Raw genomic sequence first — 122,014 nt, 5'->3', positions numbered from 1 at the left:
GATTTTACAGCAGGCAGCATCTTGGGAGCCCAGCAATATAAATTTTACTGAAAAAGCAATATAAATAACAAAATAATACATAATTTACATCAGAAATATGTGCCAATGTGTATTTTCTCTCTTTATTTTTTTTTGGAAACATCAGGTTTTTATTTCTGTCATGTACCAGGTGCAAGTGCTGAGGCTAGTTCTGCCTTACCTAGCCATTCACTAGCTTGCTCTTTTTCTCCTGTCACACCTTCCCTGGCACAAAAATCCATTTTAGGATCAGAAATTAGCAGAAATTGTATGTTAAAATGAACAGCATTAAACTTTGTACGTTCTTATATAACTGCTCTGTTGCATTCAAATATGCACTATGTGTGTATATTGTACAAAACACAGACATCAGAATCTCAGAATTCCTTTTGGCTCTGGCAGATACATACATTGCAAAACATTTTGGTGAATTTACAGACCAATTATTTTTTTTCAGTACTATGTGAATAACACAGCAACATTTTACATCCCTTTTCCTAGTGAATATACAGTGATGTGAACTAACAGAACACTTAACAACACAGAACTTAAAAAAATCCCAAGTCTCAAGGTGTGGCTTTTGTAGAAGTAAAGCATATATGTGGTTTTTTTAGACACTGATATTTGCAGGTTTGGGGGCCTGAGAGACATTTGAGATTCTCTTGCCAGTATTTTTGAGCAAGGCACGGCTGCAGCGTTGCACTGACAAAGAGAACTGTTAGTTTTAGTATCACTGCTCTGAGTCAAGCAATTTTCATTTTTAGAAACAGGATGTTAATTACATCAGATCAGTTGGTCGGGTGGGTTGCTGAGCCCTTTTAAAGGGAGTTACCTTCTTAGTCAAAAACTGACCTTGTTGTTGTTTTTCCCTCCTCAGAAGTGTTCCCACATCACACAAAACAAGATTTTAGCACTGTGAACTAAAATCATAAATAAAACTTCCAACATGTTGTGCCCGTGGCAGTTTGTGTTCAGACCTCGTGCTGATAAGAAGCAGTCCTCTGAGGAGAAGGATATCAATAATAACGTGGAGAAAAATGGGAAGATCCACAGGTAAGATCTTTGTCTATTAATGACCTCACAGTTTCTCCTTCATTTGAGAGAAAAGATTAAGTGAAATGTGTTCTGGAGAAACCTGTTTCCAAAGCAATATTAACCAAAGAACAGTTGTCCCTGGGGGTTACTGGGTGGTCTTGATTTGGTCAGGTACATTTAAGCTTTTTTGTCCAAGTTATAAAATCATTGAGGAAAGAAATCATCTTGCTTTCTCTTTCATAGCTCCAGATTTATTTGGTGTGCTATAATGGTTTCATATGTGCTAGGACTTAGGAGGCGTATGTATGCTATAAAAATTAGCAAGGTGATTATTAATGCTGTAATTAAGTTGGTAAAGTATTTCTGCGATATGATTTATACAAGACACTGTATAAACCTGCACGTGCATATTAAATTTCTCAGTTTTCAGGCTGTTACTTATTTCAGTTTTCTATTGCCTACTGCTTCTTTCTCTGCCCGTTCCCTCCCCTGTCCTCTCATTGCTCAAGGCAGTTTCTATTCCAATGTGAAGATGGGTGAAGCTGAGCAGTGGAAGCGGGTGGTCCCATAGGCTCTGCTACCTTAAATGCATCATTGCCTGCTCCAAACTAAGGCTTGTGTTTGGAGTTTGGGTGTTTTTGAGCATCTTCTGAAACGTGATATTGAAATTAAAAAGTAGGAGTTCAGCAAGTAAGACTTAATGCAGAAAACAAAGGAAATTAATATAAAAGTATGTAATTTGCTTAAATGGGCTGGAGACTGGACCTAGCTGAGATTTTCACGCTTCTCCCTGAAGATTTCAATCTCGTTGTTTAATTCCTCTGAGTATTTTCTGGCCAGACGATAATTGTACAGATGTCCTTTGTTTGGTTTACAGCAACAATACTCAGCCCCTACCATTCCAGGCTGTATCTGTTGTTTTCCTTCCCACACAGAGACCTGGAAAGGGTGACTGTAGCTTTACTATTGACTCCTTGTCCTCTCCCCACTCACGCTGCTGCGAATCGTTGCTTATTGACTCAGTACATCCTTCAGGGGTGGCTCTGAGCGTTTCCCTACTGATGCTGCAGGTAACGCTAACATAAACCAAGCACATCGTGTTATACTGAATTGTCTCTGTCTCTTTTAAAGGTTAGAAAATGGTGATGCCAAATTACACGATCTGAGCAAGAAGCGGACAGAGATGCCACTGATCATAACTCCAGCAACGGCGGGTGATGGCAGAGAGGTCTGTTTCTGGCATCATTGTGTGACACTGACAGTTCACAGGGGCTGTACTCGCTGCTCAACGCTTCTCACAGCTCTCACGTGAGGACTAACGGTGATACAGGAGGTTAGGGCTGCTGTGAGGTCTTTGGGCAAAAGATCCTTTCTGAACAAAAAGAAGCTTTGGTAAGACTTAAGGAAAGAGGCGACCCGGCGGGGTTGGAGTGCCCGATTCCTTTACTCACCTTTGAAAACCCAGCCTTTAGTAACAAACGTGTCCTTTCTCTAAAATTGTCTGGTTCACTGTTTTCCTGAGAGTGTGACTGTTATGTTAAGAGGCATTATTGACATTTGTATGTATGTATTTTTATCTTTTCTCTGTCCAGAACCCCCCCCAAAATGGTATCAAAGCTTCAAACCAAATATCAAGATGTCCAAGACATGTAAAAGTAAGAAACTTGGAGAATGGATCCAGCTTTCTGGACACACTACACCTGACAGCAAAGGAGGTAAGATACAGAAACCCGAACAGTGATTTTTCATCACTTTGGAAAAATACAGAGTGCAACATTGGGTTTTGACATTTTATTGTTTTTCAGGTTATCAACTGCCGGACCAAAGCCTGCCAAGGGGCACTCATGACCCCAAAGGGCCTGGTGAAAGGTACTAGAGATGGGCCAGTTCCACCGGCAGAGCTGTTGCCTCAGGCACTAGACTTTATCAAGCAGTACTACGATTCATTTAAAGAGTAAGGCAACTTTACCTTCATGTTTGGTGTAAAAGTCCTCTCCCTACCTGTCTGTGAGACTATAGGAGTGTTTGGTTTCTTCACAGCTGTTGGTAACTACCCTGTTAGGCAGCATGCATTCAAAAAATAGGTAAGGGCTATCAGAAAAGGTAAATAAAACTATTAATGCACTTAATATGCTCTGTCTGCCAGTCCAAGGTCTTGGGAATACAGGAATGGACTCTATACAGTGCCTTCCTCAGCCCCGTTCCTTCGGCGTGTGCTCTGTTATAGTACATTTAGAAGCAGCAGCTTGATAAGGGCTCTTATCAAGGAGCCCTTGATACCTCCTGTTTTCTTAACACTGGATGTTGATGGGATTAGCTCCTGCTCAGATCAGTCTGAGACATGAATAATGTGGATAATGCTTTTTGTTTGTGCTGCTTCAAGTATCTTTTCTCTGTGTTCTTTTGTTCTCTGTTTTGACTCCCAAGGCTTTAGCTAAAGATTGGAAGGCCAGTCTCTTGCTTCTCAACCTTGCTCGGTGCTCTCACCACCATAAGCTTACTGAGCGTGCTGGGAGGGAGGCTCTAGCTGCGGGAAAGAGGTTTGTGTTTTCGCAAAAATGGACGTGGTGCAGAGATGTCTTGATGCAGGAAAAGCTGGAACATCTGGCTGAGGTCCAGGAGTTTGCGGTGGTGTTTCACATGACAAGCTTTCAAGTGACAATTCAGTGTTTGCTCATCCCATTATAAAACATTATCAAAGTTTCAAAGAGACTCAGCCACATTAATGGCTACTTCTTCAGACACTTTGAACTCTTCTACAAAGCTTTCTTCGCTGAATCTCTCTGAAAGTCCCTGTCGTACACTCAGGCTGTACTCACTTGCCAGCGAATTATATTTGCACATCCCTGCTCATGGCTATTTGATCACATTGATTTACGCTATCTTACGTGCTTGCCCTTGATCTTTCATCTCGTTGAAAATGTGAAAACTCTCAGACAGTGCGGGCTATTTTCATTCTGTCTGTGAGCCAACAAAACAATTTTTGTCTGTGCTGTGATAAATAGTTCCTAATGTTTTGCCTTCAGCCTCTGTTATCAGACTAAAGAATTTTAGAGTTGGTTTCCTTGACAAAGGAATTGCTCAGCATTTCCTTTTAGCAATGAAGATCCTACTTACTTTGGTCAGAAGAGCTGTGTCCCTGTGAAAATAATGTAACTTTGAGAGGATGGTCACTACAACCCTACTTTTGGGCTGAAGCCAGCCTGTTCTCTACTTTTTGTTTGCTTGAATTTGACAATTTTTTCCAAACTGCTGTAGAAAATCCATATTTAAACTGAAAACTTATACAGAAAAGCTTGTGATCAATTGTGTGTGTTGGGTGGTGAAAGGAAGGTGTCACTACTTAGATCTCTAGTGTGCTTGTTTCCTCACTAGCCTAGTAATCTCTGTCACTTGCAGTCAGTAAGGGCACTTCCTAAATTCTGAAGCCAGGAAAAAACTCTCCTCAGCAGTCCTCGGTCAGAGTCCCATGTACTTAACTTTCCATAGAGTACCCCCTGCTTTTTGATAAAAATGTGGGCCTCTGGACTGCTACCGTAGGTAATGGGTGTGTTTTAGGGACAGAATGTGGTGCCGTGGAGGGGAGGTGGGGAACAGATGGTGGTGACTTCTCACATCTGACCGACAGCGAAATTGCTGACCTTGTGAGGTAACGGATGTTTTCATAGAGGACAGAGTGTTTCATGTTGACCCTCATCCAACAGGATTTACAACAGGAGTAGGTTTCTCAGTCTTTATCCAAACTTGCCATATCTCAGCCTCCAGAGATGCTAATCCCCTTCCAGGTAATTTACTGTACCTGTATCCTGGCCGATAAAATCAGGGGTGTACGTACAAGTCTTCTGCAAAAGGGTGCTCAGAAGCTTTATGGCTTCAGCAATGCCCATGCTCTTCTTGACCCAGAACATAAGGAGAATGTCTGCAGTTTAAATCAGTTCTAAGAATGAAATTCTCATTGTTTCTTTTCATGGCTGTTTCCTGTTCAAAAGGCCAAAAATAGAAGAACACCTGGTCCGGCTGGAAGCAATGACCAAGGAGATAGAAACAACAGGAACCTACCATCTGACCAAGGATGAACTGGTCTTTGCTGCCAAACAGGCCTGGAGGAACGCACCCAGGTGTATTGGGAGAATCCAGTGGTCCAATCTACAGGTAACCCGCGAGTCTTGGTATTATGGACCAGAGTCACCTACTGCCAATGAGAAGAATGTCCTTTACTTTGGTACAATATGGCGCTAGTGTAGGAACCAACTGAGTCGTGGAACCAGGTGCCTGTCTTGGTCCTTGAAGCATTGTTATGTGTGAAAATGATGCATATAAGAGGAATAAAAATGAACCTTTCCTAGTGGAGCTACAATTAGCTTGAGAAATACTGATTTTTCATTTAACTTTTTTCCTTAATCTTTCCTTAATTGCATAAGAAAAATAATGAGATTACACTACTGTTTCAAAAGCAGGTTTTTTCTTGACATTTCTTTTGGAAACCTATAGGTATTTGATGCACGTGATTGTAAAACAGCGAAGGAAATGTTTGAGCACATCTGTCGTCATATTCAGTATGCCACAAACAATGGAAATATAAGGTAGGCCTCTTTTATTTCATTTGAATTTTAAACAACAAAAATCACATCCAGATCTCGATTAAAAACTCTGCCTAAGAACTGAAATGGTCTATCTAAACATTTTGACAACTTGTCTCTGCTCTTAATTCTCCTGGTACTTATGTGTTCCTCTCATCTACCATCAACCGTCTGGAAAGTTTGTAACTTTGATGGCTGATGTGGCAAAACCTTTCATAATTCCTGGGGAAAAGAGATGATTTGAAGATTCAAGAAGGAGGGTGGGGAGGATGAATGATTTTATTTCTGCTGATGTTTATTTTAGGAATATAAAGTAATTGCTGCTGGTAACAATTTATGTTGTGTTAATTAGAACGTGTTTGATGTGGTGCTGTAGTGTAATGGGGTTTGATTGTCTGTCTGGCAGATCAGCCATCACCATCTTCCCCCAGAGAACTGACGGGAAACATGATTTCCGTGTTTGGAACAGCCAGCTCATCCGATACGCGGGGTATCAAATGCCGGACGGGTCCATTGTAGGAGACCCCGCCAGTGTGGAGTTCACACAGGTACAGCCCCAAATGCAGCACCATCCGCTTTCCTCCTTCTCCAGCCCAGCTGTCCTCCTTTTTCTGTTTCTTGCATTTTTTTGCAGAGTGGGAGGGAAGCGTGGTGGGAAGGAGTGAATGGCATGTTCTGCCCCACAGGTTCCAGGCTGAAGCCATCATTTCTTACCATTCTGATATAAAATACTCCCCTCCCTCTCGGAACAGGGTGAGCTAATGCTCCCCTTAAGCCAGGGACCAATCAGGACTTGAACAACGTGTCTTGGCGTTGTTTGAATGGGAAAGGTATTTTATATATATATGTAAAAGATATTTTATATATATAAAAGATATATTAAAGATACTTTATCATTCAGAATTTACCCCAGCAAGTTTTAGAGGGTTAACATTTTTTGTCTTCAAATACAGGGGAAAAAAACCTAAAAAACTACCTGAAATGTACTTTCTCTACAGTTGTGCATCGAGCTTGGGTGGAAGCCGAAATATGGCCGCTTTGATGTAGTTCCACTCGTTCTCCAAGCAAATGGCCAAGACCCAGAAATATTTGAATTCCCGCCAGAAATTGTCCTCGAAGTGCCAATGGAACATCCAAAGTAAGCACACAAGATTTGGATAATTACATTTTTGCCTCTGCCTCACCTTGGCAGGTTATTAGCCTGCGCCTGCGGCAGTCGTTTTAGGAGTTCTTTGTTAGGATGAAATTGTGGTAAATTGTCCCGAAAGATAAAATGCTCGTTGGAACAATGAAACGAGATTTAAATTAAGAAAGCCAAAAGCAGTTTTGTTGGAAATCTTTTTTCTGAATCTACATTTCAATTATATTCAGAATTTAAAAAATCATCATTTCCTATGCAGGTGTAATACACGTGAAATATGGCTGCACTCATAACAAAATGTTTTTTGCCTTTCTGTCTGTTTTTTTTTTTTTCTTCATCTTTGCTTTGGGAGTGTCCTGCAGGTTGCAGAGCTCTGCAATACTCTTCTGCAGTTCTTTTAGTGACTGCACTGTAAATGAAAACTCCTATGAGTTTTGCAGACCGTGCTTCATGGGTCATTTCTCCCAGAGTTAGCACTCTTCATCTTCCCGGACTCCTCTGGTTATCACCTAAAGGAGCAAAAGACACAAAGTAGTAAAGGAAAATGCTTGTTTAACAGGTACGAATGGTTCAAGGAGCTAGACCTGAAGTGGTACGCACTGCCTGCTGTTGCCAACATGCTACTTGAGGCGGGTGGCCTGGAATTCACTGGGTGTCCTTTCAACGGCTGGTACATGGGGACAGAGATAGGAGTGCGGGACTTCTGCGATGTACAGCGCTACAACATCCTGAAGGTGCCCGTCTGGGGAGGGGATGGACCTGGTGGGTGGAGCGCTTCTGAAAAAGAGACACACGAGTCTTTGCTGAGAGGGGTGTTGTGTTTCTGTCACACTGACACCTCAGTGCTCATCTGACACAGTGTCCTGCCTACTGTGGGACATCCTGAATTTCTGCCCAGATGAACACTGTAAAAACAGTGTTCTGACAGTATCTGTTCCAAATACCCGGATAGAATGGTGAAACTGCAGCTGTAGAAAAAATATTAAAAATTATGTCCAAAGAGAATTCTTACCCAATTTTACTCTCAGTCCTGCTGATTCAGGACGTTTGGTCTCTGCCTGTACATTTCTCAGAGGTGTATTTGTATCAGTTCCAGTCTGCTGTTGACATGGCAGTGGACTCCTGATGGTGAGCTGCAGGTCTTCATCACCTCAGTTACAAATTAATAACGATGACTTATAATCAGATGCTGCCACTTTTGAAACCAGGAGAGAACCACTCCCCACTTTCCCAAACTGGAATAGCTTCAAGAGCCAGAACTCCATCACTCAAGTTTACTTCTGATCTCAAGTGTTTCTGCTGCCGTGGATTTCCGCAGTATCAGACTGACTCTTCCCCCTTCCACAATACCTTTTCCTGCATATTAATGTGATGAGCTGGAGAAACCATGAGGTCAAAGTCCCACACAGTAAATCTGCTTTTCCCTTTTCTCTCTCTTTTTCGCTTGTAGGAGGTAGGAAGAAGAATGGGACTGGAAACAAACAAACTTTCATCGTTATGGAAAGACCGAGCTGTTGTAGAGATAAATGTTGCTGTGCTTTATAGCTTTCAAGTAAGTCAACAACTGAGGTATCTGGAGAGACGCTGAATATTGGATCTCTCTTTTTTCTTTTGCTTATTAACAGCTTTATACAAATTCCTTGATCAAAGGTCCACCTCAGTGATGCATATCTATATAATAGTTGCTGATAGTAATTATTTCCCAGCACAGTATAAAGTCTTTGAAATGTTAACCAAAGCAAAAGGATTGCTTTAACTACATCAGGAAGAAGAGCAGAGTGGGCTTTTTGATGTATGTCTGTGTTTTTGCAATTTTCTAGAAACAAAATGTGACTATCATGGATCACCACTCAGCTGCTGAGTCCTTCATGAAATACATGCAGAATGAGTACCGTGTGCGAGGGGGCTGCCCGGCCGACTGGGTCTGGATCGTACCTCCAATATCGGGGAGCATAACTCCTGTGTTCCACCAGGAGATGCTGAACTATGTCCTCACTCCCTTCTATTACTACCAGGTACACATTTTCAAAAGAAATAGGATTCTAGTAGACAACTTCAGTAGTGCAGATGGTAATATGGGACCTGAAGAAGTCTGAATGAAAAGCCCTGGTTAATGAACGTTAAGTGGAGAGATTGATAAATAGCAGGCAGGGTGTAGTATACTGTGGAAGCTGATGGGAGTTCTGTTGAATTCTCAAGCTGTAAGTAAAATGCAATTTAATGCTACAGAGAGTGATACCATATTTGTACAGTGGATTGTATATACAAATTCTATTTAATCTGGCCCTTTCAAAGATATTCCAATTCTGTGTTTATTATTTTACATTTCTTACCTGAAGCTTAACTTTGTTTTTTTAAAGGTGGATGCATGGAAAACACACGTCTGGCATGATGAGACACGGAGGCCAAAGAAAAAAGAAATAAAGTTTAGCATCTTGGCAAAGTAAGTTGTTCAAATAAGAGTCTTTGTGCTGTTGTCCAGCTATTCTATTCTTGTGATGTTTCTGTTCCACTTTTTTGGGGAATAACTTTTACGGTAGGGACAACTTTGAGTCATAGACTTACATGTCTGCAGTTAAGTAATATTTGTGTCTACAATCCTTATTCAGGGCTTTATAGTGTATTGCTTCTGAATGATCTTCCAGGGAAAAACTATGCCCAAGATCAGTCTGTCTTTGTTTGTGAATCAATCTGAATTACCGTGTAGCTATATTAAAAATTGTATGTGATTATCTTTTTCCCAGGGCTGTACTCTTTGCATCTTCACTCATGCGACAGACAATGGCCACCAGGTCCAAGGTCACTGTAATCTTTGCGACAGAGACTGGGAAATCGGAAACACTGGCCAACAGTCTGTGCAGCCTGTTCAACTGCGCCTTCAACACTAAGGTAAGAAAGTAGGACTCATACACACTAAATGGAGAAAGAAGTAACCAGCTTCTGCAAGCTTTTCCACTCTCTATGTTCTGAACGTTCAGTAAATATAAGTTGGACTAGAGCTTTGATTTTGTATTCAGCATAATGCCTTCTAAATTTGGTCAGCAGACATCTGGCAATTACAGAGATATCTAATGCTAGTTCCTACCTCTGCTAGCAATTTCTCATGAGCTTTATACCTTCCAGATTCTGTGCATGGATGAATACAACATCTGTGACCTGGAAAAAGAAGCACTTCTCCTAGTGGTTACCAGCACTTTTGGAAATGGAGATTCTCCAAATAACGGAAAGGTAATACAAGTATCTATGAGCCTCAGCTCAGAGACTGAGACCTTGCATTTGTCCCATGTACTTGAGTAAGATATGGATCAGGGTCTCACTTCTGTTTTAAATCAAAGTATTTTTCTAACCTTAAGTCTTTTACAAATGTTTATACAGACCTTCAAGAACTCCTTGCTCACCCTGAAACTGCTGAGAAAAAAAATTAGGTAAAAATACTTTGTTGTTTGGTTTGCATGTGATTGAGTCCTTTTGCATTTCATTTAGCATAATACTGTGATCTTATTTATACTTCCTTCTGCAGATATGCTGTGTTTGGTTTGGGCTCCAGCATGTATCCAGAGTTCTGTGCCTTTGCTCACACCATTGACCAAAAACTGGCCCAGCTGGGGGCTTCCCGGCTCACGCCAATAGGTGAAGGAGATGAACTCAATGGGCAAGAAGAAGCCTTTCGCACATGGGCAGTCAGCGCGTTCAAGGTGACAATATAAATAGTTAGCTCATATTTTAGTTCATCCATTCTTTTATTTCAGTATTCACTAGCATCACTTAAAAATGGTGAGAAATGAACGAAAACAAACGTGGATTTATATCTGAATTTCAGACTCCCCTCTCTTCTGCTGCTTGCCTAAGTTGAAGAGGGGACTGTGCCTCTTTTCTGTTATTTTTTAATATTCACATAAAGTTCAGTAAAAGTTTTTGGATAGTGAGATGCTGAGTATGAACAAGGGTGGTAGCATCCGACATCAGAATTTTTTGAAGTAGATGAGGTTTTTGAGCTATGCTGGTGTAGAATTGGAACCTCACTGAACTCATTGAACCCCTGTAACATCAGTGAACTCAGCAGAATTGATAAACAATAGCAATCTGTGAAATTGGTATCTCCCCATTAGGATTATGACAATACTAAGAATATTATTTTTACCATGAATAGCCTTATTTTTTCTTTTTTCTAGACTGCCTGTGACATTTTTAACATCCGTGGGAAGACCAGTATTCAGTTGCCTGAGATCTATACCTCTAATGAAAGCTGGGAGCCTGAGAATTACAGGATAGTGCGTGACTCTCAAACCATGGACTTGGCTAAAGGTACTACCTCCCACCTTCCACCTCCTCTCTCCATTTTGCTTCAGATAGATTGGAACTGTAAAGGTTTTCTGAAAGTGATATTGGTCCAGCTAGATGGTAAAATTCATAGAACAAAGTACAGTGGTCAGAGAAAAAAAGGACATTGGTTTGCATTGCATAAATCATTATCTTTTCCAGTGTAATAACACCAGAACAGCAGAACTAGCACATGTTTTGACAGTCCCAGAGGAACAAAAGCTGAGATGAGCTCCTTTGAGTCAGGGAAGGTGTGCGTGTAGGACACATAACTGACTAAAAGTATATGGCCTTCTAGGGCAAGCATGGTTCAGTTCTTTTCTGCATGTTATTTGAAGACATTTTAAACAAACCTAATCACAAAATTGCTATGACTCACATCCTCTTTTCTCAACAGCACTTGCAAACCTTCACGCCAAGGATGTAATTCCCATGAAGCTGAAATTCAGACAGAATCTTCAAAGTTTAAAATCCAGGTACGATAACTCGTTCTTTTGAATATTGCAATACTACATTTTACTAAAATCTTTAACGTCTGAAGTGCCTGGTTATAAACATCTTCTCCCCAGAGTTATTAAGATATAGCTATGAATTTTGTACCATCATTAGTAGAAGCAAATCATTATCACAAGACCACAAGAACATGAACAGTCTTAGCTCTGGTTTAGGTAGGAGCTGACTTCCCAGTAGAGTGTAGGAAACTAAATAACTTTGTGATATGGCCCTTTGATACCTACTAGATGTGGAGGGTCAGGTGTATGGCCCCTCTCCCTTGCTTGGTACGCTACATGCCAGGCAAATATTCACTTCATTTAGGGGAAAAACTACCCCTTAGCATGAAAAAAAAGGGGGGAAAAAGGACAAGTTATAGTGCAAGAAGCCACTGCAGTCAGCTGTGCTGCAAAGGAAGCTGAGACAAGACCATACACAAAGAAATACCAAAGGATAATTGGTGCTAACACCTGTCTTAGAAATAGCATCTGTGAATAGCTCTTCAACACCCTCCGGTAGGTCTCTCTCATCCCAGTTATAAATCCAGTTGTCTTACGGGGAGTCCCCTGAGCTGGTGTGAGATGTGAGCTCTTTGGTCTGCACTGGCTGATTGCAGGCACCTTTATTCTGTACTGGGCAGATCAGGCAGCACTTCACTGTCTTATTTGTTTTGATACAAGTATTTCACATATCTAGACTATGATTTGTTTAAGTCTCCGTGAAGCACTAAGCTGCTCTGATAGTTTGGTGATGAACACAAGTAAGCCCTTGCCAACTGTCACTTCAGATTTATTCCTTTTCTGCTCAATTCAAGGGAAATCCTGTCGACGTAACCAAGATCTCTCTGATCTCTTTTTTTCTATATCTAGTCGTATTACCATTCTGGTTAAGCTTTCCTGTGAGACTAATCAGGAAGTGCACTACCTGCCCGGAGAACATATCGGGATTTTCCCAGGCAACCAGCCAGAATTAGTCCATGGCCTCATCGCACGTGTCAAGGATGCCCCTCCGGCTGATCAGACTATCAGACTGGAAACCTGCACTCACAGTAAGTTGGTTCCCTTTAGACAAAATAACCCAGATGTTTGACAGATTCCTCTTAAAAGTCCTCAGAATTTTCATAAACTGAATTTGATTCTGTTACCCGTTTCTTAAGTTTCAAGAGGATTCTGTTGATGCTTTTAGTTATTCTGATAATCCTCGATCCTGATTTTGCATACTCTGGCAGCCCATGGTACCTTCACCAGTATTCACAGAGTTCTCCCAGGTTGACACTGTAATTTACTTGCTACATTGGCCATTGACCCCAATGAAATGAATCAACAGAGTTTGCTTATTGTTGCTACATATCAGAGCCCTAAACCAGATTTACATGTCATGACCATCGTTGCCATCTTATTAGGGACAATCTGCTAAATCGTAGGATTCTGACACACAAACATGGTTTCCTAAAAGGAGAGACACTTCATTTTAAAGTGGTGTTTTGTTACCGTGCAATTCTGGGCATCAGATCCTCCCCTTACAAAAAGGTTCAACCCTCACTTTAACCTCTTTCACAAGGGCCCTGTAGTCTAGACCTGCTGTGACATAGTCTGAAGTCGTGTTTTGAAGGACACTGATTTTTGCAAAGCTCTACAGCTGTCAAATGCCATGGGAATTGCTAAGTGTTCTTTTATATCCCACGTTTCCAGGTGGCTACTGGACAAGTGACAAAAGGATTCCAGCCTGCACACTCCCCGAGGCTTTGACATACTTGCTGGATATCACCACTCCGCCCTCCCAACAACTGCTAAAAAAACTCTCCCAGCTGGTAACAGCGGAAGGAGACAAACAGAGACTGGAAGTTTTATGTCAGGTAGGTGGTAGGGCTAGATTTACGTAGACTGGACCGTCTGATGCCTTTTTTGTTGTGTAGCAGAAGCTTAAGAAATTTTTGCAGTGATGGTGCTTGGTTTTTATCCCTCTGTTACATGTTCTGGGTGCTTGTAAAACCAGCCCCAGAGAGAGAAAGGGTGGTCTTGTGGCTCAACCTGGGCGTGGGAATCAAGAGATTTCTTCAGATCTGATATTTCCTGTGTGGTTCTGGGTGGGTCACTCTGCTGCCTGTTTCTCCTGCCTGCCTCGGGCTGGTTTCTGATGATACGCTGTTAAAAGACCTTACAGTTTGCAGGTGGAGGGGTTGGAGGGGAGCTGGTAGATGTTTTTGTCAGAGAATTTGGTATGGTGAGTGTAAGAGAGATGTCACTTTAAATAACCAATGAGTCAGGCATGGTAAGTGCTGCTTCTCCTGCTGGGTTCAGCAGTAGGAGTTTTCAGAAGGTATCAGGACCCGGGATATCCCTTAGCAGGGGCTGAGAAACAGATTCTACTTCAGTTTCTACATCCTCACGGAGAGAGCTGCTGTCTGAGAACGCTGGAGCGGGTATTCTGTGCTTCCGTTTTCAGAAATTACACTGTTTCTTAGGAAACCCCAGGATCGGTCTAGGCAAAGTTTTGAGAATTCTCTGTTGATTTCCCTGTGTATTTAATTGAACATAAAGCAGGAATCTTAGTCATATGTGGCATTTCAAATATCCCTGCTCTCCTGAACTCAGCATGGCCTGGTAACATTGTGATGGTGGCCTTTGGCTTTTAGAGCACAGAAGAATACAATAAATGGAAGTTTTACAACAGCCCGAACATCCTGGAGGTCCTGGAGGAGTTTCCTTCTGCTGAGGTCTCGGCAGCTTTCTTACTGACCCAGCTGCCTCTGCTGAAACCCAGGTACTACTCTGTCAGCTCCTCCTGTGACATGACACCCAGAGAGATTCACCTGACGGTTGCAGTTGTAAACTACAGGACAAGAGGTAGTGAATTGCTGTTTTCATTTCTCTCTTAATTAAACGATATTTAGGCTACGTTGTGGTTCAGAAAAAAACCCTGTCTCTGCCACATGGCATGAAACCTATCTGTAACAAGGAGTTTGTATTGTGATACGCGCAGAATTGTGTGCTGCAGTGAAGGTGTTCATGCTGGGGCAGGATTTGCTAACATCCTGCAGCAGCAGCAGCAGTGTTGCCTTGTTTTATAAGTCATTAGTAGATATACACTTATTTAAAAACCATGATTTTAATTATAAACTATGCTTTTTTAAAAAGACTGAGAGCTTTGAACACTGACAGGGGTGTTTTCCTCTTAGGTGGAAAAGGGCCTTTGCACCATGGAGTTTGCAGCACATGGCTGAATACAACAGCTCTCAATGGAACAGTCCCATGCTTTATACGCAGGTGAGTGTGTGACAGAGAAAAAAGAAAAGTTAAAAAAAAAACCCTACCCAAAACCCAGCGATTCTTAGTTCAGTTTCTTCAGTAGTTTTTTTTTTTTTTTTTCATTGTTTGCATATGATTTTGAAATGACTGGTGAGTGCCAGTTGGAATATCTGAGTTTGAAAAGAGAGGGAACTCCCTGTCTTCCAGAGATGAGGTCCTGTACCATGTCTTAATTTGAGTAAAATCATAATCATGAGAAAATTCTGAAAGAATTCTATTCGTATGACCCCATTCCACTGTCAGTGTATCCACCACAGAGCAAGCAAAGCTAAGGGAACGAGAAGCAACTGTCCCAAGTTCAGGCTCATTGGTGTTTTCAGTTTGGTAACTGGGGCTGTGCTGCTCAGAATCACTCAGGAAGCTGACACTGAGATGTCAGTCATATATGAATTATCTAATTAACATAATTTTGGTTTTTAGTGCTAATGAATTCCAGCTCCCAAAGGACCCGACCAAGCCCTGCATTCTGATCGGCCCAGGGACGGGAATTGCTCCCTTCAGAAGTTTCTGGCTGCAGCGTCTCTATGACTTGGAAAAGAAAGGTACTTATGGGGATTGCCACAAGGGGGAGGCCGGAACTCATCCGGCAGCAGAAGACATCCCTAGTCCTCCAAACAAATTCTCTGCAGATGGAGACACCCAGAAACATCAGCCAAGTAAACCCCATAGAGATTGGTCATCCCAAAGCGGATTGAACACTGCACTGAAACACCTGATCCGTCCCACTCAAGACCTTTCTGTTGGTCTTGAGGTATTTGACCACTTGGAGGCCACAGCCTGTGTGTTCTGTAGATACTCTGCGTTCAGTGACCGCCCAGGCGCTCGCACAGGGGCCATGATATGGGGAGGAAACGCTTTGGCCTGACTTTATCAGCCCGTCTGGGGAACCTGCTCCAGCGAGTGATCCCACATAGTTCTCCAAGGACTTGGGCAGGTTCAGTCCCCTAAAATCACCAGCTGTCACACACAGACACACACACTCACTCTCCTCCTCAGGTGTTCAATGAGAAAGGCTAGTTAGAAAATAGCTGTGCCCAGCGAGTTACTGTGACAGTGGGGCCCTCTCTGGGAATGGTTGTAAGAGCTCATAGTCTTTACCAGAAGAGACAAAACACTTTCCAATGTTGGTTTCAGGGATCAAAGGTGGGGAGATGACATTACTGTTTGGCTGCCGGCAGCCAGAATTGGATCACATCTACAAAAAAGAAACTGAGGAAATGAAGAGGAAGGGGATCCTGAAAGACGTCTACACAGCTTACTCCAGACAGCCCGGCCAAGCTAAAGTAAGGCTGGCTCCTGTGTTCTTAAAGGGTTGGCTCCTTTCAGAATGGTCCTTCTAGTTAAGATCTGGGCTCTGTTTAACACTGCTTTTTAAAAAAATGTTAGCATTTGGCTTCAGTGTATTGTGAACAAGTGGCCAAAGGCCCCACTCCTTCAAAATAAAGGAGAATCTGACTGTGCACTTCAGTGTGAGCAAACTATGTAAATATAAACCCCTCACTGCCATGGAGAGAGCCATAACAGGCAATATCATCAAAAGTTAAGTGCAAACAGCCTTTGAAACCAGAAGCTGGAACACTTTCAGAAACCTTAAGTTTTGCAGGATTTGATTAGTCCATGAGTTAGAAATGAGTTGGCTCTGGCCACTTGTCCCCATTTCAATGACACAGTGACCGTTAAAATTAATTTTGCTTGGACAAAATCTTGATTGGAGAAAACAGCAGCACTTACACTGTCCTCGTTTCAGCTGTGCTGCTCTGCTGGCAAGTTAGGAGACTTTGGCAGTTGTAACTGGTTCCAAAAATGAAAAGCCTTAGTCTGCTGGAGTTCAATCAGCAGATGGGTCTGGCCGGCAGATCTGGGGCTTGGAAAGACAGCATGAAGAGTTTTCTTCTCCTTTGCTGTGGTGGAACACACAGCTGGGATAGACGGGGCATTTAGAACCTTACTACACAGACCCATGCTGAGTTTGGAAAAGCCAATAGTGTTTAAGAAACCTTGTCTAATGATCCTTTTTCTGTTTCTAAGGTCTACGTTCAAGACATTCTTCGTAGCAAGTTGGGGACCAAAGTGTGCAACCTCCTGCATAAGGAGGAGGGGCACCTGTACGTCTGTGGAGACGTACGCATGGCCAAGGACGTGGCTCAGACTCTGAAAGGGATGCTTGCAAAGAACCTGAACCTCAGCGAGCAGCAGGCAGAGGAGTATTTCTTCCAGCTGAAGGTACGCTGTGGTAGGCAAGGTGTTCTTGCCAGCCAGAAAGTCAGTTCTTTCCAGTCAGTTCCAGGATGGGTTAAAGTCATGAAAGTCACACTCAAGATCTTTGGGCTGCCACGAGCTTCTGTTCAGCAGAACACACAAGGGAGAAAGCTCTAAGTGATCAGCTTAGTCTACCCACCGTGATGTAACTCGCATAGTTTCTGTTCGGTTGGGGTGTAAGAGTGACACAGCATATTCTCTTCAGTTTGCCGTTTCCCCAGTGTCCCCCCTTGGGCCGGGACATGAGTCGGCAGCGTGTCTGGAACATCAGGAATTTGAGGCTTTGTTGTGCCAGGGGAAGAAAGTGAGTTAAGAAATCAGTGTGCCCATCGCTGAAAACACAGAGCTGGGGTCTCTGCTGGCTCTTTAGCACGTGTTGTCAGAACGTGTCCTGGAGCACGTGTGTGGGGTTCAGAGAGGTTCCCCGTATAGGCAGTGACAAAGTGCCCTGTCACAGAACCAGTCACACGAGCAACAGACCTCTCAGTCACTCGGCCGCCACCTGAGGAGGAGCTCGTGGTGTTTGATTCATCTCTTGGGTTTCCTTTCTTTTTCTGCAGAGCCAAAAGCGGTACCATGAAGATATATTTGGGGCTGTGTTCCCCCAGGAGGGCAGAAGAGGTGTCGGGGCTTCACAACCCGCCAGTCCGGGAACGAGCCAGCGCGTGGGTTAGCCACCGCTTGCACGTGTGTTCCTTGCAAAGAACAAAGGGTCAAATCCTCTTTCTTATACATGTTAAATCATACACATGTATGTGATTGTGGGATTTTACTTTTAAACCTCAGCCTTAGTTAAGAAAATATATTAAATTTAACTTTTGTTGCTATTTATTCTGAGACTTCTTTTAATAGATTATCTTAATAGTGAAGACAAATTATTTTTTTTAATACTGTCTATGCTGGTATAAATCTGCTGGGTTTTGTAAATACAAGGAAAATATAGTTTTTTACTATTTAAGCTAGAAGTGAAATCTTTTTTTGAAATGTATTGTTTATCTTTGTGAATTTATTTATATCAGATTGTTGTGCCGTGTGTATTATCTTCACTTTAAAGCAGGTAAATGGACGGTTGTGTCACTTGGAAATGTAAAGTCACACGCCTTGTTGGACCTGAAGCAATATTTGCAAATGAGATAATAATAGAATGGTTTGTAAGTGGAAGTACCTGCTGCATCCACTTCACTTGTACGTACGTGCGGAGGCAGCAGTTGGGAGCTCTGCTCTATGGGATCCAGGCGCTGGGACCTGAGTGGTTGTTGCAGAGCCCGTGGCAGGAAGGGCCAGGAAATTCAAAAGCACTTTGGATATTTGAATTCTATGCGCTGATTTACTTGATTTGTTTGTAATAAAAGATGCCTTTACATTGATACAAACAACTTGATGTGGATTAAAGTCTCCCTCTTTTTGCTATTGGCTTCAGCCTAGAAAAGTCAGGGGAGGTAAGTTTGTTCTCCGGCTGCAGGGAAGGGGGTTTGGCTCCCACCAACTCTCTGGCCGTTTGCAAAGAGCCCGTCTCCAGGGGTCACTCACTCTGCCTGAGAGGAGTCCTGCTGTTTCGTTACTGCCGCCAAAGTGTGAATTTTCACCACAGATTGTGAGATTGGCTTCTGCAAACTGCAAAAGTATGAAATAGCAACGGGAGCAGTATCTTCTCCCCTAGTTATATTTTGACTTTGGCTCTTTCTGTGCCTTGTCAGAGCTTTTAGTTCCTTCTAGAAAATTACCAGGGCTTTATGATCAGGTTAAAAGGCTTAAGGTGAGATTCTCCCATTGTCCCTTGTCTCCAGGAGCTGGAATCTGACGAAGGAGGAGTTGAGACTCAAAAGTCAACAGTGCCATGTGTGTACAGTGTGTTTCACATACGCTTCAGAACAGCCTTAGCTGTGAGGTCACAAATACAGCATAGATGAGAGAATGTGGACAGTGGTGGCAGAGAACAGGATGGATCAGACAAGAGGGACAGAGGGGAAAGGACAGAGGAGGTTCCTGGCAGGTATGGAGTTGCACACCTACACTAGTCTACATACACCCTGAGCGGTGTTTCAGACTCTGTTCAGTTGGTGTTTTCTGATTTTAGACTTTTGTGGTGGGATAGCAATGGAACAAGGTAATTGCACTTTCTGTTAAGAAAGTTCTCAATAAGCCCAGGGCTCACCGAGTCCTAGACTTCGGATGAGTCCGACAAAAGCAGGAAACAGAAGAAGTTCTGTACTTCAGAGTGCTCATACGCTCCTGGCCCTTTGGGGAGCTGTGTCACCGTGTCACCGCACAACCCATTTCCATGCACATGACCAAAGGGGTGAATGTCCTTGCCAGGCTGCCTTCTCTGCATCTCAGGTGTCTTTTCAAGTTATCACTTACTCCAAAGCCTTACTGTAATCCTTTGTAAATGCTTATGTACAAAAGGACCATAGTTCATTTTCATTTGGAGGCTCAGAAACTTGGAAAAAACAGAATTCCTGCTGTTTATAGCAAGTTGAGAGCAGAGTGGGGGGCCCTGGGGTAACGCTGTGTCCTGAAGATGTGAGACACCATTGAAAACCGCTACCCAGGGAAGGAAGAGCCTCTGCTCCTTCTTGGGCCTCCGACAAGTCAGAGCAGAGGCACAAGTGTTTGGGTATCAGCTCAGAAGCTGCACAGCTTTCCATTTCTATATTCTAAGTTGATGAGGCCAGTCTTACGGGGAGACCTTTTCATCTGAATTCCACTGTGGCAAATATTTCCCCCCAGCAGAGAGGTGAGAAGGCAGTTAAAGGAAAGGATTAAGAAAAGCAGAGATCTGTTTTAATTCTTCGTGAGTTTATTTAAACTGGTCCCAACTGTAAGTTAACTCCAGTTGCAGCGCTGATCTGAAGCTGTGTATAATTGCTTTTTCTACAGAAATAAATGGGGAAGATAGTGCAGATGTTAAGGTCAGTGGATAATTATTCTATTCCAAGATAAAAACTGAAACTTCATTTAAGAAACCAGATACAAAACATACCTTTTAAAATCCTGAAGATGATCAAATCGGCTGTTCTGTGGTTATTGAAGTGTCCGTTCAGCCCCAAGGCAGTGGAGGGTTTCAGCACGTGCGTTAGTTTAAGCACTGGAGCAATCTGCCAGAGGCAGAGGAACTATTCTGGGGTAAAAGGTACTGGGATGATCGTGCACCTCTTACTCCAACACATCCTGCAGCAATTAGTGCCTTGTTTCATTAACGCTTAAGCCCACCTTACCTGGCTGTAAAGCACTCGGCACTGAAACCAGGCTGCGTGCCCAGGCACTGGGTGCAGGCCTTTCTCAGCCCCGTTCTCCGGCCACTTCTGGCTGTTGGTGAATTCCCTGGTGCTTCCGGATACACGGGGTGCGTGGGGTGCATCAGTCAGGCCGAAAGACAGGTTGCCATGGTGATTTATCAGTCCCAGGGCTGGCTGGGTGCACCCTGGGATGCGGAACAGATACACCGATGGCTGCCCTATGGCCCCTAAGAAAAGCAGGGCTCGGCCGTATGAATGTGTTTCTGAAACGTGCTGAGCGTCTGACGCTGGTGGGTCCCGGCGAGTCTGTGTATGCTCCTAACCTGTTCAAATAACTTCTGTTAACTTAAGCTCTTTCCTTGAGGAAAAGGAAAGGAATAGGTGGAAGGGCTACACGAGTATGTTGTTGCCCTGCTGAGGGGCAGCAGAAGTTCCAGCTTTGCATTAGGGTAATTGCTTGGGAAATGTAACTGTCTCCAGGTGAGGTGGCTGCAGTGCTGGGGGGCTGATTAGTGATGGGGGACAGCTGAGCTCTGTGGGGCAGAGCCTGGGGGACAAGGTCTGCGTGGTGGTGAGCTGCAAGGCTGACAGACCCTGAGACAAGGAAAGCAGAAGGAGTTTGGGTAGGTGAAAGACTTTTATTTATATTTTTTTTAAACGGAAATCGATGCTTTTTACTATAGCTATGCAGGGGGGTTCTCTTCCTTGAACGTGTATTGTGCAATCCAGGGGTCTGGGTGGATGGAGACTTCCCTGCCCAGTAACACCACTGGGCGGTGAGGAGGGGGCTTGAGCTGCTGCCTTTTGTGGGCAGGAGCCGGCAGAGCTCTGAGCGCGGATGAGACAGTGATGAGTCGTGTCCAGTTCTCCTACCTCTTGCTTCAATGGGTTCAGTTCTAGCCCCATCTGTGGACTCTGAGTTGTTGTTTGGTGTCTCCTCTGAATGAGCTGCCGTTCCTGTGGCTGCACTGAGTGTTTTGTGTGCGCTGGGAGGAGCGTTGGCCAACCGGGAAGGTCCAGCGGGTCCTCCCTGCTGGAGGAACCAGGGGAAGTGGTTCCTCTGGTTCTAAGGTTTAGGGTGCAATCGGGTGTCACAGCGCAGCTGGAGCCACACGTGGGATCTCTTTGTGCTTGAATTTGTCTCCGTTGAGATGTGAGCACTGGTTGCTTTAGCAAGAAGGAAGGGGAGAGGGGGAAGCTTTTGTTGTCTTTCAGAGAAAACAAATCCTGGACTGTTCATCAATGAAAGAGAAATATTGTAAAAAGGCTGTTAAAAATCTAAGAATGTGATCTGAAGAGGAGGAGTCTCGTATAAACCACAGGTTAACAAGTGGGGTTAGGCTTTCAGCAGGAGGCAGGTATTCGATTTAAGTTTTTTCTAACAAAATGTGCTTTCACAGACTTCTAGATGGCTGCTAACATTAAGTGATGTCTTCCTGGGGTATGTAACGGCTCGTCAAGCTGTGAACGGGTTCTTGTCTCTAAACCAGAGCCGGGCCCAGGGTAACATCTCCATCTGGAGTGCTCATACGTGAAGGGGCAGCAAACCATCAGTGCTTGTCAGGTGTTGGGGACTGTTACCTGCGCTCAGAACATGCCCATCTCTTCCCCAAAGGACGTTAAGTTCCAGTCTTTGTCCCTGTTAACAAGGAACCGGCGGGTTCCGTCTGCTCCCTGGCTTGGGGGCTCGGACAGCGGCCGCGGGGCCCCGGTGGTTCTGCTCTTGGGCTCTTCAGGCTGTTCCTGGGCCCATCCCAGCCCGAATGTCACTTTAGGAATCCTCAGGCCAGGGTGGCCGCGTGGCTCTGCCGGGGCTCTCGGTGACTGCAGGGAGTCTCCAGGGGCAGCCGGTGCCGAAAGCAATAACGTGAAATGGCGTTTCTTGCGGTGAATTCCTGCCCCCGGAGGGTGACGTGTTGCCTGGGGGATGGGGCTTCTCCTTCACCCCCCACCGAGCACTTCAGCAAGGGGTCCTGGGCTCTGGTTTTCTGCCCAAACCCTGGGTTTCTCCCCCCAGAGACCCAAAATCCTTATATGAAAGTGGGTGAAACCAACACCCGCTGTACGTCCCGATGGGACAGAGGGGTGGCCCTGGGAGGCTGCCGCTGCTCGAGGGAGCTGTGGCCGGGCAAAGATCAAAGCCAGGTCACGGCCGGTGAGAGGAACCTTTACGCTTGGGGATGGTTTGGGTTGGTTTGTTGTTTTTTTTTAAATTAAACACCCTTGCCCTTCAAGTTTAATTGAGAATTAAATTCATTATTTCTTATTCTTTATGAAAGACAACAAAGCTCAACTTATCTTAAGCTTTTTATTGTTTGCACATGAAAGATCTAGATAAGAAATGTGAAGAAATGTGAAACTGGGTTTTTATAATGCCTTGCCCTTTTCCCGGCAGGACAGTCCAAAGCTGCCGTTATTTCCAGCACCGAGCCGTTTGGCAGCGGCGTAACGTTCCTGGGGTTAATTAACGCTCTGCCATGTCCCTCGGGCCGGGGGGAGCCCCTCTCTCGCTGGCAGAGCTTCTCCCTGCAGGTGGAAGGGTTTGGCGGGGCCTGGGGGGCTCCGGGGGCTCCCCGAGTCCCTGCGGGGGGGCAGCTGGGGGTGCAGAGCCTGGGGGTGACGGATTAGGGCAACGAAGCTGGTGAGGGGTCTGGAGCACAAGTCTTACGAAGAGAGGCTGAGGGAGCTGGGGGTGTTCAGTCTGGGGAAGAGGAGACTGAGGGGAGACCTTCTCGCTCTCTCCAACTCCCTGAAAGGAGGCTGTAGAGAGGCGGGGGTCGGTCTCTTCTCCCGGGTTACAGATGATAGGACAAGAGGCAATGGCCTCAAGTTACGCCAGGGGAAGTTCAGGTTAGATATTAGGAAATATTTCTTTACTGAAAGGGTTGTCAGGCATTGGAATGGGCTGCCCAGGGAGGTGGTTGAGGCACCATCCCTGGAGGTATTCAAGAGAGGAGTTGACATGGTGCTCGGGGATATGGATTAGTGTTGGGTGGTGTGGTGGGGTGTGTGGTGTGGGGGGTGTGTGTGGTGTTTTTTGTTTTGTTTTGTTTTGTTTTTTTTCCATTGGTTGGACTAGATGATCTTAAAGGGTCCCTTCCAACCTGGGTGATTCTGTGATCCTGTGATCCTGGAGACTGTGGGGCTGGTGCCTCCCCGGGGAGTGGGTGGAAGGGTCGGGGGGGGCTGGGCAGGGTTGGGGTGCAGGAGGGGCTGATCCCCCCCCCCCGTACTGGTGGGTGCAGAGCAAGGACGGGGACAAGGGGTGGGGGGTCCCGGGGAAGGGCCCGTGGGCAGGAGGCGGCTTCTCCGCGTAGTTCAGCGCTTCAGGAAAACGCAGCGGTGGAGCTCGTAAACCACGGGATAACTTGAGCCGTCGCATCCCGGGGGGAAACTTTCTTTGCCAATTGCAAGTGGACTCGGGAGCGTTTCAGCCGCCCCGAACGTTGGTGCAGGGGGAGGGAGCCGGATTAATTAAGAGCTGGAGCTGTAATTAAGGGCAGCAGCCGCGAGGAGGCAACCAAGGCCCGAGGCTGCAGGAGCTCCGGATCCGGCCCGGGTCTGTCCCCTCCTCTCCCTTTCCTTTGGGATGCGATTTGTTGCCGGAGCCCGGCGGTGGAAGGTGCGGGGGGAGTCCCAGCCCCGCAACCGGCGCCTCCCGCCTTCGGCTGCTCAGAGGCAACGAACGGAGCCGCCGGCAGGAACGGTCCGGGCTTCCCCCCCCCGCCGGGAGAGGGGTCAGTGACTGACAGCCCGGATAATGCCGGGGGGGAGCAAATGGGCTCAAAGGCCATAAATTAAGGAGTCAGACCAGTGAAGGAAAGCTGAGAGACACAGCAGGGGCTGTAGCAAAAGCTGTAAGGTGGCATTTTATTTTTTTAATCCTTTTTTTTTTTTTTCCTTACATGAGCAAAACCTGAGAGTTCTGTCACCCTTTGCTTCGGCATCTTGCTCCAGGAGTTTCTCTGTTGCAAAAGGACTTGTAGAAACAGGACCCCCCTCTCTCTCGAGCGCTGCTCCCTCTTGCCCGATTCGGAGAAGGGATTTTAACGGGCGCTGCCTCCCTGTGCCCCCCCCAGGGCTGCCCTCACCCATTGCGAGGGTCCCCACTCTGGGGTCCCCACTCTGGGGTTTACCCCCAAAGTCTGACCTGTCCCGTTTGTGTCACGTCACCCTGTGTCTGTCGGGCTCTCGAGTGGCAAAGAAAATGGGGAAATGCTGGGAAATCCCCTTCTGCTACTTCCCTGGGATCCTGCTTCCAAAGGGCCGGGAGGGGAGAAGGGGCGAGTGATGGTAGAGCTGGTGACCTCCATGGGCATTGGCTGACCCACCACGGTGGGACGGTCATCTCTGCCCCTCCGCTTCCCTTTCTTCCTACACACCTCCCTCATTTCCTGCTCTTTTAAATACATTGCCTTGAATTCCCAACCTCAAATCAGGGAGAGCATCTCCCGCTACTCGGAGAAAGGCGCATCCATTTGGGACTGGTGACAGTTGGACACCGACGGGGTGTGGGAGTGAAGATGCTCCGAGCACCTTCTTTTGGCTTTGTCTCTTGTGAACTTCCCAGGACCCGCCACCACCTGAAAGTCTGTCCCGGGGGGGTTCGCAGCCTCCCAGCGCCACCCCCGTGTGACCCGCGGTGCGACGGCCGAGGGCTCAGTCCTGTGTGTCCCCCGGCAGCGGGTGCGATGTGTTGGGGGGGCCCTGCGGAATCTGCTCGTCTTTTGCTTTGGCTACAGGTAGATGGGGGGAAAAAAAGGTCAAACCACAATTCTGTAACACTTGCTTTACCCAGAGCGAAGATTTATTCACTGAAAAGATTCCTACAGACCCAGAATGTCATCAGCATAGAGTACACTTTTTTTTTTTTTTTTGTTTTTTTGCTGGTTGCATAAACTAATACAGAAACTGTTGTTAATACTAACAATTTTTAATTAATTTAATAGCAATTCTGGAAGACACTCCGTGGATAGAAAATATAAAAAAAAATTTTTTTACTGTACAAAGTTTACATCACATTTGAAAAGAAAAGGTGTCCATTTTCACCATGTTACAGACTCCATTTACATTCACTGGGGACGTGGGGCTTTAGTAGCAGCATTTACAACCGGCTTCACATTTACACCCGGGCTCGCCCGCTCCGCGCCCCCCCAGCACCCGGGGACACGGGACAAGGGACACGCAGCCAAAGGGCTCCCGCTGGGTTTGCAACGCGCCGAGGGGCGAGAGCTCCGCTCCCGTCGCAGCCCCACAACCCCGCCGCGTCCCGGGGGGGGTCTCTCACACCCCAATTACCCCAGAGCCCTGAGCGGCCTCTCCTCTCCCCTCCACTGGCTCCGGGAGGCTGGGGGTTGCTTTCCAGAGCAATTTATGGGCCTTAAACACAAACCCAAGGGCGGGTTCAATTAGAATCCCAAATCTCGTGATTAGAGGCAGGTTCTGGAACCCGGGGCCGTGTTCCCAGGGGGGCAGCACGGGGCTGGGCCGTCCCCGTGGGCACTGGGCACACGTTAAAAGTGCAGCACAAGGACACGAGGCCCCAGGTCCTGCCGAAAGGGGCGAGGGAGCCCGGCAGAACCGGGGGACACGGCTCTGTGTCTGCACAGATGGGGCTGGAATAACCCGAGGGCAGTCGTGGGAAGGACAAATGACGATAGGTTTTTTTGTTGTTTTTCTTAAATTGTTTTAATGTGGCTGTTCGTCCAGCACTGGCTGTCCTCCTCCCCCTCACCAGTCATCTTATTAGAAAAAAAATTGAGAATATATTGCTTTTCCGGAGTAGGTGACGGCAGCAGAGCAGCGTCGCTGCTGGTGACCAGGGACACCCCGACTGTTTGCAGGCTGGGGACTGGCCCCAGGTTTCGGGGCTTGTTTTACGCACAGAAATGGCAGAAATAACTCAGGAGGAGCTGCTGCCACCCTCAAACGGCAGAACCACGGCTTACAGAGTGACGCGCTGCGTCCGGCACCGGCCTCTAGCGACGCAGGGTGACACCGAGGGGCCCGTAGTGTCACCAGCGCGGAGCAGCACGTGCCCCTCCTCCAGGTGTGTGTTCTGCTGCCGTTATTGAAGCAGAGAAAACAACTTCTGCTTAAAACTGCTGACACAGCACGATTGTGAGAGAACACACAGTAGCAAGGCTCCGAGAGCCCCAAGCGGGGCAGGCTGAACACGCCGTAGCTGGGGGGGTTATTTGCTTTCTGAAGGTGGGGAGAAGAAGGGGGACAGGAGAGACCCCAGCGCCACGCCTGGCCACCACCAAACCCATTTTTTTTCTTTTATAGCCGAGACACACTTAAAAGTCACTCTATCAAAATACTTGTAAGGGAATGTAACCGACTTGCACGTGGCCGAGTGAAGCTCTCTGCTCAACAGAACTCAGGAAATACTTTTGCCACTTAATTTTCTACAAGACTCAGCCCCCCCCCCTAAGTAGCCAGAGGAGCTCCTGCCCCTTTGCCCACCCCACAGAGGACCTCAGAGCCCCTCTGCCCTGAGCCTCGCGCCGAAGCCTTGTGGGGTAAAGGGGTGGGGGGGCGTAACGTGCTGGTGGTTTTGGAGAAGTGAAACTGGGTGACTTCCAGGGAGCCCGGCTGAACCACCCCAACAAAGTGAGGGACAGAAAGGGTCTGAACGCTCATGGTGGGTGAGGGAGCCTCTGCTAACGCTGCTCACAGTTCATCTGCATCTGTCACCTTAAATGGGGTAACTGGGCGTCTCCTTTATAACCTGCACATCACACCTTGGAGAGGGTGTGCTTTGGGGGTTCTCTTGTCTCAAAATTAACCTTTGAAACAAGGCTGAGCTGTTGGGTTGAGTCAGTCCCTCTAGAGCAAGATGTAACTGTCCTGGCTGTGAGATTTCTGTCGTTCTTAGTCTTCCTCAAAATAACTGCTTTAGTCTGAAGTTTTTTAAAACAAACAGCTTGTAAACTGCGCTATGCCCGGCTCTAGGAGCCAGCAACGCTGGGGCGGAGCGGGGGGAATGACTTTGAATGTCTTGACGAGCCCTGTGCATCAAGCCCTTATTTAATATGTTATTTAGGGATGGCTTTTTCCCTTGTCCGTCTCTCGCTGTTCCCTGCAGCTCTGGAAAAAGCCTTTTCTCCTGCAACTGAAATGGCTGCGCCCGGTTGGTCGGTGTGTTACTGCCAGAAATGCTGCTGCCTTAGGGGACTAGAACTTGTTGTGCCTAAAACTTCAAAGGAAGAACTGCTCCCTGGGCGCAGATCTGTATCAAGTCGTGCTTTTATCTCTTTAAAGGCAGCGAGTCCTAAGCTTCCTCCAGGATTGCAGGAGCACAAGGAGCTTTTAGTGTGAGTTCTGTGTAGAAGAGCGCTCGGGTCTGTAACTGAGACCCAGCCTACGCGATGGGAAACGCTCCCAGAAGTAGATTTGTCCTGGTGGGACTTCAGGCAGGTCCCCAGCACCTGGCCCAGCCCTGCCCACACAAACCTGGGGCTCAGGGGCTGGTTCTGGCAAGAGATTGATTTCACCTTAAGGAAAGAAAAATCCTCTCTGGAACTCCAGCCCCTCGTACCCGACACGCTGCCGTTCTGCAACAAGCCCGTTCCACCCCTCTTGGGGAAACAACTGCTCTGAAGGCAGACGATCGTCCTCTTTACCACAGACACGAGAAGGAACTAGAAATAGTTCTTTTTTTTCAGTGCTATTTGAGAATGGCTGTAGTTAAACTCGATTCACTGTTTATTATGTTTAAAAAATATAGTTCACACAAAAGTATCATGTAAACATCCTTTAAATAACTGCTGGTGCTCAGGCAGAATTCAGACTGTACAACCGCCCCCGGGGCTGCGAGCCGAGGGTCGCGCGGGTCGGGGCTGCGGCTGCGCCAGCGTCACCGCTGGGAGGGTTCGGCGAAGGCTGGTGACGCCGGGTGTCGGGAGGAGACAACGTGCTCACAGTTACACCCCACGCTAGAGCTTTTGGTGACTTGGCTCCAGGATTCCCAAGCCAAATCTTTCAAAACGCAGGACAACTTTGCTACTGTTAATGCTGGAGAGAGTTGGGGGGGGAGGAGAAGGGAAGGGGAAAGAGTTACTTGTGTTGAATTTTTCTTAAAAAGCTACAGTTCTAGAAAAGGAACTAAAACGTGTTAGATTCTGATCTCGTACAACCCCAGACTGCCCAGAAAAGTAGCTTAAGTCATTAAGCGGCAAACACGGGAACTTATTCGTGTTAACCTCACACAGCACAAATCTGATTTGCCTCAAACTGGAGAAACGGGAGCTTTTGAGAAGTCCCTACAGGGGGGCAGGAGCCTGACACTTGTTTTCAACAGGCATTGGCTTCCCTGAAGTAGAAGGGAAGGGAAAAATGACTTACAGGATTTGGTTTTTAAGAGTAAGGGGTGTTTTGATGAGGTACATCCGTCGGGTAAAGAAACCCAACAGAACGAACCCAAACCCCTTTGCTCCTCTTTATAGGCTGTAGCAAGTGCATAAAAATGCCTTTTCCTTCACCCCTAAGCCTTTAGTGGAGCTGGAAACACCTTCCCACCCAGGTGCCTCCTACACACATGCACTTGGGAGCCCTGAACCATCAGCTCTTCAGGAGACTTTGAGAGAACGAATACGTGGACACTGCCCTGGTTCTTGGTGCACGTTCTTCTGGCCCTGTCCTCTCCCCGCCAAAACAAGGTATTTTTGTCAAAATGATGAATTGGTAAGGAATGAAAAAAGACCTTTTCTGAAAAGGCACATATTTGCTGTTACCTGTAACTCTGCAAAGCCCCTAACGTTAAGTCAGACATTTTGCTGAGCAAGGGGTGTAAACGGAGGCAAATCATCAAATTCAAAGCCCAAAGATTTGCAAGGGGGGGAGCAGGAGGGGAAGCTCTTGATTCCCTCCTCTTTTCCACAGCGCTGGGGCTGATCCCAGTTGGGCCGGTCCCAGACACCACTTGTGGCTTGGTCCTGGCAGGGTGAGGGACCAGGCAGAGCAAGGACCATCCTTCCTCACGCTCAAGAACAGCACCAGCTTCACCCAGCCCCTGACAGAACTGACGCCGGTCCCCAGGGAGAGCTGGCACCACCTGCCCTCAGGTCCGGCTGGTTGGCAGAGCAGTGGGGTGCTCAGCCACGGGCTCTGCCTGCGGGAATGTTCCTGCCACCTCCGCTCACAAAACCCCCTCCAGCACCGAGGCTGCCAGGCATAACCTCGCGCTGCGCCCAGGGCCCTGCACCCTCTGCCCCCCGAGACCCGCACAAGTCACACCGGCGTCGGGAACCCCCCAACCTGCCAGGCAGGGCACGCAGCAGGGGCTGTTCCCTGCGCCTGGTGAGCGAGAGCAGATCCCAGCCCCTCTCCAGGAGGTACAGCCTGAGGAAACGCCTCGGAAGGGAGAGGTGGCCGCGGTGTTAGACAGTGACTTCTTGCAGCCAGGAGGTGTTATTCAAGCGAACAGCCCACACCAAGCGGAGAAAGGCAGAAAAGGAGAATTCGGATATAGTGTTGATTATGTCCATGGGTTAATTTCGTGGTTTGTTTTTGCTTTTTTAAATGGAAGGTGATTGTCCAAGTTGCTGGTTAGGATACAACACATGGAAACATGCAAGGTGGAGCCCGTTATTGCACCAGTAGCTACAACCTACAAAGAAATATGGGAGGGGAGGGAAAAAGACACCGTGAGAGTTAGTTTTCAGTTATTTAAAGCAAGCCCTTGAGAACTACCTATTCTAAAGCTTACACCAGAGCATGGGGTTAGTGCAGTTTCTCAGAGGATGTGGAGGTGTCTCCAGGAGGATTTGACTCTGAGCAGCCTCTGGCTGCCCCGGCACCCCCGGGGTGACCTGACAGGACGCAGTTTGCAGGGGATGAACAAAACCGAGCTGCCTCTGCTTCCGTGTCAATGAGCACTAATTCAGCTGCCAATGTTGATAATTAATGCTGACACTTCAAGTACTTCTCCCCTATTAAATGCTTTGAGCAGAGAAGCAGTAGTAATGTATGCAAATTGGCACAAACCGCTGGCAGGGGTGGAGGGGGGTGTCAGTCTGTCTGCCCAGGGAACAATAATTAGGGGAGCTCCGACAGTCATTCTGCAGCTCCGCAAGCTGTTTGAGAGTAACTCCCTATGGAAACACTCATCCAAAATGATCACTTGGCAAATCGCTCCGGAATCGAGCGTTCTCATGAGCTGAGTGCCCAAATGGGAAGCGTTACTTCATGTTCAATGTGGTGTTAGAGGACAAGGGGAGAGCGTGACTGGCTGCGTGGGACAGCCGGGGCTCTGCTCTGCTCCACGCCATCTGCTCAGGGAGGTGAAAAGATCAAATCACCACCAGAGTTAACGATCCGGCACAAGGGGATCTTGCTGCACAGAGAAATGAGGGCAGGGAAGAGCTGAACCATAGTGTTCCCACTCAGAGCAGCACAGTTCAACACAGAACCATAGTGTTGGAGAGCAGCATCTCTGTAGGAAGGGAACAATATCACCAAAGGGCGATGTGTCATGTACGTGTATACATGTACGCAACTTAAATACAGTGATCTTCCTCTGAGGTAAGGGAGCATTAACTTAAAAAAATAGCAGGGAATGTCCCGAGTGAAGCTGGATGTGTGGAGGGAATGGCTATGGAGAAGCAGAGACTCAAGGCAGCTGGGGACAGATCTGCCCAACGCGAGCTGCGCCTGGAAACAGGCTTTTTTACTTCAGGAAAAACAATTGTTTCTCTTAAATTAGGACCCAGGGACGTATAAGCAGCAGCAATTACATACAGGCCCATTTTTTAGCTCAGGTTTTGTTGGTTTCTCTTTACATTTTTATTTTAAAAGATGTAGACAGTTGAAATGGCGAGGACTGAAGCGTGGCTGTGACAGTGCTGCCGGGCACTGAGCGCTGGGGGTGCAGAAGGACAGCCCCCTCCCAAGGGTGTGCCGCAGCCCACACAGGCTGTAATGACCATGCGAACAACAACCGTAACGCAGTGGTTGGACCTTTTTGAAGTGAGTGCTGTGGTATGTGAACACCCCTGTCTGGTGTAAGGAAAAAACACCAGACAGCTCTACTTCCCGGGGAGCGGGCAGTAAGTGTTCAGTTTTTGCTGATAATAATGTCCTTTTGTATAAAGATGAGGCCATGGTCTTGGGGAAGCATCCCACACATAAAGTTGTTACACGGGGAAATGTATCGGGGACCCGGTACAAATGTTGGGGAAATTGCACAAGAGACAAACAGTGACATTTTGAACCGAACCCCCAGAGAAACCACACCCAGCGGCACTCGGAGTGCCAGGGCAGTCGCCAGACAAGCGTTTGGCCAGTTACAGTAAGGGATTGCGGGAAGATCGTGAAGGGTTATGGGAAAGAAAGGGGTAGGTTAAACATCAAAAAAAGGAGAAAAAAAGAGAAAATAAATATTAGAGGTTCAGTAGATGAAAATAAACATGAGCAAAGTACGTGGTAAATGGGCACTGGTCGCAAACGTGTCTGGTCTCCCCAGACTTTGAGAAAAAACACTGAGGTCACCAAACTGTCACCCTGTGCCCAAGAGAAGTCCTGAGTGCGTCCCTGGGCCGGCTGTGCTCGTGGGGGCCATCAGAGCTACTGGGGTAACAGCAGTGGGGATGAGACAACCGACACGGAACTGGTTGGGGGTGGGGAGTTCGGTCTCTCGGCTCCAGCAACCAGATCTGCTTCCCTTCCTCTTGATCTGAACAGAAGTGGGACCTCCCCAGAGCGAGGGGTTACTCATGGGAGGGGGAGCTGGAAGTTTTAGGCTTGTGGCTTTACGCTCACCCAGTCCGAACTGGAACGAGTTTTATATTCTGGGCTCATCTGTCATAACAGATGACTCGGGATGTACAATCAGGTGTTTTGAGGGACGTCTCCCAGTTTTGACAGTTTACGGGTGCGTGATCTGATGAGACCTTTCTTCCTCAATTGCAGCACAGAAACTGACCTCTGACAAGGATTTATGCTGACTTCTCATGATTTATCTTTCCTTGGTCCAGATCTTGACATAATTCCACCTTGGAGGTTCAGTGCAAACACTGCTGTTCCTTCCTAGCTGTCAATTTAACGGCATCCTCAGGATTTCTAAATCCCTTGACACGTCATCACCACCTACTTTGGTAATTTTCCCCAGAAGTCAATTATGCTGAGTCTAATGCTGCATTTCTTTATCTGCCTCTGCAAACTGGGCACTCTCCCATAAAGAGGAGGAGGGGGTTGGATATTTTCCCCACGTGCTCCGTGAGGAACTTTGGACTCTTTCAAAATGTGACAGTTCAGTTTCAAAGGGAAACGGTGGCACATTCTTTGGTCCTTCCCGCCCTCAGTCAGTACCAGCCATTACAGGGGAAATTCTAACCACTCTGGGGTCTGTGTGCGCCCTTTCTAATACTCTTTGTAGAAACTCTCTGAAACCAGACATAGAGCTGGGTCAGTAACCTGCTGAAGGAGGGAGGTGAATGTGATAAAGTAGGAAATCAACTGTCTGAAGCACACAGGCTTCATTGCCTCATTTCCTAGTAACCAGAAAAGCAGAAGAGCACGCTGCTGCTCTCCCACAGAGGTCTGACAGCCCCCAGGAAAGCAAAACAAAGGACAGAAACGATCCATTAGCAAATTCTGAGCAGCATAAATGTTATCAGCAGCAAATACTCACTCAGCAGACTTCCAGAAATGCCCGGGGTGGGAGAGCCGGCGATTCAGTTTTGGCAGTTTTTCAAGCATCTCCATGAGGACAGTGAAGCTGGGTCTCTCGCCAAGCTCGAAGGACCAGCACGCCGAGAGAATCTCCTGCAAAGGTGTTTGTGGCTCATTATCTCCACTGAGTTCCCAAGTCTAACTGTGCAGACTGAGCAGCTGATGGGGCACTGATTTGTGTGAGCCCAGCCAGAGGCAGTGGTTAATAGAGATCTCGGACATTCTTATGATCAGGCAGTACCCTGCACACTGGTGATGTCTACTTCTGTACAACAGTTACGGGCAGAGGCTCAGTATCTAACCCGGTGTCCCATTCTAATCTGCTCTCTCTCCTGCCCTTTCTCTTTACAGTTATGAGTAAAATAAATCTCCTCTTTAAGCAGCTCCCTCTTTTCCTGATAAATAGCTATATGGAAGGATTCCTCCAGCTGAGGTACTTACGTTGACTTCTTTCCCCAGACTAACAGTTGCAAGGACTTGTTTCACTCCTTCCCCACTTCCTATCTGCCAGATGAGTGCCTCTGCCGGCTGGTTCTTGAAAGGCCATTCTCTTGCTTGGAGCTCATACCACACAGTCCTGCAACATCAGTGGACAAATCAAGCCTTTGCCTGCTCTTAAGAGAACGATACAAACCCTGATGCTGTTCCAGTTTCTCCAGATAAGCTCTGGGAGGTGTATAAGGCTCTGCAGCAAATCCCTCCCACCCCTCATGCCTCCTGCCCACGAATTTTGTAGTAGGTGAGAAAAAGCATCCCAGGCAGAACCCTGAGGCTATGAGAAGGGAACCACCGACTCATGAGGCTCAGGTCTGTGACAAATCTCGTTAGTAAGCTCCTGTGGTACTCTGTGGTGTTCCTCTTACCCAAAGGCATAGATATCTGCAGCTTTGGAGAAAGGCAGCTTGTCTTCATCTTTCCCAGGGGCCATCTCACGAACGATTTCAGGGGCCAGGTAGCACAACCAGTCATGAGGCAGCTTCAACTCATTCTCCCTCCTGCGTTCAAAGGAAAGAAGTGGGACTGAAACCCTACTGCTTGAACCGAGCAGCAGCACATGGACCATATCTCTACTTCACCCAATGCCTTGACTTTATTCACTCAAATGTTTTTGCTGACATTTGCTTTCTAATTTTCTTGCCATATTAACAACTACACACGTGACAGCCTGGCTCCCCAGCTCACTCCTGGGCTTAGAGTGTTGTTCTGTGTTCTGAGTCTTACTCCACACATAACTTCCTAGCAATGTGCTATGGGAACAGTAGAAAGAACTCTGTTAAAAAAAAAAAAACAAACACACCAAAAAATTGTGTATTGCCAAAATGTGCATATGTACAAAAGGGATCACCACTCCCCACTTATACTGCATAACACATCAAAATGTTTCCCTATTTGATCATTATTTAGCATTCTAGAAGCGGACCAAGATTTGAAACCTCCACTTACCTTCCTTCCTGCACCACGCCTGAAATTCCAAATAATCCAAAGTCAGTGATCACAACTTTCCCGTTGTCATAGAAAACATTCTTGGATTTCAGATCCTTATGAACAATCCCCTTTGCGTGAAGATACCCCATGCCCTGGGAAACAAACGCAGGGATGTAAACTTTATTATTTACAAGCCTCTGCCTCCAGGCACGCTTTGCTTTCTAATGCACATTTACTCTCATTACTCCAGCATAAATGATTAATTGTAAACTGGACACAGCAGCTCTCCGACTGATGCAGGGAGGGTGCAAGGGAGCAGATCTTAGTTCAGTGCTCAACCTTGGAATTGCTTTCCATCCTCTGCACAGCGGGGCTGCTGGAAGGGTGCAAGCACAAAGCTGAAGCATTAAGCGTCCGTGGACTTGACAATCCTGAACAAGTCTGTATGTGTAAGAACCATGAACAACTGACAGGAGTTTGCTCACTAAATTCACAGAATATTTCTGCCAGAAAAGAAAACAGCAGCTTTAGAAATGCTTCTTCAGTGAGAAATACTGAAAGCGAGCACAGAAAACGCTGCACAAATCTGGGAGAAAACACCATTTACTACAGAAAGTGTTAACTCAGCTGCAGTTACTAATAAAGAGAAGAGACTGGGAAGGAAGCCTGTCCCACAGACCCCTCTTCATTGTCGCCTTTATCTAAATTCTCCCTCCCCAGCCCCTCACTGACAAGCAAAAGCTCTATTTCTCTCCATGTAGGCCCTTAGCACTGTCCACTAAATTAGCACTTTTTTTAGACCAACTTTGAGCATCTCCTGCTGCATCACCCTGTTGGGCTACTGCGACCCACACAGCCCCTCCCCAGCCCTGCAGCCTCCAAGCTCCTGCCGAGGCGCTGCCCAGAAAGCAGGTGTCTCCGGTAGCACAAGGTCCCCTCACCTTAATGATCTCCTGCGCTATCTGCCGGGTTTTGTTAATATCCAGGGATACCTTGTGGTCCCTTACAAACGAGTGAAGCGTCCTTCCTTTGCAGAAGCTACAGAAAAGAGGAACAACAATCCTTAAAAAGGTCTTTTAAAATATTGGAGGGAAATAAGAATGTAATACTGGACGTGTAATTGGTCTTCTTATCATGTTGACAGAATCCCAGCCCTTTTTCACTGCTGAGAAATGCCATTTTGAAGTTGAGTTACACATGTACCTATTGTTAAAGCATGCTCAAGAATATGCAACAAATATGTATATATTAAAAATAATCCTAAGATGCCATATCCTTACCTGGTAATGATTGCTAAATGAGGAGGGTGCATGCATGCTCCCATGAAAAGTACCACGTTCTCGTGCCGCGTCTGTCTGTAGTTCATCACCTCCTTCTTGAAGAGCTTGAGATGGTCCTGGTTGTTCCCGTCTATCTCCAAGAGCCTGATGGCCACCTCCCCGTGCCATTTTCCCTTGTAAACCTTCCCCCACCGTCCTTGGCCGATAGGATCCCCCAGTTCAATCTGTTCAAAGGGGATGTCCCATTCTTGCAGGTAGACGCTGGTCTGGCTTGGTTTGCGATAAATCATCCCTTGCAAGTGTGGCCGTCTGTTTGGCAAATCTTCCACCTCATCCTCATCATCTTCAGGTTCCGATTTACTAGTCTCTCGTTCTTCCACCTGTTCACAGAAAGAGATGGGAAGCACACGCTGAGAGTCCCATCTGAGGGGCAGAAGCAGCAGAGGCTGCTTGGAGAGGTCAGGGGGCTGGATGTATGCACTGCTGCAGCTCTAGAAATAGCCCTCAGAAAACAAAGTCATCTCAGAAAGCTACAGAAAGTCATATTTCTATATGTCAGAGCATGCAGGTGAAGACAAGGCGGCTTTATCCCGTATAGAGTTACATTTGTAGAACAAGCACTAACATGGAGGCACTCAGCATTCTCTCAGAATTTGGCCGTCAGTGTGGGGCAAAATGCCAGTGGCTATTCTGAAAGGAGAGGTCAAGACCCTCTTTGTCCTTCAAATTAACATGGGTGCAGGTTTTTTTGAGATTACTAAAATCATCCCGTTAGAGAGAAGTGCTCCAAAAATCAACAAACTTGATCCAAAATCCAGTCATTTCTGCTGAAATCATTGATTCTGTCTCTATTGGTGTCCTCGTCCCTGCAGAAACCCGTTTCAGTGGTCATCCTCCAAGCTGAACACATGCTTAGGGACTGCCAAAATCACAGGCTCTTGAGACCAGGTCTGGAAAAGCTTTCCTGTGCAAAACATAAGGCCACACTCACCTTCGCAGGATCTGCCCTGAGCTAACCTGACCACTGGTGGTACTGACACACGCATTAGGTTTGAGGTCTGCAGAGCATTGAGACCTGGGAACTCCAGTAGCAGCATGAGCTCCTGTAATGTAAAATCAGCTGCGCCAAACAGAGTCAGCCAGAAGTTTGAAAAACATCATCTTAGCTTGATTAGAAAAAGTGAAGTATAGTATATTGCAAGTATTGTATATTGTATATTGCAAGTACATAATTGTTTCAGCCTCACTACAGAAACCATGACTTTTCAGTTGTGATCTCAGCAGTACGAACAGCTCAGTGGAGCTGAGGTCAGGCACAGCCAGTCCAAGCTCAACCCCAGGGCCAAAACCTTTTCATGGCACTTTCAACATGATATTTCTGGTTGTACAAAAGGGAAAACCTACCTCTGCTTCACATCCAACTCCATCTGCGTCTGGCTGTTGATCAGCACTAACGAGAGAAGACAGGTTTACAGTGAAAATAATGCTTGCATATGGAGCTGCATGAGGAGAGTGGGCTGGTGCATATGCCATTAGGGGAGTGGAAAGAAGCAAACGGAGAGCAGATCTTGATAATATCATAGTAGGTCAGAGAAAAATACAATTACTGCTCCACTTAACAGATAAGGACTTTCTAACCTTACTTTAGCAAACGAGGGACAATGACTTTGCGGTGATTTCCAGTGACTAAGTGGTAGGAGTTGACTGGCGGTGCCATGGCCGCGCTATTACAGTGTGTTCCAGTAACGGATACTCCACTCCTGCTGGAACACCAGCAGTGGGGCAGCACTGGGGAGCGCTGGCAACACAGGCTGGAATCTTCTGCATACCCTACTATTCAGGCCCTTAAAAAGACGTTTGCTTGCAGCTAAGTGTGCCGTGCTCTTTTAATTGTAAAACTCCCTAACTCCTATTTCATCAGACCTTTCTGCTCTCGGGAATCCACACATATCCACAACTAGATGTTAAAGGCATGGACATACCGGCCCATCTAAAGTAGATACCATATTCAGCTTTATAAACCTGGGCACACCAGTCTCACCCTTGCTGACTCGTGAGTTCTTAGATAATACATTCAGCTTTGGTCATAATGTAGCACTTTCAGACTGATCTGAAGCTTATCAGGTAAACACTAGGCAAATAAGAGACTTTAAAGCTGTACTTACTTAGTGTCTGCAGCTGGTTCTGGAGGTTGTGCTGTTTGTACAGGGCTGGGAATTTCTGGGAAAGTAGATTTATGAAACATATTTTACGCTTCAATCTCTTAAAGATTGGAAGTTTTCACATTGCAACAGTGATTATTTGCTTCTTAGTCAGGAATTATAAACTAAACTCAACCCCAGACAATATGATTTATACTTCTATTCACTTAAAACTATCCTGATCTTTCCTGGTACTTACATGCCTGTACATTGACTGAGCTCATTCACCTACTTATCTGTAACTAGTAGATAAATCACATCACTACCTCTTATTAGGAGAGAGAGGCCTGAATTATATATTGAGATAAGAGAAAGTTTGAATTGTTTAGGTACTTTTTTTTAAAAAAGCAGAATTATTGTTCTTAGGCAGCATGCAGAAGTTTACAAACAAGTTATTTTTTGGCAGCAGAAGCCGGTTAGTAGATTTAAAACAATCAACTCACCTGGGAAGATAAATTGTTGTCTATGTTGAATGTAGTAGGCAGCTTTTTTTAAATTTTTTTTTTTTTCAAAAAAAAAAAAAAAAAAAAGAGAACAGCAAAAAAAATTACCAGGAGAAAAAAAACCAAACACAAGTTAGAGGATCATCAGTAAGTGCCCCATGTGCATTCAATGAATTAGTCCCAACTCACTGCTGGGAAACAGATTAGTAGATTATCAGCCTGCTGGAGGGGGTGAATCTCAGCACATGCATTTCTGGAAGACTATGAGAGACGATACTTCTCAAATGAAAGCTGTTACCAGCGAGCAAACGGGCTGGTGGGAAAGCACCATGCTCAGTGGCATAAGGAAATTTAGAGAACCCAGGAATGCTACAAGGCAGGGCCATGTAAAGGCTTGTGCTTCAATGCCCTTTCATGTCTTCAGCTTTTCTGAGATGCACCCAGAGAAGCTGAAGCTCATGAGCCATCTGCAAGCATATTTTTTTAATTTTAGTGAATTTGAGCAGTATGTCCTAATACAAAGTAGTTGCAGTACAATTCTTGTACTAAACTGGCTCCGCTTCTGCTCCTTTTGAGCAGACTAAAATAGCAACTTCCACTCCAGAGCAAAAGCTCGAGGCAAAGTACAGCCAGGCTGAAGGCGAGATATAGCAGCTACTGAGCAGTCTGTGACTTTGTTTCCAGATGAAATGAATTACATTTATGCTCACTATGTAAATCTTTGCCCTTGTCAGAGATTCTTGCCCCTATCAACTGACCATTTGGGTTCTTAACCTGTGTGTAGGGTAAATTCTTCTCCACCACATGTGTATGTCAATGGTTTAAAAGTCTTGATCGTTGCTTATCTTTTGGAAGATATTACTTTGGAAAGTAATTCATTCCAGCTCTCATTTTCACGTTTAGCAATCAACTTACTCATGATTTAAAGCCACTGGTGACCAAACACAGAAGGCAGCATGCATTTTACAATACAATGAGAAAAGGGAGAGCAAAGAATTTTTTTTTTAGTCCTTTTCAAAAAAAAGAAAATAGAAATCTTTTAAGAAAGGTGCCAACGTTCTTCAATAATCTGTCTCCTGCACAGGTATCTTGATACCACTTGAAAAATGTTAAGAACAGACCAGTTTCTTTTATCAGGTAACAAGATACACCTTCACATCTTAAGACACAATCATGTGTTCAGAAACCTGCAGCTCCCTACAAAGTCCTGGTCAGTCTCTGCTTGCACAGAGGCCTTTCTGATCTGGGCGGAGGGAGGGCTCCTGAAAGGGAGTTTACCTGGGAAGTTAAACCGTCCGTCCCTCTGGCCCATGGGAGATGGGTTCGGGGGGGGCGTTGCACTGGGAGGGTTGGAAGACTGGAAAGGTGCTGGAGAAGACGGTGTGGATGAGGTTGTAGAAGAAGGATTACTGCTAGAATCCAGGTGATTTATTGCTGGTGGATGCTCCTGCAGAGCAAGGAAAGTCACTCGTGAGAAAACAATAAAAAAAAAGGAAGAATTTCCCTCAGGGTTCACTACTACCCTCAGCTCACAGCATATTTTTTCTAGTGGCAGCAGGAACTGTGCACAACCGATGTTTTACAAGGAGAAAATGTCATATATCAAAGTCTCCTTGCAAAGCAAAAGCTCAAGGTGCCATTCCTGCTCCAACCAGCAAGGTGCTGCTGCCACCTCTCCTGGTTGTAGCCCCTTACAGACACACGACTCACGTCAGTCACCATGTACCTTTTTAGTTAGTGCTTTGGGAAGAGTTCCAAATTGTGGTTCTGTTGGTCTGTCCACTGGATTATTGATATCAGAAGGGACAGACTCTGTTCTTCTTATTTTTGCTACTGAAAAACATGTTGGAGAAGGGAAAAAAAAGCTTTAATCAGACTTTTTATTCTTGCGATTCCATCAATTACATTGGAATGCTAAGAACTGGTAGAAAATTACTTACTGGGAAGGAAGGATATTCTACAAGCAGGTGCCTCTTTAGTACATTTGTTGTGACACTTTAATCTGAAAGAGAAACATTACATGTTAAATAGCAACTTGTTCTTTCCCAAAAAGATGAAGCCTACCCTTAAGTTGTAATTCTTATGCTAACGTCGGAGGGAGTTCTGGAATGCTCCAGGCCCCAGAGCAGCATTCATATGAGGAATCCTATTACATGTGTCATTAGGCTAATGAAAGCCATATATATATATCTTAGCATCTGATTTATTTTTAGTATAGTTACCTTCACTGACTCTCATCCTGGGACTGAGAAGGACTAAAATCTCAGCACTCTGGACTAACAACCCAGACAAAGAAGCAAAAACTAAAATCCTCACTGTTATTTAGGTATCCAGCTCCCACCAGAAGATTTGCCTGTGACCAGGCAGGAAGCCTGTGGCAGGGAAATAAATTCAGTGTATCTGTGTGTCAGGCTGCCAACCTAAGTGTAAGCTGTACCAAAGCCTCTCTTTGCCCGTTCAGAAGCTGACTGAAAAAGTGATGCCACTGTTAAGAGCACATCACATCAAGAGATGCTTGTCACTGCAAACTTTAGTGAATCAAAGTTCTGACAAAGATCATCGCTGTGTGCTCACCTGCAGTACTTACACTTCACCCCGAACATCATGCTTTTCTGACAGACTTGGCAAATCTGAGATAACCAAGACTTTGTAGAGAACCTAAGTGGAGACAAGAGAGGAAAAATGATGTTAACTGGTGTCTAAAGGAAAATTAACATTTGCAGGTAGTCACAGACAGGCTGTACTCCTTTAGCCCTTTCTGAAAAGGGCAAGTGGTGGTGTGGAAAAGACTTCTCACTTTTCTGATCAAGAGCAACTGAAAGAAGGCTGGCACCACCTCTGCTGGCCTGTTGCTATTTCTCCACTCTTGGAACGGGGCTGAGAGGTCTCAGAGGTGCCTCTGACAAGGAGACAGGCTGTACATGTACACGGCTCTAGCAGGTCCTCAAAGCTGCAGCTCAGCAACCACAGATGGGTGGTGGGAATCTTAGCCCTTTCACCAGAAAATTAAACAGTAGGTTTGTTTGGTGTTAGAACTGGCTAGCCCAGCTTTGGTTGCATTTGGGAAGGGGGGATGCAGGAAACTACAAGGGAAGAGGGAAATGTATGTTCTTCCCAAGTAGGGAGGAAGGAGGAGCCTCTCTCATTGGTAGCAGTGGAAGTGTTTTAGAAAAGGCTTTGCTACAGATCTGGCGTGGTCCTACCAGCCCATCCACTACATTGCTACTGCTGCTGTGCTGGTCGTTATGGAATCGTCAGAACTGGCTTTGGAACAAGGATTCCAAGGGCTGGACACATCAGTGGTGTATTAAAAATAAATTTGGCTGAAATACATAGTTAAGGTTGAACTTGGCAAATGAGGCCCCCAACCCAACTTCAAACCTATCTCAGAGCCATCCCTGCCACAAACACCCCAAACAGGACGCCGTCCCACTCTGACCCTGTGTTGGTGCCCTTGGTGGCCCTGTGTTACTCACCTGTGTGTTACCGCTAAGCCAAAGTCTCTTCGTACCGTTTGAGGGGATCCTTGGGGGAGTTCTGATGGAGAACAAAAGGATGTTTTAGGGAAGCATTAGTCACAAGCGGTGCTTACTGGTCTAGGTCTGGTCTAGTTATCTGGTAAGTCTGAAAAGGGAGATCTAGGCTTCAAAACGCCAGGCCAGCACTCCGGTGGTTGTATCACATCACTTCACTTCCTAAGAACTCCCCAATATTGGCATATTTCCCAATTAAATCTATAGCCATATTGCAAATCTGGTGAAACCTCAAATCTGCAGGCATTGACACAGCTGCAAGGCTGGACACTGTCACTGCTAACAAAAGCCAGTCTCTTTCTTTGACCCTAGATGGCACCAGATTCTTTTTTATCATCATTCCAGTGAACTTTTAAAGGTATCTGTGGTCTTCAGCACTGGAACAATTTCTTGCTTTTCCAAGGAATATTGCTGATCTAGTGTGGCTATCCAAATGCACAAGTCATCTGAATTAATCATAATACAACAGTTAAGATGGCTAAATCCTTACTGAAGAGTCCTAATGAATATAACAAATTTTGGAACTGAATGGCACTTACGGTATAGATTTTAAAACAGACAATATGACTATATGCATAAAAGCACCAGAGATACTTGGCAATGAATATCCAAAGATACTAAACGGTTAAATACGAGGTTATTTCCAGTAGCAAAAGGCACCAGTAAGACCTCTCCGAAGTCACAGACAAGCAATTCCAACCTCCTTGCATTAATCCTTTAAACATCAGTATTCATTTTCCTTGGTTTTGTCATCTGATGAAATACCAGGTACAAAAACGACCAAGTAAATATCCTGCAGTTCTCCAGCTCGCCCAGGTTCTATTCAAGTTAACAGAAACTCAGGGACAGAAGGCCTAGTGAGGATCTCCTGAGGTTGCACAGGGATGATCAACAGATAGTTGACAAGGACAGGTTCTCTCTCAGCAATGAAATGAAGCCCTGTAAAAGTCTCTTACCAAACCTAGAGAGAAAAAAAAAATAATAATCTTTTTTAGACATTGATATTCATGTGACAGGATACACACTTTAATAGAGCAGAAACTCTTTCCTGCAGCATTTGATGTCACGTTTACAAACATCTCTGGTGTTGCACAGGCTCCTGAAGTCACTGCACAGCCAGTATTTCCCTGCCTACAAATAGCAGTCTCTGCTGTGTAGAGCCCCAGCTCCGGTCTGTGAGGGAGGGGTACAGGAGCGCACCCAAATTTTGGCTTCAGACGAGAAGTGCTAACGAGGCTGGCAGGCTCCACAGAGGAGCCACATTCTGCACTTCTACCAGACTTATCAATAGGACCTGAATGACAGCAGAGCCAGCTTCTTACCACTGAATTTCAAAACAAAGCTGGGCATTGGCCACAGGTGCTGACTTGCTGCATTTAGAGGTTCAGCAATTTGCAGGTTTCAGTATATACTTTGTATGCACTCACAGTCTGGATGCCCTTTGGTATGAATGTGACCACCCATGGGGAAGGAGATATTTCATGCTTACTTTATTGGAGGAACTTCATCTATCCTGTTTCCCAGCTGTGATTCATGCGACTTGCTCCGTGTGAGGGTTGGGAAGTTGGGTAGCAGCTGAAAAACCTTCCGGCAAGGGGGAGGAGGAGTCCGTGGTGGCTTAAACTTATGCCGTCTCTTGGCTTGAGGAGTGGTAGGGGGAGTGATGGTGATGCTGTGAGGAGTCCTTGGTGTTAACCTTCCACTGTGTGCAGGGAATGCAAAAGGGTCCAGGAGGTTTTCTGCATAGATAGAAGGTCCGTGACTCGAGGGAAGAGAATCTGAAGATGGGATTGTGGACACAGACACAGACCGTGCCTGCTGGCTGCTGCCCTTGGGGAGGTGCAGTGCAGAGGGGGTCCATGCAGGTGCAGAGGAGCAGGGGGATTCGGGGGTTGTCGAGCTGTTCTCCCGCCGTGCCTCAGACAGGTTCATCAGCACGTCGTCTTTTAACTCCCCACCTGTACATCAACCACAGCAACATTAGCGATTGATTGAAAAGAAAAGACAAGGCATATATACATAACTACATCATGCTGCTTTAGCCTATAAAGTGCTTTTTTCCCCTGCTTTGCACCTAGCCAAGAGGCAAGCCTCGCTTCTCCCCTGACACCCGTCTGAGACCAGCTAAAGTAACCTTTAAAATGAGAATGGCAGTAACTCCCCTTCTTTCCTGTCTGTAGCTATGTATATCAAAAGCTAAAATCAGGTCCTGTGTTCTAAGCTGGGCTGAGTTTTAACAGATTGGGGCCCTACTGAAGAATGTGGCTTATAGAAACCGATATAAAACAGGCACCCCCATCCCTCTGGATGGCCGATGTGGATTTAGAGCCAAGCTCGTTTCCTGGCAGCCTGTCTGCTTTTAGACTGGTCTTTGGTAAAAAGAGGACACTGTTTTATATTAGCCAACAGAACTGCTAAATACCACTTAAATTGTGAATGGCCATTAGATCGGAAATAAGGGGGTTCCAGAAGTTTTTCTCTCTCTCTTTTGGCCACTTTTCTCTCTCTCTGGCATGTCACCAGTGCCTGGAACTCACCTGGCACCTGGAGCTCAATCACAGCACTCAGCACAGAGCTGCTGTGCTTGATCAGTCTGTATGAGATAGAGCTGCAGCAGGACAGACAGCTGGACATGCTGCTGGATCACTGGGGGAGCCCAGCACTGCCTCTACAATGCCTAGCGCTGTGGTTCAGAATGAGCCAGTACAGCTTGCAGACCAATTCTGGGCATAAATGGGGAAAAAAGGGTAAAAAGGCCTGCAGGCAGCAAAGCAGGAAGGATAATTTCAGAGATAATAATCATCAGGATAACTCTCTGTCTTAATTTTAAGTATGTCCTTAATTATTTAAATTAAGGTGAAAAGTCAAAGCCTCAGGCCCTGATGTCCTGTTGACCTGAAGAGAGATGATATATCTGGATTTTTAAAAAATGTCATTTCTTTATAATAATTGAATACCTTGATTCCTAACAACGGCTGGTTTTGCCACAGTATGGATGGGAAATATTTGACAGCCCAGGACAGGAAAGATTAGAAAAAAGGAAATATGGAACCGAGCTGTTTGCTGACTTTTCCATTAACTAATCTTTATGATTTGCAAATGGTATGAACTGTCATAATACCAACAGGAAACATCACCTTCCAGTGACAGATTGCAAATGGCTACAAAGAAAGCTCTGATGCAGGTTTGTACCAGTGTGCTGTGAGAAACGCTCTCGTACAGACAGATTTTACAGTGCCTTTGAAAGCAGCCTGGGGAAGGTGACAGTGAAACAGCGCTCTGGGGATCTTGAGTTTGACTCATCTTAAATAACTCTGTCAGATCCATGCTGAAAACATGCATTTCTAATTACACAGTACCTTTCTTTCCATAATTTCAAGGTAAATCAGGGTTCTTTCTAGCTCTTGAATGCACTTTGGCATTTGGCTAATGATTCTGTCAATTCTAGCAGTGAAAGAAAGACAGCAGAAGGCAAGTAGTTTTAAAGAGACTCAACTGGCACCCCACAAGCTACACAGGGATAAAGGGGTGTCTGTGCAGTGTCAGAGCAATGTTTTTCTCTTCCAAAGCATTGAGCTTAACAATACTCAGGCTTCTGAGCAAAGTAATGCCGAACAGAATTACACCTTCTCTCTGAGCTAGCAGTATCTGGGGAGGGGATTACCTACAAGAAATGTGGTTGTATTTGTTACGTCAAGGATATGTGCACTGAATGATGGAGCATTCATTGCAGCGCTAGCCACAACTCTGAACACAGACAGAATAAGGATATAGTCTACTGAGTAGGAGAGGATACTTCTATATACATTTATTTCCATTTATTTATTTATTTGACATGCTGTCAAAACCAATTCCAACCCATAGCTCTAGATGCGTTTGATCACTGCAACTTCACGTACACCCAAGAGCCATAACCTGGTACTGGTCACAGAATATACCCAAAGACACTCTCTAGAGGTTTTTGCAGATTGTCTCATATGAAAGGAAGCAGGATGGGGGCTGGATTGCCGAGAAACTAATTCCATAGAACAATAAGGCAACTCTGTACCTGATTCAGTCACCTTCCGTAAGCAGCTCAGTGCCCCATTGAGCCTGGAGCACTCCTCGTCTCTGGCCCCACATCTCTTCATTGTCTCCTTCACCTTTGACTCATTCATTTCTAGTAAGGCATCTAAGGTTAGCTCCTCTGGTATTCTCTGCAGAAAAACAAGACGATACGGATTTATTTTTAATCCACATATATAAATAAGACTGTCACTTGTTATTCTGATGTACTTCTGATAGCGCCACTGTCTCACTGCCTGCTCTGACTCACGATTCACTCAGTTTGGTAGAGCATCTCTCTCAAGGGTCACTGAGTCAGTGGTGACCATGGGCAGGTCTCATCAGCTGCTCTCCCTCCTCCCCACACCACCAGGGACCAGGTGGATGGCCAAGTGTGCTCTGTGTCACTAGGATGTTATGGTATTAAGTTAGGATTAGAGGTGATTGAAATATTCTCCTCTCGTGGAAAGTTTTCACTCAGTATTTTTGAAAAGCTACTAATGAAAGCTTAACTTCTTCATTAAAAATAGCAGTCAGCAACAAAACAGGCCTAAAACCTGAGAACGTCAGATAAAGGTGTTTGGCTTTTCAGTAGGGAAGTGAAAAGTAAAAGCAGTAAGGAAAATTACTTCTTCTGTTAAACAAAAGTAAGTGTTTTGACAAAGAGATAGCAACCTCCTCCTCAGGCAATTTTTCCTTCATTAGAGAACCAGCCTTACTCATATCTTGCTTGGAAAGATATTTGTGCAGAATTCCTTGTACAACTTAATACACCAAAGCCCGCCAAGTGATAAGGTTTAGATGAGGCAGACACAAAAGATACAAGAGACTGGAAAGCATGAAATGATCTGGTATTTCCTGACACAGAATTGAGCTGTGCTGCCTCTCTCCTCCCCCATTCAAATGTTTCCGGGGTAAGTCTGCAGCAATTGCGGTTAATAAACAAAACCAGGATATTTAGCCCAGATACCCAGGAATTTCCCTGAAAGTTTTGCCTAAACAAACCTCTCTGCTGCCTATTCTCACAATGAGATCACAAATTTCACAATTTGGCCTCTTTCCTAAAGTTCCTACTCCTGGAATCGAGTTATATAAAAGGGTATCAACTTTTATTGTCAGGGGAAACTCAAAAGTGTGGCTCACTGCTTGGAGAAACAAAAAGCTTAAAATCCTCTGGATTCTTAAACCCCGCTTCCAACTATAAATCAAATTTGAATGTTGTTGAATGTCCTTTAACAATCAGATCTTTCTTAATCCAGACTCATGCCTTTGAGATCTGACACAACTTCTAGCTGTGACAGGGCTAGAAACAGCCCCAACCTTTGGAGCTTTGGAGGCGGTAACACAAAGAGTAAATGACATAGTTTCTACTTTTAGTAACTGTTGCATGGAGCAAATCAAAAAAAAAAAAATAAGAAAGGGCAGATGTGTAAGAAATGCATCCTGCATCTTGTGTCACATGCCCTGAACCGGGTGAACACAGGACACAGCTGACTCCAGGAGAGGCGAGAATGTAAATGAGCAGTAAGGCCAAAGCAGGGCCATAGCAGAGCCAGAGTTCAATCAGGTCTGGGTAAAGGCTCTTGTTCTTCTATAATTACTATTAGCAGAATAACAAAAGCACAGATATCCCGCCTGACATTGGGTATTATTATTGATTTTTCTGCACACCTGCACCACCAAGATGCAGGAGTAAGACTGGCCCAAAGGCTTGCTCCTGAAGGACTTAAACTTGGGTAAAACGCAGGAAGCACAGAGACTCCAGCGAAAATGCAGTGCAAAATCCGCTCTCCTGGGACTCCTCACCTGAGATTACACCCCAAAGGACAAAAAACCCCAGCGGTTCAGGTCATCTGAGCTGAAATTGGAATGGGTTTCCACAGCTCAAATATTCCAGCATGAAGCCAGTACAGGTTTTCTCCCACAGATTCCCAGCCGAACTGGGCTGATACCAACAGGATTGAACCAAGTCTTTCTTATTTGTTTCTTATATATTATTTATATCCTAGTTATTTCTTAGTTATTTCCCCAGCACCCCCTGAATTCCTCTGCCCCGCGCTCGGGCGGGGAGCCCACAGAAGCATCTTTGTCCAGTGGTATGACAAGGGGGGTTCTGCGCTGCAGCGACCCGAGCAGCTCCAAAAGGGGTAGTGAGCGAGGGCAAACAGCCACGGAGCCAGTTGCAGCGTGGTACAGGAAAAAGTTTTCTCACCACCGCGGGTGCCCCTGTGCTCCGGAGCAGGGACAGTAACGCTTCCCCATTAAGTATAAGAAAAAGCTGGTGTTTTACAAAAACTTTTATCTCGTTCCATGCTTTCACACGGCCTTAGAGTAAGCAGGATTACAGCGATGTCATTCTTGAATTATCTTGAAACATTTCCTCACCCCCACCACTCCCCACTAAGAAAACAACCCAGATTACGCAGCCACTGTTTTAGGCAGCAGCGTCATTCCCGATCCCAGTATAAGCTACAAGTCACGTTACCCAGTATCACCTCACTTCCTGAGCCTCTGCATGACACAAGTGTAACCAGTAACTTATTAGAGCTATTAGTAAGTCAATCAGTAAAGTGGAAGAGACTAAGATTTCCTTGGGAAAGCAAAGCTTTTCCACCCCAGCCAGTGCCAGAGCTTTAAACGGCCAGTGCAAGCAGCTGAGATGCAGGGCCAGCTGGGACAGGACTGGTCACAGATCAGTTTAGAAATCACAGGAAACTCAGTAAAGCAAATCCCAATAAAGTAATTTAAAAAAACCCCAAAACACAGATGCTAGAAAAAAAGAGCTTTTCTTTTTCAAAGATCAAACCCCTGTAACCAGGAATCCCCTACTTTCACTTTTAATTTTCAAGCCTTCCCTGTTGCAGAGAAAAGCCTTGAAAATATTTTTTTTTTAAATTACAAAGCATTCCAAACTAATCAGCTTTTTAGAAGTGTTAGAGCATTTTTTCCTTTGTCTCTTTCACTTGCAGGACACAATCCCTACTGAGGGCTTGAGCACCCCTAAACTGACTGGTTTCACTTCCTGAAGCAAGTCTGTGCTCTGCTTCCCCACGCGTGGCTGCCGTGAAAAGCTGTCCTGGTTGACACGAGGCCCAAGTGAGCAGCAAAGGGCAGCCCCAGCCCTTCCCTGAGCTCTTGGCTCTGCGTCCCGAGCTCCATCCCACGCAGACACACAAGCCTGTCTCTTTCCTGGGGCTGCACGTAAAGTCCCATCTACTCTTTTGCTCAACAGCTTAATTTTAGAAAGACAGAATAGCAAGTTGTAGGAAAGTATAAGTACAGAAAAGGAGATTATATTTAACCAATCCCAATGACCTTGAGCTGGGAGAGCTCAGACTTTCTGAACCTGCTGCCAGCCCCCAGGACACACGACAAAAGAAATAAGCCTTAAAAGGGGGGAAGGGAGGGGAAGTAAGAGGCTTTCTTTAAACAGCCACTCATGTGCTGCACATATGTGGTGGCTTAATATAAAACTGGTCAACCTGATCCCTGTACGATTGGCCTGATATGGTTTAGCTCTGCATTAGTCCCCCAGCCAATGTGACAATGATGAAGGTCAGAAGTTCAAGATGGCTCTTAAAACAGGTTCAGTTGCTGCGGATGCTCTGGCTCAGCTGTTGGCTTGGGGGAAAGAATGTCCCTGAGAAGCGCCCTGACAGTGTCCGTCTCGGCGGAGCACGTGGTGGGGTCCCAGTCCCTTGGGGCAAGTGCACTTCTGGGCCTTGCAAAGAGGTTACTCCCCATCTTCAGCACCGACAGTGAGAAATGTGGGTCCAGGAGTCCTCTCTTGAGCTGCTTCCTCACGGGTGCTGTGGCTTCTAAAAAAATACAGCTTTAAAAAATGCAGCTTAAAGGTTCGCAATGGGCCAAGCTAAACACCATCTCCCTGGGCACACCTTGCCTACAGAATGACAGGAGAAGCTGCAAGACACTCAGATACCACTCTAATAATAAGGTCAGATTAAAAAAAAAAAGGAGCAGGAGGACACAGAACCTGCTTTCAATCTTTCAGCACCTCAAAACTGCCAGTAAAATCTAGAGCCTTAACTCACCACACACATTGCTCAGCAGAAGTCAGGCTAAAAAGCCCAAACCAGGAATTATCCCTCTCTACAACAGGGAAGAGGACTTTTCTAGAAAGCCCTCCTGCTTATCAGACACACAGACTGTGCACTTTGTGGTACACGTGGTTAAAAGAGAGAAAAGTAAACCATGGTGTATGCAAGAAGCCATCCAAAGGTTAGTCTCAATCCATGAGGGTGAAGAATTCACTGTAGTGTAAGATGGTCTTTAATCTTGTCTGGTGTCCAATTTAAATCCCTGAAACATGGCAAAAATGCTGGTATCTAACACAGTAGATGGGTTATTTTTGGTAAAGATTCCTCCCTGCAGATAAGCCTCTGGAGCTAATGCTGCTGCTAGTGCTGCAAAATCAGTCTGACCAGCTCCTCAACACAGTAGACACGGCTCCTCCTATAAAGCTGGACAGTTGTCAAGGCCCCAGATGACTCCTCTTAAATCAATACATTCCCTCACCCATCGCCCTCCCGTCAGCAGCAGATACTAGAAGAGAAAGCCCATTACATAAGGTGCTTAAATTCCCACTGATAGCCCTAAGCAAAGCACGTAAGGATGCTCCTAAGAATATCTTGTGCCTGCTGGTTGTTATTTTGCTCTGGTTTTCTGGTGTCCAGTGAAGAAGGTACTGAGAAAGTGTTGTATTATTAAATTTGTGGAGATTTTATGGGCCTTCTGGAAAGCCTCTCATGTGAAATTTCCAGGTTGCGTTACGCTGTGCGCATACAGGCTGTGGCTTCACATAACATCTCCCTCCTCACTGTTCTACCTCACACCGCAGGCAAGATGGAGAGGAGCTGACAGGTTCAGGGCATTCCCATCAGTTTGCTCTTTGGGGACAGTGTTGCTGCTGTCACTGCTCTTCTGTGAGAGGCACCAGTCGCAGCGTTTCACTGCAGATCCTAAGGGGCAGTGTGAGCCTCCTGCCATGAACCATTCGCAGCGAACACAGCTGCGAGGGGCACCTGGACCCCCGGCAGGGGCAGGGAACCCTGGCAACAGCAGAGAATATTTTCCAAGAGCTGTTTACAGCTGGAACGTGGGATGGAGTTTTGGATCCAGGAAGCCTGCAGGACAGAGTTCATTTGCATAGACACAATTAGCACATTGAAGATCTCTGCTATCTAGCAGTCCAGTCCCAGCTTCTGCTGCCAGAGCCATGGAAATCCCCAGCAACCAGCCAAAGTCTTCACAGTCTGTCCATGCAGATACGGTGACAGAAAAAGATGAGAGGATGCAGCTGTGGAAACCTGATAGGCTTGGGCAGATCTGCTGCTGTTTCCCCAACCAAAGTGAGGATGCACACACACGAACCCACACTGTTCCTCCAACAGCTGACCAGCACGATCCACTACAAGTTGGATCACAGTCCGTGCGAGTCCATCTGCCAAGGTCTCACAGGTTCAACCCTACATCAGTGCCTCATCTCTGCAGACCTTTACAGGGGCAGCAGGAGACCCCAAACAGACAATTGCCACCCAAGGCATGAGCCTGTCCTGCTCTGCTCTCTGGTGTGCCCAGCTCAGGAACTGCTCCCGGCTGCTTTCAAGGCATTTGGTCTTTGGCATAAATGCTAAACGCGGAAGGAGACAAGTTTCACAAGCAAACAGGAGTTACTAGGAAAAAACATATGCATTGGGAATCAAATACAGTCCCCAAAGTGGAAGAGCCATAATCCAGACCCAAGCACAGTATTTCATCTGCTCCCACCAGTCTCCCTGGTGGCCAGGTCCTGCCTCCAGCCAGCCATCGTGGGGGCAGGATCTGCCCCTCCCTGCCCACCACAGTTATCTGCTCTAAAAACAGCTTCCCAGACTTGATTGACTGGAACCCCTGCCTCACAGGGAGCAGGGATGGTTCGGGCATGTCTCAGAAGATGATAAGGAGATTACTATGTTCTTAAGTTACTTTTTAAGAGGGTGACAAGTTACATGTGGGAACAAATATAATAGTGACGTTTCTGGGAAGAACAACGGTAAAGACAGGATTTTTTTCTGTGCTAAAGAAAATAAGCCAATAGAGATTTTTTAATCTCTTTTTTTTTTTTTTTTTTTTGTAGACATGCTCTAAGCCCAAAACCTAGTGAGTAGCTCTGCAAGAGACTTCTTCCGTCAGCCTAAGAGCAGGGACAGAGCTCTGTTCACATCCTCTTTCATCCCCCTGACAATTCTTGACTCCAACAGTCAGAACAAAGAAGCAGAACAATCCAGATCAGTGTATTATTCTGGGTCCATTTTCAGAGCAACTTTTACCCACTAGAGACCCCTACAAAGCTTACGTAGAGCTTCTGTCTGTAGGGTTCCTTGTCCTGCCTTTTCTAGTTCTCAGTTAAAGTATCTCTTTTCCCAGGCTCAATCCACCACATTTAACCATTTACACATCATTTTTGGTATTAAAACTACGCGTACACAGTGCTAATCCATCTCTAGACTCCTAGCCAAAACCAAGGACTCCAGTATTTCCTAGAAAAACACTTAAAAAGAGAGTTACAGAACAATATTAGCCCAGCTCCAAGGCAGAGCCTGCTCCACACTAGCCACCGTTTTCTACGATAAAAATCTGTCTGGCAACTGATTAGAGGAACAATAACAAAGAAACAGAAATAGCACAAGTTGGGGTGGGGGTTCAAAGTTTCCCAGTTTCCTTACCCCTCAGAATTGTGTATTCACAGAGAGCAAACAGGATCACAGACTGGAAGCCCGTATCCACCACCTACCTCCAAGGCTGCGAGGTCCACACAGAACAGCCCCTTCCCTCTAGGCAGCGTGACCGGCTGACTCTTATCCATGTTCACAGGAGTTTTAGCTGTTGCCCAACGCCATAAACAGTGCATTGTTATTACTATAATCTCTTCCAGAACTAAAGGATTTTACAAGCAGTCATTATTCTTGTTTTAAATATAGGTTTTCAAAGAAAGAAAGGAGCCCGACAACAGGACAGCAATTATAACAGCAAGAGCTTTCAAGCTTCACAATGTCTAGACCAAGTCACTGAGCAAAAATAGTCTTTGCTCTGGACTAGAGGAGTCAGGAGATATTCTAAATTGGAGCCGGTGCTCTATTTCTGACAGGAGAGCCTGGGAGCTTCTGTGCTTCCCCGCATGGCAGCTTTATTTGGGAGAGGATTGGGGGGGAGAGAGGGGAGGGGAGGAGAGAGAAAAAGCACATTGTTTCTCCAACCCCTGAGCTTAAAACTGCTTGCAATTAGGCTGTTTTTCAAAGGTGTTATGTCACAGATTAGCACAGTCTCGAAATACCCTCTCCAGCAACACTAGAAATGCAAAGGGAATCAGAACCACTTAAAAAAAGCAAAACACCGTGACCTCAGGCCTTTCTCCTGTTGTGTTCCTGAGGGGCCCCAGGAGAGCCCTTCACCTGTACCTGCTGTTTCGCAGAGATGGCCGGGGAAGGGCTCTGTCACAGCCGTTCTCCGGGACTCGACGCCTTCTCCAACAAGTTTCAGGGCCTTGAAGTCTCAAGAAGAGAGGGCTGTGTCCCTGACGTGAATACACTATGACAGTATTTGTGGGGTTTTCCTTCTCTCTGCAGCACTTTTTGGAAGCATTAAGAAGGAAACCCAGTATGACTATTTCAGTTTTACAGATGAGCTAACAGTATCTTAGAGCTGGGAAGTCATTCCCAGTCATTCCCAGTGTACCTTGTACACCAGCCGCAGGACCAGGTATGGGACCCCAGTGTCCCCTTTTTCGCTGTCTGACCTGTCCACCTCTCTCCCCAGCCACAGCACAGGCAATGTGCGTAAAGCTAAGGGAAACCATTATGTATTTCTTAATAACTAACCTATTAAAGCTCCTCCTGTCAGTCATTTCCATTCTGAAAGCATTCAGCCTCACACGCTGTATGAGCTCTAAGCAGCGGCAGGAATGATCCCATGACACCTGTAACATTTGTGACAGACAGCTCATCCCAGACAAACATCTCCCCTGTGCTGTCCGTGCCCCCAAACCCCCCACTAGCTCCACTGCTATTTTCTAACCGGTGAAATACAGTGATTTATTTTTTTGGTCCTGTTAAGAACAGAGCAACTGGTTTATTAGCCCGGCTATTTCCGCTTCCCCCAGATTACAGCCTGTTCCAACATGCCTACTCAAAAGAGATTTTAATGACCTGATGGCTGTTGCAGTTCTCCTGTCCAGCCAATATAGATACTATAGAAGCTGCCTGCAGCTGCATTAAATGGATGCAGAACTTCTAAAAAATAATCATGCATTTGGAATGACAGAGGAATTTAAATGCTTTGTACGCCTCTTATATTCCTGTCCCAGAGAGCAGAAGGGACATAGTTCATTACACTGGTCATTGCTTGGGGCAGCTAGAGAGCATGAATAAAAATAACAAACAGCTGGAAAATGTTCTCTTCCTGCCTTAGACCAAACCCAAATTTATTGACCCTTTTTAGTGACCACACGTAGGGAAGGGCAGTCTCAACCTTGTTTGCTCCCTGAATTAGCAGGATGTGGCAGATTTAAACTGTTCACCTCTTCCCTTCCCCCAGTTCTGCAGCCATCACAAAGGATTTAAAAAAGAGCTACAAAGACATTCTTTTAGGCTCAGGCAATTCCAGTAACCTTAGAAACCAACAGTAGTTGGGAGCCTGGCAGTTTGGCCGCAGCAACAGGCTGCTTTTCTCTTCTCTCACTGTCCCTGCTGCACCTTTAGCTTTGCTCCCCAAACCTTGCTGGGCTGGAAAGCAAGATCCAGCATCACGTTCAAAATAAATAGCAGGAAATAAAGGGAACAACTTGGTCTTGAACTCATCCCATTTCGCCAGAGTCTGCTCAGGTACATTAGGACCAAGCTGGAATAGCCTCCATGAAAATTTGCTGAATTTTTCACTCGGTCAGATTCCTGCTGAAGTCAAAGAAAATTTTTGCTTATGTAAGGATCAGAGGAAACTGAATGGGAACACTGTGATCTGGGCTGAAGAGCCAAAAATGGGAAAAAGAATGGAAAAAGCCTTTTCTGTTTTGTTTAGCCATCAGTGGACTGAGCTCCACTTATATTGCCATTAATGTTAGAGTGACCTGAACTGTCCCCAGCACGGAACAGCATGGGGAAGGCGGGCACAGTTCAGGCACAAGGGAACAATCTGCTGTCAGTGTTCTGCAGCCCTGGAGTTCCCAGTAACCACCTAAATGCGTCCGGGATTTCAGGCTCCTCTTTCAAAAAAGAAAAAAAGTAAAAGTGTCAGAGACAGAAGCTGAGGACCTTGACTCATCTGGTCATTTCTGATTCCAGCAGAAGCGTCAGGTTATTCTGTGCAGTACAGAGGATTCCAGTGATTTGCATGTTGAGAATTAAACTGTAAAGATCAGAAGGAGCCATGGTGTGCGAACAGGAACAGCTGATGCTGGCCACCACACAGAGCACCACAGCAGAGTCACTCATTCCATTCTTTTACACTGATGCAATGCTCTTCTGTATCAGTTTGAATCAGAGACTTCACCCATGGGAGGGGGGACGTGTATAAAATGGAAAAAGATCTCTCTAGTTTCTGAGCAAAGACTCCCACCCAGTCAAAATTCCTATCAAGATCCATCTGCCCAGTACTGTGTTGGAGTCCACTTGATGTTGTAGTCCGAGGGCTGTGTGAGGCTACACAGCTTCAACACCATCAGTTTGGGACAAACTTGCAAACTCTGTCCCTTTTTGCTAGTCTAAGTTTAGAGGGACACGGAGCTATTGGCTCTTTTTGGATCTTCTCTAATTTATGTATGCTTTTAGAAAGAAATAGGCTGTAACAACTCAATATTTTTGTCCATTTGCGGGATATGTCAGTGCACAAAATCGTAACTCTTGGTCCCTTTTTTGGCTAGTACTGGACAAAGAATATAATATGGTACCATATTATTGTTATCTAAAAGATAGTAAGTGATTAAGTTACGGCATCATTCTCAGACTTGGCAAGCAGAAGGAGAGGAGATCCCGGTAATGGAGGACCTTGGTCTCATTCCGAGCAATAGACGTGAGGTGTTGTTCAGAGGTTATTATGAGAAGATCCCTACTAATGTTGGGAGGAGGGCAAAGGGAAGGCAGTATTTCAGCGCTCCCACGGGGTGATCGTTGCTTCTGGGAGTGAGGAAGCACCCGTTCCACCACAGGTCCCCCCGTGTAAGTTGAGGAAACTCAAACCCAGGGGGCAGCTAGGAACGCCTCGCCAGGGCGGGAAGGGTCTGCGCCAAGGGTTGTCCTCCCCTTACCTGTACAACTTCTTTCCTCACATTGACGATATCTAACCAGTCATGGAACCTCGGGTAGCTGTTGAGCTCCGCTGTCCTGTCGTTGAGGGGCACGCTCAGCTTACACTGCCGCTGTCTGTGGATGTAGTCAATCAGTTTCACCTGTTGGGATCCAGAAAGTAAAGCGTTAGGTTCCTTGGGATGTGTTGTAACCTTCCTGGGCAATGTTTGTGTGGTAGGTAGCCAAAGCGGATGCTGGTTTTTGAGTAGGGCTCTTCCATGATATAAGAATGACATACTCACACACGCACTCAAGAAAATGCATACGGGGAAGCATTTCCCTCACACTGAGCATCTTTACTCTTCACCATTACAGCAGAAGGCAGGACCTTGCAGGACCCATCCCTGCAGAGCTCTTCCCTGAACCCATATCAACAGAAGTTTTGTGCAGAGGCTGAGTGTCAGGCCAAAATACAAAAGGGCGTCCAAACCATTTGAAACAATTAATTACACTCAGTTTGAAGGCACTGCACATGTACATGCAACCTCCTTCTGGATGCTGTGGGTATTGCTCATCTAACCTGCAGCCCTATCCACCCGCTCATCCCATATGTTTGTTATGTTCTCTTACATCTGGCCTTCATTTGGGCTAAAAGATCACTAAGGCAGGAATAGCCAAAGTACCCAATGGCTCTGAGGCCCTTATCTGATGGGCATTTCTATTACGAAATCAACATTAAACCAAATGATCTTAGAAGAACAAAAATTCAGTCAGTTGGACCAGATGATTGTTATACATCTTCTATTCTATTCTGAAGTTTTCTTCCAAAGCTTTTATCACCTGACCATCTCATGCCAAATGCATTACACAGAAACCTTCACTTCAGACACAGCAAAATAAAATGGCAAGAAGGAATATTATTTGTGCCTTAGGTTTGCTTATCAAACGACAATATTCTCAAAAGATTTCTCACTATGTCACATGTTCCCATGGGGCAGACTTCAGCTTCAAAACCTTCCTAACAAAACAATGCCTCAAAGCAAGTTAGCTGATCCGTGATTTATAAACTACAACATGTTCTCAGTCAACAAATTTTAGCATTCGGGACAAGATCAGACTACAAATGAAAAGGAAAAAACAAACATGGGTTCTTTGACCACTATAATATCTCTCAAGTTTCTGATCAAAATATTTTTGGTCTATGTGTCTGAATGATGCTATACATCACTTGCGTGCAAAATCTCAGCTACACATGGGCAAGAGAACTAGACAATCTCCTCCTTCCCCAGATAAAGGCTACGTCAGATATTATAGGGAAAAAAGATACTGCATTTGATCTCAACTGAATGACCCCCAAAGGGAGCCCAATGCTTTTGGCCTGCTCATCAGTGTGGGAGAGCTGCAGATGAAACCAGAGGAACCCTTTAACCATAACTTCCTACCATGGCTTTGGAGCATGAGACCTTAAAGAAATTACCTTGGAAATCCCACTCAATTGTTCTCAGTCTCAGAACCTCTTTTTATAAAAAGGGGATGACAGCACTTCCTTTTTTCCATCCTCTGCTCTCCAGTCAGACCCCTGCAGCAGGGCAGAAGCCCCTCTTCTGACAAATTGGACAGGGCTGGCGATGGGGTCAGCAGAGGTCTGGGCACCACCGACAGCCATGGGAACATTCTCCCTGTGCCCATTAGGGAGAAGTCAGCTCGCTCCCTCAGCATTGAGCCATATGCCAGTGTGACTGTGCGACTTTTAAACACTGCCACAGCTCGTTCTGCCTGTACCCAGACTCTGAAACTTCCTGTCAGCTGTACTCTCCTACACAGTTGTACCTTGGGTTGTACATACACCTAAGCTGGTGTCTCTGGAGCACGTGTGCTCTGTTCCTGCAGAGTTAACTCACTGCAGACAAGGGGCACATACGATGCCATTGGCTGCCTTAGTCATGACCTTCTGCTTCCTCACTCTCATACGTATTTTCCCATAACAGCCTACCCAGGGAGCTCTCCCGTTCACAGTTGGGTCAGAAATGAGCTTGGAGATGCTGTTCCAAGTATTTTCCTGCTAAGTGCTTGGTTTGAGTTTTTTCTGCTTCTCATTGTACTTTTTCCCCGCCTCCTGGCTTGGCTTTGTATCCTATACATTCCCACCCAGTACAGCCGGCTGTCCCACATCAGATGCGACTCTGCGCGTTACCCCACCATTGCAAATAACTCTGTGCCCAGCCAGGCGGGGCAACTCCCATAATTAGGAGGTGGAACTGGAAATACCGTCTCCTACGGTTAAAGCAATTGTTCTATGCTATCACGGATCTTGACTGTGACTTTTGCCTATCTGACCTAAACCTCCTTTTTTAACAGGAAAAACCTACATTCTCATCATTAGGGTTTCATTCCACCCAAGATACTTGGTTCTTATTGCCTCCAAATGCATCATGTTTGTATCCTGGTTTCTTCCCTCAAAAGACACTAGGGAGGAAGAGATTAGAATGAGAAAGAGCTGACTTTGCTGCAGGTAAAGACAGGAACAGGACAGTCAAAGCCCTGACAGCGGCGAGGGGAGCACATCTGCCCTCCTTGAAGCAGAGGGTGTCTTGGCAATCCATGGGCTAGAAGCGATGTTAACCAAGAACACAGAGTGGGAATGGAGGCTATAAGAGCAACAAAGAACTGGCGTGAATAGAGGGGGGAGGTCCCCTAATAAGAGACAGAAAGAAGAGGTTGCTGGAAACCTGAGGACTACTCAATAGGCCCCAATATGCCAGAAGTCAACCTACATAAATCAAAAATAGCTTCCCAGCTGCGCAACAGATATGTCATAGAAAGGGGAAGAAAGGCAGAAATCACCCAAGCCTTCTCTTTTCCGGAGGCCATTCCAAGCAAGGTTCAGTGACGACATGCACTTTGATATACAAACTGCAACCACAAAATCCAGCCCAAGGCAAACAAGTCAGCTGGGTGTTTGTCAGCCGCGGTATGCAGAATTCCCAGAGTACTGCGGTATGTTCCTGCCTCTTCCCCCGGGTCACCTCACCCCTTCCCCATTCCTGGGCATACCTCAGGGCTGCTGAGCACCTAGGGAAAAAGCAAGATTGTTTGCAAAGTGATTTTGAAACTGATACAGCCAGGCTAATGTGTAAAAGTAGCAGCTCTGCTCCTCAGTCTGATTGTGATCTGTGATTTTAGTGTAGGACCTCCCAGCAGGCAAGATTTATTTTCCTCAAAGAAGGATGGGGTATCAGCACACCCTCTAAAGCTAGAGGTTCACACTTAGTTATATCTAACACTAATTATATGCAAGTGCCTTAAAACTAGCATATGACCCATATTATAGCAGAGAGCTGCAAGCACTGACAGTGGCAAGAAAAGGTGTGGGAATCTGTTGGAAAAACCTCAGTGGAAGGCAGGATGGACTTAGCATCGATTTATAAACTAAAAATCACAAATTAAGTAGAAGAAATTATACAAAAAATGTATGGTGCCACATTATCCTATTACAATCTGCAGTATCCCGAGGACAGCATGCTGCTTTGGGGGAGAATATTCTTGAGGTACAGCCACTACCCTTGCATACCCCCCAAAAGTTCTTCTCAACAATTTCAATGTGACACCAGAAGCATCACATTTAATGAGAATGGACCTTGGCTCCAGCTGGACTCCACTCCTGGCTCTGCCACCAACCTGCTGTCTGACTGTGAGCAAATCAAATAATCTGTCTCCTCTTCCATCCTGCACACGGCTCTGCCCCCTTGGACTGTGGCAACTCCCCTGGAGCAGGTGCTGGTTTTGTACTGCTTTAAAAAATACGGGTTCAAATATTTTCACTTGACAAGTCCCATCCATAGCATAAACTAAAAGGATACTGCTGGAAGGCACTCTGTGCAGCACAGATTTCAATGTCAATCTTTTCTTCTTCATTGGGATATATCAAAAATATAATTCTCAAAAATGGAAAAGTAGTCTGACAGCACGGATCTAAGTATCTTAGATCGCCAAGCCTGGTTTTCCCATGATAACTCCTTCACATTTACTCTTCAAGTCCAAATTTGTTTTTCCCTAGACCTATAAATAGTATATTTGCATTCTCTTCCCACCCTACATGCACCACGCTTCTCCCCTAGGATGAATTTCATTTTGTTATTTCCTGCCCAGACTTCTAACTAAATTACATGGCTTGGCTTTAATAGCTGAGCTGTTGCAAAACCCTTTTCTGAGAATATAATAAAACTTCTGGGTTCAGTGACGCACATAAAAACCCACAAACAACATGCAGGTCTCCAACCACAAACTAGACGGAGAGATAAAGCCAATAGTAAGCTATTCACGGCCTGCTTGCCAAACGGCACAGCCTGCTCCTGGCAATGGCAAACCTCACATCAGAGGCTGCGATGCTCCAACTGCCTCGGACCCACAGAGATGGGAGAGAACAGGAACAGGGGCAGGATATGGAGCAGCTGGAGTAAATCCCTGCGTACGGGGTGTCAGAGCCCTCCTTCTCTCTGCCTGGTGCAGCTGATGGCCGGGATTTGCTACAAGAGCTGCACATGTTGAAGGCATGGTCCTGGATGCACCTTTATCTCCGCCTTAGAGCGTTTTTAAAATGAATATCCCTTTACAGCATACGTGAGAATCAGGCCCAAGATGGTTAAGAAAAAACTGCCAAGCTTGTACTTTTTTATTTATTTATACAAAATAAACAGCAAATCTCTTGAGATAGAAGTTTGCCCATATCCATGACCTCAAGACAACAGTTGGGAGTTTTAGTGGCTACAAACAAAAACCAAACATGCCTAAGTTCTTCAGTTGCACTTCTGCAGACAAGGCACAAGAAAGCAACGGCGTCTGTAAAACCAGTTCACTGCCACCAGCGTGCAAAATTCAGGAGTCCCTGGCAAGCAAGGAGGTATTACAAACATAAGTTGGAAGAATTCAGTATCCAAACTGCAGCCCAAATATTTCTGACCTCTGGGTAATTTATCAGAAATGACATTCTAACTTAATTTGTTGTGGTCCCTAACCAGAGAAAAGAAGTTTTGTGCATTTGGGGGTCAGCTGTCCCTCAGCTTTTTGTCAATTATGTTTTATTCACGTTTAGAAAAGTGGTACCTTATCCCAGCTTTTGCACTTGGCCAAAACCCAATCAGTCTGAATTCAATGCAATTGATCCAAACAAACAGGGAGCCAGGGGCAGAGGATAGAAGAGTTTACATTTTTCTTAAGTTTTTCCTCACTTATTCTCATGCTTTTAACCCACGTATCTTAGAGTACCCTATAAATGCAGCAAGAATAACTATTCTAAGTTCACAAAAAAAGGAAAACTGAGGCACAGAATGGAAATTACACATTAAACAACTTGGGGACAGCTAGAGGGACTCTGCTATACCGAAGTGCCAGCCAAGATTCCTTCAGAATATCAACAGTTTGAGACCAAGTTTGATTCAGTCATATATTTCACAACCAAATGCCGTGTTTTCACATTTTCACTAAGCTTACAATGTTCCACCCGCTGATGCCTACAACTTTTCCTGATGACTTGAAACATGCAAAGTTTAGAAGAAGGGTTTTTGCAAAACCCAAACCAAACAATTGTCATTATTTAATCAACAAATCAAGCACATGTTCAAAACCAAATCACATTTCTCCTGTCCCAGGAGATGAAATCTCATGGAGTCTGGCAGCACTTAAAAAGATGATAAATATGAGCTTACACCAATACCTCCAAGCCTACAACCACTCACTGCCTTGCAATTTAACAAGCCGGTGGCTGAAGTTTGAAAAGGATCAGATTGACGTATGACCTGGCTCTTACACGTGGCTAAGAGAAATGCAAATCATCTCCCTTCCTTCGGACAGGAATTAATCAGGAAGGAACTCCTCTATTAACCTCCTGCCAAGAAGAGGACCCCGAGGACAAGGGCTCGCTGGGAAGCCCCAGAGACCAGCTGCCGCTGTAGAGGACACTGGAGCTGGAGCAGAACCTCTCCAAGGGAGGGACGTTCTGCGTCTCTACACCCTGACACAGAAGACAGAACTTCTGATCTCAGAGCCTATCTGCATGGGACACTGGGAAAAGTAAGATGAGTCATTTTAAGGCATCCAGTGAAAGTGGATTCACTTCACACCTTTAGCTGACTTATCTATTTTCCCCAGTGCCATTGCACAGACAAACCCTAAGTCAGACCAAAAAATTCTTGAGCAACCTGAGCATTGAAGAGAACACAAAAAGGTCAGAATCTGACTTGCCAAATTTGTCTCTGAAGTCACGCTCAGCAATCATGTGAGAAACCGATAAAGATCTCCACAGCCATTCAGAGAGCAGCAGCAATGCGAGTGCACTTCAGGACACTGTTTTCAAAGTCATCTGAGTTAAAAAAGGGGAGAAAAAAGGTGCAACTGAGTTGATCCATGCAAAGGAAAGAACTAGTATTGCATTTTTTAGAGCAAGCTGCTCTGTGCGTGAGGCTGCTTGCTTGGGGGTATGAAAGTGGAGAGCTGGAGAAGAACCCGTGGTCTGAGCTCAGAAGGCTCCTGTGGAGATGGTGGCACAATGAAACACCTCCCCGACCTTGGCGGTGCCACTGTCCAGTCACCTTAATCCCAGTAACAGGGAGGGAATAACCAACTGGTGGACAGTAGCAAACACCAAAGTAGTAGAAATGCTGGTTGGTTTCTCCGGTTGGGACTGAAAGGCAGCAACGCTCAGGAGAGAGCAGACCCTGCCCTGGTATGCAATAGTCAAGGCGATCACGGGTCGGGATCAGGGTGCTGTTGAGCCGGAACGCTTATCTGGGGCCAGAGGAGACCCAAAGAAATACAGCAGGACAAAGCACCCAACAAGAGGAGACAAGAATAAGGCCAAAGAATGATTCCGCAGAAATAGTGCTGAGGTTTTCCCAGCCTGTCCCGCAGGCTGTGCCTGGAGCCAGCAGCAGGCGGATGGAGGATCACAAGACAGAGCTTCCAGTCTCAGCTCTGCCGGGGACCTGCAGACACAGGACAAGCCACCTCACGCCTGCCTGCGTGCAGGCCCACTGTGCAGTCAACCATCCCAAACCCTTCTGATGAAACCAACGCTCTGCAGTACCCTTCAACCAACAACAAACCAAGTGTCCTCGCAGCCCCCAACACTGACCTGCCCCTCCTGTGAACCTGCTCTCAGCAGCTGACTCATCTGAATGCCCCCGGCTATCGGAACTGTTATCAGCCCCTGATCACAGCATCACCGAGCAGCAACTGGAGGCTCAGAAGTGCTCATTTCCCCTCTCTGTTCAGAGAACTGGCTTGTTGCACCTATAGGTATAAAGATACCTTAAAACAATCTGGTCTGTTCCCTTTCCAGTATAAGGAGAACTAAAGCATGCCTGGTTTTGACTGGTTTAAAACCAAACCTGCCTGGTGAAACGGAGAGAGTGGGTCTGTACCCTTTTAACATGACATATGTTCATTTTGCGCTGAAAACTCATGCAAACCTGTTCATAGAACATTTCGTTCGACCACATGGAAAACCATCCTTCCCATCTGTGCTTTCATTAGGAACACTCAGATGATGCAGGATTCAGCTGGAGAGTCTTAGAATCTCACAGACTTCAGAGCTACCTTGGAAGCATGGAATTCAAACAGGGATTTTCAAGGCAAGCACAAGAGTTGCACAGGAGCAAAATGCACAACCCAACATAAGATGACAAGATGCAAAAAACATTTCAAGGAATTACTTGTATCCTAAAAACTGAGGTGACTCCTTTTCTCACCCAGATGGCTTTGCCCTCAAAACCAAGAGAGCTGAGTCCAGTAAAGGATGATATTTTGACATTATTTTCACCAGCCATATATGAGTAAGGCCAAGCGAGCAGATCCACGCAGAAACAACCGAGAGCCTGCGGCTTCTGCGAACCCGGGTGTCTGGGCTGACTTAGGGACTTTTGGTTTTGCTTATAAAAGAAAAGGAAACAGTTTCTGGATGCATTGCTAAACAAATGCTGCAAAAGAGAACCCCCAGCACAAGGCAGCAGAAAGGTGTACGGGCAAGGCAGGCTCTGGGGGAGGGAAAAAAAAGCCCCTGAAGAGAAATTAGTAAATAAATGCACAGAGAGGTAGAGGGACAGGGAGAGATGGAATACCAGATGGATGGGTTTTCCTTTGAACCTTCAGTCATGCCTGAGGCTGACACAATGGCTGCTGCCCAAACACTACAGTATGTTATTTCTGCTTTGTCAGATGATGCAGACAGCATCATTTCTGGGTCACTTGGAGGCCACATACCACCCCCTTTTCTCTCCCCTCCTTTCTTTTTCACAATCCCAGTGACTGAGAGCTGCAAACACCCAGCTAAGAGTGGGAGGATGAAACTGCACAAGCAAGTGGTTCCCTGTGCCTGATAACATGATTCTCTTCAAAGATCTCATCCTAGGGAGGCAGCCGAGCCTAATGCAGCTGCAGGAACAGCCCTCTGCTTAAATATCAAAGATTTCACACCCACTGCACACTAAAAATGAAAGCCCTCCCCCTTCCTTTTTGACCTGAGGACATGCAACTGCAACAGCACGACTGAGAGTGCTCTGCAGGACTAAAAACTGTACTTAGCCTTTGCTGAGCACAACCTGCTGCTGCCACATCAGATCTGCAGCTCAGCCTCCTCTCCAGCACCCATCCAGCTTCTTCAGCTCAGCCACGCTTCATTAGGCTTAACTCTATTTCCACATGGAGCACAGGAAGACTACTAACACTTCCTCCCGCACCGAGCGGATACTGAGGGATATCATTACTCCAAACTGGACCACAGAGCTGTTAAGGTTTCCCATCCACTCAGGAAATTAATGCATGTGCCATTCTAGCAGGCTGGTGGATTTACCCTGCTATGAAGAACACTTCTGTCCAAGCACAGCCCACCTCCTGCTCTCGGTGATTCCTTCCACAGGGCCCCCAGAGCCTCTACCTGTTCACATGCAGCCAAATCTCAACCCTCTCAACCAAACGGGTGACCATCTGGAATAGTATCACCATCAGTCCAGAATCTGGTCCTCAGCAGCTAAGGCTTCACAAAGCCTAGTTCAACAGTCTTGGCCCCCAACCAAGGTCTTTAGCAGTAAGTTAACAAGGATCTGTCAGAAATGGACGAGGCAGAGCTGCTCATGCCTTTGGCAAGACAGCAAAAAGGATCTCCTGAGATCCCTTCCAGGGATTCTATGTTGGCTGAGACACTGACCCACATCATAACAGCACTGAAAGAAATCTGGAGAGCATCAAGAAATCAAATAATTCTATTTTCCTGATCCAAGCAAAAATCTTTCTTGACAGCTGGGGAAACCTAGGCTCAGTTCCTTCCTCTCCTTCCTATTTCCTGCACCCTCCTAAGCAGACCGCTGCAGCCGGATCCCCTGCAGCCCTCAACAGCGAGTCAGCTTACAGGCTTTGATGGTTCCACGTCTTATAGCCTTCAAGGCTCAGTTCCTGGTTTGTTAGAGTGTACAGGGTGCTGCCCTACTTCACCAGCTGGGGAAAAGGGAGGAGTTTATGAGGTGCTCCGATCGTAACATAACACAGGCTTCTTAAAATATTGCAGGTAAACAATTACTCGTCCAACTTATCTGCTGTAGCCCGTAGTTACACGGAGCCCAAACACAGCCCAAAGATAATACTAATACTCTGCTTCTCCCTATAATTATAATTGTTCATTGTCTTGGCAAATCCATTGTATCTCTCCTCCCAGAAAGAAAACAACTCCCCCAAATCCCCTGCCGGTTTTACAGTGACTGCAGCCAGAAAGCGGCAAGTGACAGGGAGAAAGTTCACAAAAGGTTCATAATCTGGAGAAGAAACACCAGGTGCTGTTTTGGGATAGGGGTTGTGTTATACAACCCTTGGAGCTCACTGTAAAATTCAAAACTTAAAATGCCTTTAAAGAGAATTCCCTCCATCATTTTTATGATGGCACTAGTCATTCTCATGCATCTGTAAAAGAACCCACAAGTATATTTGACTGGGGGGGGGGGCGGGTGGGCAGGGAGAGGGGAATAAAGAAACCAACAACCTGTGCTTGTGTAAACCTGCAGCACAAATAAAGAAGTTGAGTTTACAGCAAAAAATACAAAGTCAGACATTTCCTTCAGCAAGGTCAGGAAGGGAATGACTAATTCTAGGTCCCGTCATATTCTTGCACTTCCCTTTCCTCTTCATTGCAAGCCTCATCCTGCCAGGTACCGAGCACCCCCAGCTCCTGTCAGACAGTGGGGGACCAAGGGACACCACCTTGTGTGTCTGGCCTGAAAGTCCCCAGAGCTCCTTTAACGAAGCAGTTACTGCCCAGGATGCTGTCCCTAATCCCAAAGGGTTTTTTTCACATTTCTCTTCCCTTTGCCTTCCCAACCATCTCCCTTTCATCTTACACATTTCTATATAATATAATTAATATTTCTAGATATAATAATACATTCACAAACCTCCCGCCTCTTCCGCTGGCTGGGGAATGAGGCAGATGAGCAGCTTGTTCTCTGCAGCACTTGAACTTAGCAGCAGACCAAGGGAAGGAAACAAAACACAACAAAATCAAATCCTCTGCTTGTTTGACTCAATTATTTGAGCACTTCAAGTTCCACCTTCCCCTCCTCCCTCTGGCACACACACACTTCCCCAGGCTGCTGCTGGGCTGGACTTTGGGGAAGAGGTTTATACAGAAAAAGTTTAAGTCTACATAGGAGCAGGTTGCAGGTCTTGGAGCTGAAGACGTTATGTCTCTGCAGCCTGGGAAATCTTAGCTAAGAAACCTTATTCTGTGAAATGCTCCAAATTATTAGCTTTCCGCGAGAAAGAATGGAGCTATTTTGGCAAGGACGGGGGTCACATTTCTCCTTTCACAGGCACTGCGTGAGAAAGCTGCCATGGCTCACTGCTCACATTTTGTTTTTCCAAAAATCTCTTTGGGGCTCTGTCTTACTGGTTAACATTTCCCTACAACAACCGCATGGGGTTTCAACCACTATTTAAGTACAAATATAGTATTTAGAGTGGAGACACCTGAATCCAGATTCCCACCCCACAAAAGAACATTTTTTCCTTTGGGACTCTTAAGACTTTCATCTAAACCATGTTGAGCCCCCTTAGAAAGTGAGGGAAAATATAGTTGCTAACCTTGCAATAGTTGTGTGAGGAAAAATACACAGGATACTGATAAGCAACAATTGGCCATACAACAGACAGTTCTGCAACAGCTATTTGGCATCATACAACAGCCTGGAAAGATTTTAATCAACACTTGAAAAATGATCACACACACGTACAAAGACAACAAGCTCCAAGTTTAGCATCTTTCAGCCAGATACAATATCCATGACTTTGGTGACTTTCCACAGAAATGCCACTCAGCACATTTGTCCCTGGGCCTAGAGACAGTTAAACCCCAGACTTTTCCACGAAAGTGATTTAGGTAAATTTCTCATTTTCAAAGCCTTCCATGGAAACAAATCAGAGTTCTTAAAACATACTTTTCTAATTAAAAAAATGCATTTAAAAAGACTTCACTTCTGCATTAAGTGTATAATGAAAGACAATGTGCCAGTTCAGGATCAGAATTTAATTGTGTGTGTGTTCAAAAATTATTTTATGCAGAATTTGTGGAAAATCTGAGCCTGATTTTGTGCTCCAATAGGGGATTGGAATAAGGCCTTTGGAGCAGGAAAGTTCTCATATTTGCCATCACTTCTATCCAGATCACTCCAAGATGCAGAAAACAATCCCAGAGCATCAGCCTGTAGCAACATTTCTACAAAGTGATTTATACGCTTGTTCCTCTTCCATCCACTCATCTGCTGAGCTTTGCCATTTTTTTTTACATCTTTCACTTTTCATGCTATACAGACTCCTTAGGAATCATTCTTCAAAACAGTTTGTCATCACCCCTTTCACATTACATGTGCTTAGCTATGGCCCTTTTGTCTTAGTGCATCTCTTAGATTATTCCCTGGAGAACGAGCTCAGCAGCCTCTGGGGGTGAGGATTTGTGCTGTCTCTTGTTGAGATGACTGCACCAGAGGAGGGACTCGGCTGAGTGACAGCAACCAGAAATAAGAAAAAAACATGACTGCTCATGAGAAAATAAAAAGCCATTGTAACAAGCCTTTATGCTATTCTGTAATGGAAATACTCCCCTCCTAAGGAGCAGGGGAAAGACAAAGGGATTCTATGTTGTATTTTTCTGCCTGCGAACTGACAGTTCTGAGTGCTGGATACAAATTCATTCCTTCAGCTTTGAGATTTCTTTACTGCAGCCAACCAACTCTTCATCGTTACACAGAGATCAGTCGTGGGTTTTCCAGACTCCTTTCATTTACAGTATTTCATCTTGAACTTTCCAGAAGGGACACGAATAAGTTAGCATTACTGAAAATACTAACTTCCCTAGGATGCTCTTGAAGACTGAAATGCCGCACCCGTACCCTGGAAGACTCTAAATGCCGCTGGTTCCCTGCTACACCTCCTGCTAGGTGTAACCTACACACTGCTGGGGGTAATTCTTCCCACTGCACTCCTCCAGAGTTACGGTGCCAGAAATGCAACGAAGGGCTACAACAGAGTGCTGCAGATCGCGTTCTGCCTCTCCCACAGGCACAAGTCCCTACCCACATAACAGCTTTCCGCATGTTTGGTTCAGACGGTGGTTTGAAAATAGAGCAAATCAGCCCTCCTTCCAAAGCTCCACTGTTTCACGGATCTCCACAGACACAGAATGTACATCTGCTCAGCCACCACGTACCGAGTAAACGAAATAGGATTCCCTAAGTATCAGCAGTCTTCCGGCAGTATCCAGCTCCTGAATCCAAAATGTCTTAAAACAAAAAACTTTCTACCTCCGTCCTTTCTTCATAGTCTTACTTCTCTTTTGCGTTTTGGCAACTTTATAAATTCAACTAGATTGTTTACAGTATAATCTTGAAAGTGCAAATAACGAGCAGCAGACTATTACTAGCTTTCCAGCTGTGACCCGACTCAAAGAATACTGAGTTATCTGGTACTGATTTCCCAGATTCTCTGATTTCCCAGAATGCTGGATGAGGTCCCGTTTGTGCTGTCCTTACCCAAGCCATACAGCTGACATTAGAGCCTTGTGCTTGGCATTTGGTAGCTCAATATGAGCTGTTCAGTTGCCCAAGCTGGTCCTCAGCCTGGTGTTTTGTGTTCTGGAGTCCATGTCCATAGCCTGCCTGCAAAACACCCTGCATCTTGAATCTTGTCTCTACAACGTTGCCACTGCCAATCATTTCCTTCACTTGATAGGAGAAAGGGGGAGAGGACTGTGCACAGTCACCCAAAAATAGGAAGCATTACTCACTACCTGGAGGACCTGCCTGCTCTTCTGCCTTTTCGATTACTCAGCAGAAGTTCTTAAATCAGTTACTCAGTTTTTAAATGCATCTGCCAAAACCTGTTTGGCGTTTGCCGTGAGCATCACTACTTTAAATTGTACCACAGCAGCCGCAGCAGTGCTGCTTCACGTGCTTCCACAACTGCCTGGTCATTCCCCTTTCACAGGCTGAAATCTGTAAGGGCAGGATTCCCAAAAATTCCATTGCCGAGTTGCTTTTGAGGTCTGCTGCAGTAAAAAAAGAGGCAAATCTACCCCCATGAAGGAAGATACCATTTCCAAAAAAAGGCACAGCTCTTAAAAAATTCAAGTGTGCCGTGTATGTTCCAGTCACCAGCGCCAAGGCTCCACGCTCTGTTCTCATGCTGAGACAGGCAGAGTTTGCTCCAAACTCCTGCCACCAGCACTATTTCCACTGAAACTTCTCAGCAAAAAGCAGTGGATTCTTTGAATGCATCTGAATATCCTTGGAGGAGATCAGATGAGGAGCCATATAAAAGAGACGTATAAAGACAAAAGATCCTATTCACATCAAAGCTTTTATTTCTTTACGTAAAGATGTTCATACTGCCAATAGTTATAAGGCTAAGACTAATTTAGCATCTCACAGCTGGGCAGCCTTCAGCTCCTGGGAGCAGATTCTCTGCTGCTGTGTGCCTCTCTCCTCCATCATCCACTTGTTCATACCAGCACGTAATACACCGGGAACACGTGTCTCCAGGGTGACTGAGAGGTCTGTGGCCATAAAAACCCTGGTCTCCGCACTATCAATGGATGCCAAGTGTGTAACTCATTCAGAAACAAAAAAGTGTTAAAGGAAAATATTTTTATTTACACCATACTTGATACCAATTATTCCCCACCAGTCCATACTAACATTTGTTTCTAAGAGGTCAGATGTTTATACAATCAGAAGATCTTTACACAATGAATGAAAACACACAAGTACATCACTGACAGACGCTGCCCTTCCATGGTTTCCTAAAGAATACTCACTTCACGTGTACAAGCATTAACGCAGAGGTGGGGGCTGCTGTGTTGTGGATTTCTGATATGTTTTTTTTTGTTGTTGTTGGGTTTTTTTTGCTTCTTGCAGTGAAAATGGAGGAGGGAGATGGCTGAGAAAACCACATTTAAAAAAATAAATAAAATATGTCAGCTATAGGAAATTGCTTAACTGGAATGTGGCAACTTGCCACATTCTCTGAAAGTGTCTTTTAAAACAGCAAAACGCCTTCATTTTAACAAGCTGCTATGAGATTGCATTTTGGGATTGCCAAAAAGAAGAAAATACACTAAAACCCACTCTATTCAAAATGCTCTGAGCCTATAAAGCAAGCTTCCTTATTTCAGATTTTAAGAGGAAAAAATAAATGCTTTGGTATGTTCTGCCATGCAGCAGGCGTTAGAGATTTTTAGTTTGCTCATCAATTTCAGAGAATGCTTCCGGAGCGCTACGTACAACACACTGAGGCACGAAATATAGGAATGAAAAAATCTGTGCAAGAGTAACCGAGATTCAGCTGCCAAGTAGAAAGCAGGTCACAGCTCAGTTCTAGAAAGGGCTCCTAAAACAACTCAAAAATAAAACGGGAGTCAATGGATTGTAGAAGTTTTCTTTATCTTTCCTCTAGGGTTGGGTATGTCATTAGCAAGTGGGAATCATACTGACTTGGCTCCCCTGGTCAGCTCTTTCCTTCTCAGAAGACATATATGGAAACCCACACAGCTTATCTTTCCATTTCTCTCTCTCTCTGCAGTCCCGCATGCCCTCAGGTGAGCCTCTCCGCTGCCTCAGAATCAGGAACATCACAGCCTCTGCCAAACTTTCGTGAAGCGCAGCTGAGTTACAAGTGGGAAGACAACATAAGCTCTTTGCCTGTGAGGTCCCAGATGTGTCTCCTATCACGTAAGTATCCCCAAACCAACTGTCATGCAACATGGGCGTAAGCACATCTCCCAATTAGGCTACAGTACAATGAACACAGAAATTCCAATTATGCCTGAGGTATCCTCAGCTGAAGAATCACTTCCTCTCCAAAACACTCCTGATTTCCTGGAGTAGAAGTACTCACACCCCTACTGTACTCACTGCTATCTGCAGAAGGCTACAGATTGGTGAAGTTTAACACCGTTCGAGAAGTTTACTCTTCTGCAATTAGGAACAAGGGGACAGCATTCTGGGCAGCCAATCACCCAAAACCACAGGAGGGACTTTCCTGCAGTGGATTACGGGTAGAAAATCCTCTCTGAAAGCCCAGGCCCATCCCCCTGAAGGAGTCAGTGTTGTTGTAATGAGAATGAAGGACTAGTTGAAGAAGCTGGGGTTTAACATGAGATGTGGGGAAATGCTATGAAGCAGAAGAATGGTGTTGCAGAAAGGCTTTATTTATTGTCTTTTTCTTGATTTTGTTTTGAAGTGACTGAGGTGAGCTATGTGCTGTTTCACTCTGCTATAAAACTGCTGTTCAGTTGCTGGGTTTCTTTGACCATGTTGAATGAGGTTTTGTACTGGACTCGTTCTCCTTCCTTCTTACTCCCCCTGCTATTCTGCAGGGACGCGAACAGAGTGAGGCAACAGGAAGAGTAGGAGTTGCTGCTACAGAGACAGAGCAGGATGTGACCTCTGTTCCCTAAATAAGGCAGAAATGGTTGGATCGTGACGTCCAACCTGGTGTCTCCCTAAAGGAAAGACTCTAGCAAGGATGAAAGTGATGCTGTTAATCTTGGGTTAGAAACTGTAAATTTAATGACATTAGTGGTGCTTTGTAGGAGGAATTTAATTAATTGTAAAGAACTTGAATTAGTGACTATTCTGATGGACTCTTGCTAAACAAAGCTTTAACGATCTAGTACTTGATGGAGCCTCAACTCTGCTAAAATTTGATTTTACAAGGTATTGGTGCAGCTCCTACCTGAGAGCATCCAGCCCCTGCAGCCTTGGTGCTCTGCTCGCATGGGACAGTGTCTGGAAACCTGTGTGACCTGTTTGTCCAGCTCAGAGGCAACCCTGCCCTCCCCAAGCTCTGCTGCCCTATTAAACTTCACCTTTGAATTTAACAGCCTGTGACACTGGTTTCTTTCCCGGAGCTGTCTGACCCCTGTTTTGCAGGGCAGCACACAGATTACTGGCTGGGACAAGGATACGAGAGTCAACTACCATAGAGCAGTCTCATCTCCAAGTACAGATACTGAGCTCCACAAAGTATCTTTTCAGCCTCAAATCTAAAAAACTGCTGTATTATCATGCAGCAACATACAGCTGAGGAAGGCTTTACTGCTAGTAGCCAAGCATCTGACTAACTCCCCTCCTGGCTACAGTCGCCATGGGATTCCTCTTGTTGGGACTCTGCACCGACCAAAAGATGGTACCCTGGTGCTAGAAGTTCATACTTTGAGGGTAGTGATTGACCTAATTCAACCTCTTTAATCTCCAGTCTAGGCGACCACAGCAACAACTTCTGAACACACCTGCCTTCAAAGCTAGGACCTTGGGTGATCTTCTAGATAATAACAAAAAAAAAAAAGCATTGCAGTTAAGATTATTAGCTCACTTGGTGGTAGCTGGGGTGACTGAACTCCAGAGCAGCTACACCCACATACCATAACAGGGCTGTGACAGCAGGTGTCATTGCTCAGGCCACTAAAGCCAGAATAGCCATATCTGTCGAGGCCACTGAAGCCTGACCCCCAACCTAAGCAAGATAATTCTGCCCATGTTGTATTCAGCTACGCCCTTGCTCAGGAGTTCAAACACATATTGAGGCAAAGCTAAGAACTGGACTCAATACATCTCTAGAGACGAAAAAGGGAAGCTTTCACTGCTGTTTTAGAGCTCAGTGCTCCTTATATAGCTCTTCTACTGGAAGGGACCTTACTCGGTTTAGTACGGATGACTTGAACCAGTTTCTTGCAGTGCTTCAACTCTGGCTTGTTCTTCCTGTTTAGCTGAAACACTTGTGTATGAAGCTAAGTAAAACTGACCCAGAGTTTGTTTATGCTTTCAAAGGGTATATGCTCTGTGCTGGAAATGAGTACCTCTAACCAGACTGACTCTGTGCTACAATAATAACTGGAAATGAACTCTGGACCATCGGCTCCCAGCCACTCTGGGTTAGATCATGTTGCATAAATAATAGCCAATTCTGGGGGAGGGGAACACTTCCAGTGACACGGACCAACCTGCCTTCTGCTGCAAAGGCAAATATGCTTCCAGCAGCCACACAAAGCTTCAGACCAGTGATGATAGATATGAAACCGAACACAGCAACTGGAGAAAGAGGGGGAAAAAACTTTGGGGTTACAAAGCAGCTGAAAGGAAGGGACCGGGCTATAAAGCCACCTATTGTATTGTTTCACTTGAGCTTGAACCTTGAAACTAGCAGATAACCTGTCGGGAGTTTGCTTCAGATATCTGATCCAGAGAATCAGATAAGGCTCCGTTTGTCTCATAACCGTGCCATCTGTGATAACCATTCCAATGTCAGCATCACAACTGCACTTCTATTGCACTATGTCCCTTCTTAGCCCAACTTCCACGTTTTCCTGTCTCCCAAATACTATGTAACATCAGGACTACAAGCACTTTCTCCGAAGTGTGTCTGCCCCAGCTGTTTGCCAAGAGAGGTTAGAGACACTGCGGCTAGTGGCCGTGCTCTACGAATAGGTGGACTGCTTTCAGTTCCTTTCAGCTGAGACAGCAGCACGCTCAGCTTTCACTTAGAAACACTAAAAAACTCCCTTTTGGCTTTGGTCAGTCTGGAGAACAAGGATCGATAAAAGAGCGTGGCTGAGCATAGGCAGTTCTCCCTCTTATTGCAGGGGGACAAGACAACTTCTCACCCTAATTGTTCACTCTGAGGAACCTTTCAAAACATGCTGACACATCCAGCTATTTACACAATAAGATTGTAAATCAGTCTTTTTGTTCACAAAAGGCTCATGACAAATGATGATCTCAAACAAGATACAATGACCTGCTAAATTGACTATTGGTCTCTTGGGGAGGGGTTCCAGGACCTCCCTGAACATCATTTCCTAAAGTCAAACATCTGCACTTACCCACTGAAAAAACACGCGGCTTGGGTAGAGTCACTTTCCTACACACTGTTCTTGATTCCTAACTATACTAATAGTTCATTATCAGCCAAAAAAAAAAAAAAAAAAGTTCAAGCTCTTAAAAATGCAGAGAAAGACCTTAAGAGTAACTGGACTTTAAGAGTCAGTTCTGGATGCTACAGAGGGGCTGAAAGAGCTGGAGCAGCAAAGCTGATATACAGAGAGGAACAGGAATAAGGCAACAGAGGAGGGTCAAGAGCAAGAGACAGGCTTTGAAAGGTGCAATAGCTCCAAAGGTATGCTATCAGTGTCAAGGTACGCTGCCAATTTGCTGTGGTATTGGCCCCATATTCCATGAGAGAAAAGTAACTTGGAAGCCCTGTCACGTGGTGTTGTAATCTTGGTAATGGTTCTTTGTCCCTGTGCAGTGGTGTGGAAAAGTAGTAAGTTGCAACTTTTGATCTGGAAGCATCGGTCTTTAAAGTGCAGGACACTGTTTGTATAAATTAAAGTTTTTTATAGTTTGGAAACCAGCAATGGTAGAATAGCTGGAAACAAGATTCTGGCAATCATTATATTCCCTTTTAAGCCCAGTTTTAAACATTGTGCAAGACAGCTACATCAAATTTTGTACTTGGTTGTGCAACTACAAAGTCTGGACAACTTCTGCATCAAGTTTTATAGATCATATGCACAGGGTAAGTCAAGCCAGGATTTCTTTCTTTACCATGTGTATGGCAGAAATAAAATCAGGGTAAAGTCATTGGCCTGATGTCAGATATGGCCTTCCATTGTATCAAATATCCTTTCTCCGTACACCCAGTTGAGATTTCTGCTTCAAAATGAAGGCCTATTACTCTCCTCTGTTCTGGATCAGTTCACAAAACCTCAGTAGAGCCGTACTTCTCTACCTCAGCACTACGAATCCATTAAGTGAAGCAAGATACCACCAAGAACCAGCAAAACTATTCCTTTAAATTGTAGACTGGAAGGAATTTGACAGAAACAGAAAGACAAACTCATCTTCAAAAGTACTTAGCAATTTTCCAATAGCAAATGGAGCTTGATTTGCATCTACAGCCTGCACACTAAGTGCTAAAAACACATCCAAGCGTATGCTCATTGTAAATACCAAATAAGCATAATAAATACCTGGAATAAGGTTTCCATAGGTGGCAGTTCTGTAACACTGATTATATATCTTCAAACTGCATTTTACTTCAGAGCTATGTAAACAACAAACAAGACGGTTGTTGCTGTAAACTTAGAGGTATGCTTGGGTGGAGGCAGGCTGGCATCCTCCCTTCTGGGCCTTTCTCACAATGAATGTGCTGAACTGGAAAAAAAGTAACGCTGAAACAAGCATCCAACATGATGAAAGAAGAAAGGGTATCTTACTGCTGTTAAATTCTCACCACCATAGGGGACAGGTGAAAAAAGGCAGAGAAAGAATTCTTCTGTATTCTAAAAATATCCACTTAGTTTATTATCCTTTGCTATTTAAGTGTTGGGTTTTTACTACCTTGCCTATTCAAAACCCACTCACTTTACATCAGACCAAGTGTGAAGACAGTAAAACAGCACTTCTGTTTTAATAGCTGGAGCTTCAAGTGAGGGTCAAGGCCACGCTGTTTAAGGTATCCAACCTTGAAAGGCACTTTTAAAAGAACTGAGTCAGCAGAGACCAGAGCTAAATTCAGCTCTTACCCTAGTTTTAAACTGCTCCAACTCCTTTGTTTTCAGCACAGTCACACTCAGTTTCTACCATTGTAAAGGAAAGCGGGCTCACGTAACCCAACATTTGGCTACTGTCAATTCTTCTAAGGAACCTCAGGGAACGCAAGCGGGGTCCTGAGTTAAAGCCAGCTGTACTCTTTGCTACAGATATGTCACTTATGTGATACTTTCAGCAGACCAAGTGTTCCATCAAGTGATACGGCTGTAAATAATTTACCAGCAACCCCATAACACTTGATTAAAACCTACTGAAAGAAGATCTAATTAAATTGCCTCTGAAAGAACAGATAATGGTATGACAACTGTGAAAAGGGCAGATGGCAAGCAGAAGCTCATCAGAACATGAGAAAATAATTTAGAAAAATGTACCTTTATCTGTATTGAGGTGTGATCTCCACCTGTCTGATGCTGGCTGTTCTGGAGGTCATTCCTGCATTCCGCCTTTGGGCATCTGAAGTGACAGCAGGAGTACTGGCTGTCCTCATGAGTGGTATTTGGGCACCTTTAGACTAAACACCAAATCTCTTAGGCAACCAGGTTAGAAAGTGTTTACTGCATCTTTTAGGGATGAGCAGCAGACAGCAGGTAAAGTTAGAAGCTGCACAAATCCTAGAAATGGCTTTTCTATAAAGGCTGTACAGAGGACAGTTGGTAGCAATCAAGCCATTAATGAGTACAATACTTGGTGGCCAATACTATAAAACTTTGCAAGACCATTAGTTTTAAAGCTGTGTATTTGCTGTACTGTGAAAGATACGTCTTATGGACTGAAGAATAGTTGGAATATACATTAGAGGAACATAAACACCTTGCTGCAAATCATAAGTGCTTTAAGATAAAGGAATGCCGCTGACAGCAGATGTTCTCCATGCATTTCAGCCTTTGAAGAAGAGTCTTATTTCTTACCTCACACCTAAGAGCAGACACATACATAAATTTAACAGCTAGAAGTATAAATCTACAGTAACCCTTCCTCACACAGAGTTCATGCCAGCCCTTGGCCACAAATGCATATTTATAGCCCAAATTGCCAGCACCTGAAAACAGGTTTATTTTGAGGATATATTGCTAACTACCTTCCCCATTCTGCAACAGCAAAGGCATATACAACAACGGAAATGAAAGCAACATTAGAAGATATTAAAAAAAAAAAAAAATAAAAAATCAAAGTTTGGCAGGTACCCAACCACACCATTTTTAGACAGATTTGGAAGAGAGCTCTTCAAGTGGACAACAGTCATTGAGGAAAGAGATTGTTCCACACATTCACTTGGGATTTCGCTGCTGCACATGCAACTCTGATGGCTGGGGCACTGTGATCCCCAAATTATCAGAGACCAAACAGGAAACACTTCCTGCTTTGGGGTGAGACCCTTAGCTAAAGCAATAGGGTCCTACTTCATATGAATCTACATGAAATCCTTACATGAAAAGGATTTGAACTCTCTTGAGTGAAAGTGTGTGTTGTGTCACCAGCATTTCTTTTTCCCAAAGAAATGAGCATTTCTTAGTGACAAACTTCAAAATCCCTCACCCATCAGGGTGGCTCTCCAATTGTCCCCATGTCCCCTGCCCCAAAGCTTGAGGCCGGTTAAATCCCAGAGCCACAGCTACTTGCATTAAGGGGCTAAAGGCTCAGCATTTAGAAGAACTCTCAAGAATTCTAGCAACGTGGAGACTTGCAGCGCTTGCTGATACAGTTCCCACACCACAGAGGCTTTGTCAGGAAAGCTGACAAAGAGCATGCTGCTAACCCACCCTGCAAAATACAGCTTGAATGTGGAGACTTCATTCTTTGCAGTATAAAGGGGCCATGCATGGTACGGAAGAGATCTCACACCAGGCTCCTCTTGTCAGGAATACAGGAAGGCCAAAAGGGCTGAGCCAGCCTATTTAGGTAGGGGATCCACGAGGAGCGATGGGGAGGGACCAGACCATGCCTTTCCTCATGTGTTTCCTCTTCCCCCTGCACCTTGGTTTTACAGCTGCAGGAAAGATCAAGCCAGATCTGGTTAAAATTGCTGAGTCAGGCAATTGCTGTGGGGCCTCGGAGAGGCTGAACACAGCACTTCAGCCAGAGGACAAAGCCTTGGGATATGGCTGAAAGCCAAGCGACTGGACAGACCCTGCAGGGTAGAGACAGCCAAGGGCTCTGATGCACAAGCAGGATTCCCTGGGCTGAAGGTACATCATGGAGCCCTCTCTGGAAAAGATTAAGAACCAGAAACATTTTGTGTTAAGAGAACTGGAAAAAGGATGCAGGTTAACCCTAGTAGAAGGATTTAGCTAGTCCTAGCTATATTAGCACAATGAAGGTAGCCAGAAATGAACACAGGTGCTTCTGTGAGCCCTGCAGCAGCCTGCTCAGAGCTCTCCTGATGTACAGCATCTAACAGTCTCCAACAATGAGACCGATGCCCTGAAGCCACCTCAGGTCTCTGTTGCCACAGAGTTCAGGCTCCCACATGGTGGACACTTCCAGTCTATCTGGAAAGGGGTCTGCCTTTACTGCTGCAAGGAAGAGCCAGTGTTTTGGTCAGAGCCCTTACTGCTCAATTCCTGCAGGATCAGGAATGCCACCATGGAGACACCCAAGCCACCAGCACTGGTTGATGCTTCCTCTCCTCAGTCTTCCTCATCCCCTGTTCCAAACAGCTCATACTTGCTCCACTGTATCACAAAGTTGACTATCACAGCAACGATCAAAGTATTTCTGCACACAGCTTTAAGAAGGAATATCTTGTAGTTGTCAGCTCCGCATTCTATTCCCTGTGCTGCCACAAAAAACCGGATGCATCGAAGCCAGATATGTGTGTCTCAACTCACCCTTCTTGGCACAACAGTTCAAAAGGACACTGAAAAATCTGTTAGTAAAATGCTACGGGCAGGATCTGCCCCTTCATTAGGGAACATGGCAAAGACAGTTCAACTCAACTACAGCGAGGAGCTGCACAGAGCACTAACACCACTGTGGACTCCAGCTAAGGGCAGCGCTGCATCACCACGGCACTGCTGCTGCCAAAGCACTCATTTCTGTCTTAGATGAAGGGATAGACGCTATTACCTTCAGTTTGAAATCTTACGTTGTGAGGTGTCCATTAACTTCAAAGCTCTTTGCCTCAGACCACAAACTACTTATTCTTGGCAACTGAGGCAATTTGAATAACACAGTAGAAAAAAAAAAAAAAAAATTGAGGAAAGAACACATCAGTGGAACTGGAGCATGCCCTGGCAGCAGAATGGTCGTGTAGATTTAGCTTCCATAAGAATGAAAAACTAAGTAGAAGTATTCAGCTAGCTCTTGCTAAGTTAGCTATGCCTCCAGTTATGGATTGGCAGATGACGACTGATAAGGCCCATTTAGTTAGATGCAAATAGGTAATTACTGCTACAGAGCTGCGTTCCACATCATTAAAAAAATGTCTTCCCCCAAAGTAGGACTGTATTTCCTACAAATGCTGCATCTGATCTGCACCTGCACTGTGTGAGTCTGATATCACCAGCTGGTGCTGGTCTGAGACACTCGGAACTGTCTGTACAGAAATTGTGGGAGAGTTAAAGTTAAAAGTCTTCATAAGAAATGTTTTACTTTGTGGAAAGTTTCAGTTTTGGTCAGAAAGACAAAAGGCCCATAAACTGAGATGTTTTGCTTGGCAGATGAAGAACAGTTTTTAAGAGGGAGACGTCTGAAAAAGTCAGGAAGCTTTAAGCAACAAACCCCTACTACTTCTGCTTATTTCAGTGGAGCTACGCAACTGTATCCTAAAGCAGGACTTAGTCCCCTAGCTTACTCTGAAGGTAGAAAGAAGAAAACACTGCTCTGGAAGATGAAAATTGTTGCTAGAAGATTCTCCATCCTTTAAGGATGGGTAGGGAAAAAGGTGTGGGAGGTTCTCCTAGAGCACTGTAAGGCAGCCTTAGGGGCACTGACACACACCTTCCATAAGTATACTCACCACAGACCCATTTACCTCCCCTACCTAGTATCTCTGAGTGGTGATGCCTGGTTGAAGTCCTCAATCTGTAGAACATATTAATTATTTTTTCTTTCCAGTTTACTCAGCATCGTTAATAACTAAAAATAAAGCCCCACACTGGAATCTGCAAGCCTCAACAATAGCCCCCACACACAGCAGCAATGAGAAGCTCAAGACTTCCTTTCTAAATTTAGATTGCTTCAAACAGAAGTGAAAGTTCTTTGATAAATCAACAAACCCATGCAGGAAAGTGCTTGCCTGCACTGGTAAACTTACTTTCAAAAGGCTTCTAAAGATTTTCAGGGACCCAGATGCAAGGCTCCTGGTTGCATTCTGGAAACCTGTTTTGGCAGCGTCAGATCAGACCAGATCAGAGCCTGGATCTCCTGCATCCCAGCAAGATTCCCCAGTGTCACATTAATCACTGCTCTAAAGTGGATCTCCCAGCTTCTACTATGAGACCTCTTCCATTTGGGATAACTAATAATCATCATATCAGAGGCACTCTGTAGCGCCTGATCAAAGCACGATTCCTTATTCTACTCATTAAGTGTTCTGTGATTCTTCTCTGCTTCCCCAAGACACACAAGTACAAATTAGATTTTATTTCTAGGCAGAAAAGGAATGACAGAGACCTGACCTCTGTTTACATTAGAACATGTTCCTTAGAGAAAAGACAGCTATATTTCAACTTTAAATCCAAACGTAAAAGTTCCAAAAGCAGGATGGAGGCAGTGATGGGCTAGGGCATCCTTTATCTCTGTCTGAAGGCGGGGTTCAAAAGACAACACACAGAGAAAAAAAAATGAAGGCAGTGAGGAGTCACTAATCCTATTCTTAGACAGAGGATGCCCTGGGCCTGCAACGGGGTTCAGCCCCAGCCCTCAACACTGTCCCTCCAACCACCTCCCCAAGGTTAACCAGAAGAAACATGAAAGTCCTTGTTTTCTCCTTTTAGGAAAATCACTGCTAAAAAAACTCCACAACAGGAAGCTGTCTCTTTTCCCTCCCCTCTCATTCACTAAAGCATGGAAAGTGTATTTGAGTCACCATCTAAGCACACATTCTGTACACACCATCTGTTCCACCCCCTTCCCCAAATCACTTCTGACTGACCAAAAGCATTGCTAGTCAAGCTCCAAAATTCACAGCCCATACTGAGGTAAGGAGAGTTCTATTGAAAAGCTGGCTGCTTTTACCTGCCATTGTGGCTTCACTTTGTAGGAAACAGGTAATTTTAGGTATTTTGAACTATAACCTGAATAACATCTGAAATGGCTCAAACAGAGCCAAAGCAAGTAAGTGTTCTGGCTTTGAGTTCTGTTTTAGCCTCTTCCACACTAACACTAATATCCTTCTGCTATCATGTGCTTTGCCCACTGTGCCGAACATCACAATCGCTCTGCTAGGCTAAGCTTGTACACTTCTGCAGCCAGCTCCAAGCTATTTCCACCTAGGATCTCTTCCCTCCCACCACTTTTTTTTTTAAAAAATGGAAAAAAAAACCACCCACAACAAAACACAAAAAACCCCACAAAACACACCACTCACTCCTTGCAAGCAAAACCACTAGCCAGCTCCTCATCTCCTGTGCACTTGCACAACCACATTGATTTCAACAGCAATTTAAAGCATCACTGTATAGCCCATGTTGAACAGTCTCGAGCTCAGGTCCAACAAGAGTTGCATCTTCAATCTACCTACAGTCCCAGCAGCTCACACTGAAGGTCCATGGGCTGCGCTTAGAGAAAGATGAACAAAGACATCTATTACCAGACCGGGCTGCAATACACATATGCCCAGAGAGACCAGGGCCTAAACTAAGGTTTGAGTTTCCACCTTAGGAATGCTCCAGGGTTCAGTTTAAACCTGCTTTTTGCACAAGCTGTTTACAACATAGACAGTGAGCTCAGACGCAGAACTGGCAACTGTCAACTAGCCCAGGTTCCAGTGAACACTACAGCTGCACCAGCTATTACTTCATGTTCCTTGGAGTGTGTACAGTGGGAGTGCAGCTGGGCTGAGACAGGCCTCTGAGATCTGGAGGTGGCACAGCAGCTCTGTGCAGCTCTGGCTTAAGGCAAGATACATATCTGACCACCTGTATGCTTTGGTGACTCTCAGCTGTCCTCCCACCTTGCCACCCGTACAGAATTTCTCTAGTTTATCTTGGGACTGATCCTGCCAGACATTCTGGGAGCATGGACTACAACCCACCACCTGCCCTCACCCGAGCTATGCCAATAAACCATAGCTGCAGCCAAACCAAGCCAGATTACCAAACTGTTTCTTAATCGTGTCGAGCTGATCTTTGACTAGGTTTAGACTCACACCAATGAGCAGCAGTGCCCGCAAAACTGCTCACAAATTATGTCTTGGAATAACTACCCATTTCTTTTGGGACAGGGGTGTTTCCAGACTCAAAGAGCCTCTGTTCCCCCGATTTGCTGGCTGTGGCACTATGGTGCTGCTCACAGCATCGACTGTGTGGGATCACTCCACAGGAGTGAGAAACGAGCAGGGAGGGAAGTCTCCAAGAGATGCCTGAGTCAGTATCTCTGGGTGGTGTCACCTATACATCATTCTGTGCCTTTCATCACAGCAGTAATCTAGCCAATACATTCTCTGGCTCCCAAAACAGTGAGAGATAGCCAGGGTTGCTTTCATTACAATTTTCATTTTAGTAAAAAGAAAAAAAAAAATCCCTGTGGGCTGAAAATCAAGGATAAAAAATTTTAGCCTTAAAGGAAAGGTGAGTGTTTACCCCTCAAGCATCCGAAAGATTACACGGTCTATGCTGGAAATATAATTTTAAGCATAACTATTCCCTAAATAATTTGGTGTGTTACATGACTTTTTGTTAAGTGTTGCTATTTATTAACAAAAACAGGTGATAAATTTTTGTACCACCATGCTGACTCATAGCTGTAAATCTGTCACTAGTACGCAGCTGTAACACTAATCGGGGTTTTCCTTCTGTAAAATGCAGTTAATAGCTCGCATTTGAACGTGAGCAGCAGACCAAGTCCTGCTCAGGTGGTGTTTGCAAGCTTGGTCACATCCATGAGCTTGGCTAGATGCAGCTGAGGTTCAAGTTGGGCTACTCCACTGATTAGATCTGAAGATGCAATAAGTATCAGAAATCGTATGCAGAGACCGAGGCTTGTCTGGCACGACAGACTGTGGGTTCCTGTTAGTGTGTGCAGGCACGTACGTACAGAGGTTGCAAATCCAGGCTCTACTGAACCTCGTTATTGGAGTTCAGTCACTGAAAAGGGTCTACAAGCTGACTCTGCATGAAGATGAGCAGGAATAATTCTGTTTTAACATGATTTAGTCACCACACAAGCAGTCTTAGAGAGACAAAGTCTTAGACCACAAAAAGCCTTACTCTGATCCTTCCTTTCTTGCTTCCCAATCAATGCACCGTAGAATCCAACCCAAGGCAAGAAGTACATAAAGACCTTGACAGAAAAGTGAAGAGAAGCACTTGTCGTACCTCAATCTTGATGATAACCTACTCCTCAGAGCTTGTCCTGGAAACTCCAAGTTAAAACACTGCTCCTGACTTTTTGTGTCAACATTTATATAATATCAATGGTAGGAGAGGAGCTAAATTCCATTATGGTGTGCAAATTCTGACCATATACAGGGACACACTGTCACAAAGAAAAGATTATGCCCACAGACTTGATAATAATATATGGTTCTCCCTCCTTCCAAGTCAAACAGAATCTCTGTTGAAGCCTATCTTATACAAACAAGTGAACAAATTTAGAAAAAAACAGAGTTCTACAAAAAGAAGACACCTTCAAGAGAAACAAATGTGTTGCATATAAGCAAAAAATAAGATAAAGTAAGAGACTTTCTTCTCTTACATAAGACCTGCTGGAAAAGGAAGTCTTTTCAGCTGAACAAGCCTCATAAACATGTGGCTACAGGTAGCAGTTTGGCCTGAAAAATTCACTACTCCCACTGCTTCCAATTTACAAACACACAGCCATCCATATGCATACTACATGCCCAACTTCCAGTCTGCAAGTCTGGACGATTACAATCCCTCTTCCTCGCCCCTTATGCCTCCCCCCATTTTCAAAGCATTTGTTTCTGCTCAGAGATCGCATGGTAAGAGATAAGCCTTTTCTAGACAAATTGCCAAATGAATTGAGATAATGCCAAGGCAAGTTCAAACATATTTAATCCACAGATATCATTCAGCCAATATGAAAGACTGATCTGTGGAATAGTAGACTTATTTGTGACGCAGCACAGCTGGAGTCAGGCTTTCTGATCCAGTATTGTATCTTCTGGAGGTGCTGAACAGAAGACATTCCTGAGGAAGAGGTCAAAGTGATCTCTGCACATGGGGCCAAGAGTGTCTCTATCACAGACACAGTCCAGTCAAGGAGCAACGAGGACAGTTTTTCTTCAAGAGCAGGCAGATCTTAGCAATGCGTGCTACTGCCCCACCCTGACACTCACCATAACCAGTTTGGATGTGGCTTCCATGCCAGAAACACTGCAGTTAGCTCTTCCCAGGTAAGAGCCAAGGTACAAAGAAAACACCTCTGCAATCTAAATACACACTAGGTCTTAGTTCAGCCTGGACCTGCCTCAACTTTGCTGCAGTTGAAAGAGGGGAGGAAGGTGTCCCAGTTTACCGAACCAGCTATGCTACTTCCAGCAGAAGAGACTGAGAAACCATAGGACTCTTCCCTGCAGCCAGCACATGGGACTATTCTCCTCCTCACCTTCAGCAGACTGGCTTGAGCTGCAGCATTGGAAGTTTCACGTGCTTCACTAGAGATGTCACGTCTAGTCCCATTATCAGCTTCCTAGCCAGAGAAATGAATCCAGAGAGATACCACTTTTACAAACAGATACAGCTAAAAATAATATGTTTCTAACTTTTAAAAACCAATTTAAGAATCATGCAAGGGATTAGCTTGCATGAGTTAAAGACTGTCAGAGTTATTCCTTTCCAAGGATGCTTGGAGCAACATTGGATGATCACCACATGGCAAGACATTTTTTGCTCTCTTAGGTATGGGTTAAAGTTACAGGCTTTTTCCATTTCAGTTTTGTACTCAACTTGAGAAGTGAGTAAACCTGCTAGGACAGAACTGAAAGCAAGCTATATACCAAAGCGTTGGTTAAAAAAGAAAAACACTGAAGTACTTATTCGGCAGAACATACAAAAAAATTGAAAAAAAATACAAGACCTTGTGGCACCAGAGAACCTACTCTGCTAATAACCAAAGTAACACAATCTACTTTCCACTACAGGGAAACTCCCAGCCCTTCTAAGAAACGGCCTTCCTACATGTGAAACAAGGTCAGCTCAGGTAACACATCTACACTCAACACGTTGTTTGCAAGCAATTCCCACAGCCCTTTCTTTCCCCACCTCTTCTTTCTCTATTACAGAAAGTTCTCCCTGCACTCATTTGAGCTACCGACTGCTTATCTTTACCTGTCAAGGTCCCAGTTTGAAATCCTTATCTATCATGTGCTTTTTCTTGAGAAAAGGAATGAGGAAGGGCTTAAAGCATCTCAGTAAATTGGGAGGCACATAAGCGTGCACTCAAATACCTTTAGTTAGGTTGATGTTCTTGACTTCGAAACACAGACACATTATGAATCATGTGGTACACACCACAGCTATCTAAGCTGTGAACAGGCACTGAGGGAAGTGGTGCCAAAAGGACTAAGCTAGTCTGTATAGTGTAAAAAATGAAATAACACAAGCATTTAGTTGAATTTGCACTGGTGTTTTAGGCTATCGATTCCATTCACATTACAACTACTTCCGGAACTTTACTTCAGGGCTGTGCTAACCTTGGGATTAGAAATGGCAATGAGCAGGCACTGCTGTCTGACCTGCGCTGGTAGAGAGTCAGCCACAACCACTTGACAGCGTTTACCCCATGCACAGGTACTCTGAACGCCTGCGGTGCACTGATATAGAGGATTGTGTTCAAGGAGATAGCCCTTCACCTGTTCAGTTCACTGTGGTGACATCAAAACTAGACACTACAGTACTTTCAGAGGTGTATGAGATATAGAAAAATTGCATTATGGAAGCTTCCCTGTCTTTTCATCCCTTTGAATAAAATAAAAAAAAAAGTGAAATCAATAAACTGATTTTTGACTTGGTATACTGGACTGTCTTCAGATCACACAAGTGCAGCCTCACATTTGGCCTCAGGAGCTACTTCTTCAACTTCCAGAGTGAAGTCCCCTCCCTTCCCAAACTAGTACGTTCTGCTTCCAGTTTGCTGCTTTTATTTATCTCATGTTTTATCGATTCCTTGTGGCTTTGCTACACAGTTTACCAGTTATACTGATGCAGCTAAGTTTTCATTATTTTTTTTTCCACAGAAGAGTTTCTGCACAAGAACAGAAGATGTGTAGATTCAAATCCAAAGTACAGATGAGGCTTGCAGGCCCACCAACCACATCACTAGTAGCCACTAATCATGATCCACAGAGCCATTCAGCAACCCACCAAGGCCACCCAGGGAACCACAGCAGGCACGGGAGACCTCCGAGCTCCTATCTTCTGCTTAAACTACTGATTCTTGTTGTCTACAGTCTGCAGGGAGCTGTGCACCACAGTCAAACCATCAGTAACATGGGCTCCCTGCAGCACCAGAGCACCTGCCTCTACTGATGCCATCTGATAGGCAAAGTCCTAGGACCACACATGCATTTCTGACACATTAACCAAGGCACCATAATTACGCCGCGTAATGCCACAGGCAGGCCACCTGGTACTTGAGACAACACGGCAGCCCACCATTTCCCCTGGTACACCAGGGGAAATTCCACCTTAGGGAAGTAAATACAGACCCTCATCTCCTACAGTGTGGTTCTCTGCGCTGCCTCTGTAGACAAACCCAGCGCAGGCTGGCGCAAAGTTAAGCCCAAGACTTGGGCCATGCTTGACAACATGTATTTTGGTACAGGCAACGGAATAGAGCAAAGGGCACAGAGTCTACATCCATGCCCAAAGCTTCACATGTTGGCACAGATCCAGTACTTGGTTGAATTCCCAGAAAAATCATATACTGGACCGTGCATCAAAGAGAATTTCTTCAGCTAAGATTTTTTTCTGATCATAAATTTTACGATCATCAGTGAACGCGGCACCCATTTGTTTAAGCAGATAAGTGTTTAAGAGGAATGCATGCACACAGTCGACAACTATCACTAGAAACAGCTTTTGGTGCTTTAAGAAGAACCTGAAGATGGTAGCAGGCCTTTACCCTCTGTGAATAAAGGTCTCCTTTTAGAACAGGTCCACCACCAAAATACTGATGATCATTTTCCAAGATGATGCTGATTGACATTGTTTGAGCAATAAAAAGGTTGTCAGTAGGGTTGCCAAAGCCTATACAAATATTGTTTTCTAAAGAATAGCCTTTTGAACGCTATTTGGAAGTGGCAGGAGGAAAAAGACCGCTACAAATTTGAAAAAACCAAAACACCTCACAAAACAAACAAACAGAAAAAAAAAAAAAAAAAAAAACAACAAAAGAGGCAGAGGAAGAAAAAAAGGAAGAACGATAGATTTCCAACAGGTTGTGCCAAAAGCTACCTACCACCTATTGTTTCACAATTTTTTTCCCAACCTTGATTTCTCATGTGATGGATTTTGCAGCATATGTGTTTGTTACAGTTACACTGTCGTAATGATCTTTCTTCCTAAAGGCCCAATGCTCTTGCTCCACAGCCTCCAGTATCAGAGTAGAGAAAAGGACCATTATGAGCCTTACGTGAAACTTCTATCAAAGAAGGGGGCGGTGTGTGGGGTGGTGTTTACTCTGCTTAAGGTAACATTACCTGTACGCAAGGTAAAAGGAAATGTTATTTAAGTATCTAAAGGTCAAACGAGCTAAGCAAAAAATAGACCTACATTCCCTTTCTAAAATACTTATTCAAATTCATGTACAGATTCAGCCCGTGTTCGAAAGCATCACAACAGCATGTTTTGTGCTTAAAGAGTTTCATATAATCTTTCTTAACAGCAAAACATCTCTCCAACCTGGACCGTGATGCTGTTTGTCAGCCACACCAACGGAGTGAAAAGAAGGATCAGATTAGATCAGTGACACCGAGCCAGGGATGGAGAGACAGGCCTGGAGCAGAGGGCAGGAACCATCAGACGCAAACACCGGAGACCCGAAGGAAAGCGTGAGTCTGTCCAGTCTCCCAGCACACACGATGTGGCGACCCACCTTCTGCCGGGAAACCTCAGGTCACCTCCGGTCCCCACCTCGCATCGCATCTACCTCCACAGTGACACCGGAGCCCAGGCACAGGCCCCAGGGCCGCGCAGCGGGGCGGGGGGCGGCGGGGCAGGCCCGACCCGCGGCTCCCGCTCCCCGCCTGACGGACCGCGGCGCCCTACGCCCGCCCCGCGGCACCCAAGGGCCTGCCCGGCGGCTCCCCCGCACCTGTCCTCCCCGCCCGCTCCCCGGGCGCGCCCTCGCCGCTCCCGCAGCACCGCGCTCGGCGGGACGGCGGAGGGCTGGGAGGGGAGCCCTGCCGCGGCCGGCCCGGCTGGGGAGGGGACCGACCCCCTGCTGACAGGGCTGCAGCTGGGCCGTGGGCGCCTTCCCTCCTTCCCTTCCGCGTACACCCGCGCATCTCCTCCACTCGGGGGTTCCTCCACACCACGGCCCGGGCACCCGGTGCTGAGGGGAAAGGGCTCCGGGGGAGGGGGCAGGCCCCGGAGGCGCCCGTGAGGGACAGGCCTCGGCCCCCCGCTGTGAGAAAGCGGGCGCGGGGCCCCCCTTCGGCCCCGCCGCGGCCGCCGAGCCCCGTACCTCCAGGGTGCGGATCTCCTGCTGGGTGAGGTCGTTGGACGCGGCGCACTTCGTGCGGAGCCCGCGCAGGTTGGAGAGCGAGATGTCGATGAGGTCCTGCAGCAGCCCGCACTGCTGCAGCGTGCTCCGCACCGCCGGCAAGCCCCGCGCCGCCGCGCCCGTCCGGGGCCCCGCACCGCCACCGGCCGCCGCCTCGCCGCCGCTCCGCTCCTTCCTCTCCAGCATGCCGGCGGCTCGCAGGGCAGCCGCTCTATCCATTCCTCGGCATCAGGGAGGCCGGGGAGGAGAGGCGGCGGCGGCGCGGGGAGCAGCAGGCAGGGAAGGCGGGCAGCCGGCGGTTCGCCCCGCCCAACCTCTCCTCCCCTCCCCGGGCAATTACCGCGCATTAACATGCACGGCGGCGAGGCACCGCGGGAGCGGCCGGCCCGCGCAGGCGGCGGCTGCCCCGCCCCGCCGCCTCAGCCTCAGCGCCCGCCTCAGCCTCACCCTCCGCCCGCCTCAGCCCCTCAACGCCCGCCTCAGCCTCTCCCAACGCCCACCTCAGCCCCTCAACGCCCGCCTCAGCCTCTCCCAACGCCCGCCTCAGCCTCTCCCATCGCCCACCTCAGCGCCCGCTGCCGCCTTTCCCTTCAGCACCACCCTTTACTCTCCTCATCGCCCACCTCACCCTCTGAGCGCCCGCCTCAGCCTCTCACCGCCCTCTCGGCCCGCCTCAGCCCTCTGGCAGGTATGTCGGGACATGTAGCTCGCCCAAGAGAAGACCCTGGCGCTAGCCCTCTGAAGGCAAAAGTGTGGGGGCAGTGCTGGGCCTGGCCAGCCCACCCGCAGGTGTGAGGGCCCGGCTGGTGGGTGCTGCTGTGGGCGAGGGGTCCAGCCGAGCCCCTCGCGCCTCTGGGCGCTGGGAGGAGAGCTGTGCACAACACCGTGAGATGAGCCTGTCCGTGTGTCGGCAGACGTTAAACACCACGAGGACCTGAAGGCCCGGAGGTTAAAAATACCATCAAGATGGTGTTGCGTGTTTTCAGTGCCATCCCACAGCAGCCCCTTGCGTGTTTCTGGGTGGGGTGGTCTGCTCAGCTGTGGCGCAGCCGCTGGGGCTGGAGTCTGCGGTGTGGTGGGAGCAGTTATGGAGGTCCCTGGCGCTGGTGACGGCTGTGCCATTGCATTGGCACAAACCCACTGCTAGCTATAAACAAGCCATTACTAAGGCCATGGAGAGTTTTCCTAAAATAGCCTTTCCCAAACGTTCTATAAATCGATCAGGTACATGTTTTATCTGACATAAACGTTTACTTAGTAAAGAATCTAAGTGCACGTCTAGTACAAGAAGTGGGCATTATTATAAACATCTTTTAGTGAATATAAACACTTGAGTGCAATGTTGTGTATTCACTCCTACTATTGAGTAGGAGTGAACTTCATTATGACCTCGTGGAACCACTGTGGTTTCAGCTTTCACAATAGAAATTCTAGAAAAATGGCACAGGTAACTGCACTCCGGGTGCGTTTGGTCGCTTGTCCTGACTCTGAGGGGCTCGCACAGAACCGAGACGTCACTGCAGGAACTGCGCCTCTCCCAGTTATTAGAAGAATTAGGACTGACATGAGGGATCCAGAAAGGCAATTTGGTTGCATCTTGCTGACAGAAGGAGGTGGCCTCCCTAATTTGGATTAGATTGACAGCAGGTTTTAAAAGCTAAAATGACATCTGAGCCACATGTGGCAATACAGAAGAGAGCTTTATGCAAAATAAAAGGGGGAAACAGTATGAATATAGGACATGAGGCAGTGGAGCAGGGCAAATCAGCTGACACTGAGCTGTTTTTCTCATGGTTAGATGGATACTGGTATCCACATTAGTCTGTGTGCATTTGCATCAAGTAGTGTGGCATATGCTGTTTAGTAATTTTCTTAAGAATGTGGGTCAGGTTAAGTATTTGATTTCATTGTCACTATTCACGTGCTGCAAATTTCATACGCACTAAGGACTTTGCTGGATTAGGATTTAATTAGTTTGCCATCTGATGAGTCCTGTGGTTTTGGGAAAGTAACTTATTTTGCTTACTACCTCCGTATTTCTGACCTTGTGAAAAAGCCTTTATCCCTATTCTTTTAGGAGCACTGAAAGTTTAGCACTGGAAATTTTAGTTTGTAGAGCTCTGACAGTCTGACACTTCAAATACAGGTGACTCTGGAACTGGGGAATGTTGTCAACAGGGATATTATTCTTCTAGATATCCTCTGTATACCCACCCGAGAATATCCATTTGCTAATAGTCAAGAAGCTGAGTGTATTGCATAAGAAGGCAAACTAGGAAGATTGTGGGCTGTGCATCACAAGATCCTTGGCATTCTCTGCAAGTGTTTGTGTGCCGCGTTGGGAGTGCCGGCCTCATTAACCGGCTACCATAAGTGGGCAGCATTCCAGTCCCAGCATACAAGACTGCCCTCCGGGCCTGCATGGAAGAATGTGCTGACTAAACACTCCATACGCGCCGTGCATTCGTGTCCCCACTCAGCATTGCTCGCATCTGCGTGAGGCTGTTGTGTTCACGGGAGAAATGGGTAATCTGCGAGTGCTCTATGGAAGCAGATCACACGCAAGCGATCTGCTTCGTTCCAGCTGCTCTCACTCCAGAAGCAGGGCTGGAGGAGGAGGCAGAGCTGCACGCTCCGAACCACCGGGGAACGACTGTCTTGTGCCGAGGTGACCCCAGAGCTGTGTTAGCACAGGGCTGCAACCTTGGGTGTCCCGCAGAGTTGCAGCCTTCATCACCCAGGAGAGATGTGGTGCTGAGACACCAGGAGCAGACATTTGTGAACACAGGGGTGGGGAGGGAGTGTAATTTCTGTGATTTCATGGATGAGGCCAGCAGGATTTCACAGGGAGCGTATCCCTTTTTCCAGAGCCACAAAACCAGCCGTGACAGAGCATTCCCATACACTGTTTTTATCATGGGGGACAGATTCTATTCAGCTGTCACACACATCTATGTTAGGGTCTTTACTTAATTCCTTAAGCATGCCGTGTTTCATGTGGAGTCAGTACTGAGAATGTACATTGGAGAACGCAGCTCAGAATGGGGGGAAAAAATGATTCCAGCTTCAGTAGCATTTGTGCCTAGTGAGCACTATTTCCCAGCATCTTGCATCTTGTACAGACAATTTAAAATTCTACCATGTTGATCCTGTTGTGATTTTTTCATGGTCCTTGCCTTGACAACAAAGGTACAGAAAGAAACAGGAGGAAAGCATGTTGTTTGGCAAGTAAATTCAGGGTGCTGTTTCACCACAACCTTTGTGTGTAATCTCGATACTTTAAGTTGTCTGGAATCACAGCTCTCTGTCTGTAAGAAAAGGGGGATAAAAAGACTTTGCTTTGTCAGAGGTTTTGAAAAGAGAAATACAGTGGCTGGGCAGTGCTAGAAGGGCCATATGAGCACACCAAATGAGCTGTTTTGCCCAGAGATTCAGGGAAGTAACATTTTTTTGTGCCATATATTATGTATTTACCGATGCACTTGTTAGGACTTTTTCTTGACTGTACAGTGTGTGTGTGGTGGAGATAAGAACTGCATTCTATAGAGGAGAACAACCACTTTTTACTTGAATCAAGGGAACGACATACATATTGTGTACTTCATTCCTCTGCGAAGTGTACAGTGGCTTTTTTTGCATATCAAAAAGAAACAATAGTTCTGAAAACAGCAATCAAATGTGGAATGCCTAAACTGGATCAGAGAAAACTGTCAAGTCCTTGATTAAGCCGTTGACCTAAGAACTGAAAGGATTTCTCTTCCCCGCTGCCCCCCGTATCTCTACCCACAGAGACCAAGTTCTCTGGGACAAAAATTTTCCTTTGCTAATTACCGCAATAAAGTCCTAATCCTGCTAATTGCCTCTAGGAAGTCCTGCCCCATAGACCATATCAAGGGTCTTCAGCTCAGTAACATAAGCTCACTGGAGAAAAGCAAAGACCTTTTTTCTTTTCTTTTCTTTTCTTTTTTCTGAAAAAAGCAAGCCACTGCTGCATTTCACACACTGCCTTTGTGAAAAGCTTCTATTACCTTTTTAGTTAGCTTGCCCCAATTTCATTCAGCTATCACAACACTGAATTTAGATGATGAGACTGAATTACTCTACTTGATGTGTTTAACACATAATAGAAACCTGTTTTAAGAAAATGCGGTGTTGGGATTTGATGAGCTGAAATGTTAGGTGTTTCAGATAAAAGAGGCCTTTATTATCCATGATCTTCCCCTCAAAGGCTTCCTCCTACACAGACAGTAAGAGCGTTCCTTTCTCACTGCAGCGCAGCACAATAACACACAGTAGTTCTGGCCTGCTTGTCTGCTGGGAAGTTGAGAAACTTATGTCCTATTTTTAGACATGCTGCTGGATATTCTCTTGAGGATATACAGAGAAAGTGAAGATGGTGAGATGGTGGTCATGGGACAAATCCTCACCATTTTCCCCAGTTTAAATACCTCATTGCCTACAACTGAACCAAACCAGCTCATACTGGTTTAAGATTTGGCCTGCGCCTTTAAGAAAATATTTAGCATCGGTCCATGTCTTCCACAGACCTTCTGCTCAGCTGCCCGTTTGGTGAGCCTCATGCACCAATTACGGAAGAGGCCACCTTGGGCAGGCAAAACACCCACTCCTTGCACCCTGCTTTTTTTTTCCTTCTTTTGTATCATCTGTCACCAGAGAACCCAGGAATTTAATAGGGCTCTTCTGCTGGCTGAAATGGCAAGGTCAAAAGCAAGGGATGGAACAGCAAATCCACAAGTAGTTTGGCAGTAGTATGTACCAATGAGACGTGGGTAGGTACAGCAAACTGAGCTGCATGCTGAGAATAAGGGAGGAAGAGATGTGAAAATTAAATATTACTGTTAGTCTTAAAAATAATTTTCTCTTACTCCACAAACGAACGACACAAGAAACCAGCTGTGTAGCTAAACTCAGTGTTTTCTGTAGACAGGTCAACGGAAAGGAACTTCAAAATGGGACTGAAAGGAGGATCATTGGAGCGATATGTTCATCTGAGAAGACCTCACCTCCTGGAGTCAGGTGAGTAAGCAAGAATTGCAGCTCTTACAGCAACCAAAAATTTCCTAGCTTTAAGAAAGCTTCACTATACCAATTTTAATAGTTTATAAAATAAATAAAAACTTTAACATTTATTTTTAGAAAAATTTCACAGGTTTTGCAGGCTTGCTTTAGCATTAGCTGTGTTGCAATAATGCTGCCTTTACTCTGCTATTTATCACCAGTCTCTTCTGTTTAGATTATAAACTGTTTGGGGCAGGAAGTGTCTTTTACTATCTGCTTGCACGGCAACGCCTGGATCTCAGCTAGAAGCCTCTAAGCTCTGCTGTAATGTAAATACTAAATAATGATAGTCACAGAGGACTTAGCCCCCACCCCACTTGGAGACCTGCCAGTCTGCAGGATTTGTTCTAGCAGCAGACGTGCCAACACTGAAAAGTGACAAATTTCGTTGGTGAAAGATATTCATAGGTCTAACAAGGATAAGAAACACCCGCCTCTAGAAACAGAGGCTTATGTCTCTCCGAGGATAAACACACCCAAGATTGACTCATGCTGGCATAATCCCCTTGTGCAATTTGTATATTGGCATTAGATGTGTGTGAGGCAAAAAGACAAATATTTGGTTAACAAAACAACACAGGGATAATAAAAAATAATTAGGCAGCTTTACCTCTCAAAACACTGTGCAGGTGAGGTGCTGCTCTTCCCCTCAGATGGGCATACCCATCCCTGCAAGCAGAGCTTCCTCATGTTTGTTTTATCTGCAGAAAAATAACCAGTTTATTTGGTTAAATGTTATAAGAGCGAAAATAATAAATAAATAAAGCCCAGTAACCCACAGTCTGGTAAGGGAGGAGGTATATACTGTGGTGGAAAAAGCAGGATCATATTCCACAAGAGAGAGCTTTGTCAAGTGTATTGCATAAGAAGATTACAACCCTGAGTCTGAAACACGGCTGAAGGTTTTAGTTGTTTTTGCCGCTACCTCTGCCTCTTTCATCTGTGTGAAAAAAGGCTACCGGTCCATCATTACATTTTTCAGGGCTGTTACCCCACAGGACTATTAGCTTCATTCCCCCAAGCCCATTCTTGTTGTTGTTTTAAATAAAGGGAAAGGAGTTGGACGGGTTAATCATCTGTCCACATTATACCCTGTGCTCTCGGACTCGTTTGATGTGACAGGCCTATAGAGAGGACATGAGTCCAGATTCTGCTGTGCATGCCCTGTGAAAGGCATATCCTGCACTCCGTGTTTTGGTGATGTACTTCTGTTGATTAACAAAATGAGAAAAAATTCCTCACACCCCTGTGTGCTGCACTTCTGTCAGCAAAACTGGGACTCAATGCCAGTTTTGCTGGCAAAAGGAAAAAAAAACCCAAACTTTTGCTGATGCAGCCTCTTCTGTGTGGAGAGAGATTTTACCACCGGTTCTCGTACTGTTCTGTGGGAGGCCTCACTTCCAGTTCTGCAACCCTTCTTCCACATCTGCATTTGCAATGCCTCAGAAGTGGGGTGGCCACATACATTTCTCAAGCAATTCATTATGTCTCTCATCCCACACCTAGCAAGAAGGCTGTCCTGGGATCAGCAGGGCTTGCCGGATGGTCCACATCCCTTTCCATGGGAGGAGCAGGACCACAGAGACCACTAGATCCAACATCCGTGTTCTTCCCAGGATTCGTCTGCACATCTGATGTAGCCGTGTTCCTCCATTGTGCACAGTGGGACCAGGGATGGCTATTGCCATCTTCCACTCGTGAAACACCCGTGAGGTCTCTTTCCCCTGAGCGTTCTTGTGCACATCTTGTAGCTCTCAGTTATGTAGTCGTCGCTGGGGAGAGCCTGGACAGACTAACATCTCTGTTTTAGAAGAGCTGCAAGAACCCCGCAGCAGATAAAAATGGAAGGAGCTGGATTTCACGGCTTTCTAAAAGTTGAGACACTGTAAAACAGGCTGGGGCAAATTATAGCAGTGGAGAATCAGCCCAAATGCATCTGATTGGCGTTGCCTGTTGAGTTCCTTACTAGGAGGTGGAATTCTGAAAGCAACTGCTGTGGGTTCTGGTGTTCCTCTTGGTCTCACAACCTCTTCCTGCTCTACTGTGTCGGGCTCTTGGAGACCAGGTTTATGAAAAGCCTGCAGATAGTCTAAAGGAAACTTGCAACGTTATTATGACTATTTAAAAAGTCAAACCTGTCCCCTGCAAAAAAAAACCCGGCTCAGCTATAAGTCATTACAGTGATGATAATAGAAAGGACATTTTATTCACCTATCAATCATTCTAGCCCTTCATGACTTGAGAATTAATCTGCAGAAGGAAAGGCAAACACAGATCTTTTGTTCCTTCCGATTCAAAGTCCTTTGAAATCAGTGTCTTCCCAGGCAGTAAGTTTTGGATTAGGTCCTCATTCCGCCTTCCTTTCCCCTGTCCCTACAGTACCATGAAAATTCAGGCTGTTTCTCTTTACTTCCTTCCTCTTCGTAAAATGTCTAATAATCAGCCATCTGGCGTCCAAGATGCCTTGAGTATTAGGGCATTTCCTTTATCCAGGGGAGGCTTGTGAGAAGAAAGATAAATGTGTTCATGACCCATCCCTGCTGCGTGCTGATTAGGGTCTGGCATTTTTTCTTTGTTCACAATGATTACTGTAGCGCTAAGTTGTTTGGTAGAGAAACATATTTAAAGGGAGAATATTGGTTTCTGGTCTAGCAGATTTCATGACATTACTTAACTATTCTTAATTAGAATGATATATCACAATATAATACTTGTAATATATGTTAAAGACAGAGTGGGATTTTGAAGGGAAGAGGCAAAGGGCGATCGATAGAAAATATTCTGTGTCCTGAAGAACTGCAGTCTGGATTCATTCTCGTTTTAATTCTGGCTCACAGTGGCACCCTATTTTTCAGAACTTGCTAAAAAACTTAACCCCTTCCTTTTATTCTGTATGGCAGACGAGTAGCCAGAGACCCAAAGCTGCAATATAAACTGTGTGCAGGGCTCTGCTGAAGTCAGAGACAGTCCCTGGGGAATGAGGGTTCTGTGTACCGTGCAGTATAAAACTGGGTCAGGTCTCAAGGTAGCCAAGGGATTGAAATTCAGGTTTAAGAGGAATATACTGAAGGGCACAGAGAAACTGTGATGCAGCATCCGCTGGACCATTGCATTTTTTTTTAAAACAAAGCCTGGAGGGAGAAGGCAAGTCAGAGTAAACTGAAAACAAAAGCAGTAGGAAGAATCTGCTATCTTAGCTCTTAAGTAGAAGGCAAAGAACTACCCCTTTATTCTATGATGACGTGTAGGCCAAATTCTTGACATGAAGTAGGTTTGTGTCTTGATTTGTAAGCCTTTGGGAGTTGCAAATTTTGTGTTGCCTTGGCTGTGGTAGCATGAAGAGATGCCAATAAGGTACTGTTCACATTCACCGAATAATATTCCCTTCCCATTAGGGTGTGGACAGTCACTAGCTGTTTGTACCAGGAGTCTTCACTTGATGGTATGCTTATCAACAGTAAAAAATTTGGGGCAAGCAGGAGTTTGTCAGGTGAAAGAGAAATAAGAAGAGATGTCAGGGTGTTTCTGTACACCTAACTAAGGTGTACACCTCAGCAAACAAATATTTATAACTTTCTTTTTCTCTTTTGAAAGTCACCTTTAAGGGCACGTACTGATACTGGCCCTGACTCAGCCAAAATTTTTAAACACAAGTGTCATGCTAAAGTCAGGCCTGGAGATACACTTCTGTGGCTTGCTGAATCAGGGCACATACGTAACAAGGTGATTTAGATATCCAGCTATGAACTGATTCTTATTTTGCATTGGTCAAGCTTTTATTCTTGAGCCGCATTCTCCAGCTTTGGTGTGGTGTGGGCACGCTGCAGTCCCACTGCAATCTCAGTGCTGCAGCCCTGCCTGCCTGCTTCCCAGCAAAGAGGAGCCTCGCCTGCTGCTGAGGCTCATACAGATACCTGGGATGGATGGCATTGCTCGGGTTTTAGGAAAATCTCCCTAGACAGAAAGTGCTAGAAAGCGCAACCTGTTTCACTACCCTATTTCCGTCAGTAGCTGCTAGCGTGGTAGGGCTCAGCTGCCCCAGTTCTGCACAAATGCACACTGTAATCTTGCTGATAATGTCTGGAGAGAGAATGGTCATGGCCAGTTCTTGTCAGCATTTGAATTCAGTCTCTTGGTTTTCTGCTAAACTCTTCTTCCTCAGCTTCCATCCCAATCGTTGACTTTCTCAATAACACCATCTCTGGAAATGGTTTGCACCGGAAGCGAGATAAGCCGAGCATGAATGCTAGCAGGAGCAGAGCCAAAGTTTTGAAAATTCTGGCTCTCGCCCCACAGCACCAAATAGGAAGCCCTTTGCATTTATGGCAGACAAAAGTACAGGAAAGGACAAAGTAAACCGTTACCACTTTCCCTCATACGTGAGCTTAGTTTTTCCTGATCCAGCAGCTCACATGTTTCTTTACCTCTGCTCTCTCTGCAAAATCGAAGAATTCAGCCAGCTGAGCAATAGTCAGCTGGCCCTGGCTGCTGCCGGCTTCTGCGGTTCACAGGGTAAAAGTCCCCATTGTTTTCTGATGGGGAATATTGCCTGACGAGACGTGAGCACTTGAACACAATAAGGACAGAGGTCTCAGCGCAGGAAAGTGATTTTATTCAGGACATTGCATAAGCTTAGAGTTAATTTTAAGTCCATACTTAAGTGCTACAGCAGTCAATATGACAGAAACATTTAAATAGATGCTAAATTAGTATCTGACTTTAATTGCTACTGCGTAGGCTTTGCCTAAACACACTTTCAGGTGCTGCCTTGGAAAGGAACACAAACCAGCACAGGAAGAAGTATTTTGCTAAATCAGAGCTTCTTGTTGTAGTATGTTTTCTCACTCTGGATTGTCTCCCGCCATTCATGGAAGAAAGGTGGAAGAAACCCAGCTTTTGCTGTTGGAATGAACCCTGTGCACCCTAAACTGTAAGATATTTTAATTAGAAAAAAAGAGTGAGTTATAAAAGCTAATACAGAAGACTTCATACTTCGACAGGGCACTGATCTTTTCAGTGTGTCTGTGCAATTCACAGTCCAATTCAAACCAGGGGAGAAGCTCCCCTTGACTTCAGTTAGCTCATGGCCAGGTTCTGAGCAGAAGCCACAAGGCTAAATGACCTGCTCATCACTAAATAGCAGATGATTCACAGCTTCTGACTGAGAAGTCAGGAATTCTAACTGCAGGTCCTGAAACTGATGCCACTCTATTTTCTGAGCATACTGTCAGGGGAGAGGCAAATCTCTCTGAAGGCAAAAATTTGTAAAAAAACTTAGAAAAGAATTATCTTAAGAAAATAAAGCTTTTCTGTGTTTCCCTCATGGTATGTCCTACAGGAGCTTGGACACTCCTTTGAAGGATAAGAGAGAGAGAACTTTTAGTCTTAGCTTGATCTCATGAAGAGGCAGTTGGACAGTTGGATCTGTCCGTACTTGGGACTGACAACCAGTTTACAGAGACCTTCGCCTTGCTGGAATGCTGTCTCTCGTCATACGCACCGATAACAACCCCCCAGTGTCAGGAAGCAATACTAACACATCCTCTTTGCAAAGCTATCTGAAAAAACAGGGAGGAATTTGTTTCTGACTGAAGTGGAGTGACACCAGTCCTACAACAGCCGTCTGCATGCCTCTCCTGCTTCCTTCCTTGTTTTCATTCTCAACTCTTTTTATAGCCAGTATATTTCCTAATGTGCCACACGAGGTTCTGAGCTGCCAGGTTTTGCACTTTCTGGTCACTTGCATTAGACTAATGCAACATATTTGCATTAGCCCTCCTCCTGTATAATTTACCAATACAACTGGAGTAACCAAAAGCAGGACTAAGCATGAGAGGGAAGTGGCAGGTCAGCAATCTGGACTGAGGAACCAGGGGATGGCGTCTCTCACATCTCAGGTGCCCAGGTTTCCACCATTTGATGCAGTTTTCTGCTTGTTCTTTGCTCAGATCAATCCCCCTCTTCCCTACGAATAAAATCGTGGTTACAGGGAAAGGAGATAGGTGCTGGCACAAAGCAGCATGTTGTGTTTCTTTCCCATGGGAAAGTCCTGTTCAATAAAAATTGAAAAGGGCTTTCAAAACCAACAGATTCATCTTGGTAAATCTGTCTCCTCTTCAAGCCACAATATGTTTTAATGCCCTCAAGAACTAAGGGAAATATTCTGAAACTTTATTTAGGTGGTGCAAGGAAAGAGCCCGTAACTGGAGCTTGCGGTTTATTGGGAGTACGTGTTTCCACTACTTTGGCTTCCAGTCAGTAGAATCACGATTTCGGAAACCATTTCAAGGAAGGGACTGATGACCCTGTGGTTGAGACATGGAGACTGGACCAGTCTGGTTCAGTTCCTGGCTCTTTCAGAAAGTATAGCCATGGGCAAATCATCTAATCTGTCTGCCTCCCCATGAAGTAGAGATGATAATGTTTCCTCTGTCTGATATGTCTATTTAAACCGTATAGAGCACTTAAGGTTGGAAATTACAAGGATGAAAAGGGTAGATGTGATCCACATCTGTGCTTCCCAGAATCCTTTTCAAAAGGTCAGATTTTGCCCATTACAATGGGCATAATAAAAAATAATTCAGTTGGTTTACTGGAGTTACTCCACATATTCCTTGACCTAAATGAAGCCAGATCTTATAGTACTAGATGTAATTGCTTCATGTAGTTTTTTTTCTTCGATGGGATTGTGGTCAGAGATACTTGAAACAAAACATCTCCAGCTCCCATCCATCCACGAACCTCTTCTCGGTTTCAGCCTCTTAGCTCTGTAGTTCTGCACCATCTCCGAGATTTGCAAACTCCTGCAAATTCCAAAACCTTGTTCCGTAGTATTGCCTATCTTTTACCAAAAAATGAAACAAAAAATCCCCCTCAAACCATAAACACTGTAGTTTACCTGAAACTATTCACATTTAAAATAGGAAATCTGAAATATCAAAACCAAAGTATTCAAATTTTTCCATGATGGATAATCAGGACTTGCTAATAATTTTATGTAGGTGTTCAAACTATGAAAGAACCCATATGGTCCCTTTCAGTTCTGTATTTCTGTTAAAAAGTGATATGTCTGTAGAATTTCAGCAGTTGTTGGCTGTCCTAGATGTCTTCAAAATAGCACGTGCTGTTCCCCTGTGCTGTGAGGCTGGGAATTTCAGCCCAGCCAATGCTCCCTGACCCCTCCAGACCCTTCAACCTGGGGAAGTTTCACAGTCAGAAAGGTTGTTACAGAAATTTGCCCAGCTCCACTTATCAGCCCTGGCCCATCTGGAAAACAGCAGAACTGGAGCTGCGAATGTCTTTCTGCTCACATCTTTCCCTCTCTCACATGCCCTGGAGCCACACGATGCCCGAGCTGTTCAGAATATCATAGCGGAGTTTTGCCGACAGCTCTCTGCTGAGCAGATACAGCCATCTGCAAAGAATTCACATTTCAAGACATGCCGGTTCCAATGTGTCTGAAAATCACAGCTAGTCAGCAGGAATGGATGCAGTCTGCATTGCTAAACGCTTGGGCGCACTCATATAATTGCATAATTCAATGCTGTGAACTCCCTCTCCTCAGACAATGTGTTTTAGATATTGACTGCACAGAAGGTCAGCTTGTGCTGGAAAAACAAGCCGGCTGCTTTGCTTAGTGCAGCAGGATAGGGAATGGGCTATGACAGGAGACATTTAGCCTTGTTAATTGTTGTTACTGTGATGTGGTCACAGCATTTCAACCTAGCTTTTAGCAGTCCAGACTTAATGTGCTTTTTTTTTTTTTCCATACAGTGATGTATAGAGGGACTAATCAAGATTGGCTTCTGATTACATTAGTCATTACAGAGACAGTTCTCAGTCCAAACCGCTGAGTAAGTGCATGAGACATGGGGGCAAGAGGTGCACTGTGCGCGGAACACAGCGCAGAGCTCTTCCATATGGTGTGCTCCCTCTCCTTCTGAAAATACCGGGTAGATCAAGGCATAAAGTATTTATTGATTTCAAGCAAATTTCATAGAAGGGTGGAAATATTAGACATAATTAAATCCCTACCTGTTTGGGGAAGATAATCTTACGATGAAAGCGCCAAGCGGTAGCATCAACTCCCTTGATAACACACCGAAGAGAAGTTCTGGATTTGGTTTGGATCATGCAGTTAACCACAAAATCCAAATTGCTTTTTGCTCATGGAATTACTTGACACATCTGAAAGGTTACACACAGGCAGCCCAACTAATCGTAGTGGGCCACACGATCATTCAGAGGTGAACTGGAAATGAATGGCTGTCCCCTCTTCTGCTTGGTCCTTGAACCACGTTATCCCGGCTCTTACCGTCAGCACAAGCCAACACCCCTAAACAGAGCAGCTTTGCTCCCAGAGCAGCAGTCGGGAATTACAGAGGGGAAGAAAAAGTACAGTCATGCGTTATGGGGTTTTATGGATGCAGTTAGAATGACACAGCCTTTCCTCACTGGGAACGCAAGAAAAGCAGAGAAAAAGTGCTTAATTAAGGCATAATTTCTTTTTCTCTTCTGCAGCGTCTATCGCTATTCTGTGAGACATGAAGCAACACATTAGGAAGCCACATAAACCCAGCTGCCAGGGAAACCTGCCTTTTGTTCTTGTTTTGTTGCTTCCTTTAATACTACATAGGGCATTCCTGCTGAGAGCAGACTGGTAGAAGCTTGTGAATAATGGAAAGGCATAACACTGAGCAAAGTCATCGCATTGCGCATCTGCTGCACAGAGTATTTTTATTTAACCCCTTCTTTTTAGTAGGTGCTTCAAAGGTATATACATTGAGATAATTACATGCAGAGAAATCAGAAAGATGCCACAAGAAGAAGTAATAAGAATACCAGAAGATGCAGAAATAGTAACTACCTGCTAGGTTCCTCCCCCTCTCCTCCCAGGGGATCTGTTTTCTAGGATGAAGCCACAGTTATAAACATGTTGAAACAGCCTGTATTTTTTTTTTCCTTTGGAGAGATGAAAAATGCTAACTTGACTGTTATCAGGGAACGCTGCTTGAGCAGTCCATGACCTCAACCTCCTCTACCACCACCCTTCTAGAAGATACATTTTCTTTACAGACTTGTCAGGAAACACACATGCTCTGATGAATTAAGTTAAAATATTACAGGCAACAGAAGATACACAATTATACGCAGTTTTTCCTTGATGGCAGGTGTGGTGGGCTGGGGATGAAGCAGTATGGAAAAGCAGACTGAAAAATGAGAGGGCATAGATCCCAGTGCACTTGCATCTGTGGGGGAAAGAAAAAAAGCTCGGCAAATGATGAGAATTACCAATTCAGATGCTTACAAACCAGCTGTAATTGATTATCTTCAATGCTCAATTAAACTGTGGGAATCAGGAGGGATGCCGGGAGAGTTTGTAGTTGGAGGTCAGTCTGATTTATCCTGGTGCTCGCTGTCAGTGCTACTGAGGTGCGGGGCAGGTTCAGTGGGTGTTGCAGTTACCTGTAGCCAGGGATGGACCCCTCGTAGTCAAGTGCAGTTCAAGTACTAGGACTGGCTTTTCCGGCATGTTTTAAGGAGGCAAAATCTGTAATGTAGCAAGGTGAAGAAAAGAGAGAATTTCAAGAGAGGTCCTGATGACAAAGGCTGGCTTGGAGGCAGCGCGCTCTGGAGATTGCAGCCTGGCATGAGGAGAGGAATGCAGTCCTGCCTTGCTTGCTGGTTGTGTGTGATCTGTAGCTTTGGGCATATCTCACAGGTGATCTTGTGATCCCCTTGTAAACTGGGGCTGATAAAACTTACCCAATTATCTCTTTCACAAGGATTTTGAAAAGGCTGATTATTTAATTAGGTGTAACTTATCATGATGACTCCTATTTAGAGGACTTTTCAGAGGTCCTAATAGGCTGGGCTCTAAACTGACTTCAGAGACAAGTGCTGTTCAAAGCTGTGCAGGACAGGAAGGCAAAGCCAGTTGTCTGTCTCGAGCTGTGGGTTATTGGCAGAGCTGAAAGTGGACTGGAACTGTTCTGTCGGGCAGCCTGGGAAACGCTCTGTAAGTGTGGGGGAGTATAAGGAATTGGTGACCCTGAAAATGAGGAAATAGGCTAGTCTGGCTCATCCCCAGGTGACTGTGGGCACTCCCTGCTGATTATTACCTGGGACGTGATAGCAAAGAGCAGGAATGTAGTCGGGGTATGGTGGGATGTACGGGAGATGTATGCTGGACAGTCAGAACTCTTCTGTTCCTAAGAGCTGTGAAAATGTAGATGAAAACCAACGTAGCATGCTACAACTCCAACACAAGCTTTACATGCACATAAGAGCTGACCTAAAAGCAATTGTTCCTTATACCAATTTTGTGATTTTAAACTATTTGGCAAAGGGGGAAAAACCCCTGAGTGATTGGACACGCATCAAAGCCACCTGACCTGGGCTGTGGGTTACATGATTCACTTGAGAAGTTCTAGGCTCTGGACATGCTGGCCCATTGGCACGTTGCTAGCGTTTACCGAGTCAGGCGGTTCCATGGCAGGGCAGGTAAATAAATATCAGCCTGTGTTTCGAGACCAGGGATGTGAGGAGGTGCAGTGACCTCCACACAGCTGAATCCTAGGAATCAGAACCTGCTGGATGAATCCTGGATTTCTGGCTAAAACTTTCTCTCCAGCTTCCAGTACTATTCCATTTTTATAACTGGAATGGAATACCTTTTATCTTTGCCAAATCCTAGACTCGCGATTTATTTACTTAGAAGCACATAGAAGGGGAAGGACTCTCTTCCCCTGTATCTTGCTGTGAGCTCACAGAATCAGTGTTTTCCAGGGCTGATACAGAGTAGGATTCATTTTCATCACGTAAGGAACCTGGTTCCCGGATTCTGTGTCACAGACATCTCTAGCAGAGAAACATTAGCCGTGTAGGAATCTGCCCAGCCTTCAACCCTCTGCCGGAGCACTGGGGCCGGGCTGGATCCTTGTAGCAGGGGATGTGCCAGCTCACACGTGGAGATGAGACTGGCAAATTCAGGCTGGGAGTCCAAGGGCAGGAGAGACTCCACATCCACTTGTGGAAGCAGTTGTGATCACTGCACTTTCCCACACACAGGGCAACCTCAGAGAACTTGATCTCTTTCTATGACCATGTGACCCGCTTTCTCGATGAGGGGAAGGCTGTGGATGTTGTCTACCTGGACTTTGGTAAGGCCTTTGACACCGTCCCTCACGGCATTCTCCTGGAGAAACTGGAGAATCATGGCATAGATAAGTGTACCCTCCGCTGGATAAAAAACTGGCTGGATGGCCGTGCTCAGCGAGTTGTGATTAATGGAGCAAAATCTGGTTGGCGGCCGGTCATCAGTGGTGTCCCTCAGGGCTCAGTTTTGGGGCCAGTCTTGTTCAATATCTTCATTGATGATCTAGATAAGGGGATTGAGTGCACCCTCAGTAAGTTTGCGGATGACACCAAGCTAGGTGGGAGTGTTGATCTGCTTGAGGGTCGGCAGGCTCTACAGAGGGACCTGGACAGGTTGGACCAATGGGCCAAGGCCAATGGGATGAGGTTTAATAAGGCCAAGTGCCGGGTTCTGCATTTCGGTCACAACAACCCCAAGCAACGCTACAGGCTTGGGGAAGAGTGGCTGGAAAGCTGCCTGGCAGAAAAGGACCTGGGAGTGTTAGTGGACAGCCGGCTTAACATGAGCCAGCAGTGTGCCCAGGTGGCCAAGAAGGCCAACGGTATCCTGGCCTGTATCAGGAATAGCGTGGCCAGCAGGAGCAGGGAAGTCATCATGCCTCTGTACTCGGCACTGGTGAGGCCTCATCTCGAGTACTGTGTTCAGTTTTGGGCCCCTCACTACAGGAAAGACATTGAAGTGCTGGAGCGTGTCCAGAGGAGAGCCACCAAGCTGGTGAGGGGTCTGGAGAACAAGTCCTATGAGGAGAGGCTGAGGGAACTGGGCATGTTTAGTTTGGAGAAGAGGAGGCTGAGGGGAGACCTCATTGCCCTCTACAACTACCTGAAAGGAAACTGTAGAGAGGCGGGGGTTGGCCTCTTCTCCCAAGGGAATAATGACAGGACCAGAGGAAATGGTATGAAGCTGCGGCAAGGGAGGTTTAGATTAGATATTAGGAAGAATTACTTTACTGAGAGAGTGGTCAAGCACTGGAACAGCCTGCCCAGGGAGGTGGTGGAGTCACCATCCCTGGAGGTATTTAAGAAACGTGTAGACATGGCTCTTCAGGGCATGCTCTAGTGCCCGGGATTGTTGGTTTGTGGTGGGGTGTTGTGTGTGGGGTTTAGTTGATGGATGCTGCTTTTTTTTTTTTTTTTTTTTTTTTTTGGGGGGGGGTTGTTGTTTGTTTGGTTTTGTGTTGTGTTTTTTTTGTTTGTTTGTGTGTTTTTGTTTGTTTCTTTTTTTTAATGTGGTTGGACTCGATGATCTCAAAGGTCCCTTCCAACCACTAAGATTCTGTGATTCTGTAACTTTCATATAAAGTCACTGGCAAAAAGAGAAGAGAAAAGCCTCTGGGTGACACTCATCTGCAGTTTGCACTCAAATGACCCAAAATGGCTGCTTATCTGTAGCAACAATGGAGCTCCTACTGATTTAAAAGTGAAAAACCCCACCCAACGCTGAAGAGCTTATCAAGTTACTTAAATACTCTGCAGTGATGTCACAAAGGGAGTACCTGATGAGGTCATAGGGAAAATGCAGCCCTCTTCTGTCATTGGGAATGAAGGATCTTGTCTTCTAAACTCAGATGAAACTATGAAATATTGACATGCTTGGGATGTTCAGATACTGAGCCCTTACATGTCTTCCACTTAGAATTTGCAGTAAATTTTCACATAAAACAGGGCTATTTAAAGATGCTGGGATAAAAATGTATAAACACTTGAGTTCTGTTAGAAGAGTTGCAGAACAGATGCTAGCTATCTATGGAGGCTGCTAAACACGAAGCGTTGATGTGGATGAGAGTAGTGCTTATTTCCTCTTCCCTATGGATCCAGTGTCTCCTGAAGTCTTGAAAGGTCTCCCAATTGACTTGTCTCTAAACTATTGCTCTTTCCCCCATACGCAGATATGGTTCTTTAACCCATTCTCCCTGTATGGCATGAAGAACATCCTCCAGCAAGGCAGGGAGAGACACAGACTCACTGAATTTGTCAGAAGCTAAAGAATATGGTCACACCTCAAACCCTCAGGTGTTCTATAGGGCTGGCTTCCCTCACACCGACCTCTTAGTTCCCTGCTGGAGGGACCACTGGTCACCCAGGAGGGAAACCAGTCCGCTGTGTGATTAATTGTCAAAAAAGTGGCTGTGATGTGTCCTGAGAAAGTGGTTCTTTGGGTGGATTATTTTGCTTCCTAATGCATTCAGGTGCCCGGGGAAGGAGAGCAGTCAGGACAGTGTCCCGCTTTCACTGAGACTGTGGGACGTACCCAGAAAAGCAGTGAGCACGAGCCCCCAGACCCCTTTTACAGCTCTGCAGCCTTTAGGAGAGCTTTTGTTCCTTGCTCTGGCAAACACAGGGGCAGAAGCGTGTCTGACCTGGGTGGGTTACGTGTACCCCAGTGCCAGCGTGGGGGTGGAGGTGACAGCCCTTGCTGCAGGCTCATCTCCGCACACCCGGACTCTGCCTCCCCAGGCACGAAGGACAGAGCTTACCCGCGGCGGCCGAGGCTTTTAGTGACATCCCCCGTGCCTTGAGGTGACACAACAGCAAGAAAACAGCCACCCAGTAACAATTACGCAATTCTGCATGTTCTCCCAGTCCGGGAAATTACTTAAGTCAGAAAAGGAGCTGGTTGGGCCAATGTGTTTATTGCTGCTGCTTTTGGCGTGTGGCCAGTACCCAAATGACCCCCGTCCCTCGGGGCTGTAAATCCCCTTCCCTCCGCCCTGGCACCGTGGCGTGGCCCCCGGTCCCGCGGGCTCCCAGCGCCGGATGGTCCCCAGCAGCGGCAGAGTTTCCTAAGGGGATTGGGGGGTACCCCGTAACGCCCCAGGGATGGAACTGGAGCCGGGGCCGCAGGGGTGGGCTTCGGCCCTGGCCCCCCCACTCGCCACCTCCCCCGCCCCCAGCAGAGACAGGCGGTTGCGCTGGCTGCAGCGGGGGGCTCTTCCCGGTGCTCTGGTGCCCTCTGCAGCCCGGTGGGGGGGTGCCGGGCCCGGGGGCGACGGCGCCCGGCCTAGGGGGGGCGGATCTGCCCGGCCCAGGATGGGGGTGTCCGGTACGGCGGGGCTGCGGCCTCCCCGCCTCCCCCCGCAGGTGTGCGGGCAGCGCGGCGGGTTGGGGCCGCCCCGCCGGGACCCGCGGACAATGGCAGGAAATGAAGAAATGTAATCCTGCCGGAGAGAGCTGCTCTCCTTCCAGTCACCTAACGCGCGGGGGTTCCGGGGGCAACGCCGCCCAGGGAGGGAGTCGCAGCCACCCAGAGTTTCCGTCCATGTGTGTGTACACACCGGGTAAGGGCGAGGGTGGGTGTATTTCTTTCTCCCCCTTATATTCTGTGTTTTCTTTACCCCCATCGATGAATACAACCTAGGGAAATACAACCTAGAGATTCCCCCCTGTGCTGTGAGTGAGCCACGTGCAGGACGGATAAAGGACCTGCTGTCTTTAAACCTACATGAATGAAGAGCAGCCCTCTTGCAACCTCTGGAATAGCAGCAGCACAAATTAGATCTCTCTGCTCCCTGTCCTCTTGCCCTTTGTGTCCAAGTGCTGTTTCCTGCACAAGGAATACTTACAGTGGGGGCAAATGCAAGCTGCTCTCCCCACATTCCCCCACTCTACTTACACAAGCCTCTTGCATCTCCTGTGGACCTGTTATTTATGAACCTAAATATTCTTCGTCAGGCCATATATTTGTTAGTGTTTTGGCCCCAGGACCTCAGTCAGGGGCTGCCTCCCCACTGTTTGAGTCACTAGGGAATGTAGTTAGGGATAGATGTAGAATAAGGTAATGGTTCTTGCCCCAAAACATTTACACTGTGTGTGTTTATTTATAAAACAGTAGATATATGTATACTTTTGTGTATATATATATATATGTAACAACCTCAGGAGCAAGAGACTCTGGGGTGCTTAAGAAGATGGAGTAAATCAGCAGTGGTCTTAACAGACTCACTGCATATATAATTTTCAAACCTGCTTTCTTCTCAGCACTGTTTGTGAGAATGAACAGTTTCTGCTGTTGTGGGCGTGATGAAATAAGATGCATTGCAGGTGATTTGGATGGGTTGTGCTGACGGGAATGGTACCTGCCCCTTTAGCTGCCCATTGCACCCCTACTGATAGCTGAAATATAGAGGTGACTTAGGGATGAGCTCAAACCATCTCCACTGCACAGTAACAATCTCTAAGAGTTACTCACTCTCATGTCCTGATGAAATATTTTTTCAGGTGGCTGTTTTAGTGGTTTGAGTCTTATCATCGGAGCCCCATGCTGTAATGTATTCTCTGCTGGAGAACTTTGGTTTCAGATCTTTCCCTTCTTTGTTTCCTGTTGTTGAAGTTGTTATTTTTTTAAGCATAGCTATTCTAAAATAATGGCTAATGTCCTGCATAAGTAATATCCCACTTTCCTCAAAGGTGCAGTTGCCAATAGAAGTTGACTTTGATGTTCTTGGCACAGCTTTGCCTTCAGCCCCTGATGCGTAGGTCTTAGTATCTCTGGTCAGGAAAAGGAGCTCCTGGCGGTGGCTGTTGCTTGAGCCCAGGTGTTGTGTGAGCTTGGAGGAAGAGGATGTTGGATCCCTTGGGCCCAGCTCAGAGCTTTGAAGTCATTTCAGGCTGGCGGCCAGCGGTAAGCTCGCTCACGACTCGGAGGGCTGATGAGAAGTCTATTTCTAGCAGGGAGATGTGTCATCCAGCAACCACAATGGGACACTTGTCTTGCGGACAGAACCCCTAGGCACTTTTGTCATTCCTCCTTTCTTGGGGCGGTCAGGGATCTGTGTCACCCCATGGGATCCAGTACTGTAACACCCTCCATGTCCAAGGTGGGGAATCATCACATAAAGACTGAGCTCTGAACGGTGCCTCTGCTGAGCATCAGTCTAAGCAAAACATTCCTAATTGTGTCAGAAGCATGGAGACAATTAAAATAGCTCCAGCTGCTAGTGTTGATTTCATAGGAGGTAAAAATAAATAGGGAAAAACAAACAAGACACAGGAAAAGTGCTTTATGATAATAAAGCATCCTAACATAGAGACCCTAAAATCAGAGGTGTTTATGTATGTGTGTTGAGGCAATTTCAGAAAGAGTTTTGGCTCCCCGAGGAAGTCACTGGCTCAGCAGAACTCTGGATTTGGCCTTGTGTACACGTTGAGCATTCCCTTACAATTTCTCTGAACACATTAGATAAGATCTACTCTTTTGCCACGACACCCAAAGTTGGCCACTGTGACCAGAAACACTGCTGAATCCAAACAGCAGCAAGGAAAGTAATGATGCCGACTTAACTGGGTTGGATTTTCCTGTGTGCTCAGCTGACCTTTTCGCACCCAATAAAAAGACAGATTTTCTGTAGGGCTCAGCGTGTGGGGCTGCATCTCTGCCCCTGAGCTCTGTGGCCGAGCAGGCACTGAGCTGGGACCGTTGGAATCCTGGGGGGCTGTGGAGCACATCTTTTCAGCTGGACCAAGGTCACTGGTCAGTTAAAAGCAAAATAGCACTTGGCAAGCTCCTTGCTGGGAGGGGAACCCAGCAGGCAACAAGAGGCCAGGTATTTAATGGCAAACGAAAACTTCAGGGCAGTTTTGCCGTCCAAGAACACTGACCCTGCTTAGCCATGAGCAGATTTTGTGCCTTGTAATCCCACATTGATCTGGATTACTTTTTTATTTAAAGAAACTGACCTCCAGCAGCCACACTAGGTCTCTCTGGCCCAGCAAGTGAGCGCTGAGCGTAAGTAACAAAAGTTATAACTCCAAAAAAAAATGGCAGTGACCAGTATTGGGCCTCAATTAAAAAGCCAGGGAAAACTGGAGAGCGTTATCTTACGTAGATCTTAAAATTTTACTGGTAAATTAGGTAGCTTAACAAGTCTAATTCATTCTGTTTCTCAATTAATGTATTAAGGAATACCAAATAATCGGCACATTTGCTAAGAAATAAGGCATTGTTAAAATTCTGGTTTCTCATTACTAGCAGCCAGCCCTGTTTCTTTTGTGTTTAAAGAAAGAATACACACCTCCATAATGCGAGTATTAACCAAAGACACAGGAAACCTATGTTTACATCTCTGATGTGACACAGAGCTCAGGTGTGTCTTTGGGTAAGTTCTTCTTCTTCTACTGTGTTTGTTTTCTGTGTTTCAAATATGCTCCAGAACTTCTCTGCCCCCCAGAGGCACCATGATGTAGAAGTGGGTGATGCTTAGATGTCTTATTGATGAGGCCATGGTAATCATCCCACATGCAGAAGTAAGGAAGAGGTAAGAATATCAAAGGCCCGGTAGGTGCTCAGCACCGTTGGCCCTGACTCACAGTGCATGTCATGCAAGTCAGCCAAGGTCCCCTCGCTCTGTAAATACCACTCTCATGCATTTTCCTAAACATTTTCCCATGCCCTTGCTAATTTTAGCCCCTATACTCTGCTGCAAAGGTCTTTCTGGCAGCCTCAGGTGTTTCATGTGAGTGTGTGAACCCAGGCAATGCTCACTCAACTGTCTTTAGAACAGAAACAACTCCTAAAGATCCGCTACCAAACCGCCGGTTGAGGCTTCTCCCTAAGAATAGTCCTTGGAGTGCGTGTGGGCTGGGGACATGATTTCATACCTGCTATTCCTGGAATTTCTTTCCTGGCCATGAGTGCTGCCCGGTTATAACCCTTCCTAAAGGCGCTTCCTTAAGGAGTCTTCTAAAAGATAAATGATGGGTGTGATGTTGCTTTGTTGACAAAGAAGAGGCTCTTTGCCCCTATGTGTGAGTGTGACAGCCATGCGCAAAGCCCAGCATTGTTGCTGCAGAAGGAACTGTTGACTTTATAGCAGGGAACAATGTTACTTGCAAGAGATGGTTGGGGATGGTGAGCAAAACAGAACATTAAGATGTTAAAGTTGCAACAAAACCTCGATTCTTTAACAAAATGTCATCTGTATGTGACAGAGTAACAAAGTCGTTCTGAAGCTGGAAGCCTATCAAGCGGTGACTGATGGCTTCATTGTGTTTGGGACAATTTCAGAGAGCAATTCCTCAATACTTGCTGGAAGAGCAGTTTTTCCACTCTTCCTTAGGCCGGGAGCCAGGCTGGTCTTTCCCAGAAATGATGAAAATAAGCAGCTTTAGCTGGAACTTGCCTGACACTTTCCAGCAAAAGGACTCTTCCAGTACAGCCCCACCAAACAAAAGCAGCATTGTTCGCAGGGCCATAAGAAGTCCTGCTTGCAGATGTCAAGTGAGTGACTTTAAAAGAGGAAACCAAGTTTTGATAGATGCCAGTCTCTAGTCACCATCAGGCTGCCGTCACGCTCGGGTGATTCATACACAAAGTGTATCAAGAAAGGCCTAGAAAGCGGTGCAGAATGTGTGATTTCCTTCCTCTACCTCTCCGAGGGCAGCAGTTCACATGTGGCCCAACTGACCTTTGGGCTCAGAAGGGGTGAGAGGCTAAAGAGCTGACAGAGGTGTGTGTTCAGGAAAAGAAAGCATTGAAGTCTTGTATTTATTTGGTTTTCTGGGACTGCTTGATTTTCAGGCATTGGTTCTTTCCAAATTAAAGCGGGGGAAACCAAAGAAGTCACTTTCATACGCGATGCTGTTGCAATACACACAAGCAGCTCACAGCTTACAAGAAGCCAGGGCACTAATGGGACAGAAAATCCCGCGCAGCTCATTGTCTCTCTGAAGCTGACAAATCCTGTCTGCAGCAGGATGCCAATGGCTGTTCCAATGCAGAGTGGAGCTGCTGCAGGAGTCTTTCCTCCAAACCCAGGCCAAACTGCAAATCCCTGCGTAAACGCACCCTTGGGGGTTTATTACCTGTTAAAGAGCTATTTTCTCTGCTCTGACCCGAGAGCCTCTACCTTTGGGCATAAACATGGGGAGATGACAGTGACCATCGGGGCCTTCTCCCAGGAGCCGGCAGAAGTGAGCAAGCACCCTTTATTGGGGAACAGATCTGCAGCTGACTTCCCCGTCCCCATCTAGAACTGCGTGGCCTCAAACTATAGTTAAAATACAGAGGAACCACAAGGTCCTGCAATAACATTACTGTTAACAGCCCTGGAGTTACTGAAATGCCACTGGGGTGGGAGTTGGATGCACCCTCTCGTGCTCCCCCATAGGCCTCCCTTCCCAACGTGTCCTCAGGCTGCCTGGGAGACTGAAATTCTTGCCCATTCAGCTGGTCTGTGTGAGAATGCCTTTGCTGCCAGGACAGCCTCGCAGTACCTGTGGAAGAAGGCCAGTATTATAACCAGTGCAACTACTGAAAAGGTAAGTTTTACTCCAGTAAGTAAATAAAGCTTGTAGGAGTCAGGATACAGCTCCGGGATCTGGTCCCACCAGATGGAGAATAGCAGACATTTGCTAGCACCAGGAAGCTCTATTTTTGGCCACATTTCTCTTGTTTGCAAGCAATTCTGCAATTATAGAGCAGGTGGCACCTTCAAGCTTGACAATACAGAGTTCATCTTCTTTTTCAGAACTGTGAGCCGAGGGGATGTTCCTGGAAGGCAGCAGCTCCCTCCGTTTCCATGGAAGAGGCTGTTTCCACTTCACCCCAGGTGAGCAGTAGCGTGTGTCACCCAGCAGAGAGCACTGCAGACCAGAAAGGGTTCTGCTCGGGGGGAAAATGAATTCCCACAAATTGATCAGAACAATTTTTAACTCCATGTATTTATTTTTTTTTTGAAAGGGGGGTGGTTCTGCTTCCTTTTCCATGCCTTTTTCCCCCCCCCGGTAAACGAATACAGCAACAAGTCAAACCAATCCCAGCTTTTCAGGAGAAGCTGAGCAGATCTCAGGCGAGGTCACTCATCGGGATACACAGCGGGTCAGAGCTGGGTGTAGGGCTGCCAGCCCCGCTCCTCTGAAGTGTGAGGGTCAGTATAAAATGCTGAGCCCATCTTTATAGAGCATGTGGCCTTAAAAATAACATGATCCAGGTACCTTGGTACCTCTTGATTTGGGTACAGAAATAATTAGAAATCATGTTCTCAAACATTTCTCTAGAAATATTACAAAATTTTGCTCCTTTTGCTTTTAGATGAGATTCAGCTCAGATCATTTTGCTCTGGAAATCGAACTTTTAAAAGCGTCGATACTTGATGTAAAATCACAAGACTAGTGTTTTGAAGGAGCAGAGAAAATCAAGCCAGCAGAAAAGCTGCGTCTGTGGTGAATGGAGTGAAATCTCTGGAGCGGTCCCTGGAGACCGACTTTAAAGAACTGTATTTACATTGGGTATTTGTTTTGAGGTGCCAGACAGGCATGTGCCAAAGGTGCTGCCTTGCCACCTCGGGGAGAGAAATCCACTTCTGATGTTTGCCATGGTTTTCCTTGGCCTCCCTTTCTGTGCCTCGTTTATTTACCTACAAGAGAGGGATTACATTTTCTGTTCACAGCTTTGTCTCTTGTCTGTTTAACTTAGGAGATTTTTGGCCTAGAGAGACTTGTTTATTAAAGGCTTGGATGCTACTATTGCGCAAATGAAGATAATTCAAACATTTACAGTTTTCCATAAACATTCTGAATGCTATTATCCTTACATTTCTCCATGTATTGCTACTGACTTACAATTTGATTAAAGTGTGATTTGAGGTAATTAGTTACTCGAAATACTGGCTTAATTCTGAATAATAAGGAGTTAATAACATCTGGTGTTGAAGCCAAGAACTATTATAGATTCAAGAACAAAACTAAAGCAAAAAACCCCTCAACACCATGTTTCTTATGAATGACTGGACAAAACTGATACTAAAAAGAGGAAACTATTCTCTCCACATCACATTGCACAAAACACCCTCCCAGCTGAATATAGGGGTCCCTGTTGGGGGGAATCTGGGGTCTGGTGCTGGCTTAGCTTCCTTGGGCAGAGAGCTCCATAGGAAAAGGCTAATTTTAGAAGTTCTACATCCACACAGATGGACATCTTGAATTCATTTCTTTTGGAGTCTGTTGCCAAAAGAGCTCATGATCTGGCCGTGTACCGTTCTGCAGACAGTAGCAGTTTTGTTTAAACCAAGCCCTCCAGGTCTGATTATGCAGATTAGCTGCAGAGAGGCCCTTCCTCACCAATTAGGAGGCTGTCTGTGTGATGAGTGCTCCGCACTGAGCCAGGGCAGGGCGTTTGCTGGCATTTAGTGGCTCACGCCTTTATCACAAGAGGGTCACATCAGAAGATGCAACACTTGCCTTGGCTGCATGCCGTCCTGGCAGCTCCTCACCAAACACCAACCTGTTAGCAGGTCAGTCTGCTTCCAGCTGCTCTAATGTCTCAGCAGCCAGTGTGCACAGTAAATAAACCTTGGGAAGCCAAGAGGTCTTTGAACCCTCCCCTGGGACACCACAGTAAATGCCCACACAGTGGCCACCTCTCTAGAAACAAGATTATTGTGCCAATTATACAAGTACCAATTACACAAGTACTGAGCTTTTCCCAGGCCTGGGAAATACACCTTAGTGGCCAGCTGGGGACCTCTGTGTTTGAATTACACACAGACACACGTGGGTGGAGGCTCATCCCACATCAATCCATGTTATAGCACTACTGATATATCAAACTTCCCCTTCTTTATTGCAAGTCTTTCTTTGCTATGAATATGGCTCATCAGGACCTGGTCATTCCCTGATCAGATTACTGTTCTGGTGTACGCTGTTTAGCTTGATTTTAATTCCCAATATGTTGGAGTATTGTGGGGAGAGGGTTCTCTGGGCAGTAGATGGAACTCACCTACGATAGCACTGAGATCAGATAAATGGCATTACCAAATTGCAGGCCAGATTTAGTGCTGATTTATAGCAACAACAGGAAAAACGTGCCACCCACCTAATTCTTGTTTATTCTCCTGAGTGTGCTAATTGTAGCTGCTTCACTTATTTAATGGGACTGAATGAATGGCACTTTTGGAATAGGTGTGAAAATCACTCGGCACATTCAAAACCTCCCTTTGATGCCAGGTGGCCAGTAGCCCTTCTAGGATGTCTTGCTGTTGGCAGCGTGTTGCTGAGGGCTGTGGGCATGGGGTGCTTCTCAGCTGCCCCCGTTCCTGCAGGGATCCTCAGTTCAGAAATGCCAATGGCCTAACAGAAGCCAGAACAGCTCTCTGGACTGGGACAGCAGCAAACACATATCCCAGTCTTGTGACTTGCCACATCAGGATCAAAGTCCTTCCCAAAGTAAGTCTTCTCGCTACTGTTATCTGCAGTGGACCTTGGATTTTTATTTATTTTTTTTTCTTTCCCCTGTTGCAATTAAGATGAAGCAATATTTCTTTTGAAAATCTTTCTTCTGGATGTGTTTCTCTTCTGCTGTGACCACAAGGAGCTAGTCAATAATTAATACTACCAGTAAAACATACCCTAATGGCTCCTCTGCAGGTGCACAGGGAGATGTGAATTGACGTTGCTAATAGTCTACACCAATATATTTTTTCCATATAATTTCAATCTAGTTTTTCCATCCTGGTGTTTATTCTGATACAAGATGCTTTTTTGCAATTGATGTTTTATCACTTGAAAACAGATTAAGATAGTCTTCCCAAAGAGGTGCTTGTCTTTTGGAGCAGGAGGTAACAGAAGGAAGTAGCATCAGTAAAATCTTAGTGGTTTAGTTATACTGGTATAATTTAAAAGGAAACAAGTTTCCACAGGTTGTTGACCTGATGAGCTTTTTGGCTTGCCATGTACACATGGCATAATGGGATTTCTGAGGCCTAACCTAAGAAGCAGAAAAAATCGCGTGTTCTGACAGAGCAGTAAATGACACTATGTATACATACGTAATTTTCCTTTATGATTCACCCTTAGAGGATATGCCTAGTCTAGTTGCTGAATTAGTATTTAGACGTCTATCTCTTAAAATCTGATGTTTATTGACAAGATAAAAGGAACTCAACACTTCTGTTGGACTGTGTGGCTATTTCTTCAATTAACCTTATCCGTAGTGACCTGATCTGAGTAATAAAAGTGCAGTCTCAGTGAGTGATGCTTTTCAGTTGGATCTTATCCATCAGAGCAGCTCTTTCTGCCCTTATGCTTTCGGAGACTAAGGGTGAATTCAAGGTAGGGACCAGCTGCCATGCCAAAACCACTATGTTTTTTCTGCAGAGCATACAAGATTTAGAAAGATTATAGGTGGGAGAAAGCCCAGATAAATGGCAGTTCAGATTTTAAAGGGGTGGAAGGTAAGGAAGAGCTTCCTGTGTCTGTCTTTCAGAAACCCACAGTGACAGCTTTCCTCTCCAGCTCCAGATACTCCTAAACTCCCGTCTTTGATTATCATTTCTAATATGCCTCCTTGAAAACGCTAGTATGTACCTTGCGATGGGAGCGTGATGTAATTTATAGCAGTAAAATTCACATTTGTTCAGGGTGATGAATGGGATCCGCAGGGCACACTTGCATGACTAATGCTATTCATTTCAGCGGGACTGGGGCCAGCTCCGCTCTGTGCCCGTGCAGCCCTCACGCGGAGTTTCTTTCCAAAGTAACAGTTCACCAATAATTCTCCCCTTGTGCTTTACAATCTCAGAAGTTTCTGAGCATCAGCAGTGCAACACTACTTTTTGCCTCAGCTCTCCTGCACTCTAACTTTTTCAGCGTTACTCAGCTCCTAGGTAGCAACTAAACACGTAGCATCGGTGCCCAAATGTCAGCCGAGGCTTTGGGACCTTTCTGAGGTTTTTTAGAAGAATTATGTATACATTTTACCCATACCAAGTCCCTGTGGTTTTTGCCAGACTGAAGACCAATTCTTACAGCTTTGGCAGTTCAGAGGACACACTGAAAAATGCATTTATTCTACGTACTTTTTTAGAAAGTGGATTTGAAACTCGAACAGTCCTATAATCGTTCATTTTGAGTAGTCCCAGCCCTGAATGTAAACAGACCTCTTCTTTCCCAATTCAGTTTAGATTTTGAAACCACCACAACTTTGAAATATCAGGTTTTGGTTTTAAATAATTTGTAATGGTTTTAAATAATTTGTAATGCATGAAAATGCATTCCTTTACTGGAATCTCACTTCATGTGTTACAGCAACAGATTTTTCTGGGTTTTTTTTTTTTTCAGAGTTCAGTTTTCATAATTTCTTGACAGTAGGAGTGTTACTCAATTACCAGAGAGCAGATCTCCTTTTCACTCCCAGAGATGAAACGTGAGGCAGGTGCCCCAGTGGTAGGACAATCACCACGTGCTCCATGTCTGCATTTACAGTGTAGACAAAGCAGCTCTCGGGAGATAATTCACTATTCACTCGTGCCTTTGGTGGGCTGACTTGAGCAGCTTTGGCTGGAAAATGCTGACTTCAGGGATGGCTTGGTGAAAGTGTTAACCCAACTTCTAAACTAATTCTGGATCTATGCATAGTGCAGTTTTGCACACAGAATGACTGTTATCCCCTCGATCCGTGCCTGCTCAGTGTCCTTCACTTCCTCAGCTATGAATGAGTCATCTCTCCCCCACCAAGACACTCGGCAGTGGTTCAGGGAGAAGGCATCACAGCAGATTGCAGAACTTATATTGAGTTAAATACTCTGTGTCTGACTGTCTCATGAAACCCTATGTTGCTGGATGGCAGGGGAAAGAGGAAGTGTGCTTAGGACCCATTTGTGCCTTCAATTCTGTGCATTAGACAGCAAAAATATCCCATCACTCATAAATACCCACAGTCTGCTGCTTCTGTCTTCCTTAGCTGTCATTAGAAGGTGCCTGCCATTCGGTGATGAGTTTGGAAACACCAGGGAAAGCAGATAGACACATACAAAGGGCTGCAATGAGACCATTTCATCTGCAGTTTTTTCTACTTACATTATCTTCTTTCCATGCCCACAGAGAACCCTGCAGGCGGGAACCAGTTGTTCTGATGCCAGTGGAGAGCTGTCCTTAACTGCACAGACAGACACCGAAGTTGCATTGTCATTTAGACACCCCAAGAGGTGTGAAGTACTCTCTAATTAAATAAGAAAAAGTTCTTCATGTAGTGTGCAGGGGGCAAACTGAGCTGTCTTTCATGTTTGTGTAGTCTGTGTAGACTAAATCATGAGGTCAGCGAGAGATGGGATCGTGGTTTCTGTCATGTAACCCCAGTCCAGCAATGCTAAGAGCCCATAAATAAATATTTTTCTCCCTGACACAACAAAGAACTCAGCCATCTGGAATAAAAGTGAGCATTCAGGATCTTCTGATCTCATGGTAGAGATAAATAATATCTGCCCCAGAACTTCTGTCTGGAATTCAACTAGTTATACAAGCCATAACCTTGCTGATAACTAATATTGTTATAATGACTTAAACAAAGTTACTGATTACTTATCTGAAGTTTACACTGGCTTTCTTTTTGTTCTCGTGTATCAATAGTTAAAGCGGTTCTGAAATAGCTTATTGCAGCTGGGGTTGTGTTCTGTGTGGGGTGGTGTTTGTAAAAGAGAATTATCCTGCTGCAGAAGCAGCATCACACATAAAACCCATGTACCTTACTCAGGTGGTTCTAATCTGAAATAATTACTTGGATAAACAGTTTGTGCTGACACCTTTCCCAGATTTCCCATGGGATCTTACATAACCTCCCTCCTTTATGAGGATACTGTAATATGTAAGGAAAAGAGGTCATGGGATTCATCTACCCTGTTTCTAAACTGTTCCAATGGCAGACCTCATTCAATATTAAAAAAATAGATCACACAGAATAGTTAGCAGTGCTATTCAGTCTCTCCCTAAGTGACTCAACTAAAGTGCCGTATATGAATGTGGAAAATAAATATTGTTTTCAGAGCATTTCCAGAGAAATAACTTCCTTCTGACTGAAGCTTCCATTTTCTCTAGGACAGGGGACCAGTTTGCAGACTGTCCCTGCGTCTTCAGGCATTCCTTCTCCGTGCTCCTCATCCGAAGGCCAGGCAGGATGGCTGCTGGGGACACAGCTAGCAGGAACCTGCGTAGAGCTGGATTTTCAGATGAAAACCTGCTTAGCTCCACATTATTCGCACCATGGGACTCCAAACTCATAATTTTAGTGCCTCTGTAGAAGAGACTCTTTACCCTATGCCTTTTTTTAAGCACCTTCTCCTCCTCATGACTGTTGAGACCTTTTTAAGAGCAGCTGGGAGAGAATTGCTGTCAGCCCGGGATACGTTAATTGCAGTCAAGCCCAGGTTCTGTTCTCCTGTGAAAACTCCTTCCCTACACCTTTAATCCTGTAGTTCCTCCCTCCCTGCTCTGGGGAAGGGGTTTCCTGGGGGGTGCTCTGTTTTGTGTCCTACGTGAGAATGTTGCTTCTCCTCAGATGCTGCTTCTGCTTCTCCGCTGACTGTGTGCTGGTACCCAGCTGTTCCCTGGACCAGGCTGCCCCAGCTCCTCTGCCTGTAAGTCATTTGTGGGTTTCTTGTGCTTTAGGAAATGTTAATATTGAAGTTAAAACAGCAGCTTCAGTCCTCGAAGTCTGTAAGTGCTGCTCAATTATTTATTTGTGTCTTTCTGTCTTCCTTCGCTTGGTATTTCTGCTCCTGTCAGGAAATTTTGCAAGGTGTTGCATCATCCCTTTTTCCTGTTGGCTGTCTCTGCTGCCGGCCCGGGAGGCTGTGCCTGTGACGGCCGGGTACCGCCGGCAGCGTGTCTGTCTCTGCTTCCGCCTCCCTCCACTCGGCTCCTGTCAGCTTTGTTGACTTTCAAACCCAAAGCACGCTTCAGCAGGGGATTGCAAAGGGGTTAATGGGCATTAATTACACTCACCACAGCAATGCTCACCACGCAGAACGTTTCGAGGTGGCTGTGAACAATCTAAACGCAGTTCTGCTCAGCCCCGGCGAAACACCACATCCACCACACAAAGGTTCTGCTTTGCTCAGTTCCATTTTTCTCTTTATGAGCTGTCTATAACTAGGCCAGACGATTGACAGTGTGGTGACAACAGCAAAGCACGCTGTGACCTACAAACCACTTCCACCCATCTTAACAGCATTCCTGAGGTGCAGTCTATTCCCTTCCCTCCAGACCGTACGTGCAATGGTAACGGCCCCAGCAAATTTCCTGCGTGTTGTTCCAAGGTTGTAGAATAATTATTTCCTTCATCAGGCAGAGCTGTTAAGTACATACTTTGAATTTGCAGCTGTATGCGTCTGTCTGCTGAGTCTTTGCTGATACAGAGCTATTGGTGACCACTTGTTCCTGGTCTGGGGTCTGTGATGGGAAGGGCCACTGCTGTCTCAGGACAAGCTTCCCAGCAGGGAGCACAGAACGGAGCGGCCAGGGCTCGGGCTGCTCGGGGTGACTCTGTGTGGAGAGGCAGCACGTGTATAAATTACAAAGCTCCCTGGCAGAAGACTTCATGCTCTGTTGTTGTTCTTCACTCACATCTGCGTTCAAGTTGAGATCAGATGTTCTGGGCAGGTAGAGAACTCCCCAGTTCTTCCATCAACTGGACAATATATAAGAAGCCTTGTCTTAACGAGACATGTATTTAGAGCAAACAAAAAGAGGGAAATAATTGTTTCAGTTAGGTGTGATATTTTTATGAATAATATTGTGCCAGATGAG

The 122,014-nt window shown here is 45.7% G+C and overlaps 2 protein-coding genes across 2 annotated transcripts; one reads left to right on the top strand and one right to left on the bottom strand.

Annotated features, from left to right (window-relative positions):
• The first annotated feature begins 895 nt into the window (after nt 1-895).
• NOS2 (nitric oxide synthase 2) lies at nt 896-16,355 on the top strand. The gene is made up of 24 exons (XM_074160902.1): nt 896-1,071; nt 2,185-2,281; nt 2,646-2,768; nt 2,859-3,007; nt 5,043-5,205; nt 5,545-5,636; nt 6,040-6,181; nt 6,632-6,771; nt 7,334-7,508; nt 8,225-8,326; nt 8,595-8,789; nt 9,135-9,217; nt 9,519-9,663; nt 9,898-10,002; nt 10,150-10,199; nt 10,295-10,469; nt 10,947-11,079; nt 11,492-11,570; nt 12,456-12,634; nt 13,278-13,441; nt 14,222-14,432; nt 14,765-14,852; nt 15,315-15,436; nt 16,029-16,355. Exons 1-24 carry the CDS (start codon nt 965-967, stop codon nt 16,232-16,234), a joined length of 3,225 nt encoding a protein of 1,074 aa, XP_074017003.1. The 5' UTR covers nt 896-964; the 3' UTR covers nt 16,235-16,355.
• Nucleotides 16,356-25,277: 8,922 nt separating this feature from the next.
• On the bottom strand, nt 25,278-89,482 carry KSR1 (kinase suppressor of ras 1). The gene is made up of 20 exons (XM_074160577.1): nt 89,225-89,482; nt 56,291-56,431; nt 45,998-46,145; nt 43,439-43,907; nt 42,906-42,910; nt 41,893-41,953; nt 40,991-41,074; nt 40,357-40,418; nt 40,143-40,249; nt 39,695-39,863; nt 38,417-38,458; nt 37,938-37,992; nt 37,177-37,222; nt 35,773-36,152; nt 35,434-35,530; nt 34,511-34,644; nt 33,931-34,062; nt 33,509-33,644; nt 33,027-33,160; nt 25,278-28,411 (listed from the first exon to the last, which is right to left on the bottom strand). The coding sequence occupies exons 1-20, from the start codon at nt 89,480-89,482 to the stop codon at nt 28,333-28,335; spliced, it is 2,739 nt and encodes a 912-aa protein (XP_074016678.1). The 3' UTR covers nt 25,278-28,332.
• Nucleotides 89,483-122,014: the final 32,532 nt, after the last annotated feature.

The sequence above is a fragment of the Numenius arquata genome, chromosome 18 (assembly GCF_964106895.1).
Source record: "Numenius arquata chromosome 18, bNumArq3.hap1.1, whole genome shotgun sequence".
In the NCBI taxonomy this organism is placed as follows: domain Eukaryota; kingdom Metazoa; phylum Chordata; class Aves; order Charadriiformes; family Scolopacidae; genus Numenius; species Numenius arquata.
This window is presented reverse-complemented; position numbering and strand designations above follow the sequence as displayed.

Excerpts from the sequence above, each read along its gene's own strand:
- NOS2 (XM_074160902.1), top strand. The coding sequence starts at position 965 with ATGTTGTGCCCGTGGCAGTTTGTGTTCAGACCTCGTGCTGATAAGAAG. Across the intron at positions 10,470-10,946 it reads GGGCAGTCAGCGCGTTCAAG|ACTGCCTGTGACATTTTTAA; the intron begins GTGACAATATAA and ends TCTTTTTTCTAG. Across the intron at positions 13,442-14,221 it reads GACTGGAAGTTTTATGTCAG|AGCACAGAAGAATACAATAA; the intron begins GTAGGTGGTAGG and ends TTTGGCTTTTAG.
- KSR1 (XM_074160577.1), bottom strand. The coding sequence starts at position 89,482 with ATGGATAGAGCGGCTGCCCTGCGAGCCGCCGGCATGCTGGAGAGGAAG. Across the intron at positions 38,459-39,694 it reads CGGACGGTTTAACTTCCCAG|CTGCCTACTACATTCAACAT; the intron begins GTAAACTCCCTT and ends ATTTAAAAAAAG. Across the intron at positions 28,412-33,026 it reads CATTTCTGGAAGTCTGCTGA|CATTAACAGTAGCAAAGTTG; the intron begins GTGAGTATTTGC and ends AACTCTCTCCAG.